Source organism: Pinus tabuliformis, chromosome J, assembly GCF_031772625.1.
Source record: "Pinus tabuliformis cultivar Carrire ecotype Pingquan chromosome J, CPIR1, whole genome shotgun sequence".
Classification (NCBI taxonomy): domain Eukaryota; kingdom Viridiplantae; phylum Streptophyta; class Pinopsida; order Pinales; family Pinaceae; genus Pinus; species Pinus tabuliformis.
The window spans coordinates 514398288-514542466 of record NC_142295.1 but is presented as its reverse complement, the minus strand read 5'-3'; positions in this window follow the sequence as shown (position 1 = coordinate 514542466).

Below are 144179 nucleotides of genomic sequence, written 5' to 3'. Positions count from 1 at the left end.
AGTAATAAAATAAATATGTTCATCTCAGCGCATGAAATGGATAGAACAAATGAATTCTTCCTCAATTAATGAATATTCAATTTTAGGAATCTTGATGAAGGCATAACAATTAAGTTGCAACAAAATATAATATAAATAACAACAACCTTTATTAACCATTTTCCCAAAAACTACAACCCAGCTTTTGTTGAAATTTGGCAAGTAAATTTATAATATATGAATGTCTTTATGATCCAAAAATCGGATTGTTTTGATGCACGGATCATGAGATATAAACAAAATGGTTGTAGGTGAGAGTGCATGATTTCTGAAATTTTTATGAACCAATTTATCTTGAATTTATCTAGGTATGTGTATTTTAATAGTATGTCTGTATTTCCTAGAGATCACAAGAATGGAGTTCATAGTTTTAAAAATATGTGGAAATCAATTTCTGCACTGTGTGAAAATGAAATTGTATGCCTTAAATAAGGAAGAAAGTAGAAAACATCCATCATGCATAGCAATTCCTCCCCCTCTCTGAAAAATTAGTATGTCCTCATGCGATGCTAGAAAACAAATAGAGGTGGTTGCTACCAGCTGTTGAATTCTATGTTTGGTGTAAAACAACATGGAATAAGGGAGGTGTTGAGAGTGAATAAGAATAGCAATGGATGATAAAGAATATGAATGGCGTGGTGATAAGAAAGAAAGGAATGAAAAGAACACTCCCCCACACTCGAAAATGACATGCTGCTGAAAAAAGGGGAAGTGGTAAAGATGTGGAATGAAGGATGACAAATAATGCTCAAAATTGATTTTCATTAGATTCTCCTAAATTTATAATAAATTAGAAAACTATGCAATTTTACCTCAAGTTTTACCTCCAAAAATGTGGAATGACATATATGGACTGGCAGTTGTTGAAGCTGATGTAGGCAGAGTTGGTGCTGAAAGTGATGCAAAAGGTGGAATCCAGGGAAGCACAGCATGTCTGAAGAATTGTTCACGTTCGCGAGCCTCTACTGTGAAGTGCAATAGTGTGGTCATGCTACGAATAGAATTCTGCCCATACTTTTTGTTCGCCTGTAAACAAAGCACTATTTTGCATACAATGTTCTTGAATCCATAGTGTTAGTTTTGAATAGAAATAGATAAGATGCATGCAAAACTTTCAGTCAGAAAAACTTTTGTCAAATCAACAAGTTATGGCAGAGTGTAGTAATCATATCGCATGCAATTCCATAATGCAGACATTCCCCCCCCTCTAATTGAAAAATGAATTCCATGACCATAAAGCGTATGAGAGGGGTTATGCTAATGGCAAGGCAAGGGAATGAACAATACAGTAGTAGAGTACACATATCAATGATAGGACGACGAGAGTTATGGTTATAATAAGAGCAGAGTGTATAAAGATAGTTATGAATAAGAGATAGGACGCTTTGAATTGATGATAAGTGATGAAAAAGAGAAAAAGAACAACAATATGTCAATAAGATGCTTTACTGATAGTATTCTAGCTGAAAATGATGCGATTGATCATAAAACAATTTCTCATGCATAAAGGTTCAAAACAGGGAAAAAGTTAAGGAAATAACTTCTTTGATAAAAATAAAAATAAGAAAAGGGTATTATAATAATAATTGACGATAAGATATAACTTCAATACCATAAGCAGAGCCGCTGCTGCCAGCAGGCGTCCATAGCCTCGGCAGGGTTGCTTTTTAACCCATATGAGCCAGAATCCTCAATTTATAACTAGAGAGTTTCAGTGTTATTCTACATAAGAGATCAATGTGCTGACATGGTAACCAGATAACCACACTGCCATTCACTAGGATGTAGCAAAAGTGATCAGGCCGGCTCGTGATGAGACCTCCTGTTCCATGGATAATTTGGCTATCCAATGGATCATAACCCTGGTGTGGTGGCCATACTGGGAATGTCACTTTCTTACAACCTTATGAACATGGTAGGCTGGCTCGTAATGAGACCCCCTATCCTCCATCTGCGAACAAAATTTTGTTGTTATTACATATTTTTATGATAAAAAGAAGGAGGCTCAGTACTCCTTAAGAGCAGGGATGGTGGAAGAAGTTGAACATGTCAAAAAAATATACCCATAATCTCGTTTATTACAGACAGAGAAGATTATAACCAGGAAGGATGGAACCAGCATGGTATTAAGATGGTCAATCAATATCATGTTCAACAGAAAACAATGCAGTAAAGTGATATATATATAATTGTGTCCCTTCTGAAAAAAATCTATCATCAAGGAGTTGTCCGGTTAAAGATTATAACGTGAATGATATTAAATTTGCTTCAAAAGAACCCATAATTCTTGTCCTGATAAAAGTAGTGTACTCCATGCCATAAAAGGGAATCGGCAAAATGTGGTTGAGATGAATTAGGAATAATATCACAAGAGGAAGAAAAGGGTTGCTCTCAAAAATACTCCCAAAGTGTTGCTTTTTTTTGAATGAACAGCAAAAACACTCAAAAAAATGTTATTCCTTGTAGGGAACAACAAAGGAAATGCACACCAAAAAGCAAAAATACACACAAAAAAAATGTGAGAATGCGAATGCCGTTCCTTTGGAAAAAGGAACAACAAAAATCAAAAGTACCGTTCCTTTGAAAAAGGAACATCAAAAATGAAAAGTGTCGAAGTGCTGTCCCTTTCGAAAAGGAACAACAAAACGTGAAAGTACAGAAGTGCTGTTCCATTCGAAAAGGAACAACAAAACGTGAAAGTGCAGAAGTGCTGTTCCATTTCAAAAAGGAACAGCAAAACGTGAAAGTGAAGAAGTGCTGTTCCATTTCGAAAAGGAACAACAAAAAGTGAAAGTGCAGAAGTGCTGTTCCATTTCGAAAAGGAACAGCAAAATGTGAAAGTGAAAAAGTGTTGTTCCATTTCGAAAAGGAACAGCAAAACGTGAAAGTGCAAAAGTGCTGTTCCATTTCGAAAAGGAACAGCAAAACGTGAAAGTGCAAAAGTGATGTTCCATTTCGAAAAGGAACAACAGCTGTTCCATTTCGAAAAGGAACAACAAAACGTGAAAGTGCAAAAGTGCTGTTCCATTTCGAAAAGGAACAGCAGCTGTTCCATTTCGAAAAGGAATAGCGAAATGTGAAAGTGAAAAAATGTTGTTCCATTTCGAAAAGGAACAGCAAAACGTGAAAGTGCAAAAGTGCTGTTCCATTTCGAAAAGGAACAACAGCTGTTCCATTTCAAAAAGGAACAGCAAAATGTGAAAGTGAAAAAGTGTTGTTCCATTTCAAAAAGGAACAGCAGTTGTTCCATTTCGAAAAGGAACAGCAAAATGTGAAAGTGAAAAAGTGCTGTTCCGTTTCGAAAAGGAACAGCAAAACGTGAAAGTGCAAAAGTGTTGTTCCATTTCGAAAAGGAACAGCAGCTGTTCCATTTTGAAAAGGAACAGCAAAATGAATGCCTGAACCAAAAAGTGCTATTCCTTTAGAAAATAAATAGCAAAACGAAAAGGATGTCCCTTTGGAAAAGGAACAGCCGGAACGACAAAAATGCACACAAATGCTGTCCCTTCAGAAAAGGAACAGCAAAATACACAACCATAAAATGCAAACACGTAAAGAATGAATTAGCTGTTCACTGCATTGATGCTGAGGATGAGTTGCACTTTGAATGAAGCAACACCTGAAACACAAAATATAAGAGAAATTAGAAAAAAAACAACAAAAAGCAGTATGTAAATAAATAAATTGAGTTACAACAGTTATGATGTTATGTCAAAAAAATGATCTATTTGAAAAATGTTTTGGCAACAGTGACAAGACATGAATTTTCAAATGGAAATCAATTCTTCATTTCTTCTATTATGAATCCGTTGGGTAATGAGTTGGATGAAATTCCTTTGTTTCATTTAAAATTTCTTTCAAAAATCACTCGTCCATAAATTGACCTTCTTTATTTTCCCAAGACCTGCAAAAAACGAGTATCTACCTGCAATAAAATATTAAATCATGGAGAAAGAGAGGTGCGCGGGCTCCCCTAATCCAAGAATTATGTAAAAAACTAACAAGTAGTTACTCTGTAGAACAAATCCTTGGAGAAAATAACAAAGTAAAGTTTATTTGTTACCTGCGGGAGAGCAGTGGCCAATCATACTAACCTGCAGTGTTTTAATCACAACTTCTTTATTTTTCGTCGAAATTGAGTGATTCCAAAGCCCAATGAGAGCTAATTCGAAGCTTTATCTCCATTAGAAACAAGTTTTAAAGATTCAATGATATGATATGTCAATTTTAGTTAGAACAACCTGCATAATAGAGTCATTGTCGATTACCCAGCTTAGACCAACAGTTGATATTTCAAGCGTAACTTTTTCGTTTGATGTCGAATTCGAATGATTCAAATTGGAAATGAAAATAGATTCATTTATTTATCTCCAATAGAAACAGGTTTTGAAGACAAGAAGAATTGATAGGTCAAATACTGTAAGGAACAGTCATAAAGACATAGTGTTAAGAGTGCTGATTTACGATAGACAGTCAGTATTTTGATCATAACTTCCCCATACGATATCAAAAATGAGTGATTCAAATTGAATTGTAAACTATATTCATAGGGGAATCTACCATAGAAACAGGTTTTAAAAATTCATTCATTTAGGCCTCCAAAAACTGACTGTCCCAACTCTGTTCCTGAGTTGCCCGCTAGACATCCGGTCAATGTTTTGGCTCTAACTTTTTCATTTCAAATCCAAATTGAGTGATTCAAATTGGGTTAGAAATTATACATCAAGGGCTACTTAGGATAGAAACAGGTTTTAAAAATATGATCATTTAGGCCTCCAAAAACTGACTGTCCCAACTCTGTTCCTGAGCTGCCCGCTAGACACCCTGTCAATGTTTTGGTTCTAACTTTTTCGTTTCAAATCCAAATTGAGTGATTCAAATTGGGTTAGAAAGTACACATCAAGGGCTACTTGGGGTAGAAACAAGTTTTAGAAATATTCACTTTTGGTCCCTCAAAACATGACTGTCCCGACTGTTTTTCCAGAAAGTTCATCAAGCCCGCAAGCCAAAAAAATGAAATTCAAGCATTTTTTCAAATTGGTGATAAAAATGAAAATGAGTGTTTGTAGAACTTATTATATCCATTGTAAATCATCTACATACACAAATTATTAAAAAAAATTATCACCGATGTTGATTTCGATAGCATGTTGCAACAAAAACAACTAGTTTTACAAAAGAACAAAATGCACTTATTTATGTCCTTATTTTATTTTATTTTATTTTTTCACTAATCTACTTTGATTGAAGGATGAATATGACTACGTATATGAGTACTTCCAGTGAAGCCATTTTTGAAATACGGCTTCACGTATGCACATACCCAAATTTGAAAAATGCATGTTAATGGATATTAGGGTATGAGAAGCCAACTTCCCTTCAAAAAATGGTATCAAAAATTGTTGAAGCATGGAGTGATGTTGCAAACAAATGATGGAGTGAAACCAATCTTCAATGTATCCTTTATTTTCTTGATTTCGCATAGCCATCATATCATGAAGTTCTTGAGCTTTTAAAATAGCTTGTTGATGCATAGTAAAAGAAACCTCATTTTCTTCCATAGCTTCTACAATTTTTGCATTTGAAACATTCTGAATCTCATTGTAGGTTTTCTCTAATAACACATGTGAGATAGAATGGGTGGGAAGGGTGGGTAAATTTGCTAGTTCAACATTGTAAGCATGTTGTACTGGTTTATTATGGTGAGGGTGTGGAATTAGTTGAGCAGGAAAATGTGTATGGAATGGAGTATTTTGATGATGTGGTTGATTAGGTTGTGTGAATGGTTTTGATGGGCAAGCAAGGTGTTGTGAAAGAGCTGGTGGAGAATATGGAGAATGTGCTTGTGCTACAAGATGAGGGAGAGTAGTCATGCCATCATAAGATGAACCATGCCCAACTTGTAAACAAGATTGGTGGTTATATTGAAATTGACATGGCTGCCCTAACACATTAGCATTCCATAATGGATTATGCAAGTATGACAATGGAGAAAAAATGTTTTGAACCATACCTATAGGCCTTGTTGCAGCTTTCCCATCTCTTTGATATGCCACTTCCATCCTAGATAAGGAAGAGTGAGTATCTATGAGATGCTCCTTTCGGTCATGAGGGCAAAACACTTCATCAAATTCTTGATTTTTCTGAACCTGCAAAACGTCCAATTTTTCATTTAGAGAGCTAATAAAATCAACTTTAAAATGTTCAAGTAAATCATTGATTTCAGCTCTTATGTCTCCTGTTCTTGTAGCAGATTTGGAAAACAAAGAAAAAACATCTCTAGGATTCTTACCAGCCTTGGAGATTCCTCTTGAATACCTTATGCACAACTCACAAACATCATCATATGATAACTGAAAAACATCACCTTTTCCTATCAGATTTAAAAGTTCTAAAAATTCATCTTTGATTCCTTTAAGAAGGAGTGTTTTTAAGATCTCTTTTTCCAAATGCTTATATTTTGATTTTTGAAGGTTGTAATGAAATCGATCTACATAGTCCTCCAAACTTTCATCTTCCCCTTGTATCATACCGAAAATATCTTCATTGGATTTGCAATAGTCTTGGTACTTCTTCAAGAATATGTTCTCCATGTCCTCCCATGATTGGATGCAATTCCCACCTAGGCTCATGAACCATCGGAGAGCTGCTCCTTTTAGAGTAAGAGGAAACACTTTCAATCTTTGATCATTAGTACAATAATCATATCCTCTACAAAGTATTTCGAACTCAAATAAAAATGTATCTGGATCTTCATTTGCTAAACCATGAAAATTTGGTAAAGATGGGGGAATTATGTGCATTTGTGTCACTTCTCCTAGATCTTTGATAGGAAATTCAAAAGTAGAAACGTGAGCCATTTCTTACCATAATATAAGATGTTCTTCATGTGTTTCTTCAAGGCTCCTTCTTCAAATGTTCCTGTCAATCGGTTAGTGAAATGGGTGGTGCTTGCATCACCACTTGCGTGAGATCATGTGATTCATTTTTTAAAAATTTCTATCTTTTTCCTAATTATTCACACAAAAATTCAAACATCTATTTCTACTCTAGGTTCTTTAACAGTCCTGCTGGAAAGCGGACGGGGGAGCAGGGCTTTTACATGCTCTGTACGCAGGTTCTTACCTTCCGTTTTTAAGATCCAACTCTTCCTTAGCAGGCACTCATCAGATTCACACTACTCTTTAGAAATGGCTACACTCTCCCCGACAACGGCGCCAAAATGTGGGGCGATAAAAAGGTGTTTTTTAAACTCCTAATTACCTCACATTAATTTTCAACCCAGGGACGACTTTTTATTTCAAGAGTGTACTCAGTCTGAGGCGGCTATTTACTCAAGAGTAATGTTTAGTAGTACAGTGTTCAGAGAACACAAGAGTAGATGGGTGCTAAGCTATGACTAAATTACTTCAAAAGGATAAAATCACACAAGACAGCTTATCAGTCAAGGGTGTGGAAGTGATAACCCATCCCTCTAGAAACTGATGGAAAGGAAAATAGAGTATGGACCAAAGATCTGGGAGCTAAGCAGCGACTTGCTGACTCACTACAGCTTTAGACCTTCTCTCACACCAAAGCAGCAAATGCAAGTAAATGGAACGGCAGCAAGTACAATGGAATAACAAAAGGAAATAGAATAGCAGTAAATGAAACAACAATCAAAAGAACTAAATCTCGCAAGTCAGAACTAAACTTGAACCAAACTCACATTCTACAATAAAATAACACTCTTCACTCCTCAAGCAAACTGGATGGAATATACTTTATGGAACAACAAGAAACTGAAATGTTCTAAACTAAATCATTCATTCAAACAACTATTAATCGAGGATACAGTAGCAATTGTAAAGATATGATACACAACAGCAGCAGCGTACTCCACCAGAGGCTGGGCCCTTAGCCGCCAGCGGACGCTGCTGGGTTACTTCAGAAGGAAAAGAGTGAACAGCAACGCCCAAATTATGTATTAATCATTAAATAGTGAAATCATTACAATAGTTGAAGCTTTGAGACTTACATCATAAAACAATCCTTCCTTCCTCCTATCCTATCATGAATCCTTGCTTTTGAATCTCTAATTCAAATCATCAATTCGCCATCATTCGAATCCCCAAAGTCATCCTGAAGTCTCCCCCTCTCTGATCTTTGTTTTCATTTAAATAGAGAAAGATCAGAGAGCAGTTATAACATAGATAATTACAACATGATTTATTTTACAAATTTGGGTTGATTCTAACCAGATGATCAACAAGAAAATATATTTCCTTTCATCTCTCAACAAAATCAAGACGAATTTGGGTTTGCAGCTGAGATTTGGAGGACGGCCGCAACAGCAAATCTGATAAAATTGTGCTCAAAGAACCCTACGTTTCTCTTTGTACAAGCCGAATTTGGGCAAATCGTTCTTTGTTAAAGTTAATTGGGCCCGTTCTGGACAAAACCCATGTTCCGGATTTCTCAAATTCGTCTTCATTTGCTCAGAATCTCAACCGCAAAACTGTCACTCCTTAAATCAACGAATTTCTGAGTTGGCAGATTTAAAAATCAAATCTTCAATCTGGAAGTTACCTTGGAGGCTAAAAATGGTGAATAATGTTATAACCAACTTATTAGAACTATCATTGATAAAATAATGCATAATCATCAATTTATTAGAAATAAAGGAGAATAAATAATATTCATCCATGAGAGCATAAATCATTTATAATATGGATTTAAATGATAAATTATAACAAATGATATGATGAAGAATAGTGGAAATGGGTGGGATAAGTGTTCAAAAGTGATAATAATAATGGCATATTAACGACCCAACAATTCCAACCCCGCAAGTCTGATCAATATTGGATTCTCCATGAAATATTTATTGCAAATGTCCCACAATGACCTTATTATAGGCTAGTTTAGTAGATCAAACTTGTACGAAGTTCCACGTGTCACAGTTTCGACCGTCAAACCTAAAACCATTACACATAAAACTAAATTCTGTATTCTTTCTCTACCTTTTTACGAAATTTCAATCTAATGCTCAGACAAAAAGTTATGATGATTTTCCCTATGTCACATGTTTGATATATAATTCGGGAGGCTGCAAAAACCCTAACTTCCTTGGATCATATCTCCGAAAATATAGTGAAAAAATATCTGAAATTCATACCTAAGATTCATCAAGATTTCGGTTCAAATGATTTTTAATTTTAGCTTCTGAAACATCGTAGAAAAAAATTTATAGCAAAAATTCCCCAATGACCTATTTAAAGCAGTGAAACCCTAGAATCCAAACCTCTGATACCAATTGTTATGCAACCAGCTCACAAAATAGAAGGAAAGATAAAGAAACGACTTCAAAATCAGCCTCTTCAAGGGGGAAACCTCCTTTACATTACACAAATGAAAAATTCTTGGATGATACAAATGATAAGACCTCCTTTCTATATATAGAAGTCTAAGGGGTCACAATATAGTCAAAAAAGACATAACAATAATAATGTAAGGGCACAACAATAACAACAGTGGGCTTCTATGGGCACAATAATAACAATATGGGGACAACATGGGCAGAACAATAACAATAAGGGGATACAATGAAAATAATAATAAGGGAATACACTAGTATTATAGGCTCAAAAGACCTTTGATGGACTTAAACATGTGCTAACCCATACACTGTTGTTGCATCCTCCCGATTATCATCGATACTAATTTTTATACTTAGATGCATCTCATGTCACTATTGGCATGGTTTTAGTTTAGGAAGATGAATTGAACGAAGAGCATGTGATATATTACTTAAGAAAAAATATGACTAAAATTGAAGCGAAATATGCACATGTGGAGAAATTGGCCTTGGCAGTCATTCAAGTTGTCCAATGATTTCATCACTACATTCTATTGTGAAAAACTATTTTTATTTCCAATTGCAACCCCATGGTTTACATTATTACCAGAAAAGTTTTAGGGGGCAAGTATTCCAAATGGATAGTTATCCTACAGGAATTCGATTTGGAATTCATAAAATCTAAATCTAAGAAATCGCTAATGTTTGTTGAATTATTATGTGACTTTCCCCATACCGAGATGGAAATCATGGCATATGATTCTCTTCCAAATGAATCTCTCTTTCTTATCAATACATTAGACCTCTAGTATGGATATATCATCATTTATCTTCAGACCCAAAAATTTCGGCCATAATTGAGTCGCATTGATCGTTGTCATATCCAATACCAATCCCAACAATATAATATTGTTGGTGATACACTTTATCATCGTGGTGATGATTCCATCTTTAGACGATGTTTAAATCATGAGGAAGTAAAAAATGTATTGAATGACCACCATTCTAGAGCTTGTGGTGGTCATATGTCAAGGTTTTCCATTGCTCAAAAGATCCTACACGTGGGGTACTTCATGCCTTCTATGTTCAAAGACTGTATTATTGCAGTTCGGAAATGCCACAATTTCCATATGTACAATCAAAAATTTGTGCACACCCATATTCTCTTAACCCAATCATTTTTTTCGTTCCTTTCACTAATTGGGGCATCGATTTCCTTACATGTAACCCTGACTTGACTAGGGGCATGGGCACATTATCCTTGCGGTAGATTAATTTATGAAATGGGCTGAGGTAATCCCTGCATATAAGGATGATGGTGAAATAACATCCATTTTCATATCCATTCATATAATTTCTAGGTTTGGAGTTCCACAACCCATCGTTACGGACCATGGTAGCCATTTTTGAAACTTTAAGATGATCGATCTTACTACAAAGCTAGGCCTACGTCATGACAGTTCTAATCCATATTACTTGCAGGCGAATGGCTAAGTAGAATTTGTTAACAAGGTTTTAACCACCATGATTAAACGAATTATCAAGATTCATAAACGATATTGGAATATAATGTTTTTCTAGCCTTGTAAGCATATCGTACCAAAAAATAAAATTCGACCGGTTTTTCTCCTTTCTAGCTTGCTTATGGCATGCAAGCAGTTCTACCTATTGAATGTGAAATACTGTCTTTGAAACTAGAAATTTAATTATTATCATCCGCTTCTTCCAAGGAAGAATGTTTCTTGTACTTATCATGATTCGATGAGATGTGTCGTGATGCTACATTGGCTAGTGAGGCCCAAAAGAAATGAATTAAGGAACAATATGATCAAAATATCAAACCTAATTCATATCAAAAGGGGATTTAGTCTTGGTATATCATCAAGAGAACTATAAGTTAGGCGCTGGTAAATTTTATCCCATGTGGCATGCCCCTTATGTTGTAAAGCGTGCATTAGAAAAAGGGGCATATGAACTAGTTGATTATGATGAAATTCCTTTGGGAAATCCTAGAAATTGTCTTTACCTAAAGAAATATTATGCTTAGATTGTTCAAGTGAAGAATTTGTATATTTCCATACCATATTTTTTGCGTGGAAATTTTTAGCATCTTTTTACGATTTTCTGCTACTTCTCCTGCTTATCTTGTGTTACACTTGATTTGCAAATGTCAACACTCCATCAAAATTACGTTGGCTTTGTTGATGGCACTAGTCGTAGTACTCATAATTTATCTTCCGCAACCTAGGTCAATATTCACCCACAGATGAGTTAGTTTCTATTCATGGGATATGCCTTGGTTGAACAACAAATAATATTACAGAGTATAGCACATTGATTGAGCTATTATATAACACCATTTCATTTGGATTCGTCGATTGATCACTAGGTTAGATTCACAACTCATAGTATTACATTTGAATGGTGTCTATTTAGTTCGAAGTACTTGAGTGTCAAGAATTTTTTTCGGGTTTGTCTCTTGGAAAGAGATTTTGAATATATTGAGTATCAACATAGTCCAAGAAGTTTAAACACATTAACTGATGCATTGTCTAATTATGTGTTAAATATGAATTTGTAAAACATCTGTAAATAAATCAATGCAATATTCATCCATATATTGTTCAAGATAAATTGGAATGGAATTAGTAGCTTTAATTAGTTAAATATATGTATAAAGTATGGTTTTTACAAAAATATCATCCAAAGACATGAGTTCTTGTGGCCTTTATTTTCTGAACATGTTGGTACATCATCAAAAAGCAAAAATTAGCCTTAAGACTAATGGCTACACATGATGATCATGGTAGCATACAACAACGCGAGTTACTCATCGTAGCAAGTGACTAATAGGTCTAAGAACCCCCACAATGTGCATATGATAGCAGAGAGGCAAGTCATCTATCCTGACATCTAGAATGTCTAGGGTCAACCTCTCGAGGTTTTGCTATAACTCAGTCAATCACTCTATTGTGTCTAGGTTCTACACTATGGCAGCTACGGGCTACTCTTTACATCTATCATATTTGTGTAACCCTTCTGGTCTCACTAGGACCACATTTGTATTATCATTTTTGGATGTAAAAAAACAATAAAAAAAATTCAAAAACAACCAAAGTGTGAATTTTTTACCTAGATTTCCCCATTGCATCCTAGCTAGAAGTGGAATATCTGACTCACCTATGTAATCCATGCATGTGTATGGAAAATATTCAATCATGATAATTTCCTTTTCCAGCCACCTAAAGAAATTGAATGCCCTTTTGAGACTCCTTAAACATGAAAAGATCGTCGAGTACTTGATTGTTCAAACTCGTAAAAGTAAATGAACAACTATCTATTCAGTATAAGAGTTTACCCCTTTTACAAACTGCATTAAACTATTTACGAAAAAGGTATATGATGACATCATGGTCAATAGAGTTCTCTCCTGCATTAGTTTACCCTTTTTCATGCTTGATGGATAATTTATGAAAAAAGACACTGTGGAGTTTACTTATGTTTTTCTCCTGACTCCCTAAAAATGGAAAACACCAAGATTTACTTTCTCCCAGCTCATTAAAATTTACGTTGAAAGAACTGAACAAGTTTTATTTTTATGTCTTTTCAAACTCTTTAAACATGAAAGTGATATCAAGTTACCCCTTCATTGGATTTGTAAAACTTAAATAGTGCAAAACTCGTCAAGCATGACTAGACTAAACCACTCCTTCCTAGGGTTTGTTAAATATACTTCAAAGGACTCATCTGAAGGATGAGATTACATGATAAGCATATGTTATCCTCCTCAATCTTGTAAAAAATAAAGAGGTACTTGCCAATAATGGTGGGGGAAAAGTGGGAAAGAACCTTTATTTTTGTTTCGTTAAAGGCATCATGTCACTCTTGAACAAGAGATTTTATCAATTTTTTGTGTCTGGGTTGGGAAATCCATTTGCCTCTTAGTTGACCATACCTCATTGAAAGTCTTTAGTTGGTTTGGGTATTATTTTTTAGTCAAATTATGCCAATTCATCATGTCGTGTCTCTGATATCTTAAAGAGAATTCCAACCTCATTCAAATTTCTTTTCTATTCATATCCTTCAATTGCATTGACCATCCCTGAGTCGATCTTGAATTACTCCAAATTGTTGTTATTCAAAACTTGACATGATTTTCATGTCATAGGCCCTCTTAGGACATGTCACTTCCTATCAACTTCAACTCACTATCTACAAAGTTGATCTAGAAACCTGCAGTACCTTGGAGCCTGCAAGCCTCAATGGCAGGTATCTTGCCTTCGATGACAAGTTCTCATCATTGACCTTTGATCTAATAGTTATATGAGTGTTCAACATCAACACATCTATTTGCACTTCATAGATTTCACTAGAAGTATCTTAAGAGTCATTGTCATTATTTGTGGTTTCTCTCGCACTTGTTAACAATTCACATCATTGACTGGTAATCAAGTGGTTTCTACCATGTTTGACTTCGATACATTCACTCACATGGCTAGATTTTTACTACGGATCGAGAGATGGAGATCAATACCCTGGATCTATTTTCATCCATCGAGGTTGTATGGAGTTATTAAATATTCATGATTGTAAACATAGATCCATTGATGGTAATGTCCATACTATATATTTTGTTGATATGGATCTTCAGATGTATTTTTGTATTGGTTCTTTGAGACATTTATGTTATTAGTATGGGAATGCCTACCTTAGCGATGATTATATATTGCATTATAAAATTTGATTGATTCTTTCAGGCCTCCGACTGCAGTCTCTAACCCAAAACTTGGGACGATAAAGTGCTTCAGACATCAAACATCTCTTCTAACTTTTCACTTTAGGGGGAAATCTGTTACATGTCATTTTGTCACATTAGAAAAATGACCATCATTTTGGATCTTTCACTATCCATAAATGTGTTCCAAAGGTTGAAAATAACAACAATAAATGTTAAAAATAGCATCTAGAAATGCTAATTTAATTTGTCCTTGAATTAAATTAGGAATTAAATTGTAATCCTATTCTCATAGCAACTTGTAATAGTTAACTAAGTTAAGTTGACTTAGTTGGCTCAGTAAATTCTCTTTGGAAGTCTATCTAGAGTCATATAGGATGATTCCTAAATTTTACGGGTCCAGGTTGAGTTCTTTTGAGTTGTAATTAATTAACTCAATCCAACTGAGTTATAGTTAGTTAAACTAGTTCAAACAGTTGGAGGAACTAGTAAGAGGTCTAGTAGTGGGGACAAGCACTAGTGCAGCTTCACTGCTCCACCAGTTAACTGAAGATTCACTCATAAATAACTCATGCATGCCAATTCAGAGGAAGGACTAGTTGAGTTTAGAGTTTAGGGACAATGTACTATCAGTTGTATAATTTTCGGATTTGTACAGATGGTGCATGCAATCAGTTGAGGGCCTATGGATGGATTGCAAAGTTATGAGTGGGGAATTTCCTAATTAAATATGGGCTACTTCTCTTAGGAATTGCACAAGGAAGTAGGGACTTAGAAGGCTAGGAATTTGGTTAAGTACTGGTCGAAGGTAGTTAGTTAGGTAGAGGATAGAAAATACTTGTGCAAGTTGAGCTCAAGGTTGAGGAGAGCATATTGTATTATTCCACGACTTTCCTAAGAAGAAAAAATATAGATTGTACTTTTGCAGGAATTGTTCGGGGTTGAAAAAACATTGTATTTTCTTCTTAGATATTCTAGTTAATGAAATATAGATAGTCGGGGTTTTGAGTATTTACTTTCCCCAGAAAAATATTGTGATATGTGTGATTGAAATTCTTCCTTTTCTGTTTAGTGTTTTCATCGATCAATTTTGGTTTCCGCTGATTGATCAATTTTGGTTTCTTTTGATGAGTAGAGTAGATTCTTGTCTTATGTTTTAGCATATCACATAAGTTGTTGAATCTACATGTAAAAATATACATGTTATCGGAATTGAAGACATTATAGAAGAGGATAATTCGAGTTTGTTGTGTAGGTGAAATAGAATTTGCAGGTTCATACGTCAAAGTCAACAGTATGTCATTCTACGAGTTAATACTTGAGTATGCCCTGGAGGGCAACTCGAATTACATAGCTTGGAAGGACAGGATGGAGGTAGTGATGGAAGACAATGGGCTCAAGGAATTCATAGATCATGATATTTTGAAGCCTCCAACATTTGATGCTAAAGATCTGGCTGAATGGAGAAAGTGTGTGGCAAAAGCGAGAAGGATTTGTTGAACAATCTAGGGCAAGTGAAGTTAGTGTGATTCTTCTTAGCATGGTAACTATTTGTAAGGTTTTCTTATTAGGCAATATTTCCTTATTATTAGAGTGTGCCTTCTTTATTTCATCAAATAGCTACCAAAACAAAGAGACAAGAACACAAGATGTTTAGCTTTCTACCAAGGCCTAAACCTCTTCCTCTTGGAGAGGAAAACCCGCACAAAATTATTCTTATAGAGATTCCAATTGACGAATACCAAGACCATGACCCTTGACCTATTATGCCACTCCAAGACCAGGACACCAATCATCTTCTTCACTACTTCTTAGATCATCATTGTTGTACCATTGAGGCCATCACTACTACATCCTAGAGGTCTTCATTACTGCTACTTCACCATGTCAACGAGGTCTCTTGTCTTCATTAAGATATTCATTGTGAAGGCTTAAATCCATGCCTTTATCAAAGCACCGAGAGCTTCATTATGATCGAGTATATCATTGTGGGATCATAGTTCTAATAAGGTTGTTCAATACACCAAGATAGTGACCATCCAAGAGACATAGAATCACTGTACTTTATCCGAGGTTATGTACCACTGTAACCATCCAAAAATATTGTCCATTATACTTGTTTGAGGTTACTGTACTCTTGCTCTTGTCTGAGATTCTTGTGCTCATGTTCCATTCAAAGTTCAGACAAAAATCTGAAATATGTGTTTTATGTGGTGACCCTAGCGGGGTATTTATAATTGTTTGTCCTCCATAATTAGTCAATGTGTCAATGTGAATCGTTGTGTCTCTTTATTGAAACGACATGACTGTATTTTGCTTATTTAATTCATTTGCTGGCTGACATGACTTTGTTTTACATCGTTTAGCTTGTTTCCTTCTTCAAGAGGATTGTGCTTGTCTTCGAGGGTTGATCTAGACACTAGGTTGAATCATATACATTACATATATGCTCAAGAAGAGCTCTTTAACATTTTATTTGAATCTTTGAATTTCCTATAGCACTTCAACATGTGTTGGACCTATGTAATGAGCAAGAAACTCATTTTATAATTTACAAAAATGATATTTCTTTTCTTTTACAGCTACAAAGAAAAAAATTATATTTATAAAGACCGAACCTAGTTACACTTTCTTCAACACTCCCTCTTAACTAGGGACGTATTCATAATGGTACTTGGTCATTCTTAATCTGAAGAATTCCTCATAAGAAGAATCAGATTGGTAATCCCATTTGTATAGCATCATATCAACCAACATTGTCATAGTGCAAGGCCTTGACTAAAAAATCCATCTCTCCATGAAACCATGAGCTACAATGTTGGAGAGACCAATGACTATAGACACCTTCATCATTGTCTCTCAAGGTACATACACACCTGGATGTTCATTAAGTATGACATTCTAGGACTACTATTATTTTGGTTTCCCAGCCCTCAAAGAATATTGGTCCTCTTGCCTACTCTTATCTTGGATGCCCTACACATCGTTAAAGAGCATCGAATTCCAGATGATTACTCAATCCTCCATTATTTCTTCCAAGTGAAGACAAGAATGTTGTATCTATATCACCCTCTTTATTAGGGAGGATACATCCATCATGTGCCTACATTTCTCTTCATGGACTTCACTAAGACTTACGGTTGTTAGTCCTGGTCTACAGCATGGCATATGAAATAGAAAAACAAAACTGCCACTCCTTTTTAATCAGGGGTGACCCTATCTAAGCTCCCTCTTAATTAGGGAATTGTCTTTTCATCAAAAACTTCTTCTTCGTGGGTCCTTCAGCTTCCTGATCAACTTATTTCCTTGATTTCATGAAATTCAATTGAGCTTCTTCCTTTTAGGGAATTAGCCATCGACCACTTTCCTTCTTAGTTCATCATGGCATTCCTTTCTTCATGGAAAGTGGCCTTCTTCATATCTGGAACCTTCATCATATGACTACTTATTCCTTATCATGTTTCTTTTAGGAGTTTCCATCCACCACATAAATGTTAGTTGTACTAGTACTTTTAATTATTGTTCCAGTAGCCCTGAATAAACTCATCTAGATATTATTCAAGAAAACATAACATTAAATCAAATCGTACCTTTCAAGATGGATCTTCATCATGACATCTTCTTGTAGGTATCAACATCCTACATACATGTTGACACGTCTCCCAAAGATATCGATTATCAAGGGTCTTCATCTTTTCATACTTTCATCAGAGTCTTCATACCTTTTCTAGGAGATTTCCTAGTCAAGTCTTCTTGGTCCTTTGGATGTTGATTTCCTTCATCATGGTTGCATATCTTATTATCTCTTCATTCCTCACACATTCCATTCCTAGGAGCTTTCAATCAGAGTTTCTTAATTTTTGTTAACCACCTTATACTTCATATGAGGACATATTATGTTGATTTCATCTTAGTGTGACTTTATGCCTTCCTACATCCTTTCAAAGGAGGATACCCCTTTCCCTTGATCATGCTTCTCAAGATAGAAGTAATCATCCATGTTACTTGCAACCATATGACATGACATTACAATATTAGACACAATCACACATTCCTCATTTTACCTTTAGTTCATCTGGGCTTCTTCCCGTAGCTTCCTTGATTGAAAAGATCTTCAATCCCTTGATCTGCTTCATGTCATCACACCATCATCCCCTGAATTCCATAAGTCTGATGAAACAATTTCTTCTTCTCTAGATTAGTGAACCCTCTAATCAGGACTCCATCAGAGAACCTTGAGCATATTGCATATCCCCCTCTAGAAGATGTTTCCTTTTTCCTTGATGTATGATGAGCCTTGTCTTGGATGACATCTTTCTTTCCTTCAATGTTCAATGAGATTCCCAAGAGCTATATCCTTCATGTTTGACTACCATGGATTTTGTCCTTCATGATTCCCATGGTGATGTCACGAGCTCTCATTTCTAATGCTTCCATGATGCCACGATACATCTTATTATCATGGTCGTATCTATAACAAAAGAATATGATAGGACCCTTTCGTGAGGGATACCATCTGAATCATGGTAGAGATCTATTATTCCCTATTTTTCTTGGCCCTTTTCATCTTCCTCCATCTTTTAGGTGATATGACCTTTCTTTCCATAATATTTCCATAGTAATTTTTGTCTTTGTTTGAATACCAAACTTCTTTTCCTTTCTACAAATGTTTAAGTTCTTTGACCTTCAACACTTTTACCTTCAACTTGCCTTTCCTATCTAGCATAGAGACCAAAATTTAAATGAGGTTACTTCCTTGTCTATAGACATTTTTTACCTTGCTTATCAATTAGTATATCAATGATGATCATCTTCTTATCATCTTTCCTAGATCTCTCAATTGAGATCTCATGAAGATATTCCTTCATTCTTTGATACCTTCAATCAGGTCTAAGTGATATGATCTTCTTAACTTCATTTTAGAGAGTTACATATCTTCTAAAATTTCATATGTCTCTTTTTTGTCTCCTTCTTGCTACATAGGGATGAGAGGGTTTTAAGAGTTCCCTCCCATTAATTCAAACAAGACCTATTCACTGAATTCTCTCATCTATGAGGATTGTGAAAATCATCCTTATTCCATGCAAGGACCTTTGATGACCCATCCAACCTATAGATATCCTTGCAATTATGAAGTCATTTTACCAATTTTATTAATGAAAAATACTTACTTGACATGTGAAGATAAAATCTTCACCTTGACCATGTTAAAATCTGTTGAAGTAGATGCATTGATGCTTCCTCCAGAGAAGATCCTTGTTGTAATGATAGGAAGCTTGTCTTCAAGCTACTATGACTTATACATATGATCCTTATGATTTGAGATGGAACTATATTGTTATCACTCAAGTGAACCTTGTAGTATGCAACACCATGTTGACTCATAGAGAATCAGGGTTACTTGCTACAATCACCTTATAGTACCTATTTCTGAGTGCTTGTAGATGATCCGCTTCAATATGCCATCGAGTGTGAATCATGATTCTGAGTTGTCAAGTCTATGTTCTTTATAGAAAAGGATTCAATCTGAGAAAGTTACTATCACTGGTATGATGTAGACCGAAACTATGGGAGGCACCAAAATTGTTGTCATGTGCCCTAAGATATGAATGCTTCATTTTTTGATTGGGATTACTTGATCCTAGCACTGAGACTGTGGGTAATACTACGTTTTCTTCTTTTGACTGTGATCCAAGATCTGAATTTGTAGGTTGTTGGAATTAAATTGTCTTGTTGTTGTAGACTGTCTCCTTGATTATATAGAAAAAAAAACCTCTGCTATTGTAGACTGATTATTCAATTTTGACAAATCCCTTCAACTTTTTTTGATGCCCTTCTTGAAGCTGATCCTTGAATGTCTCTTTTTGTTGCCCTTTGATGAGGTTCATCATTGGGTAAACTATATGGACCTTAATACACCTCCAAGCTTACTAAAATAAAATCTTCTCATAATTCTTTACATTTTTGAATTATATTTTGCTTAATGAGATGAGTAAAAGTAAGATGTTATGTCTAGTGGTCTAATGTGCATTGATTACATGTTTTTGGGAGAAAGTTATGGCTAATGAGGGTGCAGGAACTTGAACGAGACAAAAAGGAGAGATTATAAGATATGGATCTCCCTCATTAAATCCTCACTCACTCAAAGATCCCTCAATCAAATCACACTGGCTTGGAGTTGTAGGCAACTGAGTCATGAGGATCATTGGCGGTCAAGCCAGTGATAGTTAAGAACCAGTTAATATTAAGATTGGGAGCCAAGCCTCCCTAGATTTAAGGAAGTTGTTGGAAACTTTAGTTGTATAAATAAATAGGCCTTGAGCCTCATTAGGATTCATATTTTTTATGAAAAATAGCTAAGAAGTTTTCGAGTTGAAGGATTGTGACCAAACACGGTTATGCATTTTTTGATATATTAATGAAAATGAGCATTACCTTGATCCAGCACTGAGTTGAATCAGAAATCTAAAGCGCTTGGGTTAGGGCCCAACCATAGCAGCATGGGTTCCTATTACTGTACTTGTATGCTTAGGTTATTTCACAGATTACTTGTTAAAATGATTTTGGTGTTGTTACATTGCAAGGATTAGTAAATTTGATTAGTTTGCTTCCATTTGTGCATAGATTTAACAATAGCATCAAAAAGATAAGGAAATATCCAAAAAATGCTGATAATAGGTGGATATTACCTCATTCTTCCCTTCAGGGACCATGGTTTGAGGAAAAACTCCCATTCAGCCCAAAAAGACAAATTCTGGTTTCTTATGAAACTTAGGGTTTTTCTGCTAATTAGTTCATCATATTTTAGTTTTAGAAGATGGGTTGCAGTTGCCATTTCTTATATCTTAAGTTTTGTATTAGATTTCATTTTTCTTTCATAATAGTTTTCAAGCATTTCCATGCATGAACTTGGCAAATAAATGATGCAAATTTTGTTTCCTTATATTGTTGTAAACCCTTCTTGTTTTGAAATGATTTATGGATAAATGCCAACAATGATGTGTATGTTGCAGGAGTTTCAATATTGTAGGAAGACCTCATATCATCAGCCTCATTCAAACCATACCCACCCATGATCGCCAAAGGCTACTAAGTTCTCAATCTGAGTTATCATTTCACAAGGACAACTTGTCATGTTTGTTGAGAAAATCCAACCATCATAGAGCTTTGGTTTGAGTTTTGAGTGAGTTCCAACCACTTCTTTGCCTTATTCCTTCCATCACTCACCTTCCCTAATCTCCATACCACTGTCCAAATCACTCCTTATGCTTTCAGCCTATTCCTGTATGAAAACAGTAGATCATGTAGGTGAACTAAGACATCTTATAAACATCCTATAGGAAAGCTTGTAGTGGCCTGTTTGGAGCTTGATTTGTGAAAAATGCATCATGAAATCTAGGAGAAGACCCCTACTTGCCACTCAAGCCATTTAACCTATCACACTCATCTCCCTCCACACCTATCCCACTTGCCATGCAACCAAGAAGGATTAGCATTCATGTTTTCATAAAAAGACAAAAAGAAAAGGGTTTTCATGCTTATTCATGTGCACAACAATTAAGTGCTTGTTTAGATAAGATTTCACGTTTAGGTAGTTAGGATTTCATATGTGTTAAATTAGAATTCTTTTGAAGCAAGGTATCTTACAAATAGTTGGATGAATTGTGTGTTTTGGGCATCTATTTCAGTCTTTCATTATTGCAGTTGGTAGCATTTCAATCCTCTCAATTCAGTGTTTCATTACTATAGTAGGTAGCATTTCAATCCTCTCAATTAGGGTAAAATTCTCCTTTCTCAATTGGTAATCAAACTTATTCTAAATCAATAGAAGGTTGGTTTGAGAAACCCTAGTGGTCTATCGCCACATCTCAACAGTGAAAAAGAGTGGACCCATTACATCTATTTGTGTATACAACATTTTCACCTCCAATTTTGCACGAACCCCGAGTTATTGAAGTAAAGTTGGTAGCCTGAGGAGTTGCAGCATTCTTGCTGCAATACTAGTGCTCATCAATCTTTGGCACCATTGTTGGGGAGGTGTCTAAGTAGATTTGATTTCAGCTTTCTTTCTTCCATTTCTTATCTCTTTCATTCTACTAATAGTTTCATTTTTGCAAAGTTATTGTAATTTGGTTTTCTTTCCTTCCCATTTTTCAAGTGATTTCATTCAGCAGTTAGTTTCAATTCAGTTTGTCTTTTCAATTCTACAATTAGTCTTAAAGCTTGAAAAACAAAACAAAAACACTTCTTTCATGCCTTTTAGGTATAGAGATAACTTAGGAAAATTTCTACCAAATACCCCCACCACTTCAAACAACCAACCTTCCCTCTTCTTCTGTGGCTGTGAATTAGAGGACCCCTTAGGCAAACAACCAAATATTTTCGAAGAGCCTATAGGGGAAGAAGAAGAACCCATTCCAACTGACATAATGGATGAAAATAGAAATGAAAGGGAAGACAGAGAAAGAATTGAGGGTGCTTTTCCCATCAAAGAAACCAATGGGGATGCCAAGATGAAAAACATAAGACCCTCTTCTCTTCCTCACTTCCATGGATTGACCTTAGAAGATCTAGATACTTTCTTGTTTGAATTTTTTGTTGTATGCAGAACTTATGATTCCACCACTGATGATCAAAAGTTGAAATTATTCCCATCCACTCTCAAGGATGCAACTCTACACTGGTTCATGGGTTTACCTAGGGATAGTATCACCACCTGGGCTTAGATGCAACAAGATTTCAACAACAAGTATAGGGACTACTGCAAGTCCAAAGACACCAAAGAGGAAATGTTTAGAATGGACTTGGTGCATGATGAGTCCTTAGAGGATTATGAGGAAAGATTCCAGCTCAGCTATAAAAGGGCCATGTGCACGCTCGATCCTGAGTCACTTAAGCTAGTCCTACTCAGGGGGATAAGGGAAGATCTCCTGGATACCCTAAACCTGCTATTAGGAGGGTACATCTACCAACTACCCTATGAGGATATTAAGACCATTTTTAAGAACCATTCTAGGGCAGCTAGAAAAAGGGGTAGGGTTAGTCAAACAGTGGCCAACTCATCTTATTCCAACACATCTATAAAAAGTTAAATTGGGAACATGTTGGAAGATTTTAAGAGTGAAATGCTGCAAACCCTTGCCCTGCAGATGGACATTATGCAAATCAAGAGGAAGTAGGAGGAAGCAGAGAGAGCATTATCCATCTTCTGCCTAGATGTACAAGGAGGCACCATAGGAATGAATGTCCATTAAACCTTATAGAAATATTCTCGGTCTGTGAAGAAAACCACTCCACAGACAAGTGCATTTCTCTACCCAGACTAAAAGTTGTGTATCATGGAACTAAAGGGGTGACTGAACAGATATGCTACATAAATCAAAGGAGGCCTCATGGGCCTCGACCATACTAGCAAGGCATGCAAGGGTCATCCTATGCATATTACAACCCTAACCAAAACACATCCATTCCCTCTTGGGGCTCCCTTGCTTATCCCTCCTGGTCTACACCTTCTCCCTGGTCTTTTGCACCTCAGTACCATTCCTAACCAACCAACCAACCATTTCAGCCATATGCTCCTCCACAACCTCAATGGAATGCATCACCCCAAGGGTGGAGGCCCCCATACAACAATCCTCCAGATTTATTGCCTTCACCTCCATCTCAACCACAACTTTTACACCCTACTCCACCTAAACAACCTTAGATTTCTGCCCAACCAAACCCGAACCTGAACAATAGATAGGCACAATAGGTCTATAGTGGAGAGACATCTTACCTTGCTTATGCTGTGGAAATTTAGGAAATCAACCTTAGGTCTGGGAGAGTTCTCCCGGATAACCAACCTCCACCTCCACCTAGGGAGAGTGAGGAGGAAAGAGAGGAAAGTATGCCTAGAGTGAATCCACCACACTTTCCTGAAAGATTAACTCATCTAGTCCAGCATACCCTAGAAGAGAATGAAATTTTGGGTGAATTGAAAAATCTATGTGTCAAAATCCCACTTCTCCAAGCTATTAAGGATGTACCTATTTACAACAAACTGATTAAAGAGAAGTGTTTCAAACATCCAGGGAGGAGAAAAAGAGACACCACTACCATTAATGTCACTGGACATTTGTCTGACTTAATGTTGGGGAAGGTAATTTTCCCAAAGTATTTAGACCTTGGGAGCCTTGTAGTAGATGTACACATCAATGGAATCATTCTCCTCCATACCTTGATTGATCTTGGGGCTACCATTAATGTAATGACTAAGGACACCATGCTCAAGCTGAATCTCTAGGGTTCATTAAGAAAGACCACGACAGTCTTGCAACTTGTAGACTGATCCACAGTGGCCCATGAGGGGATTGTTGAGGATGTGATGGTCTCCATTGACTCCTGGGAGTACCTTGCAAACTTCTTAGTTCTCTAGCCTAAAACCAGATTTAATGGAGATCCTCTCATACTTGGAAGGCCTTGGTTAGCCACTGGCATTTCCTACATAAGCTGCACGGCTAGAAACATGACTATAAAAAATGGGAATTTATCCAAGCAGTTTGTCCTGTACCCTCCTGCTCATCCATATTTAGAACATGACTTACCTTTATGGCTAGAAGAGGAGGAAGAAGATGAAGTCTACTCCTCCCAACTCTATACCCTAGAAACTACCATAGGAGGAGGACAACTTGATGAAGATGATTTGATTAAACACATCATCCAAAATGCAACTCCTAACACCAAGTCTCTGGAGGAATTAGTGAATGAAACCAAGAACAACCCTCAAATTGATCTATGCTTAGCTAACTCAAACCCTACTCATGTCAAGACAATAAAATTCGGCCCTGAAAGAACACTAAAAACCAACCCCTCTCTCTTTGTACACCAAGTAGAAGAGTTATATAATATGCTAAGAGAGAATTTGGATGCCTTTTCTTGGAATTACAAAGAAATGAAGGGAGTACACCCCTTGGTGTGTACTCACCACATTTACATAAAAGAAGGTTGCAAACCAGTCTGACAACCCCAAAGGAGAATGAATCCAACTCTCAAGGATATAGTCAAAGAAGAGTTTCAAAAGTTGTTGGATGTAGGATTCATTTACCCTATCTCGGATAGTGAGTGGGTGTCTCCTTTGGTGCTAGTTCCAAAGAAAAATGGAAAGTGGAGGATTTGTGTTGATTACAGAGAGTTAAACAAAGCAACAAAGAAGGACCATTTTCCTCTACCTTTCATTGACCAAGTGTTAGATGGCCTGGTAGGGAATTTTTTTTTTCTCTTTCTTAGATGGGTTCAGCAGGTACAATCAAATCCAGATTAGCCCAAAGGACCACGATAAAACCACCTTCACCTGTCCTTGGGGTACTTCCACTTATAGGGTCCTTCCTTCTGGTCTATGCAATATCGCAGCCACTTTCCAGAGAGTAGTTCTAAGTATCTTTGTAGAGCTAGTCCATGATGCAGTAGAAATTTATATGGATGACTTCACACCCTATGGGTGTGATTTCCAAGAGGCTCTCTCTAACCTGGGTAAGGTGCTAAATAAATGCATTGAAATGAACTTATCCCTTAGTCCCAAAAAATGTGAGTTCTTGATGATTACATGGACTGTTCTAGGTCACTCAATATCCCAGGAAGGACTGCAGGTAGACCCAAATAAGATAGCCATCATCAAAAGGGTCCCGACTCCACAGAAGCAGAGGGATGTCAGAAGTTTGTTAGGTTTAGCCGAATACTATATGAGATTTATAAAATATTTCAGCAAGTTAGATTCTCCTTTATTTGGCTTATTGGCCAAAGACTCCGAATTTTTATGGTCAGAAAGTTGTTAAGAAGCCTTGGACACCGTGAAGGACAAGTTGACTACTGCACCTGTTCTCCGAGGCCGAAATTGGGCTCTCCCTTTTCATATCCATGCTGATGCCTCTCACAAAGCTATAAGAGAAACTCTAGGCCAAATAAATGACAAGCTACCTTATGCCATTTACTTCATCAGTAATAATTTGTCGAAAGCCGAGCTGAGCTACACAGTGACTGAAAAAGAGCTCCTAGCTATTGTGCATTCATTGAATAAATTTATGCATTAAATTACTAGTTACCAAAAAATTGCACATATCGACCATGCTGTAATTAAATACTTGATGAATAAACCTGATGTAAATGCTTGGGTTATTAGATGGTTACTTTTATTGCAACAATTTGATTTAACTTTTATTGATAAGCCTGGAAAGGAGAATGTTGTTGCATATTTTTTATCCATATTGACTTTTCATGTAGGATAGGAAGGAATGGTTGATGATCAGTTACCAAATGAACATTTATTCTCCATTTCAGTTCTCTCTCCATGGTTTACTGACATAGAAAACTACTTGGTGTTTGCACAATTTCCACCAAATTTGTCCTCCAAGGAAGAGAGCAGAATCATGAAAAAGAGTGCCCCATTCACTTGGATTGGGGGAAATCTCTTCAAGCTAGGTATGGATCAAATTCTAAGAAGATGTGCCAGGGAGGAGGAAGTCTTCGACATCCTGCTGGTCTGTCATGATAGACCTTGTGGAGATCACTTTGCAGCCAAAAGAAAAACATTCAAGGTACTACAAGCTGGTTATTACTGGCCCACTCTTCACCAAGATGTGAGGAGGTATACCAGCCAGTGTGATCAGTGCTAAAGGATGGGGAAACCTACCCCAAGGGATGAGATGCCTCTACAACCTCAAGTGACTTTTGAGCCATTTGACAAATGGGGCATGGATTTCATCGGGCCCATTAACCCTCCATCCAAACAGAAGTAGTACATCTTGTGTGCACTGACTACTTAACAAAATGGGATGAAGCCAAAGCCATCAAAGTAGATGTTACACAAAAATATCGTCACCATGATTATTTGCAGTCAGTATGGGTCTATCATCACTTGTACTGTCCTCCTAAGCAAGTCTCAGACCTCAGCTCTTCAAGTCAAGCTTTGGAAATGAGAGAAAGACATTAAAAATCAATGTAACTCTGGTTCCGCACTTTCTCTCACTATCACCTGCGGTCCCGCACCTTCTGTTTACAAAAACTGCGGACCTACCCGCTCTGTCCCTAACGGTGTGGGTGCGGACCCCTGTGAAAGTCAAAAGGCGCAAGTTTTATCTTAAAAAACTCACTTTGGGTTAATTCTAGAGGTTTCTAGAAGGAATTTTGACGTGGATTGTTCGCTCTGAGGTGGTTCATGCATCCCAAAAGAGAAGGAGCTAATCCCTTGATGAGAGGAGCTATCCCTTTGAAGGAGGGCTTTATCCCTTTGAAGGAGGACCTAGTAACCTCCCTCCATTGCACTATAAATACAGGCATTGGGCTGGTTGCTGGAGAGGTCAGAAGCTGAACATTTTTCAGGGTAAATGTTGGTGAAATCAAGACTTCCTAGTTGAGCTTAAGAGGAGAGATCACATACCTTTTTGGCTTCATTAGGGAGTGAGTGAAACTTGTCAAAGTAGAGGAGACTTCTTGCTGGACCCTGGGAGGAGCTTGTACAGCATCAAGGCAAAGGTTGTAAAGTTCTTCTTCTTTTGAATTAATACAATCAAAATCATTTTTCTCAACAAGTATCTCATGTTATTTGTTTCATGGACTCCTTGAATTTCATGTTAAATATGTTTTATGCAGTTGGCTTTTCAGGTGCTATTTAATTTGTTTTCCTTGTTTGTGTTTGCAGATTCGCGACAAAGGAGCTCATTTGGATCGAAGGAGTGAGGGCATCCACAAGCTTGCGTCGGACCTAAGGTAGGCCCTAAAAACACTTGTTTACCATTGTTTATCAAAGCATATTTAGAGAAAGATAGTGTTTGGTTGGTTTGCTTGTCATTAGGTCTTCTTTAGATTCTAGGAAGGTCTATCTTGTCCGCAAGATCGACTTATTCCATGTGACAAAATGGCGACTCCACTGGGGACTTGATTGTTTTCCTTGTTTTTACTTTGACCTAAGAAACTGTGTTTTTGTTTCTGTTTTTGGCTTGTGGTGTGTGGAAATGGGTAGAATTAGTAGATCCAGGATTATTTTTCGTTTTTCATAACTTTGGGAGAGGACCGCACCCTCAGCTTGCAACATAGTGCAGACTTGTCTGCACTTTTACTTTTCACACAGTGCGGTACTGCACCTGTGTGAACTGTGGGCCTGCGGACCCTATCAAAATTTTGGAAAACTTAAAATTTTCTCATTCAGTCAGCTTAGGATTTGTTTATGAGCTTGTAGCCTCTGCCCAAAACTGCATGTGACTTGTTAGGAGCTTTTCTTAGGTTCATTCCATTGGCATTCTTGTTTTAAGCTTTTATCAATTGGGTGTTTTGAGTCTCTTTTTTGAGGAATTCTTAATTTGATTTCCTTGGGTCATTACTTGGAGGTTTGTCTCAGTCTTTTCACAATTTTGCATCTTTAATCGCCTTTGAGTGTTTTTATTTTTTGATCTTTGGAACTCTCACCCAATTTTCTTGACTTACACTTGATTGGTTCTTAGATTACATTAGAATCATCTTGTGTTTGAGAATTCTCTTGCATAGATCACATTTGCATAATTAGAATTCTCATTTTCAGAATATGAATGAAAAGTGTGCATAGATTACATTTGCATACTATTCAAATGAATTGTGCATAGATTACAATTGCATAGTTTACTTTCTGAAAAATCAATTGTAGATTTAGATCAGTTTTCTTTGATTTGAATTTACATATTTTTATGCTTGTTTTTAACACATAAAAATAAAAATAAAAACTATTTGGAATTGATTTGCATTAGTTTTTCTTGATGAAATTAGTGCATTAGAGAATTTGTTATATTTTCTCTTAGTGATCAATTTTTTTCATTGTTGGAAGTGAAAGGAAACTCTCTCCTTACTTTAGTTAGGATTCATCGAATTGAAAAGATTACATTATCATATTCGATTGCATTCAGTTTTGGGTCGGGTCATAACACCATTGGTTTCATATCCGCTTACCCTTTTGAGTAATAACAGCCTAAACAACACAACGCTTAATTAAAATTCATCTAGTAATTTTTACATTTTTAGGGCTCTTTCCACCAATCTAGCTTAGGCTAGTGTCTTGGAATAGGTTTTAGTTAACTCTCCAAGACATTAAACAAACAAATAGTTGATCTTGCGGTAGGAAGAAATTCCAATTGTTACATCTATGCTCTGGGAAAGCTCCTCTTAAAGGAGAACCACGAGATCGTGTCTGAACCAGTGTGGGAATCAATCCTTCCTCATTGGGAACGACGCCAGATATTCAGGTATTAAAAATGGTAAACCTCGGATTAACCATTGTCGAGGAGCTTGGGGTCACTTGTTGGTAAACCTTGGATTATGTCAAGGAGCCTTCAAGGGGATTGAGCTTGTTACTCTACCCTTGCATGCGTATAGGATCGTAGATTGTTCCCCCAGGTATATTTGTTTCAGTTGGTAGCCTTAGTGACCATATTCTTTAGGATTCTTCCTAAGGTGACAGTGGTGGGAAGATCCCACTGTACCTGGAGCAGACGTTGACTAGACTCACTTGGATTTTGTGGGGGGTTCTCTTCACTCGAGACGGTTTAGTGGAGAAACTTGTGCCAGTCTATTCATTAAGCAGGTTGCCAGGGTAACTGTTCCAACCACCATTTCTGTATTGAACTCTGTGACGTTGGATTTCATCACCAACTAGTGTTTTCAGTATGGAAAGTTACTGTTTGTGTCTGGTTTGACTCCTAGATTTGATAGTGCGTGTTAATTTGTTTGTTTTTACTTTTAGAGACCATAGGTGTGAATTGTGAATTTTACGTGCTAGGCGTGAATTATGAATTGTTAATTTTAGTTTTAAATTCATTGAAGTTGAATATAATGGCAAGTGTTCCGGAATTTACCGACCAAGGAACCCCTCTTAACGAGAATCCTAGTACTTTTCCTTACTTTGGAAATGTTGGTCCTCCTTATATGGCTACTTTGTCATTACCTGGATTTACAATAGGTTTACCGATATGGTTATTTTCAACTTCGCTGGCCCCAAATATTCCAATTGTTCCACCTCAACCGCATGCTTCACCTCAACAGAGTTCACCATCTCAACATCACCAACCTTCTATTGACCCTTTACCTTCTTCGCCTAATTTTTCTTCTTCCATTTCTTCCTCTTCACTTGGTAAAAGCCTCGATGCTAGTAACCAAGTGGCTAAGAAGAAGAAGAAAGGGAAGAAGGAGAAGAAGAATAAGAAGCAAGATAAGAAAGAAGTCAACCAACCAACCACGACTGTAAGTGTCAGTTGTGTTGAGGAAAACTCCGACATGCATTGTAAACCCAAATACCCTTGCAGGCTTTGTAAGGGTGACCACTTCCTTATCAATTGTCCTGGTATTCCAAAGGTCTTGGAAGTATGGTCAGAAAAATCTCATCAACTTTCCATTGATCCATCAACCAGTGATAGTCAGGTTCCTGGGAAAAAGGGTAAAGTTAGGTTTCCTTGTAAGTTATGCAAAGGGAGTCATCAAACTCATATTTGCCCTCACATGGATGAAGCCTCAAAATTGTTGGAAAACCTTACTGTTCCAGAGCAAGAATTTCCAACTGGTTACCGTAAACTTTCTCCCAATCTATCGTCAACTGACACAGTGATTGATCTAATTTCAAGTACAGTCAATCACACTCTTCCATTGGAGAGTGAAACTAATGTCACTCAGGCTGATGATCCATTAGTTGATCAAGTGGTCGATTCAATTTCACATTCGGTTGATCCCACTTTCCCTTTAGAGAGTGAACTTCATACCGCTCAGGTTCTTTTTGTTACATCAGATTCCTCTACGCCGGGGGGCATTTCACCTGTTTCTTTAGAACCCCCTCCAAGTACTGAGGTCTTTTCCTTTGATTGGAATAGATTGATAGAACCTCGTCTTCCTTCCTCCATCCCTTTCCAAATCATTGTCAAGGTTGGTGGTAGGGACATGCATCGTACACAGGTAGATGAAGGTGCTTCTGTTAGTATTTTATCCTCAATTGCTTGGAAAGCTTTGGGTTCCCCTTAGCTTGCGCCTATTACGCAGAATCTGAAAGCTTTTAACAGAACCATTAGTGAACCTTTAGGGATCCTTCCTAAGTTTTCTATTACCTTGGAAGGTAAAACTGTCTTTATTGATCTTATGGTAGTTCGAGGTCCCTTGGATTTCAATTTACTCCTTGGGCGAGACTATGTTTATGCAATGAAAGCTGTCGTATCGACACTCTTTCGCGTGATGTCTTTCCCTCACAATGGAAATATTGTGACTGTAGACCAGCTTTCATTCCCTAGTCTTGTTTCAACTACCAATAATATGACAGCCCTAAATGTTCCTCACTCTCAAGTGGTATCTACCCTGCCATGGGTTAATTATGTGGCAACTGGTCCCATGTTTTCAGTTACTGATGTAAGTGAGCCTCTCACTATTTGCTCATCTTCCTTTGATTTAGATCCAGTAATTGACATGGAAAACTCTATGGGATTACTTGAACATGATTTTCTTATCCCTTTTGAGTCCCTTGACATGTGTTCCTTCCAGAGAACTATTCTTCCTTTTGATGAAGACCTCTTGGAAGCCATGATCAAGGCATTTCTTTTGACATGTCTTTCTTCCAGTTGGAAGCCATGATCACTGAGCGCGAGGATAGTTTTTTCCTATATCAACCTCGTTAAAAAATGAAACAGGATGTTGCGAGGATAGTCTTTTCCTGTATCAACCTCGTTAAAAAATGAAACAGGCTGCCATGAGGATAGTTATTTTCTTGTGTCAACCTCACTAAAAAATGAAACAACTCCCACGAGTCTTTCTAAGATTTCGAAAGTAAACCTTCATTTCATCCACCTGGTTGAATGAAATGAAGCTTGGGGGGGATGTACCTCAATTTGCATCATTATGTCGGGGGCATGCAAACTTATAACAAGCATAGTTTTTTGTTTCAAGCTTGCGTAAACATGAAACTGAATCTGAGCATAGTTATTTTCATGTGTCAAGCTTGTTAAAAAATGAAACAAATCCTCCTCTAACTGAGTCGAGATTTTGACTAGATCTCATAAATGTTAAGTTGTATATTTAGGTTAGTTATTTCAGTTTTTTGCATAATTTTCTTATAGTTATAGGTCGGGTCTTTCAAATGATCTTGCAACTGAACCTTCATTCCATCCAGCTATTAATTAGTGTACTTAGTTGAATGAAATGAAGCTGGGGGGCATGCGCTCTAGCAGTTATGCTTAGGGGGCATCAAGCACAGTTTTCTCTCTGTTTCAAGTTTGTGTAAAAATGAAACTACTTTGAAGCATAGTTTTTCTCTGTTTCAAGCTTTTGTAAAAATGAAACCTATCTCGAGTCAATTTCAGTTATTTTCAAGACTCGTTAAACTCATGAAAATCTTGAGATTATTTTGCTATCTTTCATTCTTGTAAAACAAATGAAAATGCCGAGTTCTTTCCGTCTTTTCCTGCTCGTAAATTAAATTGAAAGTCGACCATATGAGTACATTTTTATCCTTTTTTCAAACTCGTTAAAACTTACAAAAAAGTGAAACCTTAGAGTCACCTTTAAGCTATTTTCTGACTCCTAAAACATGAAAAGAATGCCGAGTTTTTCTTTTTAAACTCGTTAAAACGGAACTAAAAAGACGGTCCACTTACAGCTCTTTTCCGACCGTAAAAACATGAAAATATTGTCGGAGTTTTGTCGTTTCAAATTCGATATTGGTTATAAAACGACGTGTCGTTGATCGTTTTTTTACTTTTTCGGTTCAAGGGCACTAATGATGAAAAGTATTCCTTGGTTGTAAAAGATCAAGCAGTTCTCTCAAGTATTATTTTATACTTTTTCGGGCTTGGGAGACACAAATTTACGAAAAAGGTCAACCCTGGAGTCTTCTTAAGTTTTTTCAGACTCTCTAAAATTGAAAAACGCCGAGTTTCTCCTATATTGGACATGTTAAAATTTCACAGTAAAGGACCTGTTCAATTACAAACACGAACGAACCACTCCTTCTTAGGGTTCAAATTTAAACTAAGTTGGACTCATCCGAAGGATGAGCTTATAATCAAGCAAATGTTATCCTCCTCAAGCTTGTCAAAAATAAATAGGTACTTGCCAGAAATGGTGGGGGAAAAGAGAGAAAAATGAGTCTTTTTGTCATACTTTGTAACCACTCTTGAACACGACACTTTTATTCACCTGGGTTGGGAAATCCTTTGCCTAACAGTTGATCAAACCACATTGAAAGTCTTCAGCCGGTTTCTGGGTATTAACTTTGGGTCAATTGTCACCAAACCATCTGTCGTGTCGTTATGTGTTCAAGAGGTCACTGCCAATAAGCCATTCATCTACAAAATATCTGTCATCCATCTTGACCATCCCTGAGTCAGTCCCTGCAACTAAATTTCTTCAACTTGATCTATGATTTCGTGTTGTGGGCTTGCCTACGATGGATCGCTTTCTATCGACATCAACTCATTATCTAGAAAGATGATCTAGAAATCGTCAGTACCTTGAGATCTGCATGCCTCAATGGCAGGTTTCTCGCCTTCGACGATAGGTTGCATCATTGACCTTTGATCAAAGGATTCCGTGACATGTTCGACATCAACACATTTATTCACATCTCATGGATTGTACTTGGTACTTTGAGAGCCATTGACATCACTGGTGGTTTCTCTCACACTTGTTAACAGTTTACATCATTGACTGGTAATCAAGTGGTTTCTACCATGTTCGACATCAACACATTCATTCACATGGATAGAATCGTACTGTTTCGGGAAGTAGAAATGAAGACCTTGGATCTAGTTTCCACAATCCAAGCTGCGAGGAATTTTGTATTCATTATATAATGGACTATTCATAAACAGATGGCTGCGTCCATACTGTGTCCACCTGAGTCTATACTTGTGATGTTTTACAAGATCATTCCTATATCGGAGCAGTAGTTAGTTTTTCTAGTCAGTTTTGATCTGAGTATGGGAATGCCTACCTCAGCGATGATATGATCTCATATATATATCTTGCATTGAATGTTTTTACATGTTCCAACCGAGCTCTCCACAAGATGATCCTCGAAATGATAAAGTACTTCACTCTTCCTAAATGATAAATGAAATCCTCATCTACTGCAGACTTCGCACTTTAGGGGGTAATCTGTTACACAAAATTATCGTCACCATGATTATTTGCAGTCAGTATGGGTTTGTCATCACTTGTACTGTCCTCCTAAGCAAGTCTCAGACCTCAGCTCTTCATGTCAAGCTTTGGAAATGAGAGAAAGACATTAAAAATCAATGTAACTCTGGTTCCGCACTTTCTCTCACTACCACCTGCGGTCCCACACCTTTTGTTTACAAAAACTGCGGACATGCTCGTTCTGTCCCTAATGGTGTGGGTGCGGACCCCTGTGAAAGTCAAAAGGCGCAAGTTTTATCTTAAAAAACTCACTTTGGGTTAATTCTAAAGGTTTCTAGAAGGAATTTTGACGTGGATTGTTCGCTCTGAGGTGGTTCATGCATCCCAAAAGAGAAGGAGCTAATCCCTTGATGAGAGAAGCTATCCCTTTGAAGGAGGGCTTTATCCCTTTGAAGGAGGACCTAGTAACCTCCCTCCATTGCACTATAAATACAGGCATTGGGCTGGTTGCTGGAGAGGTTAGAAGCTGAACATTTTTTAGGGTAAATGCTGGTGAAATCAAGACTTCCTAGTTGAGCTTAAGAGGAGAGATCACATACCTTTTTGGCTTCACTAGGGAGTGAGTGAAACTTGTCAAAGTAGAGGAGACTTCTTGCTGGACCCCAGGAGGAGCTTGTATAGCGTCAAGGCAAAGGTTGTAAAGTTCTTCTTCTTTTGAATTAATACAATCAAACTCATTTTTCTCAACAAGTATCTCATGTTATTTGTTTCATGGGCTCCTTGACTTTCATGTTAAATATGTTTTATGCAATTGGCTTTTCAGGTGCTATTTAATTTGTTTTCCTTGTTTGTGTTTTCAGATTCGCGACAAAGGAGCTCATTTGGATCGAAGGAGCGAGGGCATCCACAAGCTTGCGTCGGACCTAAGGTAGGCCCTAAAAACACTTGTTTACCATTGTTTATCAAAGCATATTTAGAGAAAGATAGTGTTTGGTTGGTTTGCTTGTCATTAGGTCTTATTTAGATTCTAGGAAGGTCTATCTTGTCCGCAAGATCGACTTATTCCGTGTGACAGCACAATTTCCACCAAATTTGTCCTCTAAGGAAGAGAGAAGAATCATCAGAAAGAGCGCCCCATTCACTTGGATTGGGGGAAATCTCTTCAAGCTAGGTCTGGATCAAATTCTAAGAAGATGTGCCAGGGAGGAGGAAGTCTTCGACATCCTGCTGGTTTGTCATGATGGACCTTGTGGAGATCACTTTGCAGCCAAAAGAACAACATTCAAGGTACTACAAGCTGGTTATTACTGGCCCACTGTTCACCAAGATGTGAGGAGGTATACCAGCCAGTGTGATCGGTGCTAAAGGATGGGGAAACCTACCCCAAGGGATGAGATGCCTCTACAACCTCAAGTGACTTTTGAGCCATTTGACAAGTGGGGCATGGATTTCATCGGGCCCATTAACCCTCCATCCAAACAGAAGTAGTACATCTTGTGTGCACTGACTACTTAACAAAATGGGATGAAGCCAAAGCCATCAAAGTATCCATAGAAGAAAAAGTGGCTAAATTCTTAAGGGAGAATATTTTCTATAAGTTTGGGTACCCTACAGAATTGGTCACTGATCAAGGAAGTCAATTTACATCTCACATGATTGAAAATATGTTAAGCCAACATAAGATCAAGCATAAAACATCCTCCCCTTACCACCCATAGGCTAATGTGCAAGTGGAAGTAACCAACAGAACATTGGAAGGCATTCTTACCAAGGTGATTAGCAGCAACAGAAAGGATTGGGCAGACAGATTAGTTGATGCAACTTGGGCCTACAATACCACCTGGAAGACCACCATTGGCTTTACTCCTTATCAGCTAGTCTATGGGAAGAAATCCCTGTTGTCCATTGAATTTGAATACAACACCTTAAGGATGGTAGCATGGCTAGATATGGATCACCAAGGCACAACAAGAAATATTGCTCCAGCTGAATGGGTTAGATGAATTTAGGATGCAGGCCCTCCTACACATAGAGGTGACTCAAGTTCAAAGGAAAATATGGCATGACAAGAATATAAAAGAAAAACAGTTTCAAGAAGGTGATTGGGCTTTGTTGTATGATTCCTGGTACAAGGATTTTAAAGGCAAGTTAAGAACTAGATGGTTAGGGCCTTATGTAATAGAAAAGTGTCATGATAATGGTGTTGTGCAGATAAGAACCATTGATGCAAAGGCTATCCCTTTGCTTGTCAATGGGTATAAATTAAAAATCTAAAGGAAGCCCGTATCAAAGTAAGAATTCATCAATAGCATTAGAAAGACATTGATGGTGGTAGAGAAAGTATCAGCTTCCACCCCACCAAGTCCCTAAAGAAAAATAAAAGAAAAAAAAGAAAAAAACAAAGAGACTCAGGTGAAACCTCCATGAGGCACCTGAGTCCCATTGTTGGGTTGAAAACCTCTTGAGGCGGCCCAAGAGTGTTAAAAAAAGGGGAGAAAAATAAAAAGATCTATGGGTGAAAAACTCTTTTGAGGCTCCCAGGGCAGGAAACTAGGATGAAAACCTCCTTGGGGGAAGACCAGGTTTTTTTTAAAAAACTAAAAGAAAAATTAAAAAAAGGAAAAGAAAAGAAAAAAATATACAAAAGATGACAATTATGTTTTGCAGGTCTACAAGAGAAGGATAATCACAGCATGAGGAGGATAGCAGGACCTACAAAATCCATGTTTTAATTCACCCATCTCATATCCTCCATTATTCACCTATTCTTCCATCTATAAACCACTCCAGCTCATTTCACATAAACTTTGTGTTTTCTACAGGATTCCTTGTAATCCTACAGGAGTTTCCTGTAGAAATGACAATAGATCTTGAAAACCAAAAGAAGAGAAGTCAAAGGGAAAAGTGATGTCACAATTCTGTGTCTAAATGAAAAAACCATTCACCTCACCACACCATAGCCGATACCTTTCAACACCATGTCGCCCCTGCATCCATCAGAGGAATCAGTTCAAAAAATTTAGATTACAAAAGAAAAAAAGGAAGAAAAAAAAAAGAAAAGAGAGAAAAGAAGGAAAGAGGAGCCATACCCAGAGGAAGCATCCCTCACCTACCATTCCACACCACCCTTCTCCACTCATTTCAACACCCCTTCTACTTCAGAGCTGAGAAAAAAGTGAAAGTTTAAGGGAGAGGCAACTACAGGATATCTTGTAGGAAATCCTATAGTAGCTATCCCACAAAAGAAACCATAGAGAATGCAACCATCTTCATCACATGGACTAAAAGGTTGAGGAAGCTCCTCTAGATCTTAGCAGTAGTAGGGAGATCACTAGCAACAAGGTCCAACACCTACACATCAAAAGGGACAAGGCATCAAAAGAGGAAATACATAGTGAAAATATGCAGATTGAAAAGCATAGCAAAGTGGCACCACTCTCGAGCGTGCATCATCAATGAAGTAAAATACCCACAGGTATGTCATATTACTAATGCTCTCTAATAAGTAAGATATGATCAAAACTATAGGAATAATGTGAAATATTTTATAAGTAAAGGTGGCCAGTTAACTTGCCCACCTTCAGCTAGTTAACTTGGCCACCCTCGACCAGTCAACAAGAAGAAACGAGTTAAACCACTTCACACATGGCAAAGGTCAAATCAAAGGAAAAATGGAATGAATCCAAAATTGGTTAGGTTACCGAGGATAGGAGTGGCAGATGATTACGAGGTAAGGTGAAATGATGGACTGATAGTGGGACCAACAGTCCAAAAGGAGGTGCTCGTACTTAGCCAGCTAGCACACCACCCCACATGATCATCCATAAATAGAAATAAAACACTGATTCCCATACAAATTAAGCAAAGGAAACTTCGAGGATTCATCGAATGAAGAGGTTTCTCTTGACAATTCCTGAAATAACACCTACACGAAACAGTCAGCATCTACAACAAGCAAGAAACCTACAGGAAGCCTACAGGATACAAAGAAATCAGCCTACAGAGCTATCAGTTGACACTAAGTGAAGACAGATCAAGGGTTATCCTCACCAGAACATAGCAAAGTGAGGTAGGAGCCCTACCTTCCATATTTTCAATTTTTAAAAAAGGGGGAAATCCTCAATTCAGTTAGGAATTTGTAGTGCATCCTAGGATAGAAAATTGTATTGCATGTCACTAAAAGTTAAATTCCAAAACTTCCTCACCTACCGTAAGTCTTGAACTATATCCACACAAGCCTCTATAATTACCAGGAAAAGATGGTAGGAGGTTTCAACAAGAGAGAACCCACAAACACAACAAGGATCCACCAGCGTCCTCCTGTGGTGGAAATTTTCACAAGGAATCAATGGATGGGTTCTTTGAGGGATGAGAGGATATGATGATGATGTGGCCAGAGAATTTTCCCTCTCACTCATACCCCTCACTAGGACCAGTGCCACTGCTGTGGTTAAGGGTTGATCAATAGCAATTACCCCTTAGGTTATAAGCAGAATCACTACTCCCCCTAGGGTTGCAATGGCGAAAAGAAGACAAGGCTAACAACAACCTTGCAAATAAAAGCTTCTTTTTGGAAGGAGAAGATCCAATAGAGGAAAAAAATGGGGTTAGAAGGGAGAGCATTCCATACCCTCAGAATGAAGTCAGTTACCACCTCATCAAATATATTTCATGTGAAGGGGGATACAGTGCAGTGTATGGATACCACTTTAGAATCCTCTAAGAACTGAGATTTAGAGAGAACACACCTCCTCATAACAGATTGAGTATGCCCTATTTTCTTCTACAATCCATGATAGACATGAGAATCAAGGTGAAATAGGGAAAACATCAGAAACTAGCCCATTATGGGTTGATCAAACTCATCCTTGAAGATTCTCTACAAAACTTAAGATTCCCTATTGCATGGACAACATTTGCAGACATGCAGGTAGAAGGAGCAATTCAAGCTATTGAGTATGACAGAAGCCCTACTACTAGTGATGGAGAATAAGAAACAAAGGATGTCAAGGAAGAAGAAACAAAGGAGGAAAATGAAGAAGAGACAAAGGAAGAAACAAAAGAAGAAACAAATGAGCAGAGTGAAGAAATAGAGGAAGTAAAAGAAGAGGAAGGAGGAGACAAAGAAGAAGATGAAAAAGAAAATGGAAAAGAGGAAAGAAGACAAAATGATGAACAAAAGTTTGTAGCTCAAGGCAGAGAAGAAGAAGAATCACCAAGGGTGTCTCTAGAGCCTACAGAGAAAGAGACAGTAGCTGCTCTAACTTTAGCTTTATAAATAAAGAGGCCTAGAGCCTCATTAGGATTCGATTTTTTTATGAAAAATAGCTAAGCAGTTTTCAAGTTGAAGGATTGTGACCAACACTATTATGTATTTTTTGATATGTTAATGAAAATGAGCATTCCCTTGATCCAACACTGAGTTGAATCAGAGGTCTAAAGCTCTTGGGTTAGGGCCCAACCCTAGCGGTAGAGGTTCCTCTTACTGTACTTGTATGCTTAGTTTTTTTCACAGATTACTTGTTAAATTGATTTTGGTGTTGTTACATTTCAAGTATTGGTAAATTTGATTAGTTTTCTTCCATTTGTGCATAGCTTTAAAAGTAGAATTAGAGAGATAAGGAAATATCCAAAAAATGCTGATAACAGGTGGATCTTACCTCATTCCTCCCTTCAGGGAACATGGTTTGAAGAAAAAATCCCATTCAGCTCGAAAAGACAGAATTTTGGTTTCTTATGAAACTTAGGGTTTTTCTGCTAATTAGGTCATCATCTTTTAGTTTTAGAAGATAGGTTGCAGTTGTCATTTTTGATATCTTAAGTTTTGTATTAGATTTCATGTTGCTTTGATAATAGGTTTCAATAATTTCCATGCATGGACTTGGCAAACAAATGATGCAATTTTTGTTTCCTTATATTGGTGTAAACCCTTCTTGTTTTGAAATGATTTATGGATAAATGCCAACAATGATGTGTATGTTGTAGGAGTTTCAATATTTTAGGAAGACCTCATATCATCAGCCTCAGCCAAACCATACCCACCCATGATTGCCAAAGGCCACTAAGTTCTCAATCCGAGTTATCATTTCACAAGGACAACTTGCCATGCTTGTTGAGAAAATCCAACCATCATAGAGCTTCAATTTGAGTTCTGAGTGAGTTCCAACCACTTCCTTGCCTTATTCCTTCCATCACTCACCTTCCCTAAGCTCCATACCACTTCCAAAGCCTTTAGTGTCCTATTTTGAGCTTGATTTGTGAAAAATGCATCACGAAAGCTAGGAGAAGACCCCTACTTGCCTCCCAAGCCATTTGACCCATCACACTCATCTCCCTTCACACCTATCCCACCTTCCATGGAACCAAGAAGGATTAGCATTCATGTTTTCACAAAAAGACTAAAAAAAAGGTTGTTGTGCTTATTCATGTGCACAACAATTAAGTGCTTGTTATTTTAGATTTCATGCTTAGGTTAGTTAGGATTTCACATGTGTTAAATTAGAATTCTTTTGAAGTAAGGTATCTTAACAAATAGCTAGATGAGTTGTGTGTTTTGGGCATCTATTTTAGTCTTTCATTATTGTAGTAGGTAGCATTTCAATCCTCTCAATTCAGCCTTTCATTACTGCAATAGGTAGCATTTCAATCCTCTCAATTAGCGTATAATTCTCATTTCTAAATTGGTAATCAAACTTCTTCTAAATCAATAGAAGGTTGGTTTGAGAAACCCTAGTGGTCTATCGCCCTAGCTTAGCAATGACAAAGAGTGGACCCATTACATCTATTGTGTATACAACACTATAACCTCCAAGTTTATACAAACCCTGGGTTGATGAAGTAAAGTTGGTAGCCCCAAGAGTTGCAGCATTCTTGTTGCAATACCGGTGCTCATCACCCTTCCTTTGACTTGCACACCTTAGCTTTGATACCATGTTGAATAATCTAGGGAAAGTGAATTTAATGTGATTCTTCTTAGCATGATAATTATTTGTGAGGTTTTCTTATTAGGAAATCTTTCCTTACTTTAGTTAATCAAATAGCTACCAAAACAAAAAGACAATAACACATGAAGTTTGGCTTTCTACCAGGTCCAAAAACTCTCCCTATTGGAGAGGAAAACCCACACAAAATTATTCTTATTGAGATTCCAATTGACGAATACCAAGACCATGACCCTTGACCTATTATTCCACTCCAAGACCAAGACACCAATCCTCTTCTTCGTCACTACTTAGATCATCATCATTGTTGCACCATTGAGGTCATCATTACTGCATCCCAGAGGTCTTTATTACTTCTCCTTCACCATGTCAATGAGTTCTCTTATCTTCATTGAGATCTTCTATGTGACCTTGATTCCATGGCTTTATCAATGCACCGAGAGATTCATTATGATCGAGTATATTACTGTGGGATCATAATTATGTTGAGGTTGTTCTTCCTTGAGTTTTTGCTTCAGCACATGCAACTCCTTCTATGTTATGTTCTCTACCTTTGCGTGATCTTCATGTCATGCCGTCATCTCATAGCCTTAGTCTCCAAAGTTGATTTCATCACAAGTGGATCTACTTGAGCTTGCAACTTTGTTTCACCTTTGTGTTGTCAACAACCTTCCTCTTGCATTCATTGTGTGCATGTGTGCTACCTTTTACTACTGATGGTGCTTCTTCCTGTAATGTTGCTTCCATATTATCTTGATGTCCTTGTCTATGAACAATTTGATGTCTTCATAGGTAGGCGAGCTCATAGACACTTTCTTGGCTACAAACTCCATTGGGCTCTCAACAGTGTCCTTTAACTCTGCTCTCCTAAAGGCCATTGTACTTGTGCTGCTGAGAGACAGACGAACACCTATGATGCCTAGAGAAATAGAAACACTCATGGCAAGAAATATGTCTGTCGAAAACAAAAACAAACTTGAGGACTCACTTGCAACATACCTGACTGATTGATCGTGAAGGTTGCACAATTTCTGCTAGGAGGCCGGGAGACTAACTGAAAAAACTGCACAAGGAATAGTCCATGCTATCAGGAGGTTGACTGACTATTGGAACTTCATAATCTATAGTCCAGCCGAGGCTACCGATGATTGAAACTACGCAATTTAAGTCAGCAGTGACATGCAACCAGCAAAATCCATTGCGTAGTTTCTTGGGCTAGTAGGACACTACCTCTAAGAATTGCGTAATGCAATTCTGGAGGTCAGTGTTGGTCCAGACTTGCAAAATTTCTGGAGGGAAGGCAGAGCCTTCGCTTTCGAAAATGCGTAGTGCTAGTCGGGTAGGGCATGGACCGAGCCAAGGCAGCCCAGGCCATCCGACAGGCAACTGAAAACATGAGAGGTATGGATGCATGGTGAGATGACCACAAACAAGAGTGAATGATCATTCATGGAAACAAAAAGTGCAGGATTTAGAAAAAGGGAAAGAATGAATGTGTATGAAGTGAGTCGCCGCAATGGCGACCGTCCATGAAAAACAGTGTCATGCATGTGACAGCAGTGAGATGCAAATGAAAACTAAAATGGTGCTTCTAAAAGCTAAAATACATCAAAAAAACAACAATCGTTCACTAAAATCAAGAATACAACACTCACACGAACTGAAACACAAAATGTGAGAAAAACGCAATGCAAGACATGAAAATCAGGCTTACCCCAAAACAACTGATCTGAATGTGTTGATGAATCTTGGATGCAATGTGGGATGTTAAAGTTTCAAGATCGATGTGAGGAATGAGCTCTACAATGTCTGTTTGATGAGTTTCGATAAAATCAAGGTTGTGATGTGCATGCAACAAATCTAGGAAAAGCGATACTTGGCAGGAGGTTTCTGAAATGATCCTTGCATGTAACCTCCAAATGCTAAAAATAGATCCCTGAATCATGGGATGCCTTTGCATGCTAACTTGGGAGAATAAGTGCATGAATGAAAATTAGTTTTGCTCAGTCCCGGAGGGAACCGGTCAACCTGAAGGCACATGCAACAGTCTGCTTGACTGATGGGAAATTTTGTTCATTTCTGGGAGGGAGCTGGGCTGGCTGCCCAGAGAGTTTGTACAATTTTTGGGATGAGAAGCTGACTGTTGAACATAATTGCATTATTTATTATGGGTTGAGAAGTCCTATTGGGATAGATTACACAATTTTTCTAGTGAAGCTTGATAGGCAAAATTGGACAATTTTGGAGCCCAGTAGGCTGCCAGTCAGGATTGTGCAATTTTTGGAGGGAAGGTTGGTTCCCCTCTAGAATTTCACTATTTGTTGAGGGATATTCTTAGCCTGCAGCTGGACCAAGTCTAGAGAAACAACCTATGAGGGAGATACAACAAGCTATCGTGCACAGGCTGGCAATCTCTTAGAAAACCACCTGAAGCTTGTGTACTTGATAGTGCAAGGCATGCTGCTGAGGATGGTTGGTAGGGAGGCTCCAAAATGAAGCTAAGGCAAAATTTTGGAGTGTATTGTAGCTGTTACAACACTTAGCAACATACTGGTAGAAATACAGCTCTCTAAATGGACCTTTAATGTGAAAATCAAGTCTAACACCTTCGGAAGTATTGTTTAGTTCTCTGTTCATCTTGGTTTCCACACTTGCTTGATTGTAAGATGTAGCATCTGCCAAACCCTTGATCGGTTGACACACATTCCAAGCCAAGCCAACACAACTGTTTTGATTGGGGATGAGGGGCATATTGGTTCATAAGTAGTATAGTCGTCAGAGTTTTAGTTTCATCTCTGGTGTTGCTCCACTTCTTACAGGCCTAGACAGTACCCCGACGGAGTCACACAGGAGCACAAGCATCACTCTGCTGTCAGTGAGCCTGGTCAATACCCTGATGGAGATACTTGCATCACCTCTCTACGTAGGAAGCATTTCTCTTCTTTCGCCTTATTCATTTTTCATTTTTTGGGAAACTTTTCACTTTTTCATTTTCATAACTGTGCATAACACTTATTCATTTCAGAGGAGAAAGAGGGATCCTGACTTATTGAGAGAAGAAGAGGTTGTTCCTTTAGAGAAGTAGTTTATGTATACCTATGACATGCTTGTTAAGGTTTTCCCCCTCTCCTTACTCTACTTAACTGAGCTGACAAGGATTAACCCAAAAACATTTGACTAGAGTAGGTGACACTAGTTAGCATGCAAGCACTGTGTTTTCAACAAGGTTCACTTCGAATAGTACAAATTTTCCATTGATGTATCATGAAATGAAGACAACAAGTTCTTCATAAAGAGGTGGGATGACAAATAACCAAGTATTGATAATTTCACAAGTCCTCTTGTACTTTACCCAGCTTGTTTTGAGAGTCGCACACTGTTCATGCGAAGATAACCTATGGACAAAAGCAAGCATACAAACAAAAAAACAAAACAAAAGAATAAGTAAATGCATAAGATAGGCGAATAAGAAAACAAGCATACAAGCAAACAAACATGCAAGGTAAGAAGAAAACATACATCTAAGTTAAGAAGCAAACATACATGCAAGCAAACAAACCAAAAGCAAACACTACTCCTACTCCTAAGCTAACGGTGCACGGGTCTGATCACGTGAAGTGATATTTGCAATGCAGCCACTGATGCACTGGTTGACCCATATTGGTGAAGGCATGGTTTGCGAACATCGTAGTTTCACAAACCAACAAGCATGGAAGATATAACGATGAAAATGTACACATTCCGAGCTTACAAGCGTCCACATAACAAAAATGAGTGAAAGCGTATGACATGCACTTTGTGGACTTGCCATGATGTTGTGATACACTTCATGCATGTGTTGATTGTATGCAATCTCTTGACTGTGACATGTAAGAAAAAATGAGAAAGGTAGACTGCTTATGTTGTGCATGTGTGCTTGCTGTGTAAGATTCCTCCAATGCATAAGCGATGGGATCATGTATTTCGAGTGGGGAAGTGAAATCTGAGTGTCATATTGATCTTGAATGCAAAGCAGAGAGTGATGAGGAGCCTTACATGTTTCCACAATTTCCTTATCAAAAGTGAAACCAAACATAGGACAGCGAGGGCCTGACATAACCATCAGCTTAGGTTGAAGTGCCTCAACAGTCTAGGTGATTTTGAATTCATCGATGGATAGGTCATCGTAGAACAGTTTCTTAGACATATTAACAATGATTGAATCAACATGGTGACCAGATGAAGAAGTAGAGAGATCACGATAACCAAGATTAGAAAAGTCAGGATGTTTGTTAGCATCCTCATGATTTGATGAATCATGTAGAGGGGTAGATGAGAAGCAAGGATGTTCACCCTCTGTGTTTTTAGAAATGACAGATGACAGATTGGACAAATTTTCAGAGGAAGATGTGTCCTCCCCACACTGTAATGACAGGATGACATCTGACGTGTCCTGTGAATGATAGTAAGTGGAAACATCTGCAAATGGGTTTTCACAGGGTAAATCAATAGTGGTAGAATCACAAGGGATGTCAAGATAAAGCGAATGAGGTGTGGCTGGAAGGGAGTCATCCTTCACCGCAGGTTCTTCTTTATATTCCCACACACACTCATCATGAATGATGGCATAGGTTGGCTACATAACACCAACTCCATTGACAACTTGATCCTCATTCACAGCAGGTGAGGAGTCCGGAATGGAAGAACACAAGACAGTACAATCCAGAGGATCAACAGAATGCTATGACAGAGGTTGAGTAGACGAATCCATGTGACAACCAATAGGCTTGCAAGCCAAAATTGCACAAATATCAAGAGCAGGTGGGGTGGGAGGATGTGACAGTTTAACAAATGTGTGTGCATGCTCTCCCACATCACTCTGCAGTGGTGGAGCTGTTTGATGAGGTGAAGGTGGACAGTCACTTGTGATAGCAACTATGTCTTCCTATGATTGTGTAGCTCCATCATTGAAGTGTTTTGAGTGGGATCCGAATGATTTCAAGAATTGCAGATTTTCGGATATGTGAAGAATATGCTCAAATCTCCCATCGAGAAATTCCTAATCAATTTGATCTTCAGGGAATCGATATGCAAGGTTACAAAAGCATGTGTAAAACCGTTCAACATATTCATTGGGTGCTTTTTGTAATTTCATAATATCTTGATCAGTTGCTTTATAGTTAAAGTGATTGAAAGCAAGGTCTATCTCTGCGACCAGATAAACAAGAGAATGAATAGATTTTATGGGCAGCGTGGCACACCAGTGCATTGGGGGCCCTCGAATCATGTAGATGAACAGCGTGTAGGTCATGTGTTCTTCAAATATTCCATGTCTCTTGCATGAGCCTACAACACCAACTGCATGCCTAACCAAGGCTATGTGGCCTCCACCATCTTATGTTTTATGTGACAAGTTATCCGATAGATTTTTTGAGATAATGAAGTCGTTTCCATAAGACATACACTTTGGAAGAGAAAATTTGTAGTTATTCATGATAGATATGTAGAGATTTAAAATAGATGTGAGGACTCAGATTGTCATTTGGCCCTCCTTCTAGCGCCAAAATGTTGACGGTGTTGGACTTGCCAACATGTCAGGGGATCTCCCCGATAAGAAGTCCCAATAAGACCTCAGACCGTTTGGTGTAAGAGTCCTAGTAGTGGGTTGTACAATAATGCCTTGACTGCGGTTTCACATAGAGGCAAGTAAGATGTCCTTGTTGGTAGAAAGGGTGTGACATATGCGGTAAGTCAAGGAAGGTGCATGAATAGTCCTAACACACGGAAAGTGAGGTGAGTGTGCCCCTTGGAAACCTATGATAGCACGGAGTTAAGAAGGGAACACACGAGCAAAGATGCATCACAACAAGGAAGGCAAGTTAGCTAGCAATCCAAAGTGATGGTTAAACAACCAACACATTTAAGAGAGATTCATACATACACATAACGAAATAGCTACACATGTGTGCATAAGAAAACATATACATATATCATTTAGAGTACTCAAGATAGCTGAAATAAAACACAACATATGCATGAAATGTGTTGGCTCTTTTATATTAATAAGTGTAAGTTACAGTCATACAATACATCCATGTCCGACCACTAGTTCAGACAGCAGAATGTTATAGCCACAACTGCCTGCTCCTTCAAAGAGATATACTAGCTCTACGCAGTGGAGAAGCCAAGGCTCATTACAATATTGTCCAAGCTTTCTCTAAGATATTCCTATTGGAAGCTTGTCTGACCAAAAGCCTATATAATGAGTTATGAGGTACTATTTATAGCAAAGGGTGGGGTGACCCCTGAAATTCCCCTTTGAGGCCATTCATTTATCCTCATGAGTCTTCAACTACTCTATGACTATTACACTCAACTATCGACACTTGAACTTCCACTTAGCAAGATGTTACATTACAATTCACATGTGCCCATGTGAGACAAAATGGCTTGAGCAAGCCATGCAAGACATCACTGACACTCGGACAATTTTGGTGAGACCAACTCTTTGACATCCTTGTGATGGTCGAAGGTGATGAGTTGATGCCAATATTGGTTGTCCATGACGGTGTCCATGCACTCAATGGTGACATCTTGCTGAAGCGAACTCTTGCCTTCATTGCATCCAGGTGCACTGATATGACTCCTCTATCCAACTCGTTTGATAGCATGTGCATGGTCACCCTAGGTGCATCCGGACGGGCATCATGTTGATGTATAGTGTCTATGCTACTCTCCAAGCAAGTGTTGGTGGTCGTGCACATCAAATTGTAAAAATACATGTTCAGCTCCAGTTGGACTTGATTCTTGTCTTTGCCTCGGTGAGTGTGCCAAATGGGTGAGATCACATGCATGTGCACAATGACATGCATGTTGATGAATTCCCTTGCATGTGATCAACAACACTACTCACCTTGTCTACTTCGTGCTAGCTACTGGGATGGATCTATAACTTGTACGGGCGCAGTTTCATTCATCTGTGCATGTTGTGCTCCCTGCTATACCTATTCCTGCTGCAACTCATTCTCTCGTCTATGAAACTCATGTTCTTCCTTGAGTTGCTTCTTCAACACATGCAACTCCTTCTCTATTTCGTTCTATGCCTTCACGCGATCTTCATGTCAACACCTCATAGCCTCAGTCTCCAAAGTTGCTTTCATCACAAGTGGATCTTCTTGAGATTGCAACTTTGTTTCGCCTCTGTGTTGTCAACAACCTTCCTCTTGCATTCATTGTGTGTACGTGTTCTGCCTTCTACTGTTGCTGATGGTGCTACTTGTTGTAATGTTGTTGACATATTATCTTGATGTCCTTGTCTATGAACAACTTGATTTCTTCATAGGTAGGCAAGCTCATAGACACTTGCTTGGCTACAAACCCCGTTGGGCTCTCAACAATGTCCTTTGACTCTGCTCTCCTGAAGGCCATTGTACTTGTGCTGCTGAGAGATAGATGAACACCTGTGATGCCTGGAGACATAGAAACACTCATGGAAATCAATCTATCAGTCGAAAACCAAAAAAAACTTGAGGACTGACTTGCAACATACCTGTGTGATTGATCCTGAAGGTTGCACAATTTTTTGTCCAGAGGTGGGGAGACTGACTGCCAAAACTATGCACGACACAGTCTGGGCTATCAGGAGGCTAATTGACTACTGGAACTGTGCAATCCACAATCCAACCTGGCCTGCTGAGGACTGAAACTGTGCAATGTGCTTTTCAATCAGCAGTCACATGCAACTAGCAAACTGCATTGCGTAGTTTCTGGACCCAGCAGGACACTGCCTCCAAGAATTGTGTAATGCAAGTCTAAAGGTCATTGTTGGGCTAGACTTGCGCAATTTCTGGAGGGAAGGAAGAGCCTTTGCTTTCGGAAATGTGCAGTGCTAGCCAGACAGGGGATAGACCGGGCCAAGGCAGCAGAGACCAACCAACATGAGATTGAAAACATGAGAGGTTTGGATGCATGGTGAGATGAGTGCAAACAAGACTGAATGATAATCCATGCAAATTACAAGTGTAGGATTCAGAAAATGGGAAATCATGCATGTGTGTGAAGTGAGTCACTGCAATGACGACCGTCCATGCAAAACATTGTCCTGCATGCAACAACAGTGAGATATGAATGAAAACTGAAATGGTGCTTCTGAAATATAACATACATCAAAACAACAACAAGTGCTCACTGAAATCAAGTAGACAACACTCACACAAAGAAAAACATAAAAAGCGACATAAATGCAACACAGGACATGAAAGGTGGCCTTAACCAAAAATAACTGATTTGAATGTGATGACGAATCTTGGATGAAATGTGGGACGTCAGAGTTGCAAGGTTGATGTGAGGAATGAGATTTGTAGCATCTGGTTGATGAGTTTAGATAAAATCGAGGTTGTGATGCACATGCCACAAATCTAGGAAAAGTGACACTTGGCGGGAGATTTCTGAAATGATCCTTGCATGTAACCTCCAACTCCTAAAAATAGATCCTTGAATCAATGGATTCCTTTGCATGTTTCCTTGGGAGAAGCAATCCATGCATGCAAATCAGTTTTTCTTGGTCCCAGAGGGAACCAGTCAACCTGAAGGCACATGCAATAGCCTGCTTGACTAATGGGAAAATTTGTGTATTTTTGGGAGGGAGCTAGGATGGTTTCCTAGATGGATAGCGCAATTTCTGGGCTGATCAGCAGATTGCTATCTAGAATTACACAATTTTTGGGCTGAGCAGCCCTGCTGGGGCAAATTGTGCATTTTTTCCAGTGAAGCTTGATAGGCAGAATTGCGCAATTCTGGATCCCAGCAGGATTCTAGTCAAGATTGCACAATTTCTTAATGGAAGGTTGGTTCCCCTCTAGAGTTACACATTTTCTTGAGGGAGATGCTCATCCTGTAGCTAGACCAAGTCAAGAGAAACAACCTGTGAAGGGGATGCAACAAGCTATCATGCACAGGCTGGAAATCTGCTACAAAACCATTGAAGCTCGTGTACTTGACAGTGCAAGGCAAGCTACTAAGGATGGTTGGTAGGGAGGCTCCAAACAAAGCTAAGGAAATTTTTTGGAGGGCATTGTAGCCGCTACAACACCTCCATAATTAGTTGACGTGTCAATGTGAATCATTGTGTCTCTTTATTGAACCAACATGACTGTCTTTTGCTTATTTAATTCATTTGGAGGCCGACATGACTATGTTTTATATCATTTAGCTCGTTGCCTTCTTCAAGAGGATTGTGCTTGTCTTAGAGGGCTGATCTAGACACTAGGTTGACTCATATACATTACATATATGCTCAAGAAGAGCTCTTTAACATTTTCTTTGACTCTTTGAATTTCCTATAGCACTTCAACATGTGTTGGACCTATGTAATGAGAAAGAAACTCATTTTATAATTTACAAAAATAATATTTCTTTTCTTTTACAGGTACAAAGATCAAAATTATATTTATGAAGGTTGAACCTAGTTACACTTTCTTCAATAGTATTATCCTAGAAGGAGTTCAAGATCATATTGTCTCGAATATCCACAGTAAGGAAACTCCATTTGCAATGTGGAAGGCATTGACTGATCTGTTTCAAAATAACAGTGGCCACAAGAAGCTGGCACTAAAAGAAAAACTCAGAAAGATCAAGATGGAGAAGGGAAACTTTATTCCGAAGTACTTCACCAATTTCACGCATGTTGGGATGAGATTGGAAGTGTTGGGATTATTGTTGCCGAAGAAACTCTGGTGAGCCTAGCACTTCTAGGACTTCCCAAGAGCTGGCACAGTTACCGGGACTTAGTTAATGGGAGGGAGAAGCGACCAGAGTGGGAGTGGTTGTGGTCCGATTTGGTACAAGAAGAGTTTTGGAAGAACACCAGAGATGGGACCTCTTCCAAATAAGTGGAAGAGGACTTTGCATTATTTAGCAAAGAAAAGAAATCCAAGGGAAATAATTCCCAAGGCGAGGAGGGTGACAAGAATAAGGACTTGTTAAACATCAAGTGTTTTCATTGTCATGAGTACGGGTACTATGCCATGAATTTCCCACAGAATAAAGCAAGCAAGAAGGAGCCTACAGTAGTAGCAGAAGTGAAGATTGAACTTCACAATTCAAACTTGATTTCACTCTAATTTCATGCCTGGCCATCATTGTAATGGGAAGCATGCGATATGTCGACAACGATGCCTCATTCCATATGACAGGGAATAGAGATCTCTTCAGTGACTTTGAGGAGAAAGACCTCAAGCAAAACATAGAATTTGGAGATGATGGGAGGTATAGTGTGACCGACATCATTACATTTACCTTTCAGAGGGAGTCTAGATCCCCTCTCAGAGTTGTAGATGGGATGTATGTTCTAGGACTAAAGAAGAATCTTGTTTACATCATAGTACTGGAAGACTGTAGCTACGATGTGATATTTAGCAAAGGGAAGGTTTTCCTTAGACACATCGCCATGGAACAGATGAAACAAATCAGCATGCAAGTCAAGAACCTATATGCACTTAAGGTACAAGATGCATGAAAATCCTTGAGGAGCAACACATAGGTTAGAGACTTGGTGGTTGAGAGGGAGCATGAACTACCTCTCAACATGAAGCCTCATATACAACCTCAACAAGATGTGGAGCAGCCATAATTGGATAACTAGAGAGGAGACTGATTGGAGACATTCACTCAAGAAGAGACCTCCAGTAGTGGGAAATTTTGAGCCAAGTGGGCAGAGGGAGCACATGGAGCCATACCTCCAAGTGAGAGGTGGGGTGATGTGAAGAAATAGTCCCAAGAGTGCAGAAATTTGGGCAGGGTCCATTGCGATGGTTTGTCTCATGGATCATTATCTTGCTACGGGAGCCCATAGTACATAATAGCAAGATGGATCAGTGGCGGTTGATACATTCAGATGTCAGAGTGACAGAGGCAGATACTAGTAGTAGTAAGTTACCGGGGAGTGTAGAGCATAGTTGGCAATAATGCAAATGGCACAGTGCAGAGTTAGTAGAAGCGTAGATATTTCAGTAGATAGTGTAGTAGCTTTGGCAAAGAGAGACTCTAGTGATAGATGCATCATAATGATTTAGTTTGGATGCTTTCTCAGCTTTATAAGTTGTAGTAGCAACAACACTAGAGAGAAGTGTTACATGGAGAACATTCCAAAAGTATCATATCAGGATAGAGTTGAATTCCTTCCTTGTTGAGAGGGAGTGTTGAAAATAGCAAAAAGAAATGTTAAAAATAACATCTAGAAATTCTAATTTTATTTGTCCTTGAATTAAATTGTAATTCTATTCTCATAGCAACTTGTAATAGTTAACTTAGTTAAGTTGACTTATTTGGCTCAGTAAATTCGAGTTGGAAGTCTATCTAGATTCATGTAGAGTGATTCCTAAATTCTAGGGGTTCACGTTAAGTTATTTTGATTTGTAATTAATTAACTCAGTCTAATTGATTTATAGTAAGTTAAACTAGTTCAAATAGTTGGAGGAACTAGTATGAGGTCTAGTAGTGGGGACAAGCACTAGTGTAGCTTCACTACTCCAACATTTAACTGAAGATTCACTGATAAATAACTCATGCATGTCAGTTCAGAGGAAGACCGAGTTGAGATTATAGTTGAGGGACAATGTACTATTAGTTTTATAATTTTCCGAGTTGTACATATGTTGCATGTAATCAGTTGAAAGCCTATCGATGGGTTGCACAGTTATGAGTGGGGAATTTCCCAATTAAATATGGGCTAATTCTCTCAAGAATTGTGAAAGGAAGTTTGGGCTTGGAAGGCTGGGAATTTGGCTAAGTATTGGGCAAAGGCAGCCAGTTTGGTAGAGGATAGAAAATACTTTTTCAAGTTGAGCAAAGCATATTGTATTCATCTAAGGTTTTCCTAGGAAGTAGAGAGATAGATTGTACTTGTGCAAGAATTGTTCAATTTTGAAAAAGTATTATATTTTCTTCTTAGATATTCTGGTTAATGCAATATAGATAGTAGAGGTTTTGAGTAGTTACTTTCCCTAGAAAAGTATTGGGTTATGTGCGATTAAAATTCTACCTTTTTTGTTTAGTGTTTTCATTGATCAATTTTGGTTTCCACTGTTGAGTAGAGTAGATTCTTGTATTACGTTTTAGCATATCACATAAGTTTTTGAATCTACAAGAAAAAATCTACACAAAGAAATCCCCTGCAAAGTTAGAATCCAATCTATCCCAAATAAAGTGAAATTCCTGAACCCAATGGCTTAAAACCCTGTTTTTAGCTTCATGCGCATTTCCCTAGTCAATATTTTCTCATATGCAAAATATTCCTTTAGAAAATGCACATAAGTGAGCTCTGTCTTACATTGTGACCTATGCACATGACTTAACAAATGTAAAAATAAAAATTAAAGTCTAGAAGCATTTTCAGTTGCATCTATCCCAACTAACAAGATTCAAATGGATTCCTATTCAGCCTTGATCCCTCTAATCATGGGGCTACTCCCTCTCTTGGCAGAACCCTTATCCCACTAATAGTGGATCTCATCCCTTGGAAAATGGATCACAAACTTCCCCTCCTTCACCTATAAAGCTAACCTAGACCTGAGGATTGAAGAGGATAGTTGGAAGTAGGATTATGCTACAGAATTAAAGTTGGAAGGCTATTCATTCAAGGATAGGGTTGGAGGTTGTGGGAAGGGACTTGCAACATCAAGGCTTCATTATCTCCTTCAAGACATCATGGATAAGCTGTGGGAAGCGATGGGAATATATCTAAAGCATCATGGAGAAGTGGATGGTCAAAATATCTGAAGGGGACTTCATCAAGCATTTCGATTAAATGGTAAGTAACCTCTATCATAGTGTTTGTTTCAGTCAATCATAGTCTAGGGAAAGGTAGCAGTTCCTAATTTTTTGTTACTATATTTCTTTGAGGTCTAGGGGGATCGCTCTTTCCCATAAGAGGGATAAGTACACATAACACCTTAAATGATTAGTGACTCCATGATGGTCCCTAAATATGTTTTCAAATATGAATTAGACACTATTAAAATATCATTTGGGCCTGACTTTGGCAATCTAGTTTAATTTCCTAAAGATAAAATCAAGAAGTGGTTGGTCACATTCATCAATGACAATAATGACTGTTGAGAATGCAAGAATAAAATCTCAGTTTGACTTTGCCTTGGTCAAACTAGAGAAAATTCAAATTTTTATTTCAGCAGAAATCTTGGAGGTAGTTAACCAAGGTGACATGGCACTTGTCACTCAGTTAACTCAGTTAATTATAGTTTGGGAAGCTTAAGTTTGATTTAGTATTGTTGATTGCTAATTTGTAGCAATTTATTTCAGTTAATTTGAGTTATTGTCAGTTAAACTTGTTAAACACATACATGTCGGAGGAAATATGAATGATAAACATTGATTTCATATCTTATTCACAATGATACATATTTATAATACATAGGAGTGAAACTTTGTTTCATATTCCAAGTGGTCCCTTGGACTCCCTTTGGTTGTTCAGCTTTCACACCAACCCTTAGAGGATTAGGTGTCCAACATTCTCCCCCTTAATCCGAAGGGTTATGTATGAGTCCAAGAAGAGAGTTATAATACAAAATGTGCAAAAACATTGATGGAAGCACTTGGCTGAATGTGCTCTCTGAAATGTTGGTATAAGGCGGGTGGTTTAAGGATGACCACCAACACTGGAACGCTTAGTACAGTTCTTGGAACTCTTCCAAGTCTGGCATGAAGCTGAGGTCTTTTGCTAGAGGAAGTGCTCCTAATGTCTTGAAGAGGGAAACCTTCAACCTTAAAATGGAGGTCTCACCCTGCATAAAAAGGGATAACCTCAACTTGAAAAGTGAGGTATCAACCTGTGATGGTTTAAGGATGACCAACAACTCTAGAATGCTTAATTCAATTCCTAGAACTCTTCCAAAGCTAGAAAGAAGATGAAGTCTTCTGTTAGAGGAAGTGTCCCCAATTATTTTGAAGAGGCATCACCAACTGAAGGCATGCTCAAGGGAATCTTTTTCTTTGGCTACAACTCTGAATCTGGTATGGCAGGTTGTGGCTTAGGCTTGCTTGATGTGGCTTTAAAGCTTGTAAATGACAATCACATCCCCCCCTCTCAGATACAAGGTAAGATGATGGAGAAAGCTCAATTGCAAGAATGTTCAATACTCTAGAACAAGTTTGGACATATGACTGAAATATATTCTTGGTTGTTGATGCCCATTGCCAAGAAAGGATCCGTCCAAGATGAATCTTTATTCTTGCAGGAGGCTTATTTCTGAAGCATATGTATGAAGAATGAGTGGTTTTATGATAGCGCTCACATGGATGAATATCAAAATAGTGATCTTTCATATGGCCTACTCGGTCACAGTGTTGGCATTTAACAATATATTATTTTTGTTTTGGAAGAGGAGTGAAAAATGGAACATTTGAAGGTGTACTATCATAAAGGAATCCAGCCCTCTAAAATTGAATGGGCTTGGAGTAGTCTGGAATATGAAAGGACACCTCCTTATTATATCCAAGACCTATTATGTGCTTGTTGTGGACAAGCTCTTCCCAAGGTCTAATGACCGACTTGGGAAGTGCACACTGAATTTCTGTATCTACATGTACAACTTCTCCTAAGAGGGGCTCAATGATCTGATCAATTTCTGGTTGTTGATGGGAGTGTGTCTCAAACAAAGAATTGTCTTGAACAAAGAATTTTCTTGAACAAAACAAGTTCAGAATCATGAGTATACTTTTGTAACTTCTCTTGTTGTAGTTGTGATTCAAGTTGCAAAAAAATCAATCTTTTCTTGTGCATCTTGTAGACAAGTTTGAATTTCTGAGAGAGTGTCTTTACTAATTTGGATTGTGATATGAACATTGGACAACATTAGAGTGCTTAATAACTCTAATAAATTATTAATTTTTTCCATTATCACAACAAAAATTAAAGGCATCAAATATAGAAAATGGCATATAATCATTGTTTTAAATATAAATTTGTTTCAAGTGCATTGGCAAGGCCCTCCAAGATATACCAATTTTAAGTTTCAGTTGTATCAAATCCCAAGATTTGCGTCAGCCAAAAACACAAAGAGAAGGTATTGGAACCATCTTTTTGTTTTGGTAAATTATATAAAATTTAAAAATATTCAATGAGGCTTTATGGTACCCGAACAAAAATCATTGCAATAAAAGTCGCAAAAGAAGAATTTGATACCGACTGATGAAGCTTAATTGCTCAGGCTTCAAGCTCCAGCCTAGAGGCTTTCCAATTGCAATTTGTTCTTTCACAAGATGCATGTCACGACTGTCGTGTCCTTTAATTGGTCCATATCTTCTTCCAGTAGAAGGAAAAAAGAAGTTGTCAAGAGAATCATTGGTTTGTGGGTCTCTCTCTGGCCAAAGGGCAGGAGGAATTGCAACCCCAAGTTTTCTCTTTCAAAAGGCAGTGCTAGAGTTAGTAGTTGGGTGACTCGTTGCTGCTTACACACCTTGTAGTGATTTTAATGGTGCTTTCAAATCTGCAACAACAACTGGTTATGCCAATCTTTCATATTATGAACCCATATTGCGCTCAACATCTTTGTGGCCGCATTACAGGTTTCTTCTGTTAGCACAAGGAGAAAGAAGTAGTAGTCTCTCGGGTCATGGAAGCAATTCAAACTCCAGATAACTTGCACGGGAAACTTAAAAACCCTTCATATTTGACATCAAAGTCAATGAGATCCATTCGATTCTGCTTCTGTTCAGAGGGATGGTAAAAAAATATGCACGTGCTTCATGAAGGACATGTTTGACAATAGAGCATGTTAAGAAGAGCTTTGTTGAGATGTTTTCTGCAACTTGCTAGGAGATCAGTGTTATTATGTAGTCGAACCACAGCCACATTCCTTCCCTTCCGCAAATCTTGTGATGTGATGAAAGGCTAGTTTGCAAATTTGTGCGACTTTGAGCAGTAAGTAACTATTCACTGCTTGAAGCAACAAACTGATGCTAATTTGGAAATAAGAAATTTGATAACCAATATGGCATACAAACAACATTGAACACATTCACATTTCAGCGCATGCTTCAATGCATTCACAGTTCAATGCACTTCATTTGGAGATACTTGAAGAGACACAATCAGTTATTACCTTGGACAAGGTCGACTGGATTTGTTATATAAAATGTTCAACATATACCAACGCTCACGTATCCCAATGCTGCAGCAATGAGATGTCTAGCATGAGGCAAAAGTTCTAGTCCATTTAGTCTATTCAGTAAAAACATTTTTTTTTCCACTGATTTGGAAAGAAATAGTAAGTCACAACTTCAAGGCTAATCCATAGGTCATGGTAGCAAATGCAGGTTTAATAGTAGGAAAAAATAAGTTTTATTTGTAAGGTTGTAGAAGGATTGAGCATAGATACTGATGGCATAGAGTTGTTATTCAATGAGTGTTTGCAGGTTGCAAGTTTGGCTCATGTAAAAAACAAAATCGAAAATTCAGATAATGATGGGCACGCCGAGATTAAGAGGTCGTGAACATGTCATCCACCATGTCCAAATTTTCTATTATCGGCAGATCCTGCAAGTTTTCTACCTCTAACACATGGAATTTAGGCCAACGGAGTTACACCCAATTAGTGGAGCATTAAGGTTTCTACAGACATGTGCACAATGAGGAATAAAACACTCAGTTATGATAATCAGATAGGGCAGCACTGCATGCAACAAAGGCCATTTCTATTCAAGGAGACAGAGAATCGACAAAGTTGAGGAAATGTTAGGGTTGATAGAGTTAGCAGGGAATTGTAGGGTAGAAAACCTAACACATAAATGGTGAGATAGAAGAATACACAATTAGTGGTTGAGAAACTGATGGAGAAGACCACACATCATGGTTCTGATACCATGTTAAATACATACATGGCAGAGGCAATATGAGTGATAAACATTGAGTTCATATCTGATTCACAATGATACATATTTATAATACATAGGAGTGACCCTTGGACTCCCTTTAGTTCTTCAGCTTCCACACCAACCCTTAGAGGATTAGGTGTCCAACAAAACTAGATCCAACTGTCAGAAGAACTAGTGGAGGTCAAGTTGTGGAAGTGGAACTTCAACCACACTCAATGATCAACTAGTTAACTGGTCAATTAGCCAAAAATAATTGTTACATGTATAGAATTAGAGTTTTTCGGTTGAGATGGAGATTCCAAGGAAGTGTAATATCATTTGTAGCATATTCCCATGTGTACAAGTGGTGCATGCAGTCAGAGGAAGGACCAAGAGGAATTGCGCAATTCAATAGTGGGAAATTCCTAAATAATAGGGGCTAATTTCTTGGAGGAATGACAGAAGGAAATAGGAGCTTAGAGGGCTTGAAAATTGGCTAAGTGTTGGCCAGAGTCAGTCAGTCAGGCAGAGGGATAGACTATACACTTTTAGGGTGTACTCAAGCTTGAGTAAGCATATGTATTTCATCTCTATTATCTGATTAATGCAAGACTGATTGGAAGGGGTTTTGAGCAGTTACTTTCCCCTAGATAAATTTGTGTGCATGTGTGATGTTTCCTTTTGCATGTCAATGATTTGTGTTCTAGATGGTGAATTAACTTTCACAAATTAGTAGAGTACCTTCAAGTCTTGTGATTTAGTAAATTTCATGAGCAATTTTAAATATACACATTAATTTCTACATGGTATAAGAGTTGGATTCATTGTAGAGAAGATATTTCAAAGTTGTTATTGCAGGAGGCTCAGATTTGTAGGATCAATTCTTTAGAGCTAGAAGGATGGATTTCTATGGACTAAGGTTCGAATATGCCCTTGAGGGAAGCTCGAATTATGTTTCTTGGAAGGACCACATGGACGCAGTGTTGGAAGATAATGAGTTGAAAGAATTCATTGATAATGATATTCTGAAAACAACAGCATATAATGCTCATGACCTAAAAGAATGGAAGAAGTGTGTAGCCAAGGCAAGGAGAATCATATTCGAGGGAGCACAAGACCATATTGTCTCAAATATACATGGGAAAGAGACTTCTTATGCAATGTGGCAGGCATTGACAGGTCTATTCCAGAATAGTAGTGACCACAGGAAGCTTGTGCTTAAGGACAAACTTCAAAATATCATGATGCAAAAGAAAGTGACCATTCCACAGTACCTGATAAGGTTCACACAATGTCATGATGAAATTTTTCAAGTTGGTGTTACTGTAGCAGAGGATGATTTGGTAAGCCTATCCCTTCTAGGCCCTTGCAAGAGCTGGCACAAATACCAAGATTCAGTGAATAAGAGGGAGAAACTACCAAACTGGGAATGCATATGGTCCAATTTGGCACAAGAGGAAATAAGGCAGAATACCATAGATGGGGCTTCATCGAAGGGAGAGGATGAAGAAAAATGTGCCTTGGATGGAAAGGAAAAGAAGAGGAAAGGGAAGAAATCCCAATCCAAAGAAGAATCTAGTTAAGGAGGTAAGAAGAAAGACTTGTCCAAAATCAAATGCTTTCACTGTCATGAATTCGGGCACTATGCCACGAAGTGTCCACATAAGAAGAGAAAAAATAAGACTTGAGGAGGAGCAGTAGTTGAATCTTTGGCTTCACAATTTGAGCTTGACTTTAATCTCATTCCATGCATGACCAACATAGTGATGGGAAGTGTGTGGTACTTAGACAGCAGTGCCTCATTCCATATGACGGGGAACACATTTTTTTAGTGATTTTGGAGGAGTAATATCTCCAGATGCACATCGATATGGGAGATGTTGGAAGGTACAACACGACCGAGATTGGTACAATCACCTTTCAGAGGGAGTCAGGCTCCCCTCTCAACTCAAGGATGTGATGTTTTTTCTGGGTCTAAATAAGAATCATGTCTCCATTGCAGTTTTGGAAGATCATGGTTATGATGTGATTTTTAGAAAAGGAAAATAATTCCTAAGACACATAGCCATAGGATAGGTAAATTAGATTTAGGTTCGTGTGAAGAACCTTTACAAGCTAGATGTGGAGGATTGTGTTGCAGTGATCACAAAGGCATAGAAGGTGTAGAGTTGTGATGTCGATGAAATTTGGCATAGAATAATTGGTTATTTGCATCATGGCACTTTGAAGATCATGTAGCAGATAACCACAGGGATCCCAAAAGGATCACTAGAGTAGCAAGATACATGAAAAGGGTGTACCTTGGGGAAATACACAAAATCCACTTTCCATGATCGGGACAATAGAGCACATGCAGTCCTTGACAGGATCCAATCTAATGATTGTAGACATTTTACGATAGCCTCCACTTCAAGGAAAAAATATTTTATCATCTTTATTGATGACTTCTCACAGAAGTTTTGGATCTTCTTCACGTGGAAGAAGGATGAGACTTTCTCCAATTTCTTATAATTCAAAGAACTGGTTGAGAAAGAAACAGGTAAGAAGGTGAAGGTTCTCAAGAGAAATAACGGAGGTGAGTATGTGTCGAATGAGTTTAAAAACTTATGTGCAAAAGAAGGAATTCAACAAGAGTTGACAACACCCCACAAACGACATCAGAATGGGGTGGCTAAGAGAAAAAAACACAACATTGTGGGAGCAACAAGGGTGATGTTGCATGACCAAAGCCTACCTCTGCACTTGTGGGCTGAAGCATGCAACATAATGATATATTTGTAGAAAAGGAGTCCTCATCGGATTTTTGGCATGATTACACCAGAGGAGACTTTCTCAGGGAGGAAGCTGGAAGTGTCGCACTTCAGAATTTTTGGAGCCTCTATTTATTGCCATGCCTCTAAAGAATCAAGGAAGAAGCTAGAGTTGACAACAAAGTTGGGGGTATTTGTGGGTTACATAGAAACTCCCCACAAATACCATGTGTACTTTCCATCTGTTAGAATGATAGTTGTGTGAAGGGATGTAAATTTGAGAAGGAAAAATCCATACAGTGCTCTCTTGAGAAGGAGCTTCATATCCCACAAGAGGAGGAGATTTTAGCTCTAAAGGAGGAGCCTCGAGACGTTGTGGAGTAGCCACAGGTTAAGGAGAAAATAATGGAGATAACCACTCAAGTCGAACCATCGAAAGAAGGAAGGAAAAGGACCAGAGAAGATGAGAGACTTATGCAGGATGCGAAGGAGAATATGGGTGCTCCTTCAAATTAACGCAGGAAGAGAAGGTCACCAGATTGGTACACTGGCTACATGGCTCTAATGACTGAGCTAGTAGAGACTGAACCATCCTCTTTCAGGGAAGTAGTGTAGAGCCTCCAAAATGTATTCAAAATATCATCCACTTTCACCTTTATCGCCACCATTTCACTCACATATCGCAACTCCATAGTCATAAAATCTTTCATTAGCCTCAATTTTCATAATTATATGGGTTAACTTTTTGTTTTTCGAAAGATAATGATTTATAGTATTATAAGTGAATTAAATGGTTAAAACTTAGAAAAATGACATATACATGCTAATACTTAAAAGTGGCTTGAGTTTCATGACATGTGTAGGTCATTTGGAAGCTTCCAAGGCACCCTTATGTGGCCTCCAATGCTCAAATTAGAATTTCCTTCAAGATATGGAAGAAGATTTGGAAAAAGGTCAAAGAGGATATGTGTCTCATCGTTACCTATTTGAGTTGTAACTCTATGAGATTTTCTAGGGATCTAGGGAGAAAATAATGGACCTCCATTAATGAGGTAGCTTCTTATATTTTTGTGTAAATAGGAGAGCCTTCTCCTTTCAAAGGCATGTGTAAAGTTGGGGAAATGCTCATGTTTTGAATATAGAATTTGGATTTGGCACCATGCTCATGAGTGATGTTCACCTTGATTTGGTTATGCTTGCATTGGGAGCCTCTCAAATTTCCATCTCTCATGCTTTTGGATTGGCCACCTACAATGTGTGAGATTTATTGTTTTGCATAAATTATGATTTATTGCTTTCATAGATTAAGATTTATTGCTTTCATATATTTTCCTATGTGAGAGGTTAAGAGTGATTATTTTGTTTTCTTTCATATCTTTTCCCATGTGAGAGGTTAAGAGTGATTTTATTTATTTGCTTTCTACCTAGAAGTTAAGAGCATTTGTTTTTATTTGCTTTCATATATTTTCCTGTGTGAGAGGTTAAGACTGATTGTTTTTATTTGCTTTATACCTAGAAGTTAAGAGCATTTGTTTTTATTTGCTTTCATATCTTTTCCTGTGTGAGAGGTTAAGAATGATTTTTTTTCTTTCATTTATGAAAGAGTGGTGTGATTTTTAGTTCCTGCAAGATTAAAAGATTACGATTTCAGTTCTGCGCGTTGTACTATAATTGTACCATAATTTATTTTGAATTGATTGTTGAATTAGAATAGGTGAATTTGGTTTTTCATTATTTGGTTTCGTAGTTAGATTGATCTAAATTGAAATTTAAGTTCTAGCATATACAGTGCACACATGCTTCACAAGTTTTACGAAACCCTCAGGTTGACAATTAAATGACAAGTAACTAATTTTCCTCAACAAGTGGAGAAACAAGTATGGTTTGATGCAATGGTGGAGGAGTACGAATCCATTGTAAAGAACAGTGTTTGGGAAGCGGTCCCAAGACCAATAGATAAATTAGTTGTGGGTCTGAGATGGATCTTCAAGGTGAAGCATGCAGTAGATGAAAGCATAGAAAATTACAAGGCCATATTTGTGGCCAAGGGATACTCTTAGGTTGAGGGGATTTTTTATGAGGATACCTTTGTTCCTCTAGAAAGGTACTCATAAATCAAACAAATCCTATCTCGTGCTGCACATATGGGATGGAAGATCCCCCATATGGATGTGAAAGCAACATTCCTCAATCGATTTATGGAGGAGGAGGTGTATATCAAGCAACCAGAAGGCTTCAAGACTTTTTAGCGAGAGTCTCATGTGTGCAGACTTAAGAGAGTGTTGTACAGTCTCAAGTAAGCACCATGTGCATGTTACACCAGGATCGATAACTGTCTCATTGGTTTAGGATTCACAAAAATTGAAGCAGATGAAAAACTCTATCATATTTTGGTAGAAGGTAAATTGTTGAGTATTGTCTTATATGTTGATGACTTTATTTTGACTGGTGATGAGTAGTTGATCAAATATTTCATGGAGGAATTTGCAAGAGAGTTTGAGATGAAGGACATGGGCCTCATACACTACTTCCTCAGATTGGAAGTATGGCAAGGTGATGGGGATCTGTTTGTATCTTAGGGAAATTATGCCAACGAGGGACTTAAGAGGTTACAAATGGACAAGTGCAAACCCATGGATGTTGAAAATGCAACAAGATGATGGAGCTTAGTGAAAAGAAGTCGCCTTCACTAAGTGGGCCTGCAGGCTATTTTTGGCGCAAAGTCTATTTTTAGACATATGGATCATGGTCTATGAGTTGCAGGATGCTATTTATGGATGATTGGTCATGTTGGTAAAAATAGATGGACCTCTATTTTTAGACATATGGGCGGAGTCTATTTTTAGACTGCCAGTCAAAAAATAGAACAATCGAATATTATTAGTTCTTAATAATATTTGAACTATAAACATTATCTTATCCTCTTCCAGCACTTCAGTTCGAGCTACGGATGTGGCACATGCAACTGCTAGAGGGAAATACGCTTTCCTATGGGTTAGTTGAGTTATTGCATGATGGACTTTAGTTAGAACTCAAGTGATTGAGTTTGGTGGAGTTGATTGAGGAGTTGATGGATTTGTGTTCAGTTTGACTTAGTTGAACTAGTTGTATTTAGTCTAACTGCCAAATACACTAGTGATGAGTGATGTGAATTAATTATTAATTAATTCACTAATTATTAACTCATAAATCAACTAAAGAATACATCAGTTAACTCAGTGCATGGACAGTTCAGTGGAGACAAGTGTTAGAGGTGGGTGAAAGGGTGAGACTACTATCAATTGTGACTATAGCTGTGCATGAGATTTGCACAATCATTGATTGAAATTGCCAACGAGGATTGTGTAGTACAAGAAAAGAAGGGAATTTGAACTTGGATATGATCTATTCTCAACTTGGATTGCGCAGTAGAGGCAGGAAAATAGTGGAGGAGATTTGAACCCGTGACTTGTTCAGATCTGAGCTAGTTTGTGTGTAGCATGTGGAGATCATACTGAGTACTTGTGAGGAGTATTGTACTATGTATTGTTACATGTTATCTATAATTATAATATACAGATAGTTGGGGGTTTTTAGCTGTATGCTTTCCCCATTACATACTGTGTTGATATGTGTGATTGATGTTTCAATGTGCGCATGTGATTGTTTTTTAATTTCGCAAATTGATGATCAATGGTAGAGGAGGTTATGTATTATGCATGCATTCCACAAATAGTGTATAATCAGGATAATCTCTGTGAATAAGTGTTATATTATTCAAATTTCTACATGGTATCAGAGCGAAGTTGATCATCAGATCTATTATTCAGAAAGTGATTAAATTTTTATTTCTTCAAGCAGAGTCTGTAATCGGGCCAGGTAGCCTCTTGATTCATCCTTCTTTTGGAAGGTGAGATATCTGGTAAATTCCCTTACAGTCAATCTCTATATGAGAAATACTTTTTTCTCACGAATTTTAGATCAGAAGCAGTTGAGTTTTGAGCTGGTGGAATTTGAATTTTCAGCAGTGTTTTCTTGGTTTTGAAGTTGAAATGTCTTTCAACGGATTGCGATTGGAGTATGCCCTTGAAGGCAGATCGAATTATATTGCATGGAAACAGGATGGAGGCAGTGTTAGATGACAATGGGTTGAAGGAGTTCATAGAGGCTGAGGTCCTAAAGCCTATTGATGCTGCTCAAGTTGAGGCTTGGCAAAAGAAGACGGCAAAGTGTCGAAGGATTCTGTTGGAGCGCGTGAAGGATCACATTGTATCTAACATGCATGGAAAGGCTTCTCCATACTTGATGTGGAAAGCATTGACAGATTTATTCCAAAGCAAGAGTGACCAGAGGAAGTTGGCACTCAAGGATAAACTCAAAAATATTAAGTGTGATAAAGGAGACAGTATGCCCAAGTATCTCACGAAGTTCACCCAATGCCGGGATGAGTTGGGAAGTGTGAGGGTCACTGTCGATGATGAGGACTTGGTGAGCTTGGCTCTCCTTGGTCTTCCAAAGAGTTGGCATTCCTATCATGACTCTGTCAATGGTCGGGAGAAATTTCCAGGATGGGAGAGACTTTGGTCTAATCTTGTGCAAGAGGAGATCAGGCAGAATACCAGGGAAGGATCTTCATCAAAGGTATCTGATGAAGAAAATTATGCTTTGGATGCCAAAGAAAAGAAGGGGAAGAACAATAAAGCTTCTCATTCCGGTGCGAAATGCAAGAAGTAGGACATGTCCAAGGTGAAGTGCTTTCACTGTCACCAGCACGGACATTATGCCACAAATTGTCCGCAGAAGAAGAAAAATAAGCAAGTTGTTGGATCTGCAGCGGGAGAGGCCTTAGCTTCACAGTTTGAGCTGGATTTTTTGCTGATCGCATGCTTGGTATCAAGTGTGATGGGATCGGTATGGTTTTTGGACAATGGTGCATCTTTTCACATGACAGGAGATCGAGATTTGTTTTCTGATCTGGATGAGAAAGATCTTGGAGTGCACATCGAGATGGTCGATGATGGTAGATACAGTGCGACCAATATCAGTACCATTTCCTTTGAGAGGGAGTTTGGTAAACCCTTCATATTGAAGGAAGTGATGCATGTTCCAGGATTGAAGAAGAATCTTATCTCTGTGGTGATGTTAGAAGACAAGGGATATAATGTTGTCTTCATTGAGGGAAAGGCTTTCCTGCGCAGTAAGACAACTGGAGAAACCCGGAAGATAGGGGTTTGAGTCAAGAACCTTTATCAATTGCATGTAGATGGCTACGCAGCAATGGCATGCAAGGTAGAAGGATTGGTGAGCTGGGATGATGGCGAGTTGTGGCATTGGAGATTGGGCCACCCTCACCATGGAGCCTTGAAGATACTGTAGTAGATTTCTACTAGGCTTCCTAAAGGAACTCTTGCACAGTCAGATCAGTGCAAGGGGTGTACTTTGGGAAAATTTGTGAAAACCACCTTTCACGAGAAGGATAGTTGTGCCACGACGATCCTTGAGAGAATTCACACAGACCTGTGTGGACCTTTCTCAGTAGCTTTGACAGCAAAGCACAAGTACTATGTGATCTTTGTTGATGATTTCTCTCGAAAGTGCTGGATCTTCTTCATGCAGAAGAAGAGTGAGACATACTCAAAGTTCTGTGAGTTCAAAGCACTGGTCGAGAAGGAATCAGGGAAGAAGGTGAAGGCTCTTAGGAGCGACAATGGTGGTGAATTCATCTCTGGCGAGTTCAAGGAATTCTGTAGTGCAGAAGGAATTCGAAGAGAGCTCATAACTCCCCATAACCCACAACAGAACGGGGTTGCTGAGCAGAAGAACAGAATGATCGTGGGTGTTGCACGGGTGATGTTGCATGATCAGGGTCTACCCCTTCACTTGTGGGCGGAGGCATGCAATACTGCAGTATATGTTCAGAACCGTTGTCCTCACAAGATACTTGGCATGAGTACACCCGAGGAGGCTTATTCTGGTAAGAGGCCTAATATTTCCCATTTGAGGATTTTTGGTTCTCCTGTTTACATGCATGTGACGAAGGATGCCAGGAAGAAGCTGGAGCCGACTACAGAGGGTGGGATATTTGTGGGGTACACTGATATGCCCCACAAACTATCATGTGTATTTGCCATACAGTCGCAAGACTGTTGTGTGACAGGATATCAAATTTCAGGAGGAGAAAGCCATGAAGTGTTCGCTTGAGAGGGAGCCACACTTGCATGCAGATGAGGAGCTATTAGTTCCTAAGGATGAGCTTCAGGATTTGGATCAGCCACAATATGAAGTTCATGGAGTGGAAGAGACCACTCATGCAGCGCCAACCATCAGAGGGCGAAAGCGCACTACAGAAGCTGAGCGACTGGCTCAAGATGCAGAGAAGGTTGTAGGACCACCTACAACACAAGGCAGACAGAGACAGTCACCTGATCGGTACACTGGATACATGGCTTTTGTGAGAAAACGTGTCGTGACTGAGCCATCCTCTTTCGAGGAAGTTGTGGAGGATCCCGCATGGGTAGATGCCATGGTGGAAGAGTATGATTTGATTGTCATAAACAGTGCATGGGAGACTGTCCCAAGACCGGAGGGGAAATCAGTGGTGGGTTCGAGATGGATCTACAAAGTGAAGTAGGCAGCTGACGGGAGTGTGGAGAAGTACAAGGCATGATTTGTTTCCCAAGGCTTCTCACAGATAGAGGGGATCGATTATGAGGAGACCTTTCCACCTGTCGCAAGGTATTCTTCCATACGGATGATTCTTGCTCTCTCAGCGTAGATGGGGTGGCACATCCATCAGATGGATGTGAAGACTGTGTTCCTCAATGGATTCATTGAGGAGGAGGTGTACATAGAGCAGCCCGAAGGTTTTGAGATCTTCAGCAGCGAGTCGCATGTGTGTAGGTTCAAGAGAGCAATGTATGGGTTGAACCAAGCACCTCGTGCTTGGTACACATGGATAGACAGTTATTTCACCGGACTTGGATTCTCCAAGAGTGAGGCGGATCCTAACCTATACCAGATTATGGTGGAGGGTAAGTTGTTGATCATTGTACTTTATGTAGATGATTTAATTTTGACGGGAGATGAGCTGTTGATACTTTCATGCAAGGAGGATCTTGCTAGAGAGTTTGAGATGAAGGAGTTGGGCTTCCTTCATTATTTCCTGGGATTGGAAATTTGGCAGCGCAGTGATGGAATATTTGTTTCTCATGGTAAGTATGCCCGGGAGATATTGGAGAAGTTCAACATGCATGGCTGCAAGCTTGTTGATACTCCACTTCCTAGAGGTTGGAGGAAGGAGGATGCTACTTCAGCGGAGGTAGTGGATGCCACTGTTTATCGATAGTTGGTGGGGTCGCTTATGTATCTGGTCAATACACGACCCGATATATGCTATGCTGTTAACCAGCTTTCACAAGACATGGTTAAGCCAACCAAGCTCTTCTAGAAGGCAGGAAAGCATGTATTGCGTTATCTCAGAGGCACATCAGGATATGGATTGTGGTACAGATAGGAGGATGAGGTGAAGCTATGTAGCTTCACGGATGCAGATTGGGTAGGGAGCCCAATGGACAGAAAGAGCACATCTGGAGGGATCTTCAGTATCGGGTCGATAACAATTTCTTGGTACAATAGGAAGAAGATATCCGTGGCACTCAGTTCAGCAGAGGTCGAGTATATGGCAGCAAGTTTGGCTGCATGTGAGGCTATATGGATGAGGAAGATCCTAGTTGGGTTGTTCGGGTCACACTTGGAGCCTACTGTGATTTATTGTGATAACCATAGTTGCATTAAACTCTTGGCTAATCCAGTATTTCAAGATAGATCCAAGCACATCGACATCAGGTACCATCATATCAGAGATTGTGTGCAGTGGAGAATCATGTTACTTTCATACATTCCCACGGAGGATCAGGATGCTGATATCTTGACGAAGGCGCTCACCAGGAGCAAATTCGAATACCACAGAGGCAGGATAGGGGTTGCAGATAATCCATATCTTGTTGAGAGGGAGTGTTGAAAATGCAACAAGATGATGGATCTTAGTGAAAATAAGTCACCTTCACTAAGTGGGTCCGCAGGCTATTTTTGGCGCAAAGTCTATTTTTAGATTATGTCTATTTTTAGACATATGGATCATGGTCTATGAGTTGTAGGATGCTATTTATGGATGATTGGTCATGTTGGTAAAAATAGATGAACCTCTATTTTTAGACATATGGGCAGAGTCTATTTTTAGACTACTAGTCAAAAAATAGAACAGTCGAATATTATTAGCTCTTAATAATATTTGGACTATAAACATTATCTTATCCTCTTGTAGCACTTCAGTTCAAGCTACGGATGTGGCACATGCAACTGCCAGAAGGAAATATGCTTTTCTTATGGGTTAGTTGAGTTATTGCATGATGGACTTCAGTTAGAACTCAAGTGATTGAGTTTGGTGGAGTTGATTGAGGAGTTCATGGAGTTGTGTTTAATTTGACTTAGTTGAACTAGTTGTATTTAGTCTAACTGCCAAATACACTAGTGATGAGTGATGTGAATTAACTATTAATTAATTCACTAATTATTAACTCATAAATCAACTAAAGAATACATCAGTTAACTCAGTGCATGGACAGTTTAGTGGAGACAAGTGTTAGAGGTGGGTGAAAGGGTGAGACTACTATCAGTTGTGACTATAGCTGTGCATGAGATTTGCACAATCATTGATTGAGATTTCCAATGAGGATTGCGCAGTACAAGCAAAGAAGGGAATTCGAACTTGGATCTGATCTATTCTCAACTTGGATTGCGTAGTAGAGGCATGCAAACAATGGAGGAGATTTGAACCCGTGACTTGTTTAGATCTGAGCTAGTTTGTGTGTAGCATGTGGAGATAATACTGAGTACTTTTGAGGAGTATTGTACTATGTATTATTACATGTTCTCTATCATTATAATATACAAATAGTTGGAGGTTTTCAGCTGTATGCTTTCCCCATTACATACTGTGTTGATATGTGTGATTGATGTTTCAATGTGCGCATGTGATTGTTTTTTTAATTCCGCAAATTAATGATCAATGGTAGAGGAGGTTATGTATTATGCATGCATTCCACAAATAGTGTATAATCAGGATAATCTCTGTGAATAAGTGTTATATTATTCAAATTTCTATAATGGAGACTCCTCTAGCAACCAACTAGAGGAAAGAGGATGCCACTTCAGGTGAGGAAGTGGATGTTATTGTTTATCGGTAGTTGGTGGGTTCACTCATGTGTCTTGTTAACACACGATCATATATGTGCTTTGCAGTCAACCAGCTGAGCCAATCTATGATTAGGCCAACCAAATTGTTTTGGAGGGAAGCTAAGCATGTTCTATAGTACCTTAGAGGCACTACCCAGTTTGGACTTTGGTACATACAGATAGAGGGAGTGAAGTTGTGTGGCTTCACAGATGTAGATTAGGCAGGGAGTCAATTAGACTGGAAGAGTACATCAGGTGGAATTTTCACTGTTAGGTCCGCAACGATTTCTTAGTACAACATCAAGCAAATATTTGTGGCACTCAGCTTAGCAAAAGAAGAATACATGGTTGCAAGTCAATCAACATGTGAGGCGATCTGGATGAGAAAGATACTTGTTGGCTTTTGTGGTCATATGATGGATCCAAATATGGATTGTTGTGATAATCAAAGTTGCATCAAATTCTCTAAAAATCATTTTTTCCATGATCAATCCAAGCATATTGATATTTGGTATCACCATCTAGGGGGTTGTGTGCATAGGTGGATTATGTTGTTGCAATTCATTCCGACAGAGGAACAAGATGCTGATATTTTCACAAAGGCCTTGCCAAGAGGGAAGTTCAAGTTCCACAAGTGCAGGATAGCGTTGGTTGATAATCCCTTTCTTGCTGAGAGGGAGTGTTGAAAATGCAACAAGAAAATCTCAATTTGATTTTTCCTTGGTAAAACAAGAGGAAATTTGAATTTCTATTTCAGCAAAAGTCTTGGAGGTATTTAAATGAGGTGACATGGAATTTGTCACTCAGTTAACTCAGTTAATTCGAGTTGGGGAAGCTTGAGTTCAAATCAGTATGGTTGATTGTTAATTTTTAGCAATATGTTTCAGTTAGTTTTAGTTATTGTTAGCTAAACTAGTGGAGGTCAAGTTGTGGTAGTGGAACTTCAACCACACTCAATGATCAACCAATTTACTAATCAATCAACCCAAAATAATTTTTTTCAGGCAAATAATTTGAGTTACCTATTGATATGGAGATTCCAAGGAAGTGTACTATCAGTTGTAGCATATTCCCATGTGTACAGGTGGTGCATGCAGTCAAAGGAAGTACTTAGAGGAATTGTGCAATTCAATAGTGGGAAATTCCTAAATAATAAGGGCTAATTTATCTGAGGAACAACACAAGGAAATAGGAGCTTGGAGGGCTTGAAAATTGGCTAATTGTTGGCCAAAGTCAGTCAATTAGGCAGAGGGATAGACTATACACTTGCAGGATGTGCTTGAGCTTGAGCAAGCATACGTATTTCATCTCTATTCTTTGATTAATGCAATAAATATAGGAAGGGGTTTTGAGCAGTTTATTTCTGTAGATGAATATTTGTGCATGTGTGATGTTTCCTTTTTCATGTCTATGGTTTGTGTTCTAGATGGTGAGAATTCACTTCTGCAGATCAATAAAGTAGCTTCAAGTCTTGTGATTTAGTAAATTTCATGAGTAGTCTTAAATCTACACATTAATTTCTACAATGACCAAATGGTATATATTGCATAATTGTAGAAATAAATATATGATGAAATACTTGTCAACATTTCAAATCGCAACAGGGATCCACCATCAGGACAATTACTGAATAATAATAGAATAAGAGCTTAGTAAGAGTATAAATAGTATTAAGGTAATTTTAAGATAATTTGATTTCAAGGAGATGAGGTCACCTTAAAAATTTTATTTTTATTTCTATTATTATTTTTTTATTTTATAATAATTATTAACCATGTTTAAAGTTTTATTATAATTTTATAATAAATTGTATTTATTATTTCCATTTTTATTATTAAAAGATCTTTTAATAAATAGTTTTTATTATTATTAATAGATTATATATAATGTTATGTTATTATAATGTGACAATTTTGTAATGTTTTATAAGATTAATTAGTTAGATAGATTCTATTAAATTTTTTTAGTTATTATTATATCATAATTTTAATAAATTTATTAATTGATTCATAATTATTATAATAATCAAATTTATATTTAATAATGATAATTAATTTTTATTATTAATAATAAAAGATAAATTTATTTTATTTTAATTATTATAATAATATAACCACTTTTATTAGATTTAATTAATTAATTAGTTACTAAATATTATAATTAGATACTAATTATTGTTGTAAATGTTCAATAATTAATATTGATACTTAATTATTTTATTTTTAATATAGGATAAATTTAAATTATATTATTATAAATTAATTGATTAATTAATTAATTAATAGATAATATAATGACTAATTGTTAATATATGTTAATTCTACACTGATTGATTGATTGCTTAGTAAGCTAGATGATATTATAATAACTGATTGTTATTATAAATATTTAATGATACTAATACTAATTATTATTATTATAATAAATGAATTATTCCTATTATTATTATAACTAATCTTTAAATAATAATTAGTTTTTTAATTATAATATCTATGAACTAATTAATTGATTAATTCTAATAAAAAAATTAATTATTAATTTGAGATTAATTTTTATTAGAATTAATTTTTTTATTAGAATTAATCAATTCATTAGTTAATAGATATTATAATTAAAAGAATAATTATTTTTTAAAGATTAGTTATAATAATAATAGGAATAATTGATTTATAATAATAATAATTAGTATTAGTATGATTAAATATTTATAATAGCAATTAATTATTATAATAGCATCTAGCTTATTAACCAATTAGTTTAGAATTAACATATATTAACAATTAGTCATTATAATAATAATTAGTATTAGTATCATTAAATATTTATAATAGCAATTAATTATTATAATAGCATTTAGCTTACTAATCAATCAGTGTAGAATTAACATATATTAACCATTAGTCAGTATATTATCTATTAATTAATTAATTAATCAATTAATTTATAATAATATAATTTCAATTTATCCTATATTAAAAATAAAATAATTAAGTATCAATATTAATTATTAATTATTAATTATTGAACATTTACAACAATAATTAGTATCTAATTATAATATTTAGTAACTAATTAATTAATTAAATCTAATAAAATTAATTACATTATTATAATAATTAAAATAAAATAAATTTATTTTTTATTAATAATAATAAAAATTAATTATCATTATTAAATATAAATTTGATTATTATAATAATTATGAATCAACTAATAAATTTATTAGAATTAAGATATAATAATAGCTAAATTTTTTAATAGAATCTATCTAACTAATTAATCTAATAAAACATTACAAAATTGTCACATTATAATAACATAACATTATACATAATCTATTAATAATAATAAAAACTATTTATTAAAAGATATTTTAATAATAAAAATAAAATAATAAATACAATTTATTATAAAATTATAATAAAACTTTAAACATGATTAATAATTATTATAAAATAATAAAAAATAGAAATAGAAATAAAAATAAAAATAAAAATAAAAATAAAAATAAAATTTTAAGCTGGCCTCATCTCCTTGAAATCAAATTATCTTAATACTATTTATACTCTCACTAAGCTCTTCTTCTATCATCATTTAGTAATTGTCCTAATGATGGATCCCTGTTGGGATTTGAAACGTTGACAACTATGACTATTACTATGGGTACTTCAAGATTCAACTTAAAAGAAATGAACCAAATCCAAAAAATATATGATGAAATATTTACTTTGGGGGTGAAGCAAGACATAATTATCTTGCTCATGAAAGACTACATTGAAGAATGGCTGAAGAAGTTCTTGAATGAAGTCATTAATCCAAAATAACTACTTGAGTAGTTATATAATGAAAAATAGAGGAGCCTATTCTCTATAACTTATTCTATAACAACTGCACGAGAGAGAGGATTCATTCCACTTATGATCCTTTTGTAATTTTGTGACTATTTATTTTTCTTTGAAGAAATTCCTACTCTCTTCTTAGTCTTCATTTAATCTGACTTTATTGAATTGTTTCATATTGATCCATAAACTACCATGGTTATTCCATTAGACAGTTCACCAGAACAAATATGACAGAATTATACTTAAAATATGAAATCTACACTATGAGGGTTTAATCCTGTTTATATTTTTGGATCTAAAAATTATTGCTTATTGCATATGCATGAAAATTATAGTTATGCAGAAAATACAAAAAAATGAAATAAAAACTCGCAAACCAAAATTGGCACAAGATATATCTAGGGAAACCCTTACAAGTGAAAACTCAGTTGGAAAGTGAGGTTTCTCTGGTCTCTTTCTCTAAATAGAAAATGGATGCATTGGAGGAAATTTCAGCCTAAAAGTGGCCTCCTAAGGAAAAATAATAAAATAATAGGAAAATAATAAAATAAAAGTGTTGAATTTTGGAGGGAAAAGAAGAAAATTGTTTGTTTTTCATTTTATTTTTTTACCTATATCCTTATATTTTTACTCAAAGTTCAAGTGTAAACACTCATTGCATGCATAATTAAATTTCACATCCAACATGTACCCATTATGCATACTTTTGAGAAGACCCACATTGATAAAATTTAAAGTTACATTAAAAAATTGTGTTGAACATGTTTTTTAAGGTATCTTCTATTTTTATCAAAGTGTATCTCCTCAAAAGTATTCATAATGGGTACTTGTTGGATGACAAATTCAATTATGCATCCAATGAGTGTCTACAGTTGAAATTTGAGTAAACCTATAAGGAGATAAGCCAAAAATACAATTAGAAAAGGTAGTTGTTTTTTTTTTTTTTTTTTTTTTTTTCTCAAAAATTTACATGTACCTCTTTTTAAATTTAAAGGATTTTGATTGGTTTACATATTATGTACATGAAAATTTCATGGGCACTTTTAGGCTGAAATATCCTCTAATGCAAGTACAAAGAAGGCATGTGACCTATGGGCTACTATAGTGCATAAATCCTCTTTGTGCGTTCTCTCCCTATCCCTCTCAAATACTATATGTTTTTTATGGAAAAAAATACATTAAAAAATAATAGAACTATTTTCCTCCTGGTGGCATGGTTATAACACAACCAGATAACCTACTAGTGGTCAAGTTTGACTCCAATTCTTAACTAGAGTTACAATATTGACTCTTCTTGATTATTTGTCATCATGATCGCATGGCTAGCTCATTTTCCATTAGTAATGGGGGTCGACGTGTGTTGGCCCATAGGTCACACTAAGATTGGGAGGGTGAATCAATGTGAGATCAATAATACTATTTCACAAATTTTCATAATTAAACAACCATACAATAATGAATAATAAGTATCATGTCGAAAGAATAACTTCGGCGTAAATCACATGTAGACAGACATTTGTTGACGTGTTTCGAACCAACTAGTGTGGTTCATCGTCAGGACAAGTTGAAGAAACAGATCCAGCTTAGCATGATAAATAGTCTGAGCAGAGTCTCCAACGACTAAATTGACTAACGGCTAATTTTAACTTTAGGGCCCAAGTCTAATTAATATTTATTAATTTAATATTATTATTGTTTTTATTATTATTTATCTTAATATTATTTATGGAAATAAGTTAAATTAAGTAAAAATACATAAATAAATTAATATTAAAGGTTGGTTTGAAAAGAAATTTGATTATTTATTTAAATTAATTATATATATATATATATATATATATATATATATATATATATATATATATTTAATTAAAGTTATAATATTAGGTTAATAAGATAAAAGTTAGGATTAATAAGTAAAATAATTTCAGTTAAAATAATAATAATAATAATAATAATAATAATAATAATAATAATAATAATAATAATAATAATAATAATAACAACAACAACAACAACAATAATATTTTATTTATTTATTTAAATTAATTCATAATTATTATTATTATAATATATATATATATATATATATATATATATATATATATATATATTTATTAAAATCATAATATTAGGTTGTTAAGTTACGAGTATTATAATGGTTAGTTTATTTTTAATTATTATTATTTATGGAAATTAGTTAAAATTTAAATTATTTATTATAATTATAATTATAATTATATATATATATATATATTCTAATTAAAGTTATAATATTAGGTATTAAGATCAAAGTTAGGATTAATAAAATAATTTTAATGGTTAGATTAAAAAGATAATTTATTTATTTACTTAAATTATTTAATAATTATTATATCAAAATATATATATATATATATATATATATATATATTAAAATCATAATAATAGGTTGAGATTTTTCATTTATTAATTTAATAATATTTTATAATGGTTAGTTTAAAAAATAATTTAATAGTTTATTTAGTAATAATCAAATATATATATTATAAAAATTATAAAGTTAGGATAAAATACTATATAAATAAATAGAATAATTCAAAGGTTAGTTTAAAAAGGTAATTTATTTATTTAATTAAATTATTTATTAAATATTGTTAATGTTACATATATACATATATATTCTAACTAAAATTATAAAATTAGGAGAAGAAAAAAAAAAAAACCAAGGAGGGGGCAGAAAAACCGACTAAGAAGAGAGTGCTGGAATCCAGCACCTACTAATTTTCCAGCCATCATCTCTATTGGGATTGCTCGGCTTCTTTTCAATCTCAATAGCTTCCCTCAATTTACGATGGTGGAATTGAGTAACTTTGGCAACAACCTTGGCTTCCTCAATACACACCTGAAGCTTGGTATTTTCCACATGCTCAGCTAATGTTGAAGACTTGGATCTCCCATGTCTTAGGTCGGCTGCATGTTCGCAGATCCTTTGACGGATGGAGCACCCTGTTTCCCCAATATAGGGGGTCCCACAAGAACAAGGGATCAAGTAGACACCCTTCATGTCTTTAGGGTTAATGGGGTCTTTCACCGATCGGAGGGATTTGCGAATGGTGTTGAGGGGCCTAAAGGTTGAGGGAATATCATACCTTTTAAGGATCCGAGCAATCTTGTCTGTGGTTCCTTGAACATAGGGAAGATGGACACCTGGACGACGCTCTTTTGGCTCTTTCTTAATTAACGTGTTTTTAGAGGCTTTGTGGAAAGCTTTCCGACCCAGGCGTCTACTATATCCATTCTCCACAAAGACATTAAGGACATGGGATCTCTCCTTATCAAAGCTCTCACAATCAAAGATCCTAAGGGCACAAGTAGCGAGGGTGTTAAGAACACCAAACTTTTGAGCAGGGAAATATATATATATATATATATATATATATATATATATATATATATATATATTAATTAATTAATTAATTTAAATAAATAATTAAATTTATTTTTAAACCAACCTTTAATATTAATTTATTTATGTATTTTTACTTAATTTAACTTATTTCCATAAATAATATTAAGATAAATAATAATAAAAATAATAATATTATTAAATTAATAAATATTAATTAGACCTGGGCCCTGAGGTCAAAATTAGCCGTTAGTCAATTTAGCCGTTGGAGACTCTACTCAGAATATTTATCATGCTAAGCTGGATCTGTTTCTTCAACTTGTCCTGACGATGAACCACACTAGTTGGTTCGAAACGCGTCGACAAATGTCTGTCTACATGTGATTTATGTCGAAGTTATTCTTTCAACTATTATGGATCACAGAAGCCTCAATTCATCTAAGTATCATGTCATCAACTATAACAATGCATCATCAATCTACCATCATAGAAATAACATATAAAGAAACTATCACATCACAAAGAGACACGAGATTCTTTTAGGTGGAAATCCATACAGGAGAAAACAACCAATCTCATTCTTCTTTATATTCAAATTTTTACATATATTTGAAGGCTACAACCTATTGGAGGAAACTACCCCAAAGAAATGTAAGTTTCCACTTATGGTAGGTAGGCACCAACTTTTAAATATGCAAGAAACTACTCATAGTGGGCTATAACCTGATTGAGGCAGAAACCTCAATAATGAGTAGGCTCTAACCTGCTTTAGGCTCCAACCTTGATAATGAGTAGGATCCAACTTTCTCTAAGCTCTAACCTAATTGAGGGTCCAACCTTAGTGGAGGTACACCTCTTTCTTCAACTTCCTTATGGACCTCAATTTAATATCATTTGCAAACTACATCCACTATCATCATATATCATTGGATATGTTATCAAAATGATTGTCATAAAATGCAATCACAACCCCCAATCTTTGCCATTGAAAATCTTGTACCCATTACAGTACATTGTAACACAACCTAAAATCACTACACTACCATACAATATGCAACTATTATACTACAACATGTTATGTCCCTACAATACCAATGTATCCCCCTTATTGTTATTGTTGTGCCTCATAAAAGTCCACTATTGTTATTGTTGTTGCCTTACATTATTATTGTTATGTAGGCTCTAATTATATTTTGACCCCTTAGACTCCTATATATACCAAGGAGGTCTTATCATTTGTATCACCCAAGAATTATTCATTTATGTAATGTAAAGGAGGTTCCCCCCTTGAAGAGGATAATTTTTAAGTCGTTGATATATCTATTCTTTTGTTTTGTGAGCTGGTTGCATTTTCGATCGAATTTTTTTTACGAGGAATCAGAAGCTGAAATTTCTACCTCATGGAGTCGAAATCATGTAGAAATTTCAAATCATGGTTTGCTAAATTTTCTAAAATATGGTCTGAATAATTTAGGATTTTTGCAAGCTCTGAAATTCAATCTCAAATAGGTGACCTAGGGAAAATAATCACAACTTCCTCTTTCAGCATTGGATTTGAATATTGTAAAAAGTGATGAAAGCTCAATGGACTTTGTTTTTTCGTGTATCATTTTCAAGGCTGAAGGTTGAAACAATGACATGTAGTATTTTGTACAAGTTCGATCTACTAGACCAGTATATAATCATGTCATTGTGGGAGATTGGGAATAACTCTTTCTTGAAGAATTCAATCTCAGTCTCACATGCGGGGTTGGAAATAAGACTCAGAGGGCTACCACATGATAAAATTTCAGACCTTGGAGATCAGAAATTATAGATATGCAATAGTTTCAATATCGAGCTTCTAAAAAGAAAGAAAAAGATGTGTATTTGTTTTTAAATTTTACACAACTTTTGTTTGGAAAATCAATTTGAAGTAATTCAAATGGAATATTGAAGCATAGCTATGATTGTTTGATTCAAAAATCCACAAAACAAAAAATTGGATACACCTAGCAAGTAACCAAAAATCTCTACTATGACACATGAAGAAGAGGAAGAAATGAAACATGATATATCAAAATTACAAGACCAAGTGCAACAAATTTTGCTCTCGCAAAGAGTAACCAAAACTGAATTGGAAGCGATGATGAATTTTAAGATGTATGGTTTAAAAGTAAAAATAAAAAGGGACATGGATGGTTTGAAATACGTGGAAGAAATGGTGAATTTCAATATGGAAGGGTTGAAAAAGTTGCTGCAAGAAAGGTTTCCTTGTGGTGACAAGGTAATCCATGAAAATCAAGAAGAAGAGAAAAAGAATATGAATTATGATTTTAGAGACTCCAATTTTGGGTTTAAAACCAACCACATTCCAAATATCGATATGAGGAAGTTTGATGGTGTAGGATTTAACCCCATACATAAATTAACTACATACGAATTGTAAAAACAGAAAATAAACAATAGAGAGAGCATAACACATAAAACAAATATACACAAATATTTCCCCTGGATCCCAAAATCGGGACTACCAAATTGATTTTTCATTATGTTCCTTTCAATGTCAAAATACATATATATACATGCCAAAGCATCCAATACCATGGATCGAAAACCATCGCGCCCAAAACCATGTGCGAAAACCATGCACAAAACCATGTACAAAACCATGGGTCTAAAAACAAATTTCCCCAGGGTGTTGCCCCAGACCCCATAGAGGGGTGTTAGCTTCCCTCAAACCCCCCATACAAGGGGGGTTTCAACCCACTCTATGACCCCCCCCACGCATTGGCGCAACGAAGGGGGCTTCGCCCCCCCCCCCCCCCTCCTCTAACTCCTGGGTTTAGCTAGGGGGCTAGTCATGGAAAGAATGTTAGGTCCCTATAATACTAATGATTACCCCATTACTATTGTCATTGTATCCCTTATTGTTATTGTTGTGCCCCTATTGTCCCCATATTGTTATTATTGTGCGCCATAGGATCCCACTATTGTTATTTTTGTGCCTTTATATTATTATTGTTAGGTCGGCTTTGGTTATATTGTTACCCCTTAAACTCCTATATATAGAAAGGAGGTTTTGTCATTTGAATCATCCAAGAATTGTTCATTTGTGTAATGTAAAGGATGTTTTGTCCTCAAAGAGGCTTATTTCTAAGGCGTTGATCTATCTTTTTTACCTTTTTGTGAGCTGGTTTCATAATATGTGGTATAAGAGCTTTGGATTCTAGGGTTTCATTGCTCCAAACAGGTCATCGTGGAATTTTCGCTATGACTTTTTCTATGAAATTTCAGAAGATAAAAAAAGAACTCATTTGAGACGAAATCTCACTGAACCTCGGACCCTAATTTCAGATATTTTCTCGCTAAATTTTTAGAGATATAATCTGAGGAAGTTAGGGTTTTTACAGACCCCTGAATTACATTCCAAACAGGTGACCTTGGGAAAATTGTCATAACTTTCGCTTTGAGCATCAGATTGAACTTTCGTAAGAATTTATAGAAATAGGACAGACTGTAGTTTTGTTGGGTATTATTTTCAAAACCTAAGGTTGAAAAAGTGACCCGAGGCATGTCGTACAAATTCGCTCTATTGAACCAGTCTATACTCAGGTCATCATGGGAGATTTGGCATAACTCTTCATTGGAGAATCCAATCTTGATAAGACTTGTGGGGTTAGAAATATTACACAGAGGGTTACCGCAGCAAGAAATTTCAGACCTTGGAGATCCAAAATGACAGAGATACATTAGATTCAATATCGAGCTCCTACAAAGTGAAAAAAGGTGTGTAGTTTTTTTAAAATTTTTGCATAAGCTTGGTTTGAAAAATGAGTTTGAAGGAATTCAAAGGGCATAGTGAAGCATTATTATCAGTAATTGATGCCCCAAAGAAAGAAAATGGAAACACCTAGTAAGAAACCTGAAAGCTCTAGCATGACTCATGAACAAGAGGAAGAAATGAGACATGATATATCAAAATTACGAGACCAAGTGCAACAAATTTCACTCGCACAAAAAATAACAGAAGTTAAGATGGATGGTTTAAAGAAATACATACAAGCTAATATGTATGGCATGGAAGCTAAGATGGATGGTTTAAAGAAAGGTGTAGAAGCTAAGATGGATGACGTGGAAGCTAAGATGGACGATGTGGAAGCTAAGATGGATGGCATCGAAGATAAGATGGGTGATTTAAAGAAAGGCATGGAAGATTTCAAGGTAGATTTGAAGATAGATTTGAAGAGATATTTGACAATGTTTCTACAAGAAATGTTTAGTAATGGCGAAAGGGTAGTAAAGGAAACTCATGATGGAAACAAAATAAATGTTAATCATGATTTCATAGTCTCTAACATTGGATCAAAGAACCACCATGTTCCAAAGATCGATATGGGGAAGTTTGATGGCAAGGATCCTGGAACGTGGATACTACAGATGGAGCAATTTTTTGATCTCCATAATGTGCAAAACACACAAAAGGTACACATTGCAACTTTATATTTGGAACCAAATCAGTTTGTATGGTATCAATCGCTTTGCTCTCATAAACAAATTGTCACTTCGGCTATTTTTATAGATGAAGTGATAGCACATTATGAGGATACAAAAAGAAACACTTTTTTTAGCCAATTGATAAATATCAAACAAAAGGGTTCAATGATGGATCAAATTGAGGACTTCCAAAAATTGAATATAAGGGTAAAAGATATTCCAGAGGAGCATAGGATTGATGTGTTCATAGGGACTTTAAAAGATAACATCCAACATGAGGTTCGCCTTTGGGAACCATATTCATTGGAGAAGGCATTCAGGTTGGCAAGAAAAATGGAAAGCAAAATTATGGCAACAAGGAAGCCTATCACTCACAATCATAAAGATGGAAATGTTGTTGCACCAAGCCATCCAAAACCTACAAGGTTGACACCACAACAATTGGAAGAAAAAAGAGCAAAAGGGCTTTGTTACAGTTGTGATATAAAATACACTAAAGGTCATAAGTGTGCCGAGAAGAAATTATTTTACATAGATTGTGAAGAGGAGGAAGAAAAGGAATAAGAAACGTCAAAAGAAGAAGATATACACCAGGAGCAAACCCTAGAAAAAGAAGAAATGAATCCAACCATATCTTGTAATGCATTAGCTAGAATTACCACTCCTCAAACTATCAAGATAGAAGGGCATATCAATAAGAATAAGGTAATAGTGTTGATTGATTCAGGAAGTACCCATAATTTTATTCATTGTAAGATAGCCAAGGAATTGAATTGCTTCCTATATCCAGCACCAGAGTGTCAAGTGATGGTTGCAAGTGGAGGAACCATAAATTGCTCATGAAAGTGCCATAATATCAAGCTATCCATGGAAGAATATGTATTGAATAGCCCAATGATTTCCATTCCAATGGGTGGTGCTAATTTTGTATTAGGAGTCCAATGGCTACAATCCTTGGGTACAATAGCTTTTAATTTTCAAGAAATTTTCATGAAATTCTCTTCAAAAGGAAAGGAAGTTGAATTAAGGGGTATCGTAGGGAAACCAGGAAAGATAATAAGCTCTAACGGAATGACAAAGCTTCTAAAGAAATAACAACGAGACATAACTGCACAATTATGTTCACTAGAGGTTCCCACATTGAAATCATCCATTTCTCCAGATCTCCAAAAAGTCTTGGACAATCATTCCAAGGTATTTGAGACTCCCAAAGGCCTCCCACCTATCCTTGATCATGATCATGATATTAATTTTATTCTAGGAAGTGTTCCTCCAAACATCAGGCCTTACAGATATCCCTATATCCAAAAGAGTGAAATTGAACGTATGGTTGCAGAAATGCTAGAGGCTGGTATAATTCAACCTAGTCAAAGTTCTTTATCTACTCCAGTAGTATTGGTTCACAAGAAGGATGGATCATGGTGCATGTGTCCAGATTATAGGGAGCTCAACAAGCTCACTATTAAAGAAAAATTTCCCATTCCTGTCATTGATGAATTATTGGATGAATTGCATGGATCAATTTACTTCACCAAGTTGGATCTTCGTTTAGGATATCATCAAATCAAAATGAAGATTGAAGACATTCCAAAAACAACATTTAGAACTCATGAGGGTCATTATGAATTTTTGGTCATGCCTTTTGGCCTTCCTAATGCACCTTCTACATTTCAAGGTTTGATGAATTCCATTTTCAAACCCTTCCTTAGAAAATTTGTATTATTATTTTTTAATGATATACTAATCTACAACAAGTCTTGGAAGGATCATGTCCAACATGTTGACATGGTGCTCAAACTATTGGAGAAGAAACAATTATATGAAAAAATCTCCAAATGTTTATTTGGAGTACAAGAGGTGGAATATCTGGGTCATATTGTATCTCATGAAGGTGTTAAGGTAGACCCTAGAAAAATTAAAACCATTAAGGAATGGAAAATTCCCACATCCATAAAGCATCTACGAGGATTTCTTGGGTTGACAGGTTATTATCACAAGTTTGTTAATAATTATGGGAGAATAGCAGCACCTATAACAACATTATTGAAGAAATATGATTTTTCATGGACTCCAGAAGCAACGAAGGCCTTTGAACATCTTAAAGAGGCAATGTGACAAGCACCAGTCTTAGCTACATCAAACTTCACAAAAACCTTTATTGTGGAATGTGATGCCTTAGGAAATGGAATTGGCGTTGTTTTAATGCAAGAAGAAAGACCGATTACTTTCGAAAGTCATCCAAACAAAGGAAAGTATTTACACAAAGCTATTTATGAGAAGGAAATGTTGGAAATACTACATGCACTTAAGAAATGGCGACCCTACCAAATGGGAAGACACTTCATGGTAAAAATAGATCATGATAGTCTTAAATAATTTTTAGAACAAATATTATCTTCAGAAGAGCAGAAAAAATGGGTCACAAAGATGTTGGGTTATGACTTTGAAATCATCTACAAAAAAGGGAAGCAAAATGTTGTGGCAAATGCACTCTCAAGAAAGGATAAGGATGTGGAAGCATTTCTTTATGCCATTTCTATTATCCAACCAGATTGGATAAACGAAGCAAGGGATGAATGGAAGAATGACGAGGAAGTGTGGGCACTCATTCAAAATATACAACAATATCCCATTACATCTGATACATTTAGCTGGAAAAATGATTTGTTTCGGTTATACCTATGTAAGAATTCACAAATCAAACAAAATATTCTTAGGGAAATGCACACCTCTCCCTTAGGAGGGCACTCTGGATTTCTAAAAACCTATGAGAGGGTTAAGAAGGATTTTTTTTGGGATGGCCTTAAATCAGATATTCAAAATTTTGTGGCGGAATGTTTAGTTTTCCAACAAAATAAAGTTGAAACAATTAAGACCCCAGGACTATTACAACCTTTATCTATTCCAAACCAACGTTTGGAGGAGGTTTCAATGGATTTTATCACAGGTTTTACCCAAGTCCGAAGGAAAGAGTGTTATCATGGTGGTAGTTGACAGACTTACCAAGTATGCATACTTTTGTGCATTATCTCATCCATTTAAAGCGAGTACAGTTTCTACTGCATTTATGGGAGCAATTCAAAAGCTACATGGAAACCCAAAGATTATTGTAAGCAATAGAGATCGCATTTTCACTGGAAATTTTTGGACATAATTATTTTCTTGTCTTGATAGTCAGTTAGCTCATAGTTATCATCCTCAATTTGATGGGCAAACTGAGATAGTAAAAAAATATTTGGAAGGATATCTTCATTTCTTTGTATATGATAAACAGACACAATGGGTCAAATGGTTTCCTCTAGCTGAATGGTGGTATAACACTTCCTTCCATACTGCAACAAAAATGACCCCATTTATGGAACTTTATGGATATCATCCACCATCCATCACACCATATTTAAGAGAAAATTCTAAGGTTCAAGCAGTGGAAGATCACATCGAGCATCAACAACAAGTTCTCCAACTCTTAAAGGATAACCTCACCTTGGCGCAGAATAGAATGAAACAATAGGTAGATCAACATCGCAGCGAAAGAAGTTTTGATGTAGGTGATGGGGTATTCCTACGGCTACAACCATATAAACAAATGTCCCTCAAGCAAGCTAAGAAGGATAATAAATTATCACCAAAGTATTATGGTCCGTACAAGGTATGGCAAAAGATAGGTACTATGGCATACAAATTGGAGCTTCCTGCAGCTTTCTGAGTGCATCCAGTTTTCCATGTTTCATGCTTAAAGAAGGTTATAGGTGACAAGCTTCCAGTTCAAACAATATTGCCAGAACTTTATGAGGAAGAAAAAGTCATATTGGAACCTGAAGTAGTCAAAGAAACAAAAACTCAATAGCTATGAAATCGATCAATTTCAAAGTATCTCATCAAGTGGAAGAACTCACCCGTTGAACATTCCACATGGGAGGATGAGAATTTTATATAGAAGCATCCAAAACTACTCAATCATTGAGGAAAACACATTTTTGAAGGAGAGGGGCATGTTAGGTCCCTATAATACTAGTGATTCCCCCATTACTATTGTCATGGTATCCCTTATTGTTATTGTTGTGCCCCTATTGTCCCCATATTGTTATTATTGTGCCCCATAGAATCCCACTATTGTTATTTTTGTGCCTTTATATTATTATTGTTAGGTCAGTTTTGGTTATATTATGACCCCTTAGAATCCTATATATAGAAAGGATGTTTTTTCATTTGAATCATCCAAGAATTGTTCATTTGTGTAATGTAAAGGAGGTTTCCCCCTCGAAGAGGCTTATTTCTAAGGTGTTGATCTATCTTTTCTATCTTTTTGTGAGCTGGTTTCATAACAAAGAATATAACACAACCCAACATTCTCCCACTTGTTGTTTTCTTTCCACAGGGAGCCATACGAGAGCTTAGTCATTTATCCACCCCTACAACACCCATTGTTTCTCTACACCAAGAGAACTTATCAAAGCTCATAGATTTTTTTAATGCATCTGTAGTATTCTTCAAAGTGTCCACCTTTACCAGCAACACCTTTTTGTCTTCTATCATATCCCACACAAAGTGATACTGAACATCAATGTGCTTTGTCTTTGAATGGTAAGTAGGGTTCTTTGCCAAGAAAATTGCACTTTGGCTATCACAGTATATCCTTATATCTCCTTGTACTAACCCCATACTTTAACACAATCTATGCAACCAAACTGCTTCCTTTCTTACATGAGTGGCTCTCATGTATTCTTCCTCTATAGTTGATAATGGCACTACAAATTGTTTCTTACTCATCCAACTGACTGCACCTCTAAATAGGTTAAACACATACCCACTTGTAGATCTTCTCTTATCTAGATCTCCAACCTAGTATACATCATCAAAGCCATGAATATCCAAAACTCTGTCCAATCCTGGTCTTCCTTGGTAGCACAAACCATAATCACTAATGCTACGCAAATACCTGAAAACCCGCTTGACTAATGTCCAATGCTCCTTCCCTAGTTTTGACATAAACCTGCTCAATACTCCCATTGCATGTGCAATGTCTGGCCTAGTATAGACCATCACATACATTAGGCTACCGACTGCACTTGCATATGGAACACAGGACATGTCCTCTTCCTCTTCTTGTGTCTTGGGACACTGTTCAATGAATAACTTTACAGCTACAAGAATAGGAACCTTCACCGATTTACTATCATGCATATTAAACCTATGCAGTATTTTCTCGACATACTTCCTATGGTTTAACCATAGCTTCGCCCGATCTATTTTAATTTCCATGCCCAAAATATAGTTTGCAGCACCAAGATCTTTCATGTCGAATTTGGAGGACAATTTGGTCTTCAAATCCTAGATAATTTCTTTGGCATTTCCAACCAACAACATATCATCCACATATAAGACCAGATAAATAACACAATCACCAATTAATTCAAAATACACACAGTGATCTACTTTTCTTCTGGTGAAGCCAAGTCCCCATATAAATGTATCAAATTTATGATACCACATCCTTGGTGACTGTTTTAACCCATACATAGACTTTTTTAACTTGCATACGAGTTATTTCTTACCCTTCATTGCAAAGTCTTCAGGTTGCTTCATGTAGATCTCTTATTCCAGATCCCCATGAGGAAATGATGTCTTCACATCCATCTGTTCTACCTCAAAATCAAAAGCAGCAGCAACTGATAAAAGTAATCTAATAGAAGCTACCTTGGCAACAAGAGAAAAAATATCACAAAAATCAATTCCCATCACCTGGGAATAACCGTTTGCTACCAACTAAGTTTTTTATTTCTACACCTTTCCTTCTGCATTCATCTTCTTCTTGAACACCCATTTGCTTCCAATTGGTTTCCTTCCAGCCGGCAACTCCACCATATCCCAAGCCTCATTTTTCTGCAAAGATGCCATTTCATCAACCATGGCCTCTTTCTAGAGTTTTCCATCCTCTTAGTCTACTGCTTCCTTCACAGTTTGGGATCATCATCAATAATAGATAAAGAAAAATTTGAAAAAAAAGAAGATGGACTATACCTTTCTGGTTGCCTTCTTTCTCAAACCGATCTTCTCACACCTGAGTTTGTGGTTCTTCATCTTCTGATTCCTCTTCTGTTGTAGAGTCTAATTCTTCCTCCTTTAGCTCAAAATCTATCTTTTCAGGTTCCTTTGATGGTAATTCATGTTTAATAACATCTTTCACCTCTCTAAACATCACATCTTGATTGTACACAACCTTCCTTGTTACTGGGTTCCAAAGCTTATAACCCTTTAAACCATCCTTATACCCAATAAATATGCACTTTCTAGATTTACTATCCAACTTTGTTCTTTTCTCCTTTGGAACATGTACATATGCATCACATCCAAATACCCTTAGATGTGAAAGATAGGGTTTCTTACCAGTTAATACCTCTTGTGGAGTTTTATCCTCCAACGCTAATGAAGGTGATCTGTTGACCAGGTAACATGATGTCTCCATAGCCTCTACCCAGAATTCCTGTCCTAACTCAGCTCTATCACCGAGTCTCCATCTTTCATCCTTAGGTTATATAGATTTTTTCGTAGGTACAATTTATTCACCAGAGACTTAGATTGGTACAAAGTCCCTAACTTGTCCCACAAAGCCTTCACCATAGCTTCGCCTGATACATTCAACAATACTAAATCTGAAACACACAATCGTATTGTGCTCTTTGCCTTCCAATCCAAATTCTTCCATTCTCCATCGGACACTCCCGTTGGTTTAGTACCTAGATCTACCACGATCCACTGATCTTTATCCACCAACAGATCCTCCATCTCGTGTTTCCACAACTCAAAACTCTGACCATTAAATTTCTTGATCTCTATCTTTCCACTGCTTGCCATCTTCTTTCACCACCAGAATCGATCTCGCAGATCTCCCACTAAACAAGGTCTACCACAGGCCTGAGCGTAACCGCTCAACAACAAAGGCGTCCCCTTGATGCCAAAACAACTCTGATACCAAATGTAGGTTTTAACCCCGTACAAAAATTTACTACATACGAATTCTAAAAACAGAAAATAAACAGTAGCAAGAGTATAACACATAAAACAAATATACACAAATATTTTCCCTTGGATCCCAAAACCCAAACTACTAGATTGATTTTTCACTATGTTCCTTTCAATATTACAATACATGCATATACATGCCAAAGCATCCAATACCATGGACCAAAAACCATCGCGCCCAAAATCATGTGTGAAAACCATGCACAAAACCATGGGTAAAAAATTTCCCTGAGGTGCTACCTTGGACCCCACAAAGAAACCCCCAATACAAGGGGAGTTTCTGCCCCCCCTCTAACCCCACGGTTAAGCTAGGGGGGCTAGATGTGCAAATAATATAACACAACCCAATAGATGGCAAGGATCCAACAACATGAATACTACAGATGGAACAATTTTTTGATCTCCATGATGGTTAACACACACAAAAGAATGCATTGCATCTTTATACTTAGAACCAAATAAATTTATATGGTATCGATGGATTTTTTCTCATAAACTACTTGTCACTTGGCCAATTTTTGTGAAGGAAATTATACCATATTGTGAGGATACAAAGAGAAACACCTTCTTTAGCTAATTGATAAATCTCAGACAAAAGGGTTCAATGGTGAAGCACATTGAGGACTTCCAAAAATTGAATATCAGGGTAACTGATATTACAAAGGAGAATAGGATTTATGTCTTCATAGGGACTATAATGGATAACATCCAACATGACGTTCACCTTTGGGAACCTAATTCATTGGAGAAGGCATTCAGGGTGGCCACAAAAGTTGAAAGCAAAATTATGATGGCAAGTAAGTCCACCACTCACAACTATAAATATGGAAGTGTTATTTCTCCTAGCCTTCCACAACCTACAGAATGCTTGACACCACAACAATTGGAGGAAAAAAGAGCAAAAAGGTTTTGTTACAGTTGTGATAGAAATACACTAAAGGTCATAACTGTTCTGAGAATAAATTATTTTATATAGATTGTGAAGAGGAGGAAGAAAAGGAACAAGAAACATCAAAAGAGGAGGATATACATTAGGAGCCAACCCCAGATAGAGAAGAAATGAATTTGGCCATATCTTGTAATGCCTTGGCGAGAATTACCACTCCTCAAACTCTCAATATAGAAGGATATATCGAGAAGAAAAAAGTAGTAGGGATGATTGATTTAGGTAGTACCCATAATTTTATTCATTGTAAGATAGCCAAGGAATTGAATTACTTTCTATATACATCATCTGAGTGTCAAGTGATGGTTGTAAATTGAGGAACTATAAATTTCTCTAGAAATGCCATAATATCAAGCTAACCATGGGAGAATATGTATTGAATAATCCAATTCTTTCCATTCCAGTGGTTGGTGTTGATGTTGTATTAGGAGTCCAATGTTACAATCTTTGGGGATGATAGCTTTTAATTTTCAAGAACTTTTCTTGAATTTTTTTTGGGAAGGAAAGGAAGTTGAATTAAGGGTTATTGCAGGGAAACAAAGGAATATAATCATCTCCAATGTCATGAAATTTTTTTTTAAAAATAACAATGAGGTGTAATTTCACAATTATGCTCATTGGAGGTTCAAACATAGAAATCATCTATTTCTCCAAATATCTAAAATGTCTTGGAAAATCATTCCAAGGTAGTTGAGACTCCCAAGGACCTCTCACCTATTCGTGATAATTATCATGTTATTCCTTTGATTCTAGGAAGTTTTCCTCCAAATATTAGGCCTTATAGATATCCCTATGCCCAAAAGAGTGAAATTGAACATATGGTTGTAGAAATGCTAGAGGCCAGTATAATTCAACCTAGTCAAAGTTCTTTCTCTACTCCAGTAGTATTGGTGAACAAGAAGGATGGATCATGGCAAATGTGTCCAGATTATAGGGAGCTCAATAAGATCATTATTAAAGATAAACTTCCCATTCATGTCATTGTTGAATTATTGGATGAATTACATGGAGAAATTTACCTCACCAAGATGGATATTCATTCATGTTATCATCAAATTAGAATGAAGACCGAATACATTCTAAAAACAGCATTCAAGTTCTTGAAGGTCATTATGAATTTTTGGTCATGCCTTTTGGCCCTACTAACACACCTTCTACATTTCAATGTTTGATGAATTCCATTTTCAAACCCTTAGAAAATTTGTGTTAGTAATTTTTGATGATATTCTAATATACAACAAGTCTTGGAAGGATCATGTTCCACATGTTGACAAGGTGCTCAAAATATTGGAGGAGAAAAAATTACATGCAAAAATCTTGAAATGTTTCTTTGGAGTACAAGAGGTGGAATATTTGGGTCATATTGTATCTAATGAGGGTGTTAAGGTAGACCCTAACAAAATGAAAGCCATAAAGGAATGGAAAATCCCCACAACCCTAAAGCATCTTCGAGGATTTCTCAGGTTGACAAGGTATTATTCCAAGTTTGTTGAGAAATATGGGAGAATATTAGCACCTATAACAACATTAGTAAAGAAAGATTCATTTTCTTGGACTCCAGAAGAAACTAAGGCCTTTAAACATATTAAAGAGGTAATGTGCCAAGCATCGGTATTAGTTATGCCATCCTTCATAAAAACCTTTATTGTGGAATGTGATGCCTTAGGAGATGGAATTTGTGTTTTTTTAATGTAAGAAGGAAGACCCATTACTTTTGAAATTAACCCAATCAAGGGAAAGTATTTACACAAACCTATTTATGAGAAGGAAATTTTGGAAATACTACACACACCAAAGAAATGGAGACCTTACCTAATGGGAAGACACTTCAAGGTAAAAACAGATCATGATAGTCTTAATTACTTTTTGGAACAAAGAATATCTTAAGAAGAGAAAAAAAAATGGGTCACAAAGATGTTTGGTTGTGACTTTGAAATCATCTACAAAAAAGGGAAGAAAAATGTTGTTGCAAATGCACTCTCAAGAAATAATGAGGATGTAGAAGCATTGATTTGTTCTATTTATATTATCCAAGCTGATTGGATAACTGAATCAAGGGATGAATGAAAGAATGATGAAGAGGTGTGGACATTCATACAAAAGTACAACAAGCTCCCAGTACATCTGATACATTTAACTAGAAAAAATATTCATTATGGTACAAATATCACTTATATCTATGTAAGAATTCCCAACTCAAACAAAAGGTTCTTTTAGAATTGCACTACTCCCCCTTAGGAGGGTACTTGGGATTTTAAAAAACTTACCACAAGGTCAAGAAGGAATTTTTTTGGGATGACCTTAAATATGATATTTAGAAGTTTGTGGCAGAATGTTTGGTTTTCCAATAAAATAAAGGTGAGACAACTAAGACCACGAGTCTGTTACAAACTTTATCCATTCCAAGTCAGTATTAAGAGGAGGTATCAATGGATTTTATCATAGGTTTACCCAAGTTTGAAGGAAAGAGTGTCATCATGGTGGTAGTTGATAGATTTACCAATTACACACACTTTTGTGCATTATCTCATCCTTTTAAAACTAGTATTGTTTCCATCGAATTTATGGAAACAATTCAAAAGCTACATGGGAACCCAAATATTATTGTAAGTGACAGAGATCCCATTTTCACTAGAAATTTTTGGACAAAATTATTTTCTTTTCTTGGTACTTAATTAGCTCATATCTCATCTTGTCATCCTCAATCTGATGGGAAAACTGAGATAGTGAACAAATGTTTGGAAGGATGTCTTCATTGATTTGTATCAGATAAACAAACATAATGGTTCAAGTGGTTACCTTTGGCTAAATGGTGGTATAATGCTTCCTTCCACACTGCAGCAAAAATGACCCCATTTATGGCACTTTATGGATATCATACACCATACAACACATCTTATTCAAGTGAAAATTCTAAGGTTCAAGTAGTGGAATATCACACTGAGAACCAACAACAAGTTCTCCAACTCTTAAAGGATAACCTACCTCTAGCACAGAATTGAATGAAACAACAGGCACATCAACATCGCAATGAAAGAAGTTTGGATGTAGGTGACAAGGTATTTTTATGGCTATAACCATACAAATAAATGTCCCTCAAGCAATCTGAGAAGGATAATAAATTATCACCCAATTAATATGGTCCTTACAATGTGTTGCAAAATATTGGTACTATGGCATACAAATTGGAGTTACCTACATCTTGCCCAGTACACCTAGTTTTCCATGTTTGTTTCTTAAAGAGGGTTATTGATGATAATATCTCAATTCAAATAGTATTTCTAAAACTTTAACAAGAAGGAAAAATCATATTTGAGCTTGAAGCAATCAGAGAAACAAGAACCTAACAACTATGGAATTGATTAATTTCAGGGTATCTCATTAAGTGGAAGAACTTACTGGCTGAATATTCCACATGGGAGGATGAGAATTTTATATAGAAGCATCCAGAACTACTCAAGCATTGAGGAAAACACTTTTTTGAAGGAGAGGGGCATGTTAGGTCCCTATAATACTAGTGTAGCCCCCTTATTATTATTGTTGATGTAGTCCCCATATTGTTATTTTTGTGGCCCATAGAAGCCTACTATTGTTATTGTTGTGCCCTTACATTGTTATTGTTACGTAGGATCTGATTATATTGTGACCCCTTAGACTCTTATATATACCAAGGAGGTATTATCATTTGTATCATCTAAGAATTGTTCATTTAAGTAATGTAAAGGAGGTTTCCCCCTCGAAGAGGATAATTTCTAAGTCATTGATCTATCTTTGCTTATGTTTTGTGAGTTGGTTGCATAACACGATCACTATCAAGAAAGTCATATTAATCACTCATGCTAGCTATCATACTACTTCCCATACTCTTCTTCAACCAGTTCTTCAATTTGGTCATTCAAACCCCTTTTTGGAATCTATTTAAATCATGTATCTAAAACAACTATCATGCGCTCATAGACCCTCAAAATAAACACAAAATATTCTAGCCATCAAATAAATATAAAAAGAGAATCATACACATCTCATTACATTCATTTGTGATCCATAATTACCTATCTTCTTCCAAAATCCAATTTGGACCAACTTTGACCCCCAAAACTCATGAAAAATATATAAAACTATATATTAAATTAAGGCACTTTTAAAAACAGCTAGAATCTATCATCAATGTGACAAAATTATTATCTTTGGTGAACAAACCATTTGACAAAATAGAGCATGTAAATTTGAGAAAAAAAACAAAAATAAAAACAAAAAAACAAAAAAAAACAAGAACAAAAAAAAAACAAAAAAAAAAAAACAAAAAACAAAAAACTTAAACCTAAAAAAATCTAGGGATTGAATATGGATCTCGATTGTTACAACACATCCTTCATGCCAATCGAGATGTGCAATGGTCCTTGCTGGAGAATTCCATCAAACTATATTGTATTTGGGCTCAAGGTCAAGGGTGGTGCATGGCCACTTGTTAATATAATTCAACACTGAATTAAATTGTCACCACAACCCATCCTCTGTGGCATAACTCTGAGCAAGTCTCATATGGACATGCCACTATCAATTTTTACATGGATTTTCACTGTAATAGGACCTATGGTTAAGGTCTAGTCCACATGCACTTCCTCAAAATATACGTGGGATACTACTGCAAGTGTGCAAACTACCTCTGCAAACAAAGAAAAATGAACCACCATCACATACAATAGATTTGAGATGCCAAAACACCAAATGCACTTCACTCGACTAATTTGAAACCACAATTTGTCGAATGCCATCAAACTGTAGTCATTGCAGAGTATGGTGTGTGTGTGTGTGTATATATATATATATATATATATATATATATATATATATATATATATATATATATATATATATATATATATATATATATATTCCATGTGGTCCTGGGGCTAGGTTAGCCGAATGTGGGCTAATGTTCAAACTTTAAGGGCTCAGTCCTTCTATCCATATAATGGTTACATACCTCCTTGGGCCAACTTGGGCATTTTTGGGTTGATGTCCAAACTCTAGGGGTTGGTCCCTTCTCACCATATGACCATTACATATGTCTCAAACCTTCATGCCTTAAGTCACGTGTTAGGGACAACATGGCCATTCCATATAACAGGGTCCTTAGGGATCCCTAGTCTTCTACATGATGATGTCAACATGATGTCATTATGCCATGTGGCATCCTACGAGGGGTGCCACATGTCATCCACTTATAGACCTTCTACCAATCAAATTTAGAGAAATATTTCCTACTACGTGGTAGCCTTTGGTTGCACCACATCACTCTTGATTATGTAATCAACTGATGTGAGTTGATAAATATGCAAATATTCCATATGTCATTCATCAACATGTCCATGTCATCAACAAATGAGATGCATCCATGTGTCACCATGCAATTGGGTCGATAGGGCTAGTTAAATGTCGCACATCTTTATTTTCACCCAATCATCGATTAGTTTGAAGTTGCACACTACCTATAAATGTTAAAGAGTGTGTAGTATTGTGCACCCAATGTTTTGGATTGTTCGGACAATAGTCGATCTACTTGGAACTTGCACACCTATTAATGAAATTGGTGTTTGGGTTCTTTCCCTAAACTTTAATCCCTTGATTTAATATCAAAACTTCAATTGGCCACAACTTCTCATCTGGTAGGCACTTTTCTGAGAAGGATATATTATTGGAAATGTATCAATGATACCTACATAACCATTTTATTTTTAAGATCTTTTGAGCATCAAAACTTCACCAAATAACCCATAAACTTTAAACTACTTTACCTTCATGTGATGATATCTTGTAAGAGATCCAATTATCATACTGTTTCATGGAGATTCATGTTTCTCACTTAGTCATCATGAAAAATGTTGTTATTGTCTCAATTATTCCCTTTGACATCAATGACCTCTTGTTATCATCAATGACAACACTATGTGAAATAATCTCCCCCTTTGTCATTGATGGAAACACCATTAGATATTGATGGTAATTTTATGTCAAACCTACAACAAAAATCCCCCCCCCATAAATATTCTCCATTTGTTGATACATGGATTCTCTCCTTTATATCATTGTCTTTGCAAAATATTTCCCTTTGACATCAATGGCAAAGGGTCATGGATATCTAGGAAATTTTCATGTCGATAATTCTACGCAAGTACCTAAGAAAACTCCATAACCTACTCCTATATGATCCAGTGGAATTTACTAAACAATGTTTCCTTATTGCTACTATGTTGTTGTTATAATAGAGTGTCCCCCTAGGACCATGCTTCCACTATTTCTCATAATTGTTCCTCTAATTTTTAAAATCTTCCCTTGATACAATGCTTCCGTTGCTGCTCATAATTCTTCTTGTACTTCTAAAGTCTCTTGTTGCACATGATTAATCTTCAAATTCTCCCCCTAATACCATGCTTCCTTCATCTATAAGTACCTATGATTTTTGCATTGTCCAGTTGATCCTAAAATATGCATTATTCAACTTTTACCTCTATGATATCATCATCAAATCATAGTCCATGTATTGCCCTCATACATGTATTTGATTGTTCATGTTTTTATTTGACAAATAATGATATTGAAGAAGCTTTCTCCAAGGGATTATATATGAGGATTCAGACCTAATTTAGGTTGTCTTTGACCTCTTCTCTAGACACCAAAATTTATAGGAATTCCTTCTCTATTGTACCATCTAGAATTGATTCTACAATCTCGTTCCATATGACCTTCATTATGACATATGTGACATAAAAAATTAGGCTTCAACACCTGCGGAAATAGCCAAGTTTGATGAGCCTCATCATTGGGTAATTATATGGGCCTTAATTCACCTCCTAGCTTAGTCAAACAAACTATTCTCACAACTTATTGCATACTTTTGATTATATTTTGTTTTTGAGAAGAGTTAGAGTTGGATATTTTGCTTTGTGGTCTCATGTGCATTTAATGCGGGATATAAGGATAAAAGCAAGGAATTTTGGCAAAGACCTTGGTAAAAATTCGAATGGGACAATGGAGAGGAATTATAGGAGGGAAATCCTCCTCATTTACTACCCCACCATTTGAATATTCCTCCATCATCTCGGAGTGCAAACAACCAAATCATGAGGACTAGAAGGAAGCCGAGAAAGTGAAAGTCAAAACATCAGTTTATCTCGAGTTTGGGAGCTGAGCCTCCATAATTTTAAATAAGTTGTTGGAGACTTTAGACGTATAAGTAGAGAGGCCTAGGACCTTAGTAGGATTGTGATTTTTTATTGTAAAACTTTACTTTATTTTCGAGTTGCAAGACTTGTGACAGTTGTTGATGTAATCCATTGTTTTGATAATAAGAATGAGTTTTATTTTGAGCCAACACTGAGCTAACTTAGAGGGTTGAAGATCTTGGGTTAGGGTCCAACCCTAGTAGCTAAGGCTCCTCTTTATTGTACATGTATGCTATCATAGACTTATGGTTTAATCGTTCATTTGCTTAAGTAGCCACATTTCCATTACAACAGTGTAGAGTAAATTGGTTTTGTTTCAGATTTCTAGTTATCACATGAGTTTTGGAGTTTGTTGTCTTCATTCAGTACTTGATTCATTTCATCATTACCGTCTTAAATCAATCTCTTTATGTAATAGATCTCACTCATATTCTCATTTCTTCAGCAAGAAATGCTTAAGTGGGAGCCAATCAATCACGTCTTGATCGGATTATACCCGTAGATCTCCTTACCATCTGATCCACAACAAACCTAGCCAATCACCATGAACCGCATGTGTATTCATTTCAATATTTGACTTTAGGCCACTAGTACAAAATGACCAATTAATTACTAAAAAAACAACTAAAATTTGCATATAAACGACCATTTTTCAGTCGGTGACCAATAGTAGCTAATTTACAGTATCTTATAATGTGACCAACTTTTAGTCATTTTTATCTTAGTCGTTAATTGGTTTCCTCAATTTTACCATCTAGTAGTATATTTAATCATTAATTTGGTCATTAATTTTTCATTGGTTTAGTCATTAATTGTCACAATTAATTACTAGATATACAAAAATATATATTACTATATGAATCCTTGAGAAAACCAATTAATGACCAAAATGTTGGCTGTATTATAAGATAGTGTAAATTAGCTACTAATAGTCATATATATGAAAATTTTAGTCATCATTTAAAACCAATTAATGACCAAAGAAATATGACTAAATTTTAGTCGTGTTATAAGATACTGTAAATTAGCTACTAATAGTCGTATATATGCAAAATTTAGTCATCATTTTAATAAAAAATTTATCATTTGCAGTAGTCATTTATCTTTTTTTGGTATTTTCATATTCATTATATAAACGAATAATTTAGTAGTTTCTATTCATTTCATTTAATTTCATTCATAATCATTATAAACGACTAATTCAATCATATATTCATTTTATTCGTGTTCATCATTAATTAATATAAACTACTAATTTAGTAGTTTTAGATTGATTTTATGTGTTTATTATTAATCAACATAAATTAATTAGTATGATTTTGTGACTAAATTTAAAAAAAATGTCATACAATGTGCATGTTTATCTAATATGATAATGCAAAGTTACATATGTTAATTACAAAGCTAAATAATATCAATTTCAAATAAAAAAAATTTGAACCATATAAAATTTATTATATAAAATATCAAGTATTACAATATGAGTTTCCAACTTAATATTGGTTGAACTACAATTTACACATAAAATATTGTTTTATCATTTGAAAACATTATCGCTGTGTTGCCAAAGCATTGCAAGTGAATCCACCAACTCTGAAGGCTTGACCATCAGTCTCTATGAGTGTGTCTTATGCAAGATATTGGCTCTAAGGGTATCACTAGACAAAATCTCTTATCTCTCTCATTTTTCATTTTTCGCTCCAGTGTTCCTATTCTTCTCTTTCTTCAATTGCTACTTCTTACCATCAATATTGATTTCCTCTCCTGAAAATGAAAGAATATACAATGCAGAGTATAAGACATGAAAGATGATGAATACTTGAATATAAAATAAAGTAGACTATAAAAGATTTATACAACATATACCTCAACATTCGATAGTGGCCACTATGCGGCTAGATGACCTGTATAAACAAAACAAATAAAATGTCATCATAGAAAATAACACCTTAAGAACTTAGTATTCAATCTTCAATAAAACCTTAGGCACAATCATACCAACTAAGTTACATGTTAAAAATATCACGCAATAGATAACTTGTGAAAATAAATGGAAAAGAAAAATCAGTGTAAAAAGTATCCTTATTTCTTGTTCTAAAAGAGTCATGTTCCTTAAATTTGGATATTCTTTTGCCCATAGTAAAATTTCCTCCCTATTATGACCTATGCTTTTAGGATCATGAGATTGGTCCGATATCATATTGGATTGTGGAGTCAAAATGATTCAACTTTCCAAGATGAGTACCTCACTTGGCTGAATGAAGGTGCTAGTTGTGAGTAGTGTCAAAACCTTAGGGAAGCATAACACTAAGGCCTAAGAAAATATATCACCTCTTTTCCATTGAAAGAAAAAATTTGAATCACACAATGGCCTATTGGAGTACATTTTGTTGGATGGATATCACACTCTGAGAGATGATTGCCTAATACAATGAGAAGTGTACATATTTGTCACAATGCCCCTCACAGTTGAACCCTATAGTTGTGTCCAATAATATTAATTATATTATACTATTTAATTATTAATGATGACTATCAGATAATTATTAGTTTTAATAATTAGTCTGAAATTGTGTTTTTAGTATTTATGTATACATGAAAATATTCAGAAAAAGGTACTTTTGTTACTAGTTAATTTCGAGTGAATCTAAATAAACAAGAAATTATGGTGCCTCGGTGTTTCTCTAGCGTTATCTGCTCATTGTACTAATTGCTCCCATGTCCTCTACTGATTTCGGTGAATTCCTCTTTGATGATGTCCAATGCCAATGCATTGGACATTTATCCTTGATGTTTTTCTAAGCCAAAGGGAAGCTCCACAAGTAACAACCAAAACGTAACCTCAAATATATCATTGGGGGTAAAAATGCAGTAATTATATGACAAGCCAAGAAACATTGCACGTTAATCATCTTCCCTTTAATATTGATTAATAATTTCTTTGCATGATCATGTAATACTAAAGTGTCAAGTAGGGTCATTTAAAGTCAGTCATCCATCAATATCACCTTTGAGAGTGTTTAGTATTTAATACTTCCTATTACACACACAGTAGATCACCAACTTCAAGGATAGCAATATAAACACAACAAAAATGAAATTAAAAGAAATGCTAGGAAGTAAAATGCGACTAATCTTGAGTCAAGAAAATACCAAGCCCTTCACATTAGCAAGGCATTCTTAGGCACTAAAACAGAAAATCCTTCCATTGCATCATTTTCACCTTTTCTTTAATTTCTTTAATTGAGAACATAACTTTCAGAAGAAAAAAATATCATTGAAAAAGGTCTCAAAATCCTAACAAATTGTCGAGTGATTGTCGTATCAATTAAATAGAAAGGCAATCGTTCGATATTATTTTAACTTGTGGAATATATTGAAGAATATGAAGCTTTCTCATCCCTTGCTCCTAATCAAATTGTAATCTATGGGTTCCAATCAAGTAATCAATTTTCTTCTAAGATAGTTGAGATATCACTTTGGAGAAGGACTTCTAGAAGCATTGGGATAGTAGAAATGGAATTAATTAGAAGGAAATTGAAACACTTTAGTGGCTGCTCCAAAATATTTGAACGCAACTGAAAATGATTTTATACTCCCTTGACACATTTTAAAACATAAACCATTCAGTTGCATCTCATTTATTTTCCACCTTTGTAATATGTAATTCTTTGAGTAAGAATAGAGAATTCATAAATATTGTCATGAAAGGGGGCTCTTCATAATACTAATAAGTTGGGCTCTAACAAATAAAAAATTTCATGTAGTCATTAAATTTTACATGGTATATTTCAGTGATTAAAATGACAACTTTATTCTTAATTTGATTACGACAAAAATAAATTCAACCGTAACTAGTTGGGATCTAACAAATCAAGAATTCCATGTAGTAAAGTAAACTTACATGGTAGATCCCAATTATTTGCAATGACAACTTTATTCTTGATCTTATTACAACATAGATAAATTCAAGAGTACATACATATTTTCGTATTGAACACATTCCGAGATTTCATAGAAATATAATGATATGATTTACCTGTAGGATTTGTCTCCATCACAAAAACCTCTTTTCGTAATAAAGCATTCCTCTTCCCCAACATACCAATTATTTATAGTGGAATACTTTATCGTTGCTTCCTCGGGGCAATATAGATCCACTATTGTGGCATGGAGATGATTGGTGTCATAAAATGGCGCAATGTATCCTTCAATATATGTTACAAAACTCCTCTCACCTCACAAAACTCCTCTCATCTACAACAATAAGAGTCCTCTCAAAATGCTTGGTCTCCATCTCATTCATCCTGAAATAAGTGGATATTTCCATGGGTGACAAAGTGTGCTTGGGGATTTAATAGAAGGAACTATCACTAAAAAAAAATACAATGCAACATAATAGTTATCAGCAGGAGGAACAACCTTACCAAGCTACTTCCTAACTACATAAAGGTACTCTCGAATTACCTCTTATAACGAACAAAAGATAACATCAACTACCTATAGAGTCTACCTATGCATGGTAGCAATGAAAACACTATCAAAAACAACATCTACAACAATGTTGGTCAATCTCTTCTTCTAGTCAAGGGCATGCCCAACTTTTGAAAAGTATCAAGCAGGTCAGGGTCCACCTCATCCAGGATCCTCTTCTTCTTCTACTCTCTCTATTTAGGTTCATAATAATAGGAAAGGTCTTGGAAATTGATGGGTGGGTAAAAGTTATCATACCATTTGGGTTCTTCCATTTTTAATCATTGTTTGTGAGCACTGAATCTAAATTACAAAAGTCATTCAGGTTCATTCTTTATAGCTGAAATTAACCTAATATTTGGAGAGTTGTAAGGTTTAATGGATCTAAGTATATTCTACTTAAAATATAGTAACATGGTTTAAAACTTTAGGCATTGAGATCAGAATCTAAGGATGAAACATAAAATATTTTATGTTCATGATTACAAGAAATTTTAATTTCATGTAACAAAGTTTGAGGAAGGTCTAACATTTGCATCCTACCAGAAAATTTGTTTGCATCACTTTAGCCCTTTGAATTTGGGCATGGTAGATTCCATCACACAAACAATCAAACACTAAAAAAAGGTGAAAAAATAAATTAAAATTTCATGCATTATGACCCTAGAAAAGTTAAGGGGGAGCGAACTTATCTGTACAATAAGGAGATGCAAAATGATTACTTGTCCATTTTCCTTTGATGAATTGTTGGCCGCAACTAAGATCTACATTATCATAATCATTAAACCCTTTGTACAATAAGGAGATGCAAAATGCTTACTTGTGCATTATCTTTTGATGAATTGTTGATGACAATCAAGATTTGCATTATCATAATCATTAAACCTTCAACTCTAGATAAAATTTATGCTTTGATCATATAAACCCTCGAAATTGCTTACCCATAAGAACAAAAATCATCTTTAGTAAAAAGGAAAAACTCTCCATAGTCCAAATTCATACCCATGTAAAAATGACCAAAATCTCAATAAGGACATGCAAAATGCTTATTTGTGCATTGTCTTTTCATGTATTGTTGTCCCCAATCAAGATCTGCATTATCATAATCATTAAACCCTCAACTCTAGATAAAATTTGTGCTTTGATAATATAAACCCTCGAAATTGTTTACCCATAAGAACAAAAATCATCTTTAGTAAAAAGGAAAAACTATCCATAGTCCAAATTCATACCCATGTAAAAATGACCAAAATCTCAATAAGGAACATGCAAAATGCTTACTTGTGTATTGTCTTTTCATGAATTGTTGGTCACAACCAAGATTTGCATTATCATAATCATTAAACCCTCAACACTATATAAAATTTATGCTTTGATCATATAAAACCCTCAAAATTGTTTATCCATAAGAACAAAAATCATCTTTAGTAAAAAGGAAGAACTCTCTAGAGTCCAAATTCATACCCTTGTAAAAATTACCAAAATCTTCAAGATCTGCATTATCATAATCATTAAACCCTCAAATCTAGATAAAATTTATGCTTTGATCATATAATTACCCATAAGAAAAAAAATCATCTTTAGTAAAAAGGAAGAACTCTCTCGAGTCCAAATTCATACCCATGTAAAAAAAACCAAAATCTTCAAGATTTGCATTATCATAATCATTAAACCCTCAACTCTAGATAAAATTTATTCTTTGATCATATAATTACCATAAGAACAAAAATCATCTTTAGTAAAAAGGAAGAACTCTCTAGAGTAAAAAAACATACCCATGTAAAAATTACCAAAATCTTCAAGATCTACATTATCATAATCCTTAAACCCTCAACTCTAGATAAAATTTATGCTTTAATCATATAAACCCTCGAAATTGTTTACCCATAAGAACAAAAATCATCTTTAGTAAAAAGGAAGAATTCTCGAGAGTCCAAATTCATATCCATGTAAAAATTACCAAAATATCAAAGGAAGAATTCTCGAGAGTCCAAATTCATACCCATGTAAAAATTACCAAAATATCCATGTCGAATGACGTTCCTCGTTGCCCTTCTTCCATCTAATCGTTGATGCTCTCCTTAGGTGTTTCCATGCGAATCCCATGAAATCCATAGATCGCATTGATGGTCTTCCTTCTTCTGGCATCTCCACATAGATATAGACAAGGCAGAGAAAAATGATGTGCTACAATGTGATGTTGTAATGTGAAAATATTTTATTTGAACCCAACGCTAAACTAGAAATGAAAAAGAAAAGAAATATTTATAATATAAGATAAAATATATAAATTGAAATTGGGTTAAATGATATATTTTTAATAAGAATCTGTTATTTTTGCATAATACTCTAAGTTAAAAACAAGAAGAAGAAGTTAAAAATTATATTGGGATGAGTGTAAACATTTAAATATGACCTCAATTAATAATAAAAGGTTAAATTAATAAAAATAATAAAATTCAATTTGTTATATTTTGATTTTGTTATTAACTTGTCAATAGGCTTTGTTACAATACTATGGGCCAATACCATGACTTATCAATACTACAATACCATGGGCCAATACCATGACTTATCAATACTACAAGTCCAAAAACCATAACTTATTTTACAACCAAAATATTTTATAACAATATGGCAAGATTCTTAACCGTGGATATTCACCCCCCACATTACGGTAGTCCAAAAACCATAACTTATTTCACAACCAAAATATTTTATAACAATATGACAAGATTCTTAGCCATGGATATTCACCCCCACATTAGGGTAGATATCACCCCCCCACATTACGGTAGTCCAAAAACCATAACTTATTTCACAACCAAAATATTTTATAACAATATGACAAGATTCTTAGCCATGGATATTACCCCCACATTAGGGTAGATATTATTAACATGTAAAAAATAGCATTTGTTACAATACCATGGGTCAATACCATGATTATCAATACCACATGCCCAAAAAAACATAAATTATTTCACAATCAAAATATTTTATAACAATATGACAAGATTGTTAACCATTGACATTCACCCTCACTTTACAATGGATATTAACTTGTAAATAGGCTTTGTTACAATACCATGGGTTATTAATACAGCATGCCAAAACACCATGACTTATTTCATAGTAAGAATATTTTATTTTAATTTAATTTTACAACATTTGTTTAATTGAATCTAAAAGGGAAAATGTTACAATTTGAGATATATCTAAACACTACTAAAAATATTCCCATAGAAATTAAATTAAGATTTTAATAAAATTAAGCTAAGATGGATCTATGGGGATTATATATATATATATATATATATATATATATATATATATATATATAAGAAATGACATAAATCCAGCTTATCTAAGGATCCAAGGGATGATAGCAAGCAAATTGACTACTTATAATAGATTAAATATAGTGCATGACTTTCTAAAGTTTTTCATTATTTTATTTTTTTTGACATGATTGATCCAAAATATAGGTTTAATATTTTACAACCAATTAAGTTTTTTTAATTTAGATAATTTCTTAAACATAATAAAATGTGATCAAATTTAAGAGAGAGTTGGGGAGGGGGCGGAGAGAGGGAGGGAGATAGTGAAAAAGTTGGACAAAGAGAGAGAAAGATAGAGTGATGGGGGGGAAAGAGAGGGAGGAAAGAAAAATACATAGATAGATAGAGGTGGAGAGAGAGAGAGGAGTGAGAAGGGAGAGATGGAGAGAGAGGAGAGGAGGTGACGCAGGAAAAACCTGTGACACCCATAGTATGCATATAAAATGCATAATCTCGTCTGTCTCAGAATTTCAATGACTTGCCTGGTCAAACCTTCATTAATTTAGGTTTAAGGCCCCTTAATTAATCTCATGCGGAATGAGTTAATAACTAACCCAGTTTAACCCTTTGATAATCCTTCTCTACGGACCTTTATAACTCACCCCTTTAACCTTTATAACAACTTTGGTTAACTCTATACTCATGTATATTAACCAAACCCCGTTCTACGTTCCAACTCGTCCTTTATCGCAATCGCAGAATTCAAAGGACTCAATAGAATGTGCATTCAGAACTCTCGACTTGTGACATGCGATCACCCTTTTCCACCGTTGATTTCGTCCACCAGATCAATCGTTGTCGCAATCTCACATTGTACCAACCTGTGACTTCATCGCCTCTTGTATACGATATACGATAACACAACCAAACTTCAAATGCAATAAAACCGCACCTACAACCTTCTCGAGTCCTCTTTTCCCAAGCCTTATCGCTCAATCCCCACTATTGATCTTACCCTTAATCCAACGGTTGATATCTTTCCCGGTCAATAGAAATGCTTGGTGATCCTGCATCGTAGATCAAAACCCATTTGATCCGACAGTCTGTAATGATATCACATCAAAAACTTGCACTATGTTGAACCGCCTCATGGAGCTGATATGAATTATAAGTCATCGGTCTATAAAAGTTCGAGTCCGTTCAGAGATTATTGTCTGATCATCTTTATGGCCAATATCCATTAGATAACAAAATCAATCAAATCCTATGGTTTGAGGCCCTTCGACTGGTACACAAACTATCAAGCTCTCAAGCCCCATAGTTGACTATGACGTCAGCATCTGAATTTTGCGATTGACGGCTAACAAATCTTGCGGGCCTTCAATCGCAATCAAGGCATCTCGTACTCTCTACCCCCACTGTGGTTACTAATCACCGTCTAACTACTAGATCTATTGATCCGACGGTCTAGATCGCTTCCCGCCTTTTTCCTTCCACGAGTACTTAGATTTAATCTTTACCCTTCATTTATTTTACTTATGTGGCATGACTTAATCTTCGTCATCCATTGCCTTTAGCCTCTTTTGTTGATCTTTAGATCCAACAACTTCTGTGCAATGTTACCTCACTTCTTTGGCCTTCTCTTTAACTTTCTTTTATGTCGTTCTTTCAATGTTCCTCTATGTTTCTAGTTTTCTTTTGAGTTCTGGTCCTTCGTTGTTCTGCCCCATAACTCTTAACTCTTTGTATTCATTAACCATGGTCACTCCCGAACTGTACTTTGATCCTTCAATCAGATTCAACGATCCGACGATCCTTCATCCTTGTTCTTCCTGTATTCTTCCCGAACTCCACCTGCATACATATACTATGCAAAACCTCTAAATCACACACAATTTATCCTTCAATACTCAAACCACACATAAACTCAAAATTGAGTTGTTTGTATTAATAAACAGGTATTTACATAGTTTCTTCTCTCAGGCCTGATTTCCAATATCAATGGCCTCTGTTTCACAATCTACCCGTAGGCTTACAATCAAACCTTTAACTACTAACTTGACTTGACTAACTAGCTAACCAACCCCTGACTATGCCTTTTAGGCTTACATTTATACAAATGGTTACAACCAATTTCTGGCTTAGATCCATAATCTTCTCAACAAAGCCCCATAATCTCTTCCTTATCTCTAAGAATCCTCTCTAATCCACAAAATCATGAATTAGCTCCTAATCTAAGATTTACAATTAATTCTCAAATCTCTCAACTATCCTGATTCTCTCATGTTCTCCTACATTCGAGAATATTTACTAATATGCCTCACTATACTTAATTAAATCCCTATTCTAGCTTTTCTCATTAAAATCACTCAAAACCTTAATAATTACATTAATTCAAAACATAGGAAACCAACTTCCTTGAAAACATAAGACCCCCTATATTTACTAAAATATAATGATATTATTGAGTTGAATGCTCCTACATTAGACTCTCAAGGTTGAAAATAATCATGATTTCCTGATCATGTGTTTTTGATCTGCGTCCTCTTGGATCCCATACTTTGTTCTGTAGTTTGTCCTTGGTTGCTACTGTTGTTTGTTGTTGTTCTCCAGGTTTCCACACTTTATGCTACATTGCCCCACTAGCAATGCTTTCACAGTCTGCTATTGTCTTTTTCTTGTTGCTGCTTTGCTTCCTTTCTATTGTCTTCTCCCCTTGAGACTCTTTTCTCATCAAATCTATCATCAGTTCAATTTCTATGTCCAACTCACTTCTTTGCTGGACTCTTTCCTCTTCCTCTCTTGCATATCCTTTGTAGTCTTCATTAGGTTCTTTCTTCCCTACTGGTGCTTTCAGCCATTTCTCTAGTAGCTCCAATTTTGTCTCCCATTCATTGATCCTTTGATAAGAGTTTAGTCCTTCTTCTTTATTGATTGCCTCAAGAGTTTCTCTAGTTATCTCCACTATGCCTAACATCATGATGGAATGATGATCCTTTACTATGTTTTCAGCTAACATAGTCTCTTCTTTAAATTTGCCTTTAATCTTCTACTAGTTACCTTCACTTTGTAGTTGTTGGTTCCTTACTGCCACCCTTACATCCTTACCCTCTTATTGCTTCTGAACTTCCATTTCATCTCCAAATAACTTCTGTTCAATTTCTTCGATCATAGCATCACACTCACTCATTCTATGTCTTGTTCCTACAAACAAACTATTGGTTTGTGAACCAAAACACTATTCTGTGTCTATGTCTCTTAAAGACCCTCTACTACTATTAAGTACTGTTGAAACCACTTCTTTTCTATTTCCATTTCATCCTAGAAACTTTTCCAGCAACTCAATTTCCTCCTTACATTTAGCAAGTGTCTTATCACAATGCTTTTCATTTCCAATTTTATCCTTTACATGGTCAATATTGCCCAACGATTCAATCAGACTGCCTTGCATAGACAATTTTGTCTCATTCATCTCCACATAAATAAGTTCATGTTCAACACCTATAATCCCTATATTCACACAACAATTGTGAGTTTGAAAAATGTACGGCTCAACAACCTCAACTAATGTTTCACATATCAGTTTTTCAGATTGATCTTCATCTCCTTTTTCCACAAGGAATTGTCCTTGTTTTGTAATAGTTCCAAATATTAATTCATCAATAATTCCTTTCTGTTGCAACAATTCAATATTTTCCTCTTTCAAGAGGCATTCCTCATCATACTTTGCTCTAGAATACTTATGCTCTGAAAGGTACTCTTCATCCTCTGTCGGTGCATCAGTATGCTGATCCAAGTTCTCCTCTATACTCTGGTAATTTTTATCAAGTTTTGTGACAGCGTCATAAGGCTTCCAATCCTCTACAAAACTTACACTCACAAAACAATCATTATAATTAAAAACATAAGACCTCAGTGTCTATTCTTCCTTTGGAAACACTTCAGTATGCGGCTCTGAACTATCCCAATATTTCACTGATCTCCACTCTTCATCTTCTCTTAGAATTTCACCCTGTTCTAGTTTACAAATGGAAACTTCCATTTCTGACTCTGCTTCTCTGAGTTTTCCCATCAGCCACTTTACTTGCCTCTGTTGTAGCCTTCTATGTAGCTTATGCCACTTTACTGGATTTTTCTTTAATACCCAACCTAATCTCTAGTTTTCCTCAAGTATCATCATTAATGCATCAAGTTGTTCTTTCATCTTTGCAATTTCCTTGTCAAATTCCTCTTGACTCATTCTCTTGCCATTTGCCTTGGCATCCTTCTTCTTCACTTTTCTTCTACTGTGGTCTTCCTCAAAACCTCTGTTATGACTATCAGTAGTCATTTTCTCCTCCATCTCTATGAGTTCCTCACTCACTCACTATGAGCTACATTAAATCCTCTACAATAGCAAGTCCTCCCTATTTCCACTTACCTCACCAAGATTTTCCCTGTACTTGGTCTTTTGGCAAGCCCTTGGTTCTCTATCTCTGGAACTTCTTTTGATCACTTCTCTCTTCTCCTTCTAGGCTTCAACTCATTTGCATCTTCTAAGAACACAATTATCCTCTTATATTTCCATCACAATGAAATAGTTGGTTCTGACCACCTCTTCTTTCACTTAGAAAGTATTATCAGCTTCCTTCATTACTTAGCAATTCTACCCACATCCTCTGTGGAATTTCCCTTATGATCTTCTTGTGAGTTGCAAAAATACCTCCACAGTAAAAAGTCTCCTTCTTGCTACACATACCTCGCTAAGCTTCTCTTCTCTGAGCTCAGCCTTTTAGCATCTCTTTGGTTCTTTCCTCTGGAACCAATTGAGCATTCCTTGCTCTAGGTTGTTGCAATATTCTCACCTTCTTTTGTTGTTAACTGTGTATCAATATAAATACCACACACTCTCCAATATTCAAATCAAATTAAAATAAAAACATACCATCTCACCTTCAAGACTTCTACACGATCTTGTTCTACCATTCGCCTGCACTTTGAATGGATTGTCCTCTATTCCCTTGCATTTGGAATTCTTCCAATATTCTGTTGTACTTTATCTCTGTGTGCTTACTGTTTGTCAGATTAGAATCTAATCTCCTCTTGCCTGCTTTCATCACCATTCACATGTATACACACCTTCAAAACATAACTCTTTTCTAAATTCTTTTCAAAGGAATTTTCACACAGAATTTCTTTGTGCTTTAATATCAAATGTTTCAGTCATAATTCTGCTCTGATACCAAATGACGTAGGAAAAAACTACGATACCCATAGTATGCATAATCTCGTCTGTCCCAGAATTTCAATGACCTTCCTGGTCAAACCTTCATTAATTTAGGTTTAAGGCCCCTTAATTAATCTCATGCAGAACGATTTAATAACTAACCCAGTCTGACCCTTTGGTAATCCTTCTCCGGGGAACTTTATAACTCACCCCTTTAACCTTTATAACAATTGTGGTTAACTCTATACCTGTGCATATTAACCAAACCCCGCTCTACATGCTAGCTCGTCCTTTGTCGCAATCACAGAATTCAAAGGACTCAATAGAATGTGCATTTAGAACTCCTGACTTGCGACATGTGATCGCCCTTTTCCACCATTGATTTCGTCCACCAAATCAACGGCTGTCACAACCTCGCATCATACCAACCTGTGACTTCATCGCATCTCGTATGCGATATGCGATAACACAACCAGACTTCAAATGAAATAAAACTGCACTTATAACCTTCTTAGGTCCACTTTGCCCAAGCCTTATCACTCAATCTCCACTGTTGATCTTACACTTAATCCGACAGTTGATATCTTTCCCAGCCAATAGAGTTGTTCGATGATCCTGCATCGTAGACCAAAACCCATTTGATCCCACGGTCTGTAATGATATTGCATCAAAAACTTGCATGATGTTTAACTGCCTCACAGAGCCGATACGAATTATAAGTCCTAGGCCTATAATATTTCGGGTCCATTCAGAGATTATCATCCAATCATATTTATGGCTGATATCCATTAGATAACGGAATCAATCAAATCCTATGGTCTGCGGCCCTTCCACTGGTACACGGACTATCAAGCTCTCAAGCTTCGTAGTTGACTATGATGTCAGTGTCTGAATTTTACGATCGATGGCTAATAACAATTGTAGGCCTTCAACTACGATCAAGGCATCCTGTATTCTCTACCCTCGCTGCAGTTACTAATCACTGTCGATCTACCAGATTTATCGATCCGACGGTCCAGATCGCTTCCCACCTTTCTCCTTCTGCCAGTACTTAGATTTAATCTCTGCCCTTAATTTCTTTTACTTATGTGGCATGACTTAATCTTCTTCATCCATCGCCTTTAGCCTTGTTCTTTAATCTTTAGATCCAATGACTCCTGTGCAATGTTACCTCACTTCTTCAGCTTTCTCTTTACTTTTCTTTTATGTCGTTCTTTCAATGTTCCTCTGTGTTTTTGGTTTTCTTCAGAGTTCTGGTCCTTCGTTGTTCTGCACCATAACTCTTAACTCTGTGTAATCATTAACCATGGTCACTCCCAAAATTTACTTTGATCCTTCAATTGGATTCAATGATCTGATGATCCTTCATCCTCATTCTTCCTGTATTCTGCCTGAACTCCACCTGCATACATATACTATGCAGAACCTTTAAATCACACACAATTTATCCTTCAATACTCAAACCACACATAAACTCAGAATTGAGTTTTTTGTATTAATAAACAGGTATTTACACAGTTTCTTCTCTCAGGCCTGATTTCCAATATCAATGGCCTCTGTTTCATAATCTTCCTATAGGCTTACAAGCAAACCTCTAAGTACTAACTTGACTTGACTAATTAGCTAACCAACCCCTAACTATGCCTTTTAGGCTTACATTTATACAAAAGGGATTCTACAACCAATTCCTAGTTTAGATCCATAATCTTCTCAACAAAACCCCAAAATCTTTTCCTTATCTCTAAGAATCCTCTCTAATCCACAAAATCATGAATTAGTTCCTAATATAAGATTTACAATTAATTCTCAAATCTCTCAACTATACTGATTCTCTCATGTTCTCCTGCATTCGAGAATATTTGCTAATATGCCTCACTATACTTAATTAAATCCCTATTCTAGCTTTTCTCATTAAAATCACTCAAAACCTTAATAATTACATTAATTCAAAACATAGGAAACCAACTTCCTTGAAAACACAAGACCCCCTATATTTACTAGAATACAATGATATTATTGAATTGAATGCTCCTGCATCAGGAGGGAAGATAAATAAGAGGAGAGAATAGAGATAGGGAGAGAAGGGGAAGGGAGAGAGATGGAGAAGGACAACGAGGGGGGGAGATAGTGATAGAGTTGGAAGGAAGAGAGAGAGAGAGAGGGAGAGTGATTTGGGGGGAGAGATAGAGGGAGGTGGGAGATAAGGGATAGAGAGGAAGGAAGATAGAGATGAGGAGAGAGAGATGGAATTGAAGGGGGTAGGAGAGGGAAGGAACAAAAAAAACATAGAGGGAGAAAGGTGGAGAGAGAGAGGGGTTGAAAAGGGAGTCATGGAGAGAGAGTGAGGGAGAGAGGAGAGTAGGAGGGAATAGAGAGAAGGATGTAGATAGAGAGGGAGAGAGTGTGTGTGTATGTTTGTGGGTGAGATAGAGAGAGGAAATAACAAAGAGACAAAAACAAAAATATAGATATTATTTAGTATTATATAACCAACCTAGATCCATATCAACCCTATAACCATCCAGTGCCGAGAGAGATCCAATCTCTTGAGGTGCAAACATTTCCTCGAGTTTTTCACTAGAAAAAAAAGTTTTCACCTCGAGAGATTGGAACCCTCTTGGAACTTGATAGATCCAGGGTTAAGATGGATCTAAGTCGGTTAATATGAAATTAAATTAGTTTTTATTTGATATTATAGTCTTAAAAAATAATATTTCCCTTAAAATTAATTTCAAATTGGAACTAGATCCAATTAGATTCAATGAAAAGTTTTTTAAAAAAGACATAAAATACTTTTTCTATTAAAAAATATAATTTTAAAATTACAAATGATTATAGATAAATAATGAAAAGTTGGCTCATATATACACCATGTGAGGATGAAGAAGTGTTTAAGGAAGGATAACCTTTCAACCAATCTTTAAAAACCTTTCAATCCCCTATCACTTATAAGTTTAGATTGCTTGACACAATTAAGATGACTAACATAAAAAATTGATTCATATTATTGTAGTACTTGTTAGGTAGTTGTATTTTTGTTATTAGACTAAATTAATCATTCATGTTAGTCATTTTTATTTGTATTACTTATTATCTAGTCACATATTTTAACCCGCGACTAAATTAGTTATTTATGTTAGTCGTTTTTAGTTCAGTTACTTAAGATTGCTCATTTTTGGTAGTATTTCACTTGGAAAAGCTATGGTGACTAACTTTCTTAGTCACCTAGTCACTAATTGCTCATTTATACTAGTGGGCGCTCCGAATCTCCACCGTCAATCTGCCTCACCTGATCCAACGGTTATTGCGTCACCCGATCGCTAACTAGCTTGTTCGATCTCCACCGTTGATCAATCATGCATGATCCAAAGGCTATCATGCAATCTCATGCGAATTCTTGCACGACCAATATCCACCTGAGAGCACACGAGAAAATTGGCTTCCCCATGTTACGTGTCACTCACTTAGGCTAATCACGTGAAATTTAGAAATACAGCTTACAGCTTTAAGGGCGCACAAGAAACTGCATACCGCCTATGAAGACCACTTCATTATTCCGCACGTTTTCCACCCTTCTATCGACACGTGACTTGATGTGATGCGTCCATATATTCACTTAATCTCCGCAATAAGATCTCCACCGCTCATCTTCCTTTAATCCTATTCATCCATCTATTGACTTAATCTCCTGCGATAAGATCTGCGCCATTCATCTTCTGTTAATCTTGTTCATCCATCTATTCACTTAATCCCCTGTGATAAGATCTCTTCGATTCTTCTCCCGTTAATCCTGTCTGTCCATCTATTGGCTTAACCTCCCGCGATAAGATCTCTGCCATTCATCTTCCATTAATCCTGTTCGTCCATCCATTCACTTAGTCTCCTGCGATAAGAGCTCTAATGCTCATCTTTTGTTAATATTGTTCCCGACTGATCCAATGGTTCCTGTGCATTGTGGCTTCATTACATCCTCCTTTCGTTGATTTCAATCTTCGATTTCTTTTTCGCTTGGCTCCTTCCCAAAATTTCTTATACATATCATTTAAATGCTGCCACTTCTGAGCTTCGATTTGGTTATTCAATCAAACTCTAACACTATCTGATCATAAAAAAGCCAAGAAAGTGAAAACATATTTAATTTAGTTTCCTTGCTCACTCATTAGTTTGGTTTGATGCTCTTTACTTCTGTAACTTGGCTAGCAGCGTTAGGTTAGTGTTGATTTATCAATTCTATTTAGCATAGTTGTTTAAATGGTTAATTAGGATATGGTGTGATTTAGCATTACATGTTGTTTTCTTCATTACTGCAATAGAGTAGCTCTCTTAGAATAGATTTGCTCTTCTTCCATCAAAGAATCAAGCTTCTTCTAACTCTATAGAAGTCTGGCTTGGAACCCTTGGGGTCTCTCGCCAGATGAACAAGTGACAATAGGTAGGACCTTCACTTCTACTTGTGCATATAGCACTGTCACCTCCAAGTTTGTATGAACCTCAGGTTGATAAGTAAAGCTGGTAGCCTAGGAGTTAAAACATCCTTGCTGCAACACAGGCGCTCATCACTTTTTAGGGTCATTGTTGGGGAGGTGTCTATGTAGAATGTGATTACTTCTTTCTTTTCTTCTATTTATAGTCTTCAATTTTCTTCCATTAGTTTATTTCTACAAAAGTAATCTAGTAGCTTCCTTTCTTTCAGTTGTCATTATCATCTTTCCTTTCCATTCTGCAAGTAGAATTTCAATTCAGTGAGTAACTTCTCTTTCTATCAGTAGTTTTCATTCAATCAGCAATTTCATTTCTGCAAAGTGCTTTCCTGCTAAAAAAATCTTCCAAAAACCAACCCAAAAACATTTCCTTTCTTGCCTCGTCAGAGTCTGGAAAATTTAGGGAAATTCTTGCCAAATACCCCCACTTCATCCAACAGCCAACCTTCTCTCTTCTTTGGTGGTTGTGAACTGGAGGAACCTTTAGGTGAGAAACCTGACATATTTGAAGCACCTACAGGGGAAGAATAAGAATAGGAACCCATTCCTACTGAACCAATGGTTGAAAACCGAAATGATAGAGGAAATAGAGAGAGAATTGAGGGTGCCTTCCCCATCAAGGAAACCAATGGGGACACTAAGATGAAGAATATAAGCCCCTCTGCTCTACCTCATTTCCATGGCCTGACCACAGAGGACCCTGACACTTTCCTATTTGAGTTTGTTGTTATATTCCAAACCTATGACTATACAGATGATGAGTAAAAGTTAAAATTGTTTCCATCTACCCTCAAGGATGCAACATTGCGCTAGTTCATGGGTTTACATGGAGATAGCATCACAACTTGGGCTTAGATGCAACAGGATTTTAACAACAAATATAGGGACTACTATAGGTCAAAGGATGCTAAAGAAGAGATTTTCAGGATGACCATGGGCCAGGATGAATCCTTAGAAGACTACGAAGAAATATTCCATCTCAGTTACAAAAGGGTCAGGTGCACACTTGACCTTGAGTCACTGAAGCTGGTCTTGCTTAGAGGAGTAAGGGAATAACTTCTGGATACCTTCCATTTTTTAGCAGGAGGATATATCTATCAATTACCCTATGAGGATATCAAGAATGTCTTTAGAAACCATTCTAGCGTAGCCAGGAAAAGGGGTAGGAGTAGTCAACCTATGGCTAGTACATCATCTTCCAACTCATCCATCAAGGGTGAAATTGGAAATATGCTGGAAGATTTAAAAAGTGAGATGTTGTAAACCCTTTCCTTGCAATTGGACACCATGAATATCAAAAGGAAGCAAGAGGGAGCAGAGAGACCCTTGGCCATATTTTGTCCTAGATGCACCAGGAGGCATCCTAGGAATGAATGTCCATTGCACTGCATTGAGATTTGCTCGGTTTGTGAAGAAACGCACTTCGCAGACAAGTTCCCTTCTTTACCCAAACTCAAAGTTGTATATCAAGGAGATGAAGGGGTCACTAAGCAACTTTGCTACATCAACCAAAGGAGACCTCTTGGGCCTAGACCATACCAGCAGGGTATGCAAGGGTCATCCCATGCATATTACAACCCCAACCAAACCACAGTTATACCTTCTTGGGGACCCCCTGCTCATGCTTCCTGGTCTACACCCCCTCCTTGGTCCTATGCATCTTAGTATCATTCCCAAGCAGCCAACCAGTCATTTCAACCCTACATTCCACCACAACCTCAGTGGAATACCCCACTCCAGGGGTGGAGGCCCCAATACAACAATGCTCCAGCTCTATTGCCTTCACCACCTACCCAACCACAACTCCTACACTCTGCTCGACCCAAGCAACCCCATATGCTTGCCCAGCCAAATCCGAACCCGAACAATAGGCAGACTCAACAAGTATAGAGTGGAGAGACACCATACCCAACTTATGTTGTAGAAATCCAAGAGATCAACCTAAGATCTGGGAGAATTCTCCCAGATAACCAACCTCCCTCTCCACATAGGGAGGTTGAGGAAGAAAGAGAGGAAAGCAACCTTAAAGTAAATCCACCCTTTCCTGAGAGATTAGCCCAACCACTCTAGCCTACCCTAGAAGAAACTGAACTTCTAGGAGAATTGAAAAATATGTGTAAAGATTCCCCTTCTCTAGGCAATAAAATATGTTACCATTTACAATAAGTTGATTAAGGAGAAATGCTTCAAGCATCTAGGAAGAAGAAAAAGGGATGCCCCTACCATTAATGTCATTGGGCAACTATTTGACTTAATGTTGGGGCAGGTAATATGTCCAAAATATTTGGACCATGGAAGCCCTGTAGTAGATGTGCACATCAATGACACCATTGTCCCACACACTCTGATTGATCTTAGGGCTGCCATTAATGTCATGAAAAAGGACACCATGCTCAAGCTCAACCTCCAAGGGTCATTGAGGAAGACCACAATAGTTCTGCAACTTGTAGAATGTTCCATAGTCACCCCTGAGGGAATTGTGGAGGGTGTGATGGTCTCCATTGACTCTTGGAGTACCCTGCAGATTTTCTAGTTCTCCAGCCTAAGGCTAAACTTACTCATTATCCTCTCATCCTTGGGAGGCCATGGTTTGCCACAACTGATGCTTACATTAGTTGCAAAGCTGGGAATATGACCATCAAGAATGGGCATATGTCCAAATAGTTAGTCCTATACCCTCCTGCTCAACCTTCTCTAGAGCATGATTTACCTTTATGGTTGGAGGAGGAGGAAGAAGATGAGGTTTATTCAGCCCAAATTTATGCTTTGGAAGCAACCATAGGAGGAGGACAACAAGATGAGGATGACTTAATTAAACACCTGCTCCAAAGTCCAACTCCTACTTCATTACCATTAGAAGAAGAAGTAAGGGAAACCCAGAACAATCATCCAATTGACTTATGCTTGGCCAATTCCAACCCACTCCATGTCAAAACCATAGAATTTGGCCCAGAGAAAACTTTGAAAATTAATCCATCTCTTTCTACTCTTGAAGAGGAAAAGCTATGCAACATGTTGAGAGAAAACCTAGAAGCCTTCACTTAGAGTTACAAGGAAATCAAGGGAGTACACCCCTCAGTGTGTACTCACCACATATACATCAAAGAAGGTTACAAGCCAGTATGGCAACCACAAAGGATGATGAATCCATCAGAACAGCAAAAACTGCTAGATGCAGGATTCATTTACCCTATCTCTGACGGTGAGTGGGTCTCTCCTTTAGTGTTATTTCCCAAGAAAAATGGTAAGTGGAGGATTTGTGTCGATTATAGGGAGTTGAAAAAAGCCACAAAGAAGGATCAGTTTCCCCTACCCTTCATTGACCAAGTGCTAGATGGCCTGGCAGGGAAGAATTTTCTCTCTTTACTAGATGGATTCAGTGGGTACAACCAAATCCCAATCTGCCCAAAAGACTAGGATAAGAACACATTCATCTATCCTTGGAGTAATTTTGCCTATAGGGTCCTTCCTTTTGGCCTATGCAATGCTCCTGCCACTTTCCAGAGAGCAGTCTTGAGTATTTTTCCCAAATTAGTACATGATGCAGTGGAAATATATATGGATGCTTGTACACCTTATGGATGTGATTTTCTAGAAGCCCTGACTAACCTAGGAAAAGTATTTCACATATGCATTAAAATGAACCTATCTCTCAGTCTAGAAAAATGTGAATTCTTAATGACTAAAGGGATCGTGCTAGGTCATTCAATATCTCAGCAAGGACTGCAGGTGGACCCAAACAAAATAGCAATCATACAAAGGGTCCCACCTCCTCAAAAGCAGAGGGATGTCAGGAGTTTCTTGGGGTTAGCTGGATACTACCAAAGGTTCATAAAGGACTTTAGCAAGTTGGCCTATCCTTTATTTGGGTTGTTGGCCAAAGATTTAGAGTTTATATGGTTAAAAGGCTGTCAAGAGGCCCTAGACATTTTAAAGGGTAAGTTGGCCACTGCACCAATTCTGTGAGGCCCAAACTCTGCCCTCCCTTTTCATATTCATGCTGATGCCTCACACAAAGCCATAGGAGAAGCCTTAGGTTAGGTAGAGGAGAAATTTCCCTATGCCATCTATTTTATCAGTAAGAACCTGTCAAAGGCTGAGCTAAATTATACTGTGACCGAAAAGGAACTCCTGGTTGTTGTGCATTCATTAAAAAAATTTAGACATTACATTATAGGCTATCAAACATTTGTGCATACTAACCATGTTGCAATCAAATATTTAATGAAAAAATCAGATGTGAATGCTAGGATCATAAGATGGTTGCTTTTATTATAGCAGTTTGATCTAACTATTGTTGATAAGCATGGTAAGGAAAATGCTGTTGCAGACTTTTTATCCAGGATGAATATGCCTACAGGTGAAGAAGGAATGGTGGATGGACAGTTACCAGACGAGCATTTGTTTGTTATTTCAGTTCTCTCCCCATGGTTTGCTGATATAGCAAACTATTTGGTATCAGCACAATTCCCACCAAACTTGCCCTCCAAAGAAAAGAGCAAGATAGTTAGGAAAAGCGCCCCCTTCACCTAGATTGGGGGCAATCTTTTCAAACTTGGCCCAGATCAAATCTTGAGAAGGTGTGTAAGGGAAGAGGAAGTTTTTGACATCCTTCTGACCTGTCATGATGGGCCTTATGGAGGTCACTTTGCAACAAAGAGGACAACATTCAAAGTGTTACAAGCGGGATATTATTGGCCCACTCTTCATTAGGATGTGAAAAAGTACATTAGTCAGTGTGATTGGTGCCAGAGGATGGGAAAGCCTACTCCAAGAGATGAAATTCCCCTACAACCTCAAGTGAATTTCGAGCCATTTGACAAGTGGGGCATGGACTTCATTAGGCCTATCAATCTTCCTTCAAAGAAAAAATAGTACATTATTGTGCGCACTGATTATTTGACTAAGTGGGCTGAAACCAAGGCGATTAAGGCAGCAATAGAAGAGAAGGTGGCTGAGTTCCTAAGGGAGAATGTATTCTACAAATTTGGGTACCCTAGAGAGCTAGTCACAAACCAAGGCAACCAGTTTACCTCCAACATGATTGAAGAACTGCTCAGCCATCACAAAATCCAGCATAGGACCTCCACTCCTTATCATCCACAAGCTAATGGGCAAGTGGAGGTGACCAATAGGGCACTAGACAACATCTTAACCAAGGTAGTGAGCAGCAGCAAGAAGGATTGGGAAGAGAGACTAGTTGAGGCCACCTAGGCCTATAATACAACATGGAAGACCACCACTAGATTTACACACTATGAGTTGGTCTATGGGAAAAAGGCTTTGTTGTCCAATGAGTTTGAATATAACACATTAAGGATGGCAGCCCAACTAGATTTGTATCTTAGTCATGCACAAAAAGAAAGATTGTTCCATTTGAATGACTTGGACGAATTTAGAATGCAGACTCTCCTACATACAGAGATAGTTCAACTTGAGAGGAAGATCTGGCATGATAGACATATTAAGGAGAAGCAATTTCAAGAGGGTGACTGGGCATTGTTGTATGATTCTAGGTATAAATGCATCAAGGGCAATCTAAGGACAAGATGGCTCGGACCTTATGTGGTGGAAAGATTCCATGATCATGGTTCAGTGAAAATCAGAACTATAGATGAAGAAGCCATTCCATTGCTTGTTAATGGACACCGATTGAAAATGTACAAGAGGCCTTTATCAAAACAAGAGTTCATTGACAATATCAATAAGGCAATGATGATGGTGGAGCAAGTTCCAGCTCCTCCCTCATCAGGTCACTCAAAAAAAAAAAAGAATAAGGATTCAAGTGAAAACCTCCATGAGGCGCCTGAGTCCCATATTTGGGTTGAAAACCTTGTGAGGCGGCCCAAGGATGAGAAAAAAAAATGAAAAAATAATAAGAAGATCCCTGGGTGAAAACCTTCCTTGAGGCACCCAAGGAAAACATCGAGGGTGAAAACCTCTCTGAGGCGGCCTAGGTGTTTTTCAAAAAAAGAAACAAAAAGAAGAGAGAAAAAAGACATAATTGTTATTTACAGGTGGGCAAGAAAGACAATCAAGGAGCAAAGAGAAGATCCAAAGGGAACCCTACCTCACATATATTCATCTCCTCCACTTCTTACCATGCATCCCTCCATCAATTCCATTGTTTTTTTCACTTCATTGCTTCAATTTAGGTGAAGACTGTGTTTTCTACAGGATCCCCTGAAAACCTATAGGAAGCAATCCGAGGGTGAATGGTAGGTTGGTTAGGTCCCTAAAATTCATTCTAGACATGATCTAACCCCTCACCTCGTCCATTACCATCATCCTTGCACTCACCATTCAAAACAAAAAGAGATCAGTTTCTGCCAGTTATTCCCTTGCTCCACACACAGTCATTCATTGCAGCATCCTCACAGCCCCAGCTAGCAACATGATTAAGAAATTCTAAGGGAGAAGTAGCTACAGGACATCCTGTAGGAAATCTTGTAGTATCCTATCCCACAAAATATCAATCATCAGCTACAGGTCTTCACTAGGATGATCCAGGAGCTCCACAGTAGTAGCAACATCAGATCTTCAGTCATAGACACTTGCAAAATCCAAAAAACCATTAGAAAACAACACATCGCCTATGATCTTCGACAACTACAACATGGCATTAAGACCACAGGTAAGTATCCTGCTTACTCACTCATATGCGTCATTTGATCAAAAGTTGTAAAGGTTATGAGGTAGTTGGTTTATAAGCGAAAAGGTGGCCAGTTAACTTGGCCACCTTCGTTTAGTCATCACATACAAAACCAGGTGTCCTCTCACATGTGGTTGCAGTCAACTCAAAGACAGAGGAGGAGTAGGACAAGAAGTGGTTAACTACGGATCTACGAGGTGGGAGCTGATTATGAGGAACCTCACCCCAAAAAGCCATAAAGGGAAACAAAACATCGTTTGCATGCATTCATGCATTCCACCTCCTCGAAACTCCCTCACTCAAGTCACTCTCATAACTCTGACCACCCACCGGAAGTAAGGATCAATTGTTCTGTAAGAGAATTTCTACAAGGGCATGCACAAGAATTCCTACAGAAACAGTCTACAAGAGCAGTCTACAGGAAAGGCATAGAGGGGTTCAAGAGGGAATATCACAATAATTATCCACTGCCACCATTCTAAAGAGGTAGGATCTAAAAATCTATCCCCATTTACAAGAAAATGAACTAGAAATTCTCTAAAAGCTAGCGGATTTAACAACTATGGGAGGTGAATTACATACACAAGAAACTTTGTTTTCTCTTGAATTTAAAATTCTTGAGTAAAACCTCTCATTTCCTCCTCAAGCCTCACAAGCAAGATGACATAAGGGTTTAATAGGAGAGAACCCACAAACACTTTGAGGATACAACAACACCCCCAAGTGCTTGAAATCTTTATAAGACACCTATGGATGGGGTTTTTCAAAAAATTCATAGGGTATGATGATGAGGTGGCTCAAGAATTTGCTCATTCCCTCACTCCACACAGCAGAATCCATGCCATTGTTATAGTTAGAGGGGTCACTATAGATATCACCCCATAGCTCATCAGTAGGGTCACCACACTTCTCCTAGGAATTCCATGGAGAAAAGAAGACAAAGCATATAGTCAGGTGGCAAAAAAGAAATTCTTTTTAGAAGGTGAAGAACACATAGACGATAAAAATGGAGTAAGGAGGGACAATATGCCATACCCATGGAGTGATGTAGGTTACCAACTCATCAAATATATCTCATGTGAGGGTAGATACAGTTTTATTCATGGCTACCATTTTAGGATGCTTGAAGAATTAAGATTTGGGGTAGAAAAACCAGTTCACCAAAGACTCAGCATACCCTATTTCTTGTTGCAATCACTCATAGGATCCAGCAACAAAGTAAAGGAAGGGAATTCCCAAAAATTGGCTCACCATGGTTTGATCAATATCCTCATTGAGGATGCCCTCCAAAACCTCAGGATCCCTATAAAATGGTCAGTCTTCAGAGACTTACCAGCAGAGGATGACATCAAAACCCTCAACTATGATGTTAGTCCTTTTGTCAATGAGGAGGAGGAAAAGCAAGAAGAAGAAGATACAAATCTAGATGGGGATGAGATGGATGAAGAAGAAACTAATACAGAGGGACATGATGAAGCAGAAGAAGAAGGGGGAGAAGAGAAGGAGGATGATGCTGAAACAGAGGAGGAAATGAAGGAAGAAACTGATGGAGATGAGAAAGAACAGCAAGAGGAAGAAGATAAGAAAAACATGGAGGAAGAAGGTTGTTAGGTCCCTATAATTCTAGTGTAACCCCTTATTGTTATTAGTACAACCCCCTTATTATATTATTGTGCCCATGTAGTCCCCATATTGTTATTATTGTGCCCCATAGAATCCCACTATTGTTATTATTGTGCCCTTACATTATTATTGTTATGTCGGTTCTGATTATATTATGACCCCTTAGACTCATATATATAGAAAGGAGGTCTTGTAATTTGTATCATCCAAGAATTTCTCATTTATGTAATGTAAAGGAGGTTTCCCCCTCGAAGAGGCTAAATTATAAGGCATTTATCTATCTTCTCTATCATTTTGTGAGCTAGTTTCATAACATTTGGTATCGAAGCTTTGGATTCTAGGGTTTCGCTGCTCCAAACAGGTCATTGTGGAATTTTCGCTATAACTTTTTTTTGCGATGTTTCAGAAGCTAACAAAACAACCCATTTGAGAAGTGATCTCTCTAAACCTTGGGTCTGAAGTTCATATCTTGTCTCGCTATCATTTCGGAGATATGATCTGAGGAAGTTAGGGTTTTTGCAGACTCCATAATTACATCTTAAATAGGTGACCTTGGGAAAATCGTCATAACATTCTCTCTGAGAGTCAGATTGAAATTTAGTAAGAAGTTACAGAAAGAGAATGGACTATAGTTTTCTACGTATATCTTTTAGATATGAAGGTCAAAAAAGTGACACGTGGCACTTCATACAAGTTCGCTCTTTTAAAAAGGTATATAATTAGGTCATCTTGGGAGATTGTGCATGACTCTTTCTTAGAGAATCCAATTTCGATCAGACTAGTGGCATTGGAAAGAGGACAATAAATAAAAGGCAATATGAGGAAGTTTGATGCCAAGGATCCAGTAAATTGGATACTATAGATGGAGCAATATTTTGATCTACATGAGGTTCAACTATTACAAAAGGTACACATTGCATCTTTATATTTAGAACCAAATCAATTTTTATGGTATAAAGGGCTTTATCCTCGTAAAGCACTTGTCACTTGGTCAATTTTCACAGAAGAAATGATAGCACATTATGAGGATACAAAGAATAACACCTTATTTAGCCAATTGATAAATCTCGAAGAAAAGGGTTCAATTGTAGAGAACATTGTGGACTTTCAAAAATTGAATATAAGGGTAAATGATATTCCAGAGAAGCAAAGGATTGATGTCTTCATAGGGACTTTAAAGGATAAAATTCAACATGAGGTTCATCTTTGGGAACTTGATTCATTGGAGAAGGTATTCAGGTTGGCAAGAAAAATTGAAAGTGAAATTATGGAAACAAGGAATCCCACCACTCACGACTATAATTATGGAAGTGTTTTTTCTCCTATCCTTCCACAACTTACAAGGTTTACATGACAACAATTGGAAGAAAAAGGAGAAAAAGGGCTTTGTTACAATTGTGATAGAAAATACACTAAAGGTCATAAGTGTACTGAGAATAAATTGTTTTACATAGATTATGAAGAGGAGGAAGAAAAGGATCAAGAAACGTTAAAAGAATAGGATATACACCAGGAACCAATCCCAGAGAAAGAAGAAATGAATCCGACCATATCTTGTAAAGCATTGTCAAGAATTACCACTCCTCAAACTTGCAAGATAGAAGGACATATCAAGAAGAAAAAGATTCAAGAAGTGAAATATCACATCGAGAAAGAAGAAATGAATCCGCCCATATCTTGTAATGCGTTGGCTGGAATTACCACTCCTCAAACTATCAAGATAGAAGGACAAATCAAGAAGAAAAATGTTCAAGAAGTGAAAGATCACATCGAGCATCAAGAATTGAATCCAACCATATCTTGTAATGAATTGGAAGAAATTACGACTCCTCAAACTCTCAATATAGAAGGACATATCGAGAAGAAAAAGATTCAAGCAGTGAAATATCACATCAAGCATCAACAACAAGTTCTCCAAATTTTAAAGGATAATGCCACTTTGGTGCATAATCGAATGAAACAATGGGCAGATCAACATCACAGTGAAAGAAGTTTTGATGTAGGTGATTGGGTATTTTTACGGCTACATCTCAAGCAAGCTATTTATGAGAAGGAAATGTTGGCAATACTACATGCACTTAAGAAATGATGACCTTACCTAATGGGAAGACACTTCAAGGTAAAAATGGATCATAATAGTCTTAAATACTTTTTAGAACAAAGATTATCTTTAGAAGAACAGAAAAAATGGGTCACAAATATGTTGGGTTATGACTTTGAAATCATCTACAAAAAAGGGAAGCAAAATGTTGTTGCAGATGCACTCTCAAGAAAGGATGAGGATGTGGAAGCATTGTTTTGTGCTATTTCTATTATCCAAACAGATTGGATAAATGAAGCAAGGGATGAATGGAAGAAGGATGAAGAAGTGTGGCCACTCATTCAAAAGTTGAAGAAGATACCAGTTCAAATAATATTGCCAGAACTTGACAATGAAGGAAAAATCATATTGGAGCCTGGAGCAGTCACAGAAACAAGAACCTGACAGCTATGAAATCGAACAATTTCAGAGTATCCAATCAAGTGGAAGAACTTACCCACTGAATATTCTACATGGGAGGATAAGAATTTTATACAGAAGCATCAAGAAATACTCAAGCATTGAGGACAACACTTTTTGAAGGAGAGGGGCATTTTAGGTCCCTATACTACTAGTGTAACCCCTTATTGTTATTAGTACAATGCCCTTATTATATTGTTGTGCCCATGTAGTCCCCATATTGCTATTATTGTGCCCCATAGAAGCCCATTATTGTTATTATTGTGCCCTTACATTATTATTGTTATGTCGGCTCTGATTATATTATGACCCCTTAGACTCCTATATATAGAAAGGAGGTCTTCTCATTTGTATCATCCAAGAATTGTTCATTTGTGTAATGTAAAGGAGTTTTCCCCTCGGAGAGGCTGAATTCTAAGGCGTTTATCTATATTTCTATCTTTTTGTGAGCTGGTTTCATAACAAAGGCATTGAAACAGAAGGGGAAGAACACAAGGAGGAGTCACCTAGGGTGTCTCCAGAGCCCACCTAGAAGAAGGAAACAACTACCCTCAATACTCTCAACATCCAAATCAAGAAAAAATGGAAATGAAGAGGAAAACCCCTTTATATTTCAGAACGAGAAAGAGCACAAGAATCAAACAAGGGAAGCCGCAAATATCAACAAAAATCCCTATTGAGATTCAAGATTCCCCTACACTAAGGGACATAGAAGCAATAATGAGAGATCAACTTGAGAAGGAAAATGCATAGCTAAGAGGACAGTTGTAGGAAAGGGAAAACCAACTAGCATGTATGGCCAGCCTCTCCTTGGAGGCCATCCAGTGTAGGATGCCAGCTAAATCCTATGCTCTTTACCTCAGAGAACAATGGCTACAATTTCAGATTAAAACACTAGCACAAAGGGGCACCATGCCATTTCAGGACTACAAGCAGTTTATTGATCTTTGTGATCAAAGTACACTAGAGGATAGGGCCAAAATGGCTGAGTTTTACTTGCACAACATGGCCCTCATAGACATGAATGTTTGGGATCCTAATGCTGAGCTAGGAGATCTACAATTAATGGCTTTGGCATCATGGATGAACCATGAGGAGTCAAGGGCTACAGAGATGAAAAGAATATTGGCCAGAGAGAAAAATGAACCTCTTTTCATCAGAGTTGAACAATCAAATCCCATGGCCCTAATCAGCACCCATAATCTAATTGCAAATGATCCTCAACTAACACCTAGATATCTTGTTACCCAAGATCAAGCAATTTCACATTTTGAGGATATGTTTAAGCTGCTAGGAGAAGATAGTATACATGTCTACTTAAGGAGATGGAACACACTGCCACACAACTTGAAGATCAGAGAATATCACTCCCCTCAAAGGTTGAGAGAAGCACTCAATAGGACACCTATGTATAAGCAATCAATGCAAAGGTTGCAGGTCAACTGGATGGGCCTAAAAGTAAGTCCACCACTAATTCTAGGGATGCTAGAAGGGAGAAAAGAAGAAGAGGAAAAGAGGCAGTGGGAAGAAATAGAAAGGAAATCATGCTTCTATGCATAAGAAGAAGAGACCACAACAGAGGCATGGGATGTCAAAGAGTCTACCAGAGCCATAAAGGACATGGACATTGACTAAGTTGCTCAGAGGATGAGAAACACTTTCAGTAGGGGGGTGATGATGAGCCTAATCATTGGGTAATTATATGGGCCTTAATTCACCTCCTAGCTTAGTCAAACCAACTATTCTCACAACTTATTGCATACTTTTGATTATATTTTGTTTATGAGATAAGTTAGAGTTGGATATTTTGCTTTGTGGTTTCATGTGCATTTAATGCAGGATTTAAGGATAAAAGCAAGGAATTTTGGCAAAGGACTTGGTCAAAACTTGAATGGGACAAGGAAGAGGAATTGTAGGAGGGAAATCCTTCTCATTTACTACCCCTCCATTCAAATATTTCTCCATCAGCTCGGAGTACAAATAGCCAAATAATGAGGACTAGAAGGAAACCGAGCAATTCAATGTCAAAGCATCAGTTTATCTCGAGTTTGGGAGCTAAGCCTCCCTAATTTTAAGGAAGTCATTTGAGACTTCAGACGTATAAGTAGAGAGGCCTAGGACCTCAGTAGGGTTCGGATTTTTTATTGCAAAAATTTACTTTATTTTTGAGCTACAAGACTTGTGACAGTTGTTGATGTAATCCATTGTTTTGATAATAAGAATGAGTTTTGTCTTGAGCCAGCACTGAGTTAACTCAGAGGGCTGAAGCTCTTGGGTTAGGGTCCAACCCTAATAGCTATGGCTCCTCTTTATTGTACATGTATGCTAGCATAGATTCATGGTTTAGTCATTCATTTTCTTAAGTAGCTGCATTTCCATTACAACAGTGGAGAATAGATTGGTTGTGTTTCAGATTTCTAGATATCGCATGAGTTTTGGAGTTTGTTGTCTTGATTCAATACTTGGTTCATTTCATCATTACCGTCTTCAATCACTCTCTTTCTATAATAGATCTCACTCATATTCTCATTTCCTTCAGCACGAAATGCTTAAGCAGGAGCCAATAAATCACATCTTAATCGAATTATACCCGTAGATCTCCTTACCATACGATCCATAGTAGACCTGGCCAATCACCGTCAAACGCATGTGTATTCATTTCAATGTTTTACTTTAGGCACTCTGAATCTCCACCGTCAATTTTCCTCGCCTGATCCAACGGTTATCGCGTCACTTGATCGCCAACTAGCTTGGCCGACTCCACCGTTGATCAATCCTGCATGATCCAATGACTATCATGCAATCTCACGCAAATTCTTGCACGGCCGTCATCTGCCTGAGAGCACGCGAGAAAAGTGGTTTTCCTATGCTACATGTCACTCACTTAGGCTAATTGCATGAAATTTAGAAATACAGCTTACAGCTTTGAGGGCACGCGAGAAACTACTTACTGCCTACGAAGACCACTCCATTATTCCACACATTTTCCACCCTTCGGCTGACACGTGACTTGATGTGATCCATTCATCTATTCACTTAATATCCACGATAAGATATCCACCACTCATCTTTCATTAATCCTATTCATCCATCTATTAACTTAATCTCTCACGATAAGATCTGTGCCATTCATCTTCCATTAATCTTGTTCGTCCATCTATTCACATAATCCCCTGCAATAAGATATCCATCATTCTTCTCCTGTTAATCATGTTTGTCCATCTATTGACTTAACCTCCCACAATAATATATCCACCATTCATATTCTGTTAATCATGTTCGTCCATCCATTCACGTAGTCTCCTACAATAAGATCTCTGCCACTCATCTTCTGTTAATACTGTTCCCGACTGATCTAATGGTTCCTGTGCACTGTGGCTTCATTACATCCTCCTTTTGCTGATTTCGATCTTCGATTGCTTTCTAGCTTGGCTCCTTCCCAAACTTTGTTCTGCATATCATTTAAACGCTGCCACTTCTAAGCTTCAATTTGGTTATTCAATCAAACTCTAACACTATCCGATCATGAAAAAACTAAGAAAGTGAAAACAGATTTAGTTTAGTTTCCTTGCTTACTCATTATTTTGGTTTGATGCTCTTTACTTCTGTAACTTAGATAGCAGCATTAGGTTAGTGTTGATTTAGCAATTCTATTTAGCATAACTATTTAAATGGTTAATTAGGATATGGTGTTATTTAGCATTACATGTTGTTTTCTTCATTACTGCAGTAGAGTAGCTCTCTTAGAATAGATTTGCACTTCTTCCATCAAAGAATCAAGTTTCTTCTGACTCTATAGAAGTCTGGCTTGGAACCGCTAGGGTCTCTCACCAGATGAACAAGTGACAACAGGTAGGACCTTCACTTCTACTTGTGCATATAGCACTGTCACCTCCAAGTTTGTACGAACCCCGGGTTGATAAGTAAAGCTGGTATCCCAAGAGTTGCAGCATCCTTACTGCAATACTAGTGCTCATCAAAGTCATTCTTATAATTTGGTCCACATGTCTCCATCTAGGTACATGATCATATCATCTATGCTTGACCACATCATAGGTTCTACAATCCTATGCTTTGTTCCCAAACTTTTATGTGCCCAAACTTTGTGCATAAGAAACCATAACCAAAGAACTTATTTTGATACCTGGGCATAGAAGGATATCTTGATATTCTGAAGTTACTTCTTGGGAATCCATATTCTCTTGTTGATTAATCCTTGCTTGAGCGTTTCTAGTGGATTCTTTGTGATGATCCATGCCCATTTTTCAATCTTTAATACTTGAATCATTGTTTCTCAAGGATGCTTTATGATGAGCCATATTCATTGACTTCCCTGCATTATTTCTACTTGTGGATCCTTCTTCTTTATTTTAGTTCCTTGAATCTTGACCTTCCTTGGAATTGTCTTGAGTGTTATTAAAGTGAACATGCTTGGCCTAGTGCACCACTTTCTTTGGATATTCAATAGAGATAATATTGGATGGTATGAATGTCTAATCAAGCTTAATGGGATGATCTCCATAAAATGAGCTTGGGGAACCATTGTTCTTGGGTGCTTCAAAATTTTCTTGATAACCAAGAACCGTTCTAATAAGTGGCAACCTTTACATGTTGAGTATGTGATATAGAGACTTAGTTCCTTTGTGAACTTTGAGTTGAGCTTCTCTAATGCTTCTCTTAAGAGGATAAATTACTCTTCCATTATTTCACATATTTTCTCCTTCTCGCTTAACTGTTCGAATAGAAATCCATTTACCCTATTTTCTTCTTTTACTTCAAACTTGAGAGAAAGAATGGTGTCTTCATTTAGACTTTGCCTTGAATTTTTTGCATTAATTTCTTTCTTTCTTTTTGAGGGTCCTTATTTCCTTCAATTCACTTTTAAGTTCTCCCTCATAATCAAGTTTTCTGCTTCAGGTTCTTTGGCCTAAAAAATGAATAAAATTTTACCCCTTTCTTCATCTATCAGACTCTCATTTTTTTCACTATCACTTTGTTCTTTTGAGTAAAAAATATATTTCTTGCTGGCTCATTTATTCTTTTGATACTTAGGTTTGAATCTTGACTCATCATCACTCTCATAATTTTAGCATAAGTACATTTATATCATAATGACCTATCCTTCCACATTCAAAACATTTGAAAGGAACTGCCTTTGAATTTATCAGTTCCTCTCTTCAACTTTAGGACACAATTGGCTTCTTCTTCATCAAAGTTAGATAATTCTTAATATTTTTTCTTTTTATCCTCTTTTTTTGCCTAGAAAATTGCTTCCTTGATTGCTCATTTTTCTTCCTTGATTCTTAACTCATGTGTATAAAGAGTTCCATGAATTTTATCCACATACATCTTGTCTAATTCTGATAGTTCCTCAAGAGTTGATACTTTGGGATTGAATCTTTATGGAAGAGATCTCAGTTACTTTTGAACAACATACTTATTCATAACTCCTTCAATAAGACTTGCAACAGAGTTGACTATATTTTCTACTCAAAGAAAATATGAAGCAATGTCCTCATCTTCTTCCATATTTAAACATTCAAATTGACCTCTAATATCTTCTAGCCTAACTTCTTTGACTTTTTCATCTCCTTCATAATAAGTTTTGAGCTTATTCCATACCTCATGTGTTGACTTACATTGCATTACTTTGATAAATATTGATTGTTCCAAGCAACTTAAGGTATCATACTTAGCTTGTGCATTATATGTGTAGACTTCCTTCTCTGTTGTATCTCTCTAAATAAATTTAGGAACTTTGTATTTTGTCCTCACAATTTTCCAAATTTATAATCCCAAGGGGATGAAATATGTCTCCATCCTTATATTCCAAAATGCATAATTGGTTCTGACAAAAAAAAAGGGTTTCCCCACTATTATGGTCATGGTCATTTCTCCTTGATATTAAACCCTACATTAATTAGTTGTTCAGAAGTTAAATTTCTCTTATTCCACTTGTTAGCCCAAATTTCACACTGAGTGTGGGGGGGGGGGGTGAATTAATGTGAGATCAATTTTACTATTTCACAAATTTTCATAATTAAACAACCATATAAAAATTAATCATAACCATAATTTCATCAACTAACATCATTAAGCTAACATCATAAAAATAACATATCAAGAAACCATCACATCACAAAGAGACACCATATTTTTATGTGGAAACCCTTATGGGAGAAAAGGACCATTCTTTTTCTTCTTTATCTTCAATTCTTTACATGGATTTAAATACTACGACCTATTGGAGGAAACTACCAACAAGAAGTGCAAGATGCCATTTGTGGTAAGCTATAACCTAATTGAGGCACCAACTGATCCAGGTGGATGTTGGTGGCCACACACCTATCCCATTTGGACCCCCACAACTATCTCTTTCAACTTTTTCAGTTTCCTAAATTGTAGCACAGTTTACTATTTTTAGCAGTTTTTCTGGTCCTGAACTTCCGGAGCCGTTTTGAGGCCCTAAACGACGTTTTTTTGGGAATCTGGGGCAACATGGGTCGACCCATGTACCCATGTTGCCTCCCAAAGTGGTAGTACTCGGATAGATCTTTCTAACGAGCTATCATACGCGTCAAATGGAGATCATATGCCAAAGTTACGACCCCGGGAAATTGATGTACCAATTTACCCAAACGGGGCCCACAATTTGGTGTTTCATCTTCTAGGGTTAGGTTTCGGGATGTGAAGGGTTTTCCATTGTTTCTCAACAATAAATAGGCCTTCAAGCCTCATTGTAACACAGTTCAGAACAGTTCAGAGGCATGTAGCCGCACATCTCTTCTCAGAGATAAGCTACCATCGCCCTAGCTGGTTTATTTCCATTTCTGGTTGTAAGCATATTTCAGTATTCTCCATTGATGAAATGAAGTATTATTTCCGCTGCATCTTTTTTTTTATGGTTATCGCATCTTTGTATTTATGGTTATCTCTGTAATCTATTGCATTCTTGTTTAAATCCGGATCAGTGGTATCAGAGCGGTCTGCTTTTTTCTCTGTTTTTCTTTGCATGTCCCCAACGAGGTCGGGATATAAGGAGTTAGGGCTTCAACTGGTCGAACCTTTGCAAGACCAGCCTCGCAAATCCCAACAGCCTCCCATGGTAGATGAGAAGAAAGACGAGGGGGCAGGAGATCCTATCAAAATCTTGCTTGAAGAAGCACTCGAGCGGCAAAGGAATGCGATGATGGATAGCTTTGCGCAGATCCTTCAACGGCTACCCAGAGGCGACGCATCGGCTTCCAACAGCAAATTTGGAAATGCCATGCCGTTCAAGGTACAAGCTAATTTTGAAATCCCCATCTTTGAGGGTCAAATAGACGCAGATGCCGTAGATAAATGGTTAAATCTGCTAGATGGGTATTTTTCTGTTCATGAATTTTCAAATCGGGAAAAGATTGTTTTCGCCCTTCTCAAAGCAGCCCCCCACGTCAAGGACTGGTGGGAAAGCTACTGCGAGCAGAAGGATGAAAGTACAGGCTCACTATTTTCAGCCGCACCCACTTGGAATGACTTCCAGGATGCCATCAAGGAGAAGTACTACCCTGTCAGAAGCTATGAGGACAAATACATCAAATGGACCACACTGCGGCAGGGACGAGACCAAGATGTGCCGGAGTTCACAAACATTTTTCATACCCTTCGCACACAGTTGGGTATCAAAGATTCTGAGCTGCATCTGGTACTCAAATACTGTGGCTGCCTACACAGATACATCCACGAAGAGATGGGGTTCTTGAACATCTCCTCACTCGGCACAGCATACCGATACGCTGTCAAAATCGAACAAAAGTTCAAACAGAAGAAGCGAGACTTTGGATCTACAAATCCGAAGCCCAAAGGACAAAGCCAAGGCGGGGTGACCCCAGACAACCCGTCGAAGCCACAGGAAAAGAACAATACCACGAAGCCGAAGAAAGACACAGGGAAGTGGTGTGAGTTCCACAAGAGTCCCACTCATAACACAAGTGAGTGTCGGACCAAGCAGTCGCTGGTGGCTGAGTTGAAGGCTTCCGAATCAGATGCATGTTCTGACCCTGAGCCAGAACCTGACAAGGGGAATGGCAAAGGGAAGCAGATCATTGATGCGGATCCCAGCGCCACTATTGCCACCGCCAAGATCCAGAAAGATGAGCCCGAAAATCCAGAGGAAGGGGAGCGTCTTTTCCACTCACAAATGTGGGTGAAGGGTTCGCCGCTACAATTCATTGTCGACAGTGGCAGCCAAAAGAACCTCGTTTCAGCAGAGGTCGTGAAGCGGTTGGGCCTACCGACTACACCACACCCACAGTCGTACAGTATCGGGTGGCTTCATGAAGGACAAGATCTCAAAGTTCGCCAGCAGTGCTGCCTTCCGTACAGCATCAAGCCCTTCACAGACGAGGTATTATGTGATGTTACACCTCTGGATGTTTGTGATGTATTACTAGGCCAACCATACTTGTGGAGGCGACATGCTGTGTATGAGTCAAGGCCTCGTGCTGTCATTATTTCTTTGAATAATTCATTATACAGGATACCAGAGGTAGCCCCACCTACCGCCACATCTTTGATCACTGCTAAGAAAGGCAGAAAGCTCATCTCACAGATCAGGAAATTTATCTGTCTGGTTCACTCCCAAAATAAGGGGAATATCGTTGCTACATCCATGACCCCTACAAAGGGTTCCTCCATGCAGCAGCAGCAGCAAAGTGATACGGCCATGACAAAACAGAGGAACAACTTCTCCTCACCCACATGGGTACCACACAAATTTCAGGTGGGCAACAAAGTCTGGTTGCATCGACAGAAAGAACGCCTTACCAGAACCCATCAGAAGCTCAGACCACTCCGACATGGTCCTTACAGCAGTACCAAGGATATGGGGAACAATGCTTTGGAGCACATCATTCCTCCAATCCTTCGCTTGCACCAAATAATCAATGTGGACCATCGTCGACCATGCCTCCCACCATCACTGGACACATCAGAGATTGCAGGACAAGTTCAGTAGATGGAGGAACTCAACGCAATGGGGACCATTGCTTCCTAAGGGGGGAGGAATGATCCAGGTGGATGTTGGTGGCCACCCACCTATCCCATTTGGACCCCCACAACTGTCTCTTTCAGCTTTTTCAGTTTCCTAAATTGTAGCACAGTTTACTATTTTTAGCAGTTTTTCGGGTCCTGAACTTCCGGAGCCGTTTTGAGGCCCTAAACGACGTTTTTTTGGGAATCTAGGGCAACATGGGTCCATGGACCCATGTTGCCTCCCAAAGTGGTAGTACTCGGATAGATCTTTCTAACAAGCTATCATACGCGTCAAACGGAGATCGTATGCCAAAGTTACGACCCCGGGAAATTGATGTACCAATTTACCCAAACGGGGCCCACAATTTGGCGTTTCATCTTCTAGGGTTAGGTTTCGGGATGTGAAGGGTTTTCCATTGTTTCTCAACAATAAATAGGCCTTCGAGCCTCATTGTAACACAGTTCAGAACAGTTCAGAGGCATGTAGCCGCACATCTCTTCTCAGAGATAAGCTACCATCGCCCTAGCTAGTTTATTTCCATTTCTGGTTGTAAGCATATTTCAGTATTCTCCATTGATGAAATGAAGTATTATTTCCGCTGCATCTTTGTTTTTATGGTTATCGCATCTCTGTATTTATGGTTATCTCTGTAATCTATTGCGTTCTTGTTTAAATCGGGATCACCAACCTCAAAAGATGCAAATAGTTACTCATTGTAGGCTACAACTTGATTAAAGCACAAACCTAGATAATGAGCGAGTTCCAACCTACTCTAGGCTCCAACCTCGATAATGAGTAGGCTCCCACTTTCTCTAGGCTCCAACCTTATTGAGGGTCTAACATCAGTGGAGCCACAAACCTCAAGAATGAGCAAGCTCCAACCTCGATAATGAGTATGCTCCCACTTTCTCTAGGCTCCAACCTGATTGAGGTTCCAATTTGTTAACAAAAGGACTGTCACAAACTGCAATCACAAGATCCAAGTTTGTCACCACAAAGCCTGAAACCATTACACTACACTTCCACACAACTTGCAATCACTACATTGCCACATAATCTACAACTATTATACTACAATCACTATCACAAAAGTCATAATAATCATTGTTGTTGGCTATCATACTACTTCCTATACTCTGCAACAACCATTTATTCAATCTACTCATTCAAACCCCTTCTCAAAACTTGTGTACATCATGTATCCAAAACAACTGCCACATTCTCACTATCCCTTAAAAAACACAAGAAATTCTATCCATCAAATAAGTGTTAAAATAACAACATATCCATCTAGTTCCATTCATCTCTAATCCCATATCACCCAACTTCTTCTGGAATCTAATTTGGATCAATATTGACAGTGAAAACCCATAAAAACTATATAAAACTATATATTGAATTAAGGCTTCTACACAAATCCTCTTTCTGGGAACACTTCTACAAGACAAATAGAATCCAATGTTGGTGCGAAAAAATCCTCATCTCTGGTCAACAAACCATTCGACAAAATAGAACAACAGTTTAAAAAAAGAACTCTGACCTGACAATGATCAAGGCTCAAACCTAGGTCTCGATGGTCATAAGCCATCCTCTACTCGAATTGAGTTGCATGATGGTACTTTCTAGACCATTCTCTCAAAGTATATTTTATTTGTGCTCAAGGATGGGGGTGGCACATGACCACTTTTCAATACAATTCAACATTGAATGAACTTGTCACCATGGGCCACTCTCCATGGCCTACCTTCAAGAAAGTCTCATATGGACATGCCACTATTAGTTTTTACATGGATTTCCATTGTAAACAAGACCTATGGTTAAGCTATTATCCATGTGCACTTCCTTATAATATGCATGGTCTACTACTCTAAGTGTGTGAGCTACCTTTGCAAACAAAGATAATTGAGTCATCATTGCATACAATAGATCAAAGAAGACATAACACCAAAAACACTTTTGTCGTCTAATTTGAAACCATGATTAACTAAATTCCATTAAACTATAGTTGCCATAGAGTATGAGTCCAGAGTTTTGTTATGATCAATCATTTGTTGGTTTATATCTATCTATCTATCTATCTATATGTATATATTGTGTGGTCTCGGGGCCAAGTTGACCAATGTTCAAACTCTAATGGTTGGGCCCTTCTCACCATATACCCATTACATATGTCCTAGGATTAGGTTGGCCTTTTGTGGGACAATTTCCAAACTCTAAGGGTTGGGTTGTTCTCACCATACATTTGTTACATATGTCTTGAACATCCATGCCTTAAGTTGCATGTCAGGGACCACGTGACCATTATGTATGATCGAGTCCTTTGGGATATTTGGTCTTCTACATGATGACATTAGAATGATGTCATTACGTCATGTAGAATCTCATGAGGGGTGCCACATGTCACCCACTTTTGGACCTTTAGCCAATTAGATTTGACCAGAAATCATTTGCTACATGGTGGCCTCTGGTGGCACTACGTCACTCCTACTAATTTCATCAAATAATGTGTGCTAATAATTATGAAAAGGTACCATGTGTCATATATCAAAAGTTCCATGCCATCAAGAAATGAGATGAAACCATGTGTCTCCATGTGGTTGGGTTGATAAGTCTAGTTAAATGTTGAACATATTTGATTTCATCCAACTGTGGATTAGCCTAAAGTTGCACACTACTTAGTAGCATTAAAAATTGCACAAGTTTGCGCACAAAATGCTATGGATTGCTCAAAGAATGTTGGATATGTTGGGAACATGTGCACCTATTAATAAATTTGATGTTTGTTTTTTTCCTTAAAGTTTGGTCTCTTGATTTAATATTGAAACTTCAATTCAAAAAAACTTCTCATTGGGGAGGATTTTTTGGAGTAATATATATTGTTGGAAAGGTATCAACAATAACTACACAACCATTTTATTTGCAATATATTTTGAGCATCATAACTTCATCAAAATCTAAATAAACTTCAAACTCTTTTACCTTCATGTGATGAGATCCTATAATAGATCTAGTTGTCATACTGCTTCATGGAGAGTCTTGTTGCTCCCTTAGTCATCGTGAATGAGGTTGTTTTTGTCTTGAGCCTTCCCTTTGACATCAATGGCATATTGTTTTTCATCAATGACAACATTATGTGCAACAATGTGGCATCCTCTTGAATTATGGTGGTCAAAACAGGAAGGTCAACTTCCAAGTGGCATAAATTTTGCATATATACCTTGATTGAGGTGATTTTTCTGTCATTGGAAGGGTCTCTATGTGTAGAATAAGAGAAAAAAGTGTTTCTATAAAGTTGAAAACTCTTACCTCCAAAACTCTCATTTGATTCCTCAAAATGTTCTTGGAAGGTTTCATACCCTAATATGACAAACTAGGTCTCGTCGGTAAAAATGGTCCCATGAGTTTATTTGTCCACTTTTTCCATTTTGAAAGCATCGATATGGATGAAAAAATATAATTATCTAATATGGATCATATATTTTCTAAAACTAATCCCTAACTATATTTTCTCACTTTCACTTAGGTACCTTTATCGTTACTATTTGGTCCATAAGAGCCCAATCCTAGTGCCTTATGGATGAATTCATTTTATTTTATTTTCATGTAATAGGATTTTGTAATTGTGCTTTAGATACTTGACTTTAGTCTAAAAATTTAAGTCCATAAATTATTTTTTGACTTGTGTAAAGAGATTATTTCAAGAAAGGATGTCATTTGTGATTCTTAACCTTTAATTTCCAAACAATGAGTAAGAATCTACTGAATGTCTTCCTACCCTCATATGATTTTAAATGTTTGATAACATTTTATATTTCTCTAAGTTTATCGACTGATACTTTCCATTTCTATATATTTTAATTTGCATCAAATGTGTTTCCTCATATATGGTCATGCATGACAATGTGGAACGGATTTTTGAGAACATAATTTATTTTTATATTATTTTATTTTTACTTTGGAAAAGGCATGGTCCACTCACAGGGGCATGTGTTGAGTGCTTAATATTTAAAATTCAAGTTATATGCATGTTATAGTGTGGTCAATAGAGGAGTACCACCTCTATAAACATATAGAGGGGATCTACAAACAAACCCAAGGAGGTTGACTTCCTTCCCGATAGGAAAAGAGATAAAAACCAATATAATTAACTACCATCTCCAATATGGGTTACCCTCTTGGTTGGATAGGTTATGTATTCCTAAAGGTGAGTGATTGTGACTAACTAGATAGGCTCATCCCTCCAATGTTGTAGGGTATTTTGGTGTAGGGAAGAAAATTTCCAACTTGTAATGGTATGTGTACTCACCCAGGATGCAAGAATATGTAGCTAGGTTCATAGAGTATGTAGCCTTTTTTGTACGTGCAAGCCTAGTAATAAGAAATAGGCTCTATACCATCCCTCACCTATACCGACTCATCGTTAAGAAATGAGTTCCATGGAATTTATGTGAGGTTTACCAACAACTAGGAGGGACATGGTTACTGATTCATGGTAGTTGATAGGTTTAGTAAGATGTGCATTCTCAGGCCCTATAAGAAGACCATCAAAGAGAAAGAAGCAATAAAATTGTTATTTGGATAGGCATGGGTGAAATTTGGAAACAAAAGAAGCTTGTTTTAGATAGGGAATGAAGGTTTCTCAATGAATTTTGAACTACATTGTGGGAGAAGATGGACATGAGGTTGAAGAGGCGTATAACATTCTATCCATAAATAGATGGGAAAATAGAAGTAGTCTATAGGATTTTGGTGTAGCTTTTGACAGGTTAAAAATAGAAGAATTCAAAAACCTATAATGAAAATATGGTATACATACAACACTCTTATAACCAAACATTCCATGCTTCTACTGGTAATTTCCCATTTGAAACATGTTTTATATATTTTCTACCTTCACCTTCAGATATTTCATATGGAAAACAAGGAGGAGTGAGGGATGATATTATAGGGGATTTCTCAAGAGTAGAAAATTTTTCTAAGAAGATAAGGAAAATCCATCTACATGTATAGGAGATGTTGTACATATCTCAAGAAAAATACAATGACATGGATGATCAACACATAAAAAATAAGTCATTCAGAGTGGGAGGAGGAGTATGGTTATAGTTACACAAGGAGAGGTCATAGGTTATTGGTAAGAAAATAATTTTCCGCGATATGGTCACTTGGAGATACTAAAAAAGGTGGGATATGACTCCTATTGACTTAATGTTGAACTCTGAAATTGTTTCCTTTTTTACTACCCTTTTCCATCTCCTTTCACTTTTTTGTCACCATTTTTGTAGCAATATCAACATGATCAAGGTCAAATTCAACTTATAAGAAGGTATTTACCATCCATGTTTAGAATCTATGTTTCTTTATGAATTATAATGAAAAAATTCTTACAATAACAGAATCATAAACATTCCACAGCTAATTTTAAATTCTGCAGCAATATCCATGGTTAGATAGGTTGCAATGCTTTAGCAAAAGGATGAAGAGTGTCTGGAGATGACAGATTTTTACCATATGGATGACCACCTACCAGCATGACTTTGCAAGCTATGAATATTAATAGATCTAAGAATCAAAGTCAAAGTCAAACTCTGAGAATAAGGATGTATTGATTAAGTAAATGAAACAGGAGAATAGATCGACATCAAGCGAGCATGTTAAAGACCTGTTCAATCGTTAGGATATAGTTCGAGAAGAATCTCTTATGAATTTCTCTTTCAGTAGCAAGTCATAAGGAGATAGAGTTTCAAACTGAATCCATTTCATAGATGTCAAATTAGCTCATTATGTATTAGCATAGAACTCTTAAAAGTTGTTTAATTAAATTGTATAATGGTCATAAGGAGAGACAAAGAACACAGTTCGATTATTAAGTTTATTGTGGTTTATTTTAAGACTAGTGACACTCTTTTCCAAATTAATTTAATTGCTCTATTCTTAATGCATGAATAAAGGATCCTTTGATTGTTAATAGACCCGTGTTCATGGGAGGACCCCTTGTCGAGTTGTGAGGTTATTTTATTTTGTTTTACATTTCCAATTTTTTTTATAGTGTAGTAGTTTCCCTCAAAATTTGCTTAATCAGTTTCATCGTACAGATATTTTGATCAATTGTTGTTTTGATTTCAGAGTACTCATAAAGGGAAAATACCAAAAAGATTTGATTTTTATATGCATTCTCTGTTGAAAATGAAACAAGATGACGGAGCTTAGTGGAAAGGAGTCGCCTTCACTAAGTGGGCCCGCAAGCTATTTTTGGCACAAAGTCTATTTTTAGACATATCGATCATGGTCTATGAGTTGCAGGATGCTATTTATGGATGATTGGTCATGTTGGGAAAAAATAGATGGACTTCTATTTTTGGTTCACAGCGGAGTGATCAAAGTCTATTTTTAGACTGCTAGGCTAAAAATAGAAACAATCAAATATTTTTTAGCCCTTAGTAATATTTGGACTCTAAACATTATCTTATTCTCTTGGAGCACTTCAGTTCGAGCTACAAATGTGGCACATGCAACTTTTAGAAGGAAATACGCTTTTCTTATGTGTTAGTTGAGCTATTGCATGGAGGACTTTAGTTATAACTCATGCATGTGAGTTCTGTGGATTTGGATGTGGAGTTGATGGAGTTGTGTTCAGTTTGACTTGGTTGAACTAGTTGTATTTTAGTCTAACTAAAGAATACACTAGTGATGAGTTGTGTGAATTAAATATTAATTAATTCACTAATTATTAACTCATAAAGCAACTAAAGAATACAACAGTTAACTCAGTGCATGGATAGTTCAACAGAGGCAGGTGTTAGAGGTAAGTGAAAGGGTGAGTTGTGACTATCAGTTGTGCATGAGATTTTGCACATGCAGGGATTGAGTTATGCCAATGAGGACTGCGCAGTGTGGGCCAATATCAAGGCAATTTTAGCCTGTGATCACATGATTCTCTTGCAGGATTGTGCAGTGGAGGCAAGCAAATAAGTGGAGGAGATTTGAACCTGTGACTTGTTCGGATTTGAGCTAGTTTTGTGTGTAACAGGTGGAGATAGTACTGAGTACTTGTGAGGAGTATTGTACTATGTCTTGTTACATGTTCTCAATCATTATAATATACAGATAGTGTGGGGTTTTCAGCTATATGCTTTCCTCGGGTTACATACTGTGTTAATGTGTGCATGCGATTGATGTTTCATTATTTTTAATGCTGCTAAATTGATGATCAACATAGAGGAGGTTATGTATTATGCATGTATTCCACAATAGTGTATAATCAGGATAATATCTGTGAATAAGTGTCATATTATTCAAAATTTCTACATGGTATCGGAGCTGGTTGATTTGTAGAAAAAGTTATATAGGATATCAAAGTAGGATTGATCATCAGATATATTATTCAGAAAGTGTTTACATTTTATTTCTTCAGGCAGAGTCTGTAATCGGGCCAAGTAGCTTCTAGATTCATCCTTCTTTTGGAAGGTGAGATATTCGGTGAATGCCCATACAGTCGATCTCTGTACAAGAAATACTTTGTTCTCACGAATTTTAGATCAGAAGCGGTTGAGTTTTGAGCTGGTGGAATGGCGCTCAAGGATAAACTCAGAAACATCAAAGCTAAGAATGGAGATGCCACAGATTTTCCGCAGAAGAAGAAAAATAAGCAAGTTGTTGGATTTGCAGCAGGAGAGGCCTTAGCCTCGTAGTTTGAGCTTGATTTTTCGATGATCACATGCTTGATATCAAGTGTGATGGGATCGGTATGGTTCTTGGATAGTGGTGCGTCTTCTCATATGACAGGAGATCGAGATTTGTTTTCTAATCTGCATGAGAAAGATCTTCGAGTGCACATCGAGATGAGCGATGGTGGTAGATACAGTGCGACCAGTATCGGTACCATTTCCTTTGAGAGGGAGTCTAGTAAACCCTTCAGATTGAAGGAAGTGATGCATGTTCCAGGATTGAAGAAGAATCTTATCTCTGTGACGTTGTTAGAAGACAAGGGATATGATGTTGTCTTCAGCGAGGGAAAGGCTTTCCTGCGCATCAAGACAACTGGAGAAACCCAGAAGATAGGGGTTCGAGTCAGGAACCTTTATCAGTTGCATGTAGATGCATGCAAAGCCTTGAGCAACGAGGCAACTGATGGAGACTTGGTGGTTGAGAGGGAGCGTATATTACCTCTCAACATGCAGAGCCAGAAGAAGTCTCAGACGATTGTGGAGAAGCCACGATTGGTGCAGCAGCTTCAGGAGGTTGTGGAACAGCCACAACCAGGGAAGCTGAGAGGAGATTGAGTAGAGACATCTACTCATGAAGAGACCTCTAGTAGGGGGAAACTTTGAGCCAGGTGGGCTAAGGGATTGCATGCAGCCATACCTCCAGGTAGGAGTTGGGGTGATTGTTATAGACATTTTTGTACCTTACAGCATAGAGCATGAAATGTCAATAATCTAAGGGATCCAAAGTCCCTAAACATATTGTTATTACCCTTAGAGGAACAAGGTCAGCAAACCACAGCACTGCAAATCAGTTCTCCACTGAAAAACACTCAAAAACAGGTCAGTTTTGGATCAAAGCAGCTGCTCCACTAAGCATCTACGTTGAATGTCAAAAGCTCTATGGTGTACCTGCGCTGCATAGCAAGTGCAACAAAGGCTACCTGCGCTGGGCGTACTTTGACATGTGGAGGAATCTTTTTCTCAATGTGCCAGTGCCCAGGAAGCTTCCAAAAAGACACTTGATCATAAGATTCGCCTAATGATGAGTTAAGAGCTTCTAAAACTCCAAGAGGAAGGTGGAAACTCTGAGTGAAGAGCTGAAGAACAACTGGAGTTGAAGAGGACAACAAGTCACACATCAAGCTGACTTATCTTCACTCCAAAACTCTATATAAGGATCTCATCCCATGGGATCTGGGAGGCCGGAATTTAGAGCAAAGGATTGCTGTTGGTTTACAGTTGTGAGCATTGGGTGATTGCTTGAGGGAGGTGAAGAAGAGATTTCTCTCCGTCGGGAAGGTGATGCTGGATTGGACCTCTCATGGTTGTATCACTGCCTGAACCTTACTTCCATATATTAATAAAGCATTTGAGGTTCTTCTATTCGCATGTGTTTCAATGGTGTATTGTCTTACTTGCGTCTTTTATTTATGCTAATCCTTGAATCGATTATGAATGCATGCCTCTTGTAGTTTCCTTTTCTTGTCTTATTTGCAGGATCTCGTGTAGCTGGGCCCGTGAAAAGACTTGGATCTGGGAACAAGCGGCAAACAAAGGAGATTGGATCGACCATTTGCACAAGACATCGGTAAGTGGATCTCTTCCTTCTATCTCTTGCATGTCATAAAGAAGAAACTTTAGATAGCTTTGCTTTCAGCTGTTGCTAAGGAACTGTCACCCTTAGAGTGGGTTAGGGTCATTCCGAGTTGGATACTTTCCCCCACAAAAGACTGGTGACTCCACTGGGGGATCGTGTCTTGTTGGTAGCTTGTGTTTCTTGCTATTCATTTCTTAAACAAAGGGAGTACCGAATCGAACTGCATTCGAGTCCTTCGAATGCAAAGTAGAGGGCAGCTACTCTAGCTCAGTGCTGGGCATGTTTATGATTTGAAGAGCTGATCCACAAGGACTCTTTTTAGCTCTTTGTGATAGTGTTCATCTTCCTCAATCATCCTCTAGAGTATACTTGATTGATAGCCTCTGATTTGGCCAAAAACAGTTGATTTTTGAGCAAACTGTGACCCGGAATCTGAGAGAGACGAGAGTTGTCTCTTCAGTGCAGCTGCAGCAAAGGCTACCTGCGCTGCAACGCAGGTCCCGAAGGGGCTACCTGCGCTGCATGTCAGATTGACAGTGCAGTACCTGCGCTGATCCAGTTTTGCCTTGTGCAACTGGGGTTCCCTACTGTCTGTTGCCCAGTTTTCAATATTGTTTTGCAGCCTGTTGTCAACCTGTATACCCAGCTGAAACTACCTTTCTTTGCCATCATTCCGCCTCAGTTGTATGAAGAAACCGTGATTGTTCTTATTGTATTTCTTGCTTTCATTCACAGTTTCCCGTAGCGAAAGTGAACTAGTCTTGCTGTGACCTC